Genomic DNA, 128,312 nt, shown 5'->3' with positions numbered 1-128,312 from the left:
TAACCATGACAATCAGTTGAGAGCAATTACAAAACACATCCACTGTGCCTATACCCCGCTTCCACAACATCAGGATACCTCCAGATAGACCCCGGGATTCCACTGCTAAGACTTCCCAGTCACGTGCCAATCGCCGCTGTACACGCTGCAATCCGTCACCGGAAACCCGTGTTTCACAAAGAAGGCAAATCTCTGGATCATGAAGCTGAACTAACCTCTTGAATGAGGAGGAAAAGGATGGCTTGGCCGCCCCCCTACAATTCTAAGCTAAAACCTTCATTAAAAATTAATTCATCTTCCCCACTCCAGGAGCCAAGGCGCCTTCCTGGATTGAAGCCTTCAACAAATCTACAACCCTCCCATGATCCAAAATAGGAGACCCCTGTTGGGATCCCCCTGGCACTCCCCTTGTCACCACCGCCCCTGCTGGCAAAGTTGCACAACCCACTGTTCTCGGGCTGCCCAATTCTGCTGGAGGAATTCTCCCAGGTAGGAGTGATATAGTGGTCGACGGGCTGGGAGAGCCATTGACAGAGACCTCCACCGGGAACCTCAGGACCCCCTTCTCCTTGCCCAACTCCACCACAGGGACTTCCTCCAGCTTACCACCCGTGGGTTGACCCGGCTCGCCATCAATTGCTACAGTCGCCGGCGTCGACAGTCCCCCACTCGTCGGCACCATCCGACACAGAACAGTGCTCTGAGCATCCAAGGAGGAGGAGGAAGGAAGCGATACCAAGGTTACCTGCTCACGAGCTTCAGCCTCCATCGTCGTCGCCGGCCGCATCCCGTCCGCCAGCTCCGTCCCATCCACTGCCGTGCCGTCCGCCCGTGGAGAGGTCGACCGCAGCACCATTGAGGAGCCATCGACCCCCCTGAGTAAAGCTCCGGCCGGCTTCTGACGATTGGGAGCCCTCACCGGAGGTAAGGAGGCACTCCGGAAGTGTCTCCTTCCTTCCTCCCTCCGGCAATTCGCCAGACCGTCGAAAGAAGGGGACGACGTGATTCTGGGCAGACAATGGGCCGGCCCATTCACCGGATTCCCCGCCCCCACCGCTGGGCTAGGCTTAGATGGGCTCCTGGCCCGTTTCATTGGGCTTTGACCCAGCCCTTTAGTCGATCCATGGTCCGCCTGGTGGACCAACTCATCCAGGCCAACCTTCTGGCCCGTTCCCCCAACCGAGTTCCGAGTTAACTCGGTCAACCCGGTCGCCACTCCGAGAAGGGGAAACTCACCGTTCATGGCTACGGAGCTACTCGCCTCCCCCTTCGCCGGCGACCTCCGTCTGGCCACTTTGGTAGGCTTTTGCCACCCCTCCGTATCCGCCGGTGACACGGGAGAGCGCACCACCACACACGGAGAACCCAGCCCCGGCTCAGGTGGATGGCATACCTGTGATGTCTCCCCTTTAGACTCAGTCATCTTCTTCGCCGCCGGCTTGCTCGCCCACGGTTTCCGGATCTTAGATGTCGATAGCCAGGGGCCAACCAGGTTCCTATTCCCAGATGGTAGGCCCGTCTTCTCCCCCTCATTCCTCTCCCCTGTCTCCGGTGACGGAGCCTGCTGGGCAGTAGCAGTTGCAGTCGCCATCGGAGTTGGAGGAAGCGGGCAAGCCTCCTCACCATGACCGAGGCGGGCACACCTGTAGTAGAAACTCGGGAGGTTTTCAAACCTGAAGAGTTGCCAGTGCAGGTCGGTGCCAATCCGGATGAAAGTCCCCGGTCGGATCGGCTCCCGGGCATCCAGTTCCACCTTGACTCGTGCGAAGCCAGTCTTCCGGCCAAGATCAGTGGTTTTGTCCAGTGCCAGAGGGCGGCCGGCCTTCGCAGCGATGTTCCGGATCAAGCTCTTCGACCAGTATTCCAATGGCAGGTTAGGAAGCCTCAGCCAGACAATGAGCCGATGGAGATTCATATCATCCGGGACAAAGTTAGGTCGCCACCTCTCCATGGCTAGAAGCTGGCCAGCCACCAGCCACGGCCCGGCATCCATGGTGGCTTCCCGATGCGTCTTCGTCCGGAAGCGGAAGGAGAAGGTCTCGCTCGACATCACGAAGGCCTCGACATCGTAATCCAGCTTCCCAACCCTTCACAACTCCCGGCAGATCCACTCCGCTGGCACCCGGCGACCTACACTCCGAACGATGACTGCAGTATCCCTCCACGCCGCCCTTGCCAGCTCCCCCTCCTCCGGCGGTATCTCCACCACGTCCGTGAAACGCATCTTCAGCGCCTCCAGATCAGCTTCAGAGATTTTGTGGTCTGTCCAGAGCGGCGGCGGCGGTCTCGCCGTTCCTTTCGTCACATCCGCCCACGATCGACTAGTCGGTTGAGGCCGCGACGGCTTCTCCCCCTGGTCCACCGCCTCCGCCTTCCCAGCGTCGACCCGGCCGGATGGCACCATCACGCAGCCGGGGCGTTCGAACAGAGCCCCCACCCCCCAATCCGGCTACAGCCGGACCCACCCGACTCCCCCACCCGAATCCCTCGTCCACTACGCCGCCAGATGTTTGGAAGAATGCCCCACCCGTCGCACGAAGTTTGGCGCATCCGGGCGCACTCCCCAAGTCACTCTCTCTCTCTCCTCTCACACTACTCTCTTTCCGCGTGTGGACTTCATTATCTTTTTCCACGAGAGAATTAGGTCTAGTCCAACTAACGAGCTGCATTGCACCCCCATGGTAAGATTTTTCGGTCATGCCTTTGCTGAGTTGGAAAATCTATTCCTGTTTTTGGTCAATACATATTTGTACATTAATTATTAAAGAAGTTAAAGAGCTATCCCGATAAACGAACACAGAAAGTTTGAAGAGTGGTGCACTCTGAACCAATTGCTTGTTTAGTAGAGATGGGACTTGACATTTGGCTAGCCAAATTAGAAAAACAAATAGATTTGGGATAACAATGGATCGAAAATCGGCCATTTCTTATATCTACCCCGTACTTGCCTCAAGGTAGTGTAAATAGAATCTCGGGATGGGATGAATCGAGTTAGATGGGATGAGTTGGACAAATCGAATCGAATAAAGCTACAATTTTTTTTTTATTTACAAATCATTTTTTTTCTAGAAAAAAAGATATGTTAAAAGATTTATATACACAGATCGAGTTCGGAACAAATTTTATTATTATCCATACCCTATTAGAGCCGGATTGAGTACCGAATAGAATGGAGTAAATTGCCATCCTGGATGAGATTCGGGCTTGAGCTTGTGATTGGGGGTCAAGCATCATTAAGTGTTTAAGGATATATCAGATCAAGCTTTGACAAGGGAGGCCTACACCGGCCTTGAATTCAGCTATATATTATCAGTTCTTTAGGCAATACTTTAAAGCATATGAACCGTTTGGTTGGTTAAGGTTACATATATGGTTCTTCCGAAAGATAGTGTTTTTTAGGCAATGCCAATTTTTTGACACCTTAGTGTCGGGGGCAGAATTAAGAATAGCCTGGTCCAAACTGTGTTGTCAGGCGTGATCTGCAAGCAAGGAAGGTCCTTTTGAAAGGTGACTCCGCTAAAATCATTGGATGGATTCATTGAATGGATTCTGTAGGTGTCAGAAAGAATCGGTGACTACCACCCGCTGTTGAGAGGCATCCGGACATTAGTTCGTGATGGAATGGTCATTCAAATGAAGCATGTATTTCATAAGACGAATGGGGCTGCGGATTGGGTAGCCTCCTTTATTGCTAACCACTCAGGAGGCCATATATAGATGGGCGAGGCGGAGCTACCTAATGCACTCCATGATGTGTTGTTTTTTGATATAAGTAGCAAGAAGGGTTTGGCCCAAGCTAGGATCCCAACCTGTGAAGTGCCAAAGACAATACGACTCTGGCAATCAAGAGTTCAAACCAGCAGAAGCTCCAGATTCCGGCTCTATGGATCTCATGACGAGCCAGCTCTCATATTGGGACCTTTAGAAATCCTGGTGATATATCAAGATAAGGCATGCATGGTAGACTGGTAGCTGTTTTGTTAGGAAAAGAAAGCCAATTAGGAAGGGCCCCTAGGAGAAAAATATCGAAAGTTACAGGTTATGAGAAAAAAGAAATAAATGATCCCAAAATTAGAAAAGTTCTTTTGGAAGAATATGGCCACTGATCCAGCAATAGAACTAGCAACTGCCCTTGCTCTTTATCAGACTCTTCCACCGATGACAACTCGGTCTCAAGAAGAAGGCTAACTCAACCACCACTTTGCATAAATAATCACTATCGACCAATTATTCTTCTGCGCTAGCTAAATACAACACTGTTAGATGTATGAATGGTTATGGTTCAAAAAACACTGGACTTCTTAAATAAGAGTCCTTTACTGACAATGATAAACACAATGCTTCTTATAATTGATACAAATGTGTTGTCAGAGTCTCCATTCATATGTTATTAAATATAGACATGGAAACAAAGGGGGAAAGAGTGCATCTCAAAAAATGAGAATGGCTATAATTTGCAGAAATAAAATATCAAGTGCTTCCTCACACATGGCATACAAATGTTGGGTAGCATGTACTATTATAAGCTAACCACATTGAACCAAACTCTCACAGATCAAAGTAATACTTGATCCAGCTATAGCTAATGCTTCCACATATTATATATATAATAGGAGCTAATGCTAAATGCTTCCATATCAAATGTAGTAGAGGGTAGGGTGCAGAATTATGTGATTTTCTGGGCCTGATCACATGGAATCCAATCGAAGTATTCCAGAGAAATATTAGGACCTGGTTTTCAGGTTGCGAGTATTCTATCACCTCCTATGCATTCTAGTAGCAGTCATCACGATGTAGACTTTCATTAACTTGGAATATCCCAATATTTTGAGGCTTAGAGAGTCTCAAGACTTCCACATCCACATAGAAGCTAAACAACTACACATAATTAAATCAGCTACCAACACAACCAAACTAAAGAGGGAAGGCAGCAAAAACAACCCTTCCATAGGAATGTAAGAGAAATTTTCTTGTAGTTGTGCATATGCATCAATTACCCATGTCATCTTCATGATTCTCCACCCAAGGGTAGTGAGACACCATAACCACATTTAATTTAACCTTTGCCCGACACAGTGGTGCCTCCAATTTAATGCCTGTGAGATTTTTAAGAGAGCACATCAAGAAATCAGCAATCCTGCATAGATTTGACCAAGATCACTATAACATTGATAAAGAAATAGATGTTTACTTTGTTGTATCACATGGGTGGAAAAATAGATATCTCAACCTCTACAATAGCATCTTTTGATTAGCTCTAGCAAAGTAGTGTAACATCGTATATTTACCTCTCCAGCAAAGTATTATAACTATCATATCTTTACCTCCAAAAAATTGATCTTACAAAGGCAGCCCAGATGGCCTGGAAATGTTCAGACATTGGGAACTAATAGTTGGACCTGAGTGGTGCGGCCTTTCAAACCAGATAAATTTTACAATTAGTAGTATAGCGACACAAAAAAAAAATAATTATTTGTTTGAAGAACAATAATCTACTTTTTTTTTGCAAATTATTTACTTTTATTAAACTGTAAAACAATAACTTGCAAACTAACTTGCAAAAATCAATTCTTCTACATAAATTATAAAACCAAGTGAATGTAAAATAATACAATGAAAGAATAAACTTAATTTAATTCAATAATTATTCTTATGCATGATTAGGCGTTTATGTACAGACTTGTAACACATACCTTCATATCATTAATCATTTTTTTATTAATTATGCTCGCATTTAATATTTTCCCATATAAAAAATATTTGTAGTAGGTTATTTGACATTTAGTTAAAAAAATAATGATAAAGTAATGATATAATTAATTATATGACTATTTATAAAATGAACATCGAAATTTAAATTTAAAAATACTAAATAGACTCCGCATATGCTTGTGAATTCTTGTTTAAATTCAAATTTTTGCACGACACTCATGAAGCTTTATGAAGTGTGATTGATATGATCCTGCTATAATCATTCCCCATCCTAATAAGTATATCACAATTTTGCATAAAAATTATTGATTTTGCAATAAAAAGCCTTTTTTTGCGCAAAATCTATCAATAATCTTGGTGTATATCTAAGCACGATATGAGTGGTAGTCTAACCAAATATGTATTGAATTTTTAAAATATATGCATTGGTTGTTCAACAAACGCATACCAAAAACTCAAAAAATGTGCATGCATGTCTTATACTTAGACCCAAGGGCGAAATTTTTTGGAACTTCTATATATCTATAATTTTGTATAAAAAGAAGAAAATCCCTTCTCTTGTGAAATCCATAATTAAGTGGATTTTAATGCAAAATTCACCAAACCTTTCTTCAAGACAAAGAAGTAATAGAATTGCATGTTCCTCAATTGAATCTATGTTTATCAACAAAATAAATATTATGCCATTGGATTGTTTATGGTAGTTTGAATGTGTGCTTACATGCCAGCTTTTGGTATCAGTGAAAAGTAAGCGTACTTACTACTTGTTAAAATTCAATCTATATTCCCTCTTTAATTATCAACCAAGAAAGATAAATGTAGAAAAATTAAAATATAATGTATGTTTATCAACTTCACTAAATCATATCCATCCATTTAATGTCACTGATTATCTGCATCGGGAAGAGTATTTAAAATAACAGTCAATCGCAGTTTCTAGGGAGGCCTCTCGGCATGTTATAATATGTAACTGAATTTTAATAACTATTATCATTTAGTTCTAATCTCCTTGTAGCAACCATTATACAAAATAAAAGATATAGCCATTGGTTGACATTTTCAGTGTTTACTAAATACATCTCTTTTTCATGTAAATAAAATAATTTTACAACTCAAATATTGTTTTTATTTATAGTTATTTGTTTTTTTTAATACTATATAATATATAAATATATCTTCTTTTTTTAATATTATAAATAGACTTTTTTCCACAAATCTGGTATCATCCAGATGCAAACCAGAGACCTTTGATGTGCTAGGCTAATGCGTAAAACGATCAACAACATCCTCCTAGTATACACCCTAGCAGACAATGTTAGGATGAGTGACTTTTTTTAAGACTTCTGACACACCATAGAAGAAACTCTAAAGGCGAACCTAGACCATATTTCCACATCGACTAAATAAAATGAAGGAAGAGAAAACTAATAAATAATTAGAACTCCAGCCAGACCGAAAGAATTAGCTAGGATGAAAGCATTGGGAAGGGAATTTTCCTTCCCTGCTTTCATATATGATGGACAGATATTGTTTACTTAAAAAATGTCAAACTAGTTAAACAGGCCACTTTGGATATGTAAATCGAGGTCCAAGTTATCCCTACAAGGCTAATTCTAGTTAGAGTTAAAAGTGCAAAAATAATGGGCAGTGAACTTCTCTGACACTAAATAAAGTTTCAGATGCATCATTTTGTCAAGCTATTCAAAACAAAAATACTCAGAACTTCACATATATGGACCTTTCAGTGCATAAGCTACAAACTGTAAGAACAAGGACAATATTTTACACATCAGGCTCAAAATAGGTGCAAGTGTCATATATGTTCAAAATAAAGGATCTCTTGAACAATATTTACTCCAAGAAGCAAATCTTGTGAAGAAATTAATGTCTGGGAAGTAAGAAACTATTCCTCAACAAAGAGGAAGAAGAAGCTAGTACATGATGGAAATTAGACTAGAAGATTAAAACTGATGCAAGAAACAACATACAAGAAAGATGCACATAATGTCAAGGTAAAAGGTCCAGGAAGTGCCTAATTGTTATCTAGAAAGAATATCTTTTGAATGACTTTCACTTCTCTGAAAATTCTTGCTAACTACTTTCTCTATTTAAACCTGCTTTTCCACCCTTTTGTTTAGCTGTCTAGGTGATTGAAGTAGCATTGGTGTAAAATCAATACTGACTGACAATACAACTAGCCAAATTTTATTTAAATTATGTATTTCTTTTTTTATATGAATTTAAATTATGTACTTCATACATCAACATAGATACATGTAGCGATAAAAATATAAGTTCTTCAAACAGCTATGTGTGCATCCCACTGCCAATTTGTTTCAACCTGATACTTGACCACCTTCACAAATTATGGGAATCTGCAGACCCTGTATACTCCCAACATTAACACAAACATCATGTGGCAACAAAATTTTGAACATATATTTTTTCTAAAAACCATCTATATATAGCATTGTGCCAGATTCTCCCTCCCCTCCCGATCTGTTCACAAATTTCCTTAATCCAGGAACCCAACAAAACAAAGAGAATTGTTCGATTTGGTACCTCTAATATATCCAAGTAAATGGGGGCACTCCCACCAGCAGTCACACTTAGCAGACTCAAGTCAAAATTGATCTAACATTCCCCTGTTAGATCAAGACAGATTCCAGTTGAAGCAGAATTTGATATCTACGTTATTCTTACTAGTCTGGACATAGTATTTATAGCTTTTCCATTAGCACCCTATCAAGCACTGATGTTGGCAGTCCTGAGTATTACAGCTGAACTAGAATTGAAATTTGGAGGTGTCAATGTAGCATTTGAATGTGCAAAGTAAATAGATGGTACATTTAGCTTAGTAAAATTGCTCTAACCATGGCAACCTGCTTCTAATCAACTCATTCGCATCAGTCATCTGTCGTCCAACTGCATCAGACCTTAATACTTTATATTACTATTTGGCAATTTTTGTAAATCAAAGCATGAGGGCTTGCACTGCATGGACCACTCCCATGACTTGAAAATACTATCAGACAAGCACAGACTACTAAGAAAACATCTGATCAAATTTATTCCAGGGCGCAGCATAAAATTAACATATGATATCTAGCTTTTCCACACCAAAACACTTTCAATGCCTCATCCTAAAACAGAATATCGCAGAATCTGTGTTCATGCATTCTTTGTTAAATCACCTCCCCACATCATGAGCTCAAGCTCAAAAGTAGATCAACCTCAGTAACTTGAATCAATAAATTTCTCATTTATTGCCCCTATTTCCATGCTTAAAAATTGAATCTTTTGAAACAAACTCAATTTTGACTTGGTTGTCTTGAGATTGAAGGTTCTCAAAAGAAATTAGTAGATAATCCTAGTTTCTGTATTGGGCTTGTTCAAGCTTTAAACAACAAGCAAACAACCCTAAGCCAATCAAGAATGTACATGGCTTAGTTTAAGTTCAGTTCGATTTACATGAAGTCAAATGACATATAAAATTACGAGCCTAAGTTACATTGGAAAAAGGAAAGAGAAGTTTTTTTCTATTTTGTAAACATATGGTATATTGCTGAACCAAATTTAAGAGGAAATGAATAATCAGAGTTTCATCTTCGCAAGGTGTTTGAATTTTGATTTTGCCATGAGTTAATAAAAATATATTAATCTTATGCTAAAATCCAACAGCAGTCCATAAACTACCTATAATACTTCTGAATGTTGTTGAACTTTGAAATTTCATGGATCTGCTCCCCGGATACTCTGATATTATTCCCTTCAAGCAAGAAGATTCGACAATTAGCAGACTTTCTTTAGATTTCCCAATAAATAAAGGAGTTTTATCCCAGTCATACTAATTGCCCAGTCTTACTTTAACATTTGATATAGAGGAATCTAATCTGTTCTATGAAACTCAGTTAACAGCAATCCTAGTTGGGACTGGGATTAAATTGACATTGTACACAAAACACTGACTAGTTCAAGAAGATTGTGGTCATGGAAATTCAACAAAGTGATGTGAAATTGTAAACTCTTAGACACTTAAACCAAGCAGCGCACCATGGAATAGTATTAATAGTCTTCAGGGAAACTGTGAAACATCATGATATGAAAAGGCGCCCTAGGAAGATTCGGAAAATTATGCTCCAACGAGATAAATAACATGAGTACAGAAACAAATATTCTTACCTTGGGAGGCCACCGGCAAAATTATAAACATCCATGAGAAAAAGCTCGCCATGAATTCATTTATTTAAAGAATTCATCTGAATATCATCAGCCAATTCGAAAAAGTGCCAGCTTGTATCATGAAAAGCTTTAAAAAACCCGTCTTCTTCCTCCTCCTTTGCCTCCCCCGACACCTCCACGTCCCCCTTCTCCTCCATCTCCAATTCCCTCACGTACCTCCTCACCCCAAGAATGTGCTTTGATGCCACCTCTAACGCCACGCTCCCATTACTCCAGGCCACCTCCTCCAAGTACTTTTCATACGCAGCGAAGCTGTTCCCCAGCACCACCATCCGATTCAACATCGACGGCCTCCAATTGGCCTCCAGCAGGGCATCATACAGCGCCGCCTCGCAGTGTGGCATGTAGAACAGCGTCGGCACCGTCGCCTCCCTTCGCCCCCGCTCGTCCACCGGGACCACTGTGCAACCCAGCGCCCTCACCACCGCGCACTCGGTGGCCGACAGGACCGGGTCGAACACCTCTACCGACGCCACGGCCGGGCCGAGCTCCCGCCGGAGGAGGACAGCAAGAGCGAGCTGGAGGCGCGGAGGGTCGTAGGACTCGATGCTCCCGACGCCGTAAACCACCATCTGAAACTCCCTTCCAGACCCCAAAACCCTAGCGAGGCCATCCCGGATCTGGGCGTCCCGCAACCGGGAGAGAAATCGTTGGTAGAATTGGGAGCCCTCAAGTCGGCGGACGGCGGATTGCATCCTTTGGAGGAGTTTGGATTCCCTCGCGGGTTCGATGATGGAATCGATCGGAGTCCATAGCAATGGAGCCGTTGGAGTTAGGGATGGGGTTTTAATTTGGGGGCGAGCGTTGTCGGGGATGGGGCCCTTCCGCCGCTGTTTGCCGCCGCGGCGACGGGAGACGACGGTCCAGTCGCCGACAGTGTTGGGATTTGGTCTTTTGGTGGCCGGGGCGGCGTCCATGGAAGACGAAGGGAAGAAAACGGGGAAGAGCGGAGCGGCGGAGGGGCCGAATTCTTGGGGATTTTCGATCACCAGCTCTCCGGCCGAGAGTCGCGGCCGGTCGGAGGAGGTTAATCTTGGCCGTCCAATAGATGTTCCGCGTGCGAACATATTCAAGGGTGGACCCCAAGATGTCATCAGTATGATAATACAAATCCCGCTGTTCCATGGACGGCTATGATCACGAGTCATCATGCCATATCGTTTTATATTAAATATAGATAGAAATATGCAATAAAAAAGTATTATTACAGGTTTTCTCAAGAAAACTCGAACTTCGCAAGGAGATTGGAGCTTAAATTCAATCTCTATGTCACATCTTGCTGAACAAAGAATAATACGAGTGATATGTTGAAGGACTGTTAATAAATCCAAAAGTTACCAATTTGAGCTACAACAGCCTCTTATCTCTCTTTTATGTTTTTCTTTTGTTTTCTTAGCAAACTCATAAGTATTATACCATATCTTTCACATATATCTGGCACTATTTAAATGTCGCATATAACATTTAGACATTATTGATTTCTTTAGATATTCGACATCTGAATGCTAAAAAAATACCAGCACAAGAAACTAGTTTCATTTCCTAAAACTGGGAAAGGCCAACTTATAATGCACTCAAATAAAAAAAGGCCAAATTGCAATAGATCTTGTGCTAGCCAAGAAAATTATGCTTTTAAATGATGATACAAGTGCGATTTATCTACTATATATAGGATAAGATGACAGATTCATGAACGCCTTTTCTTGCAAATGCATAAAGACCTTCTAATTGCTCCATATACAAAACAGTAAAAAGAAAAAAAATAATGCATTTGATTGAATATATAACAAGTGCCTATACCTATGAATAGGTTATCGTGTAGTTGTCTCATTGATACGTTTGACGCATCATGCTTTTCTATATTTGACAGGATTCACATAGAGACGAGTTTGTCATCCTATCACATGCATTCTCTTGTTATACTTAATAGGAGTACATATGAGCAAAAAACTCGGAGGCGTGCAGCAATTTAAAAGATTCAGCTTAGCAAAGTGTAAAATTTTGATAAAATTAAAATAGTTAGTCGCGGCCAAGACACTTAATTAATCTAGCCCACGACTTCACAAACCATTATCTCCTCAATGGAGAATGCACAGCGTGTGGATAGGGTTCCTCTCAAGTCAATTGCATGATCAGCACTGTTACCAGCTAGACCATGCAGGGTTCAATCGATCGATCGAGCAATGGCAGCCAAGCATCAATTCGGACGCCAAATCTGACACCAACATATAAATGCAGCATGCTACAATAAGAATTTTGTCCTCAAAGACTATTGGATTCTCTACTAAGTGCAGAAAAGATCACAGGATGAACAGTCCCATGCAAGTTTCCTGCTTCCCCATCAATGGAATTCCTTGCAAGGAGGGAAGTCATTTTAACTGAACTGTTACTGCTGACCAATGGCTGAGAATGTGCATCGTGATACACATGCATGGCAGTGGAAAACGTTGGTTTTGTTCCCCCCTCCTGCTTTGCTCACATGGACATGCACTAGTGTTTTTATGTCGAAAAGCTTCACTACATGGAAGCATGTATTTAGTTCGTCTCCTGCAACGCATGGGCTCATGACGACGACCAGCTTGGTTGTCCTCAGATGAAGCAGGATTCCATGGGGCCCGTTATAGGAGGCAACCCAGTACCCATACAACCAGGTCAACGGAAGACTGTGGAACCGTCATCATAAGCTAAGGCAGCCCTTTCTTTATCTCTGTCTCATATTATAATATCACTAGCTCTGAAAATGGACGTCTTGTCACGTATGAGATCTTTTTTTTATTCCAGTTCTTTATAGAATCATGCAGCTATGAAGAGTTTGGAGTGAGGTGATGTTATGGTGCTTTCCCACTGCTGTCGTCTGCTTTGATTCCTTTCGTTCTTTATATTTTAGTATCTAGGGACAAGTATTCTTGTGCGTATTTTGAAAGGAAGAGAAGTCATCCTATCAAAAAGAAAAAAAAAATGGAGAGAGAGAGAGAGAGAGAGAGAGAGAGAGAGGATGGATCACTTGGAATGTTATCGGTAAAGACAAAATGATAAGAGACGTGGCAGTAAGAGCAATACTGGAGATATATACCAGGAGATGGTAGGTGGAAAGGATTGAGAGAGAGAGAGAGAGGAGGGTGGCGTGTGGGAGAGGGGAATGAGATGATTTAAGAGATGATGGGGGACAGGTCACATCAGTGGGGATTCATCCGTACTGTAGCTTGCCCTGATGCTAAAGCTATAGGCTTCCTCGAGGAAGGAGATGGGGCAGGATCTCTCAACGATCTTTCCTCTGCGTTCACCTGAGCTCTAGCTGCTCTGTAATGGAGTGCTTCATGCATGCAGGGCAAAGCGCCGTGTTTGTCTCTCTGGCGTATGATGAAGGACAAGCATCTTGCATGCAAATCCCTGAGCAGGTAAAATTTTTATATTTACGTGTAACTGTTCTTCTCAGAACATCTTTACATGCATTAACTGCCGTAAATTTTTATATTTACATCTTCTACAGCCAAAAATCATTGCTAGAGGGACCTCAATTACGACGGAATCAGGTTTTAAACTAGTCTAAGCTAAAACAGGAATAATATATTCCATCAGGAATGTATGAGTTTTGTTGCTGGGATATGAACTTTAACATTTGCTGCACTTTTAATTAAGCCAACGAGCAGCAGTAGCACAAAACAACTGCTTTTGTACATGGTGAGCTAGGTATGGATTAAAGGCTCACTTTTTGACTGAAAAGCATGCGACATGTGTTGAATGTAATTAATTTAAGAAGAAAGATGAGAATTAGTAGCCAACTTGTATTTCCACGCACCACATATATTGACAATGTTGATTCACCTAGGCATAGCAGCATAATGCCAGCATTCTAGCTACTATGTTTGACTAACGTATATCAATATACTCAACTAGTTGCAAGTCATTCTGCACTGATCAACCCTTTTCCACATAATGTTCCATACCTCTGAATACAAAAATGTGAGGTGCTTGGAATTAAGTAACAGCATTAGTTCTGCAAACTAAATAGATGGATGACATGTCTTGTATCAGTCTCAATCCACTACACTAATCCAAGTGTTTAATGGATGTGAGTTGTTGACTCCACTAGCCCACCCGACTTCAAGATTTCAGCTTCGCATTCAACTCATTGGCAATAGCTAATTTGGCCGATGGAAGTGCCACATTATTAATTTAAAGTAATCTGCATGCATCTCGGTGTTGAAGAGATGACACTGAGGACATAACGCAAGGTTCTAGCTCAATAGAAATGCTGCTATAATTTGCATTCCCAATATATGACCTAGATATTAGGACCGATGCCTAGGTCAAACATAGCACCTTTCTATGGTGAAATTTTAGTTGGGCGAGATCCACAGCCAACACTACAGAAAAAGTCGGTTTTACCGACGCTTTTTTGCCGACGCTTTTGAAAAGCGTCGGCAATTGTTGGTCTAGCGTCAAAATTTGCCCACGCTTGGTACAAGCGTCGGCAAAAAACGACGCTAAGCGTTGGGGTAGTCGCCGGCTTAAGACGACGCTAAAAAGCGTCGTCGGATACTTGGAAGACCACCAATCGGAGAGTCTGAGATTCCCTCCTTCCCCCCCGCTCTTCACAGTCTTTTAGCAAACTCCCCAATCAATCGCCTCCAGCGCCGCACCCATACGATATGTCTATAAATCTTTCTTCCTTCCCCTTCTCTCCCACGTCTCCTCCTCCACTTTCTCCTGCCCCCCCTCTTCTCCCTTCTTCTTCTTGTGCTCTGTCTTGGGTTGCAAGAAGCCCCTGCTTCTCGCGAGAAGCGCGGCGTCTCGCCGTATGCCAAAAGAAGCGGAGGAGAGCGGCGATCTTGGTGTCGGCGTCGGCGAGGAAGATGACGATAGAAGAGATAAAGGAACAGGAGGTCGAGGAAGCGCCGCCGCTATTGGAGGATGCCGAGGCCAACTCCAGGCCTCGACGCATTGCTCTCTTCGTCGAGCCCTCTCCCTTCGCGTCCGTATTTCCGCCCTCCCTCTTTCTTTGATTTTTTTTTCTTTGATGCTTGATGACTGCTGCTGTGCTGGAAATATACCGCTGGAGGAGCTGCTGGTGATGTGCCAGGTGGAGACGGCGGCGGGGCTGGCGGAGATCGAGGCGATCGCCGGCGTCGAGGGGGTCGACGTGGTGCAGATGGAGCCGCTGGATCTGAGCGCGAGGATGGGATCCTAGGAATCGGAAGGTGAGGGATGCGATGAAGGATATCATATGAAGATGAGAAGGATATCTGTGGGATCCTTGGTTTCTGAACAAAACACTTGAATTTTAGGGATCTGATTCCCCTCTTGGCTACATCTGAATTTTAGCACACCTATTATTTTGTTTAGGGATGTTGCACTCTTGCAAGGGATCGTTTCAAAAGCCTTGAGAAACGGGGTTTACTTGTCCCAAAAGCTAAAAGGAGCAGAAAGAATTAGACATTGTTTATGGCTGGATCACATGGAATACAGTTGATATGCAATGGAGGGGCCTGCTCAAGTGAAGCATGAGATTTTGGTTCTTACCTTCTCGGTCAATGTAATATCTGATTTCCTTCCTGAGTACTGTTAGAAGCAATATGCAACAGTGGATGGTGGAATTTGAGTACGCTTCAGGTCTTTTGATTGATGAAAATTTACATTCATATTTTTATTTTTTTTTTTAAAAAAGCAATCCCGACGCTTTAAAGCGTTAGTAAATAAAAGTTGTGGCACGCCTACGCCGACGCTTTAAAGCGTCGGCAAAACTGGGTATGCTTTCCCGACGCTTTAAAGCGTCGGCGAATGTCGTTTTTGCCGACGCTTTTTTTAGCGTCGGGAAAGCCCTGTTTTTGCCGACGCTTTCTCTTAGCGTCGGCAAAAACCGGACCCACGCCCACCTGCCCGACGTCTGACCCACGCTTTGGGAAGCGTGGGCTGGGAATTCGCCGACGCTTATAAGCGTCGGTAGAGACAAAAAAAAGCGCCGGGAGTTATTTTTTCTTTTGTAGTGCAAGCTAGTGGACCAGTCCAACAATGAATCAACACGCACAAACTAAACGCATGAATATCATTCCGATTTTCCTTCTATCTCTTTTTTGTCCATATTTGTGCGTGTTGGTTTGTTGCTGGACTCGTCCACCGTTGAGTTGGTGGACGTAGTCCAATCAATTATCTCTCATTTTCACAACATTATTAGCTGATGGGAGGCAAAATGGATTGTCCTACTCCGGCGTGGAGTCACCCAATTCGGACCGAGCATACCTTAGAGAGCCGAGCAGGCCAGACCTCAATCCTGCCAAGAGTCAGGCTGACCTCGGACCCTGCCGATGGCCGAGCCGACCTCCACCAGAGGCCAGGCCGACCTCAAACCCCACTGAAGGCCGAGCCGACCTCGACCCTGTCAACCTTGATCCCGTCGAAGGTTCCGCGGATTCCATGCCCAGGCGGCCGAGCGGCCAGATCATACTGCATGGCAGACTTAGAAGCTCCTTCAACGGATATTCCTAGATCGTGGTGTTAAAGGCCGGTCATTATGACAGTCGTCTCGGAGGGTAGGGCATTGATGACTGGCCTCGGAGTGAGTGTGCACACAATGCATTAAGGAGATTCCTCGACCACTTCCGCTTAGAATGACGTGGTGGACTCTCAAAACAAATCCAGAAAGATATCTTTCGAATTCTCCGCCTGTGGAATTGATCTCCGTGCTGTATGCCGCCTCTAATTGATGACCAACTGATCACGAATCGATCCGAAATTTCAGGTAACGAAAAGACCTTCGGTAAGCCATTATAAGCTATTACAAGTACTCTTAAGTCATAAGAGACCATCTAAGGCATTCAGAAACCTCTCCAAAAATCTGACTAACTTAGCCATCGGAGGGCCTTTACCGGAATCCCCGTTTGATCCCGTCGAAGGTCCCGCGGATCCCATGCCCAGGCAGCCAAGCGGCCAGATCATACCGCATGGCAGGCTTAGAAGCTCCTTCAACAGATATTCTTAGATCGTGGTGTTAAAGGCCGGTCATTATGACAGCCGTCTCGGAGGGTAGGGCATTAATGACTGGCCTCGGAGTGAGTGCGCACACGATGCATTAAAGAGGTTCCTCGACCACTTCCGCTTAGAATGACGTGATGGACCCTCAAAACAAATCCAGAAAGATCTTCCGAATTCTCCGCCCACGGGATTGATCTCCATGCTGTATGCCGCCTCCAATTGATGACCAACTGATCACGAATCGATCCGAAATTTCAGGTAACGAAAAGGCCTTCGGTAAGCCATTATAAGCTATTACAAGTACTTAAGTCATAAGAGACTATCTAAGACATTCAGAAACCTCTCCAAAAATCTGGCTAACTTAGCCATCGGAGGGTCTTCGCCGGAATTCCTGGCCAAGGCTTTGTGCATGTACCTCGGAGTACAGAAAATGACCCTCTTTATCCGTCCCGACTGGCGTCTTCTCGGCTTCTTCCAGCGTGGTCACCCTCAGGCCAAATTTCAACCACAACATTAACTTAACATAGTGATGCCGGACTAATTTTAAAATGAGAGCAGGAGAAGAGGAGAAGAGAAGGAGGAAGAAGGAGAGAAGGAGGAGGGAGGAGAAGAGAAGAAGAGGAAACGTGGGGAAAGAAGTCTTTTAATTCTGCATTAAACCCTAATCAGCTTACAAGTTCCCTTTAAATAGGGCCTCATAAGAACAATTAAAATAAACCCCTTACATAAAATAATTCTCCACAAATAAGCCCTAAAATGAAAATAAGCCCAGAATAAAATAAACCACAAATAAATCCCTAAACACAAATAAACCCAGAAATAACAATAAGCAAATATGCAAATAAAATGGGGACCTAGCTGATGTCCCCATCAACTCCTCCCGGGTGAGAAAAACTCGACCCCGTCGAGTGTAAATCGGGGCGGCCGTCGTACTGCTCCAGAAGATCCGGGTCAAGGCGCTGCAACTCAGCTCGCGAAATCCACGACACATCTGATTCGGGTCGACCTTTCCACCGAACAAGGTAACGTTGGTAGCTTCCTCTCCTGGTAGAGATAACCTGCTCATCTAATATATGTTCTATGTGTTCTCTGCGTGCATGAAACTGGGGAGGTGGAGGCTCACTAGCAGGTGCTAGAGCAGGGTGATCAACAACAGTGGATGTATCAACAAAAGGGTCAGAAGGAATGAATGTTGATTTCTTGTATGGGACTAAATCTTCAATATTAAATGTCGCACTAATCCCATAGTCTTCAGGAAGATCTACAACATACGCATTCGAACTGATTTTCTTTAGGACTTTGAATGGTCCCGCACTACGAGATTGCAACTTTTTGAACGTCCCCGAAGGAAGTCGTTCAGGTCTAATTCTTACCATGACTGAATCACCTACATTTAATTCTTTATAACGGCGGTGCAAATCAGCAAAGGATTTATATTTTAAGTTATTAGAGTGAATAAATTTGCTGATCTCCTGATGCAATGAATGCAGGTGTGAAGCAAATGATTGTGCAGACTCAGAGACTCTATGTTGATGTGACATGGGAATCAAGTCTATGGGCTGCCTAGGTTTATATTCATTCACCACTTCGAAAGGACTCACGCCTAAGGACCTATTGACCGAACTATTATATGCAAACTCGACGGTCGGTAACACTAAATCCCAGGTCCTAGTATAGACCGACGAAAATTTTAATTTAGTGCCAATCATGTGTCCAAGAATTTTCCTAAAGGAACTCACGAATCTAATATCTCTATCAGATATAATAGGTGTTGGAAGGTCAGGAGGTCTAACGACTTCATTGAAATAAAGTGTGGCAATTCTAGAATTGTTAGAAGTCCTAGGACATAGGAGAAAAGGAGCCATATCCGAAAAATGGTCCACAACCATAAATATGGAATCGTGCTTGATATAGGTACGAGGAAGTCCCAACACGAAGTCCATATTGACATCTTGCCATGAGATCGTGGCACTAGACATAGAATCGAAGAGGTCGTTCAACGATACTGAACCATAATTTTATTGGGGGTGCGGAATGTGGGTGTAGCACTGGGGCTCAAACTCTCACAAATATACCCTCGAGTGAGGAGTTTGTCAACTTTACATTTCAGTTCGGTGTGGTCGTTTGGGTTGAGCCTATAATGGGGAAGAGTTGGTACGGATGCTCCAGGAATGAGGTCAATGACGTGCTGGAGGTCACACATCGGAGGAAGTGTATCTGGAAGATCCTGAGAGAAAACAGAGTGAAACTCCTCCAACAGGGAAACTACTGCGGGTGGGTGCTCAGGATTCGACTCCACATTGATAACTCTAGCCACAAGGTTAAACACAGGTGATTGGCTGTCGATATCTTTCATTACCTCGTTCGAAGTAATGATGTGAAGTGATTTATCTTTCCGTAGGGTAGCACTCTTTTTTGTAGAGGCGGGCTCTCGGGGAGGCAAGGAGTTCAGTACAATTTTCCGACCCTGGAACATAAAGCTACACGAATTCGAACGTCCATGAAGTGTGACGTCCCTATCATATAACCAAGGTCTCCCTAAAATGACTTGACCTACGTCCATCGGAAGGCAGTCGCACCAGATCTCGTCTTTATAAGATAGGAATTGAATCGGTACAAGGCATCTTTCCGACACCGAGATGGATGTCTTATCTACCCAGGCTACCTTATATGGGTTGGGATGAGGGGTAGATTTCAGGCCGAGGCGGGAAACAACTCCAGATGCAATGGCGTTGATGCAACTCCCGCTATCAAATAGGATTTTGCATGTTTTATCATTGATCTTAAGAAACGTGTAAAATATGGAGGTTCTACGCCAATCTTGTTCGGTCTTGGTTTGAGCTAGAGTATACCGAACCACATGAAGCCTAGGATTTTGGTCATTCCGATCAGTGGGCTCATTTTGGGGTGCAGACTGGATAAACTCTAACCCGGTCTGTTCGTCTCCAAAGTCTTCTACAAAATTCTCGATGTTTGGTTCATAGACTTCTTCGACACATTCAGTCTCCTGGTTTCCTACTTCAAGTTCAGTCATTAGATAGGTCTTGGCATTACATTGGGACGCGATATGGCCAAACTTTTGGCACCTGAAACATTGGGTTTGGCTTCTAGAACGAGGATTGGGACCTAGTATGCCCTTTTCTTTATCATTTGAAGAGTTCTGGACAGGTATCGGGGATGTCCGAATCGGTGCTTGGCTAGGGCCGGGCTGGTTAGAAGGATTGGGAAGCTGCCTGGGTTGTGGGAGGTAGTTTTGATTAGGTCGGGCCCCTGGGGCCATGGGTCGAGGGTCGGTATGCCTCACTACAGGGGCTTGTAAGAAACTATCTACATCTTGAGCCAACTGGTATGCTTGGCCAAGGGTGGTAATCTCTCGGAGGATTAATTCTTTCTGAATCTCCTGGCGGAGTCCTGCCCGAAACCTAGAAAGAGTAACAGTCTCCTCTTCGATTACACCGCACCTCATGTGAAACTCTTCAAATCGTGCAATGTAATCGGCGACGGTTAAAGTCCCTTGAGTTAGTTTCTGCCACCTATCCATAAGGCGTTGTCGGTAAGAGAATGGCAGATACTTTTCATTCAGTTTTTCTTTCATATCCTCCCAGGTAGTGATACGAGGAAGCCTTTGGGTCTCACGCATATGTTCAACGTTATGCCAGTACCAGTGAGCTTGCCCAATAAGCTTCATTTTAGCAAATCGTACTTTTCTATCTTCAGTCATATCGTACCACTCAAAATAATTATCTATGGCTGCTCTCCAATCAAGGTACACGCTCGGCTCTAATTGACCAGCAAATGTGGGGGCTTCTACTCGCACAGTACGAAGTAGTCGCTCATCAAGATCGCGCTGGTGATCAGGATGATGTTGGTTCCTAGGGGGATGGGGAAAAGCTGCCGGCGGTGTGGTCAAACCAAACTCGGGGTAAGCTGCGATTGGGGATGATGGTTCCGGAGGCCTAAGGTGTTGTATTTGAGCACGGATCTCACGTTTGAATTCGTCGTGATCAGCTCGTATTGCAGCTAATTGTTCCAGAATATCTTGTATGACTCTGGGGTCCATGGTGGATGAAGGGGTCTGGGAGTCAGTGAGGAGGTACTCTCTACCACTACGGGTGGGCATACAGGAACTACTCTAGTTGGTAATATGATATGCAATACTACTAATGAACCCTAATTGTCCAAAGGTAATGCAGGACAACCTACTGATGCAACCCACTAATGCAACCTACTATAAATTCGGAAATCAGCAAATTTTTACAAAAATAACTTAAAATTAAATATTACTAATTTGCACTTTGGTTATTTCAGAATTAAGGCAAGAAATTAGTCACTATAAGAAATTAGGTTGCAAACACGTATTACAGTCATTCAAAGTCCGAAAGTAATCTGATCTATGGATGTTGAGAACTATCCTGTCGCTAAGGTGTGCTAATTTAATATTTAGATTTTAAATGGTGGATAGAATGGGTGTGGTAGTAGATGTTCTGGGTTGTGCAGTTTGACAATAAAATAAGTTTCAAGATAGGGTTGTCATGCAAGAGAACTAGAACATATTTAGATAAACAAGCCCAAAGGAGGAAGAACCTATTACCTGTGGTGGATACAGCCAATCAGAATCATGTACTCGTGGGCTGGGGCGACGGTCGGGGCGCGGTGAGTCGGCTCGTCGGATGGCGTGAATCTGGTCGAGTTACAGCAACTGGGGAACCTGCTGAACCTGTCAACTTTGGGGTATACTGTATGGTGTGGCTAGCGGGCCTGTAAATGAGGGATGCTTGTGAGTTGACCCTTGAATCAGTGGCGGGCCCTGCAGTCAGTTGGGCCGCAGGTGCAACAGTGGATCGGGCGCAGGAATGGGGCGCGATGGAGCTCGAGTGAAAGATAACACACCACCCGAGTGGAGGAGATGGGCAGCGGCAAACGGCAAGCGGAGATGGGCGTAGCGGCGGGGCAGTCGGACCGTGAGAAGGAGAGGACGGCGGAAGGAGGGCGGCGGGCAGCCTGTGGAGTCGGCCGGTGGTGAGGAAAATGGGGGCGGAAGGAGGCCGTCGGCGTCAGCTCGGGCCCCGGCGAGATGGTGGCGTCGGCTCGGGCCCCGGCGGGATGGTGGTGTCGGTTCGGGCACCGGCGGCTCGGGCGGTGGACGACGGAGGAGAAGAGGATGGAACGGATCTCGGCGGCGGCAGGAGGTGGCACGGGCGGAGGCGGCAAAGGCGGAGCGACTGGTGGTGGCGCTGCAGGCTGAGCTCGGCGACGGCGGCGAAGAGGTGGCACGACGGCGGCGAGGGGAAAGGCGGAGCGGCTGGTGGTGGCGCTGCAGGTGGAGCTCGGCGACGGCGGCGAAGAAGACGGTGAAACCCTAGGGTTTCCCTTTCGGCAGAACAGAGGTTAGTTTTTTTTTTTTTTTTTTTTTTTTTTTTTTTTTTTTTTTTTGGTTAACCCTTTCGGGTTCGGATTATCGGATTCGGATTTTTAGAACGCAACCCGCTCCGATACCCGTTAACGACCGCACGTGCAATTCACGTGCACGTTTTTTTTTTTTTTTTTTTTTTCTCTCCGGAACGGGTCCGGGCTAGTGGGGCGGGCTAGTGGGGCGGGCTAACGGGTCTGATACTTACCCGTTAGTCTGTTCCCAACCTCCCGACCGTTTCGGGAGGGTTTCCCGACTCTCGCTGCGGCGGCCGCGGAAAGGAGGGATGGGCGGCGGCTGCGGATCGGCCGTAGGGGACGGCGACGGAGCTCGAAGCCGCGGCTCTGTGGTCGGCGGCGACAGGTGGCGGCCGATCACGGCGGCGGGCAGCTTCTTCCCGGATCGGGTGGAGGGCGTCCGAGGCTGTCACAGGGCGGTGGTGGGCGGCGGCGACGACCGAGGGATCAAGTCAGATGGACGCGAGGGGAATCCGGCGCAGGGACTGTGGCTGTGGCTCTTTCTTCCCTCTCGGTTGCAGACTTCTCTGTTTTTTTTTTTTTTTTTTTTTTTTTTTTTGCTCTGGTGAAACACAGACCGAGAGAGAGGAAGGGTCGGATGCAGGTGGTTGTCGATCTGGGCCTTCACAGACTCGGCAGTGATCCTCTGTTTTTTTTTTTTTTTTTTTGGTGAGCGGACTGACAGAGGAAGGGGGGGGGGGGGGCTGGTGAAAACCGAGAGAGAAAGGAAGAGAGGAAGATAGAGAGAGAAGGAGGGGAAACACTGGACCGTGGCTTTGGCAGCAGGGGCAAAACCAGCCTTGCTCTGATACCAAGTTGATGCCGGACTAATTTTAAAATGAGAGCAGGAGAAGAGGAGAAGAGAAGGAGGAAGAAGGAGAGAAGAAGGAGGAGGGAGGAGAAGAGAAGAAGAGGAAACGTGGGGAAAGAAGTCTTTTAATTCTGCATTAAACCCTAATCAGCTTACAAGTTCCCTTTAAATAGGGCCTCATAAGAACAATTAAAATAAACCCCTTACATAAAATAATTCTCCACAAATAAGCCCTAAAATGAAAATAAGCCCAGAATAAAATAAACCACAAATAAATCCCTAAACACAAATAAACCCAGAAATAACAATAAGCAAATATGCAAATAAAATGGGGACCTAGCTGATGTCCCCATCACATAGCAAACAAATAGTGTTCCCAGCAGGCTATCTTAATTCTATTTTTCTCCTATCAACCTAACTTATACTTGTGCAATAGGACAAATGTAACTCGTGCGGATGGACTGACACCGATCTAACCATTGGAGAACTAAGCAAAAATCAATATTAATTGTCATGAGGTTGTAAGATTTATGTTTCAAAAATTTACTACAAAAGAAATCATCCAAAAAGCTTTTTCAAAGCAAAAGCTTTCCCCACTGCCAAAAAGAAAGTGAGAAAGAAAGAAAGAAAAAGTAAAGCTTCGCACACAATAAATACCTGCCAATTACTAATAACTCTTGTACCATATGCACGAACAGAGAAGGATAGTAGGGGGTGCAATGAAGAGTCCCAAGCCAGAAAAAGAAATTCATCATAAATGACATAATTAAATCATAAACAGGCAAATTGAAAGAGAGGTAAGGAGATGCAATATTGCAAATTAACTTCACGCGCTTCTATGCATCTCTTTTGGTCAATTAAAACATATTATATCCGTAAAAACCGGGGAAAAAAATTTGAAAGGTAGTTAAAGTGGGGTCCTCCAAGTCTGTTGACTCCTATAGCTAATGGATGGTACAAACTTGTTACTTGGAGAGAATGTAGCTCCGTTGGATTCCAAAATAATAATTTGTAGATACGTCTCTCCCTTTTTTTTTTTTGGTACATTCAAAAGAAAAACTCATGTTCGAAGTTCTTACAGAATTAGATCTATAAGCATCTGCCATTAAAGAGAGCTCGCTTGCCTCTCGTATTCGGCCATGTTTGTGCATGAAAAGTTCGCAGGTAATGTTTATTGGAGTGTTTATACACACTACCAGCCAAAACATCCAAAACTGAGAGATTGGGTTTGTGAGCTTAAGAGACTTCTAGTAAGCTGAGATGACAGCAGAAGAAGTATGAGATGGTAGCTCAGTGGTAAGGGGATGATAATTCTGTCTAAGTTGTCCGTGTTCAAAATGCGCGGGCGTCGATTAAATTTGGGGACCAGATGCTCCACGTCCGGATGGCTTGCTGGCGATTTATGCTTTTCTTCTACTTGTACCAAGATGGCGCTGAGGTGACGTACCTACACGTGAGGCGGTGAGTCCACGGGTCGGAAAAGACACGCGAAAATCTGCGACCTGTATCGAACATTCCCTGTTAGAAGGGAGACTCAGTGGGGACTGCTACGCGGGTGGGCTGGTCTCTCCTCCTCCCCTCCTATTATTTATCAATAAAAAAAATAATAAAAAAAAAAGGGAGAAAGAGCATGAGATTAGTTTCATTGTTCAAATGACATTTTTCACAATTGTCAACAAGAAACAACATAATACTGAAAAAATGCACAACATTCTCAGCGCCAGCCTCTAAATCCGTACCTTACATCAGGCTTCTTGCCTTCCCTAGATACCCTCGCTAGTCCACCAACTATTTAATAATAATAATAGTAAAAACTCTTGTGCTTCGATTCTCTTCAAATCTGGTCAACTTTTCTCCAATGCTCTATCAAATCACACATGCATACGTCATTTTATCTTTGTTTATAGCCAAAGACAAGTACCTTCTGAATCAAAATCTCCACTTAGAAGTCTCCAATCTGGGTTGTTCTTTCGGTGCATCGAGCAATGAAGACAAGGCAATAGCTAGGTGCTAAGGAACGCAAGGTCCATTGGGAAGAGGAACCAAGTTGTGAACTGCCCTTTTTATCAAAGACCAGCTGAAAAAGATGCACCAATCCCTTGCTCAAAAGGAAGAAGATATCCAAGAGACCAAGTTAACGTGACATCCCATGAGAGGAGAAACTTGTCCTTTCTCTACCTAGCCCTATTCTGGCATCATACGTGACTAGACGTTTAGATGCACATACTGCTAGCCAGCCACCTTCGAGTTCTAGGCTTCAAACCCTAAGCCTTACCTGGTTCATGTAAGATTCCACTAGGGTCTCCACTCTTCTTCTGTTGATTTTGGGAGTTTGCACCCTATGATCCTAACTATAATTATCTTCTTCTTGCTTGCGAATTTGATGCATGACAGAAGCTCTATAGGCATCAAGCTCGGATGTCTATGTTGGAGATTTGGTGCATGGTGTAACTCTCGGATATCTATGCTTAAGGCACTATATATCCAAATGACAAAGGTGCCTTCACTATATTTACTTCAACCATTCAAGGATACAACCGTAGCTTAGCCCAGAGGGAGGTCAATGGTCCTGGGCGCTTTGACATGTACGTGTCCATATTGTAGGAACTAGTGACATATAGATAGGCATGGACTAGAGAAAGGCCAATAGTGATGACATGTGCTTCCAATGAAAGACCAAGGAAATGATGAATGAGACTATGCAAGGAGGCATTAGAGGCTGGGAAAGTTGCCAAGTGATCTAGTTATCTGGACCTAAACGGGGTTGGCTTTTAGTTAGGAGATGTTTCGAATATGAGATTATGGATAGATAGCTCATCCATTTTAACCACACGAATTGCTCCATCTTGATGGCCAAGGTGGTGTGGAATTAATAGAACATTTTATGATAAATATTCAACTTTTACTAGCCTCGTAAAGGTATATAGTTGCATTATTGTAATGTTGTAAGATGTTTCTTGACATAGTTGCTGCATTTCTCCTCCATTAGTCAGGGGCTCAAAATGCAGTGTTGCCTTCAAAAGAACAGTCATTGTGGGCTGTAATTAGTTATTAGAGATCACTGTAGAGTGTAGTGCAATTTACTTGGTGTTCCCTCTGGAATATAAATGGGCAAACAGATAGGCTGTGTATTATTTTGAACCTTCAACTCAAATATTTTTTTATTTTATTTTGCTAGAGATCTTGAGCATGCCATGGTGAATGTCAAAATTATTATGCTTTTATGATTGCTTTTCCTCTCGGGAAGAGAGTCCATTCATTCCTGGGTCCCAATGGACGGGGCACCTCGGTGAGCAGGATGTAGGTCAAATTACATCTACGTCCTCAAATTTGGAGAGTTGTTTTTTCTTAACGCAGAATATAAAAATGCACCTACAGACATGAAATTTATCACAAATTATCGTTATTTAACTAGTTCGAGTTCAACTACATCGACAAAAATACCAATACATCGTCACTGGAATAGAATATTTGCTTTCAACAAAATCACTAAAACATTATTATTTTTATTTCACTCACTGGAGTGCAAATGGCTGGCTCAATTAGTTTGGCTCCAAGGAATACCCTATGCATCTTAGAAACAAGTTAATTTATTATCGGGACAAGAATGTACCAATGCATTAACAAACTATTTTTATAATAACAAGACCGTACCAAGAGCGTTTCAGGGCAAGAGCAGACTAATGAGCCATTTATTCTACTTCCATTTCAAAATAGATGTATTCGTACTAAATATATATGATTCATTTGTCCTAACTCCTATCATTGCAAGCAAATAAAATTATAATAAAACTAAAAAAAATAAAATTATGATATTTGGTGGGATCAAATAATTTTTAAGTCCAATTAATAATAAATAAAAATTCATGTCATATATATTAGATTAGTTTATCCGACAACTTATAGTTAAGCTTAATATTGCAATGTCAACTATGATTAAAAAAAAAATATTATCCAACAAAAGGCTTTATTGAAAAAACAAAGATCGTATCTTTTATGTGAAAAAATGATTTATCTTCTTTTACGTGCATCTAGGGCTGCAAATGGGTCGGGTCGGGTCGGGTCCTGAGTGACCCCGACCCGACCCGGTTTTTTGTTCGGGTCCTAATTTTGGACCCAGACCCGACCCGGTTGAAATTCGGATCGGGTCGGGTCGGGTCGATGCCGACCCCGTCAGGTCATTCGGGTCGGGTCGGATCCGGATCCGATCGGGTCCGGGTTTGGGTCCGGTCGGGTCCATGAGATGAACAAGTTTTAACCCCAGAGTATGACAGGTTAGGAAGAGCATAGAATAGAGCTTGCAGTGATTAAGTATATAAAAACTTCAACTTTCTGGACAAAACAAGGTGGACAAAAAAAGTGCATTAGATAAGAAACCAAAAAAGCCATTAAATTCCATAGAATAGTGAGGGAAAAAACAAAATCCTTCTGCTTCCTTCAACCAAAATACCTAAATTAATCCACTAGTCAGCTCAGAAGACAAATGTAGACAACTTGAACTCCAGCAAGAGGATCTAACCCCTGCAATATAACTAATTATACTTTAACTAGTTTAGCAAACTATAATAAGAAAAAGAAAAATAGAGTAACCCATACACATATTAGAGAATCCCCGCTCTCTTCCCCTCCCCACCCCACCCAAAAAGAAAGAAAGAAAGAAAGAAAGAAAAGAAAAGAAAAATTTGCATCAAAAAAAAAAAAAGAAATGAAAACCAGAGATACTTCGAGCTGGAAGGAGACACGCACTAAAAATCCCATCTTTGCCGCCAATTTCGAGATAAGGAGATCAAACAACCAAAAAAATCGGAGCAAATGCCTTAGGGAGGAAGAAAAGCGTCACCTGGGTGGCCTGGACGAGCTCATCCAGCATCGTAAGGCGCTCAAGATCGCACCTGGGCAAATGCCCCAGAGTATGACAGGTTAGGGCACGGGGCACCTGGGCACGATCGCACGGGATCGAAAAAGAGAGGAAGGCGCTCAAGATCCAGGGCACCTGGGCTGCTGGGCAGTGGGCACGGCCGCACGGGATCGAAAAGGAGAGGAAGGCTGGAAGGCGATCGAGATCTAGGGCATGGCCGTCGGCCACACGGAAATACGGGATCGAAAAAGACTAAAAGAGAGGAAGGCCGAAGGCGAGAAGGCAGGATTTAGGCATTTAGCTTTATATAGTAACGGGTCAGGTTGGGTCCCGGATCAAGATTGGGTGGACCCGACCCGACCCGAAAAATAGATCGGGTCTAAATTTAAGACCCGACCCGGCCCCGCGGGTCCTAAAATTCGGTCGGGTCGGGTCTAAAGCGGGTCGGGTCGGGTCGGGTCCCGGGTCGACCCGACCCATTTGCAGCCTTACGTGCATCTACTGTTGTATCATGCAATAGTTATTAAAGATATGCGCATATGGATTGAAAACTCTTTAAATTATCTGGATCTAAGTGAGCACCATGGCAAAGTTGCCAAAGAAAATCAACTTTTTTTTTTTTTGTGCACGGATCCCTCATTGCAATCTCAATGTAAATTTCAAGCAGCATTTTTAATGAGAGAGAGAATCTAAGGATGCGCTGGCTGGGTTGGACTTTGGTGGAATGATGCAGGCCATCATCACCTTATAATTTACTTCCCAACTGAAACGGTAGACAGGAAGGCGTGTGAGAGGCTGCGTGTCATTCCCCCTCTTCAATGACTTTCCCACCAACCAAGCACTCCACAGAACAGGTGTGATATCTCCCGAATTCCTCCTCCTCTTCTCCTCTCTTCTCTCTCTCTCTATCTAACCAGTTATAAACGCAAGAAGAAGGAAAAGTTTTTTATGGATAAAAAAAGAAGGAAAAGTTAAAAAGAGTAAAAACAAAGTCGCAAATACAGTAACACCCCAATTCAATGCCCTTCTCAGAACAACATCAGCATGACAGTACTTCCTCCCCTTCTCATCCCCAACTTTTTATACACCACCCACTTTGCTCCTCCCCCTTTCTCCACACATCCCTTTTGTCCCTTGTCTTCTCCTCTTTCTCTCTCTCCCCCCCCCCCTTCCATCTGCCTTCCTCCCTCATGCATCCAAAAGCTAGTGAGACATCCAGAAAGAGACAAAGCTAGGAGAAAAAGCAAGAGATAGAGAGAGCGAAAGATGCCTCAGGCTCCTTCAACAAGGTGGTGCCCAACACCAGAGCAACTGATGATACTGGAAGAGATGTATAGGAGTGGAGTTCGGACTCCCAGTGCTTCTCAGATACAGCAGATAACAGCCCACCTCTCCTTCTACGGGAGGATTGAGGGAAAGAATGTGTTCTACTGGTTCCAGAACCACAAGGCCAGGGACCGGCAGAAGCTCCGAAGGAGACTCAGCAGGCACCAGCACCTTCTCTACTCCTGCTCCCACCCACACTCTCTCCACCGCTTAGAGGAAACCTTCCATCCTCCACCACTTCCTCCTCCTCTTCCATTCCGCCACCAGACCCTACCTAACTTCCTCCACCAGGTCCCCGTCACCTCTTCCCCTCTCTGCCATTGTTTCTCGGTAGGTACATTTTTCCTACTCTTAACCTCCATGATGCTAATGCTATCACTACCACTGACTCCAATAATTAGGCTTGTTCATATCTTTCTATATTTATTGTTAGTTTATATATGACTTCTTGGATATGGTTATGGTTAGTTTATATCTTTAGTCAATCTGGCTCATTGTTTCATTTCATTTCATTAATTGTGGTTTTTTCTGTTGGACTCTTGGGTTTTCTTTATTTAGATACTGGAATATAGTACTCTTACTACATGGCTGGCTACTTTTAGCAAGATCTAAGAAGTAGAAGCAAAGCTAGTTTGTGGACTTCCGTTTGACAAGACAGGGTGATGGTTGTGCTAATTGTGATTCGTGTCTTAGCATTACCCTTTTCTTTCCGAGAAAGCTGTCTATCGTTTCCTTATCTAGCTCATGGACTTTCTGCCACCTTTGCTTGGGTGCAAGGCTTCATATCTCTTGTGGGTTTCGCTCACTATCATGTGCATATTCCATCTATTTGTTATTCGATTTTAAGGTTTCTGATACTACCATGTTGGGCGCTACTTCATGCCCAGCATTCCCCAGCAAACTTTCTCATATCGACAAGAAGTGGAGAACTTGGTTTACACAGTTCTTTTCGACAAAATGGAGTAAAGAATATATGTGCTAATTATGATTCATGTCTAACATTTCCTATCCCATGGATAGAGCTTCAGCAGTTAATATGGAGCTCAGAATCAAATAGTTCTTCTATCCAACATTTATATATATCCAACTAATATTAGTTGATAACTGAAATAGATGTCAAGAGTATCGGCATAACTTAACTATTTTATGCATGTTAATGTAGGCACTTTTGAACATCAATACTATATTAATGGTGGGAGCGGCCCCAGTCGCTTCAGAGAAGCAAATCTAGATAGAATCGATCATATCTCTTCTAACTTAGATCAGCTAGTCACTGTTCTTGTTGGTGTTGTGGTATAGGGAGGAGGATCCCGGGAGGCAAACGAAGGACTAAATTTGCTCTGCAAACTGGAGACCGGCGGAGGAGTAGAAACCCCAGCGAGGGCAAGTAACATGGGGTATGGGTATGAGCGGATGGTGAAGATGGATGGGGGCTCGGCGATTCCACAGTGCTGCCCTCGGCCTCTCAAGACTCTGGATCTCTTCCCCACCAAGAGCACTGGGCTCAAGGATGAGCGCAGTACCAGCAAGTCTTCCTCATGCTCTACGTCCACCAACTTGTCTCCATAGCTGATGGCCTCTCTAACGGGCTAGGTGTCTATCCACCTAAATATACATGGGCCTATCTATTATGTATCTCTCTAGATCTTTTCCTGTAGCTTCTTCTCTTCTGCTGGTGATGCTAAGAGTGTTGTATGGTCTAGTAGAGAAGCTACTTGTGTAACTCAGTACGTTAATCTGCATGCACTGTTACCCTTTTGTTTTGTTTCCAAATTGGAGTCCATGGCACTATTCGTTGGGGTGTCTGTTTCTTTCCACTCCTTTTCTTTTGATTTGGATTTTCTGCTCTCATCTCTGTCTGTTGTTTCCAAAAGCTGCCAAGCCCTACATCAGTACTTGGAAGACTTGTTAATATCAGCCTTTAATGGTTTTAAGACCAGTCAATCAGACCTCGACCCTGTCTCTCTCTCTCTCTCTCCTACCTCTCTCTCTCTCTCTCCTACCTCTCTCTCTAGACGTAAGGAAGAGAAACACTCTCCTACCTCTCTCTCTAGACGTAAGGAAGAGAAACAATGCAAAGAGAGGAGAGAGAGAGAGAGAGAGAGAGAGGTAGGATCTGAGGCTAAGTTGTGTAGTAGACAAGACGGGTTCTTGGGAGTTGGTGTCATTGGCTGCCATTTTTCTCTTCGGGATTTCGTAATGGCAGCCTTAATTTTTCTACTACCGAACAAAAGGTAAACGGAAAGAGTTGGGGAAAAAAAGGTGCTCAACAGGCTGAGATCCGATGATAAATTGATAATAGGGTTAGAAAATTTCGCGCATTTCTCACCGAACTTATAAAAACAAAAAGCCTCAAATGAAAAAAAAAGGGTTTTATCTTTTTCCTCTTGATCCATCATTGGCTGCTTACTCGCTTCTAAATCTTTCATAAATCGTAGGTTTATTTGAAATCATGTTCCTCTTTTTCTCTCTTTTTTTTTTTCTCTTCCTTTTAAATTGAGATTATATTGAGAATCACATATATTTAAAAATTGACAAGTAGTAATGATTTTTACATGTATATATATTTTTTAAAAAATATATGAATCTATATGTTTATATTTTTAGCCTTACACCATAACTATGTACTTGGTAGATGTTGGATATTTATCCAACACAAAGTAATCTAAATAACATATTATGGCTAGTTTTTTTCTGATATAATTTTGGATCATTACAAATAGTATTAGAGCAAATTCGATCTACAGTCCATGTAGACGAAGGAACACTACAGATCGACACATTTAGATCGACTATAGATTGATCGTGATATTAATTTATGATTAGATTTGTAGTACTTGTGAATGAATTTAAATCCTTGGAGCGCAATAAAGATGCTAGAGCTTAGAAAAATATGCAATTAACAATCGATATAATCGTGAGTTTAGTTCTACATCAGCTATTCGTTGAGTAGATCTTGGATGCATATATATACCTAAAAATTCTAATAACACCTTCTGACTAAAATTTTTTGGATAAAATTATGGGTTGTTAAAAAAAAAAAGTAAAAATTCTGAGAATGGCATCTTTTTGGATGCATTTTCATCCATGCCCTTTGCACCATAGAGTCAATGATATTTTGTCTATTCACGAGGAATCGAGCATTGAAATTCATTTATTTAAAATATATAGTGATTCAGAGAAAAATTTAATATTGTATATATTATAATAAAAAAATTATGCATAATTCTAAGTTGTGATACTGTATATATATATATATATATATATATATATATATATATATATATACAGTATCACAACTTAGAATTATGCATAATTTTTTTATTATAATATATATATGATTATAAAAAATAAAAAAAGGACGGAGTGAGTCGTTTTTTTAGGAACGTCGGATCCTGAAGTATCGTTGTCATGGGTGTAGTGTCATAAGATGTTCCCCCGGATATCGTCCTCTTCGCAGTCTCCTTCAGCAAAACTACCACAAGCTTCGTCACCACCCATGCCCCCCTTTTACTGTAGTTATCCTCATCCTCAGCGGCGGCGATGGCATCCTTTGTCTCCCTGTCACCCTCATAAATTGCTGACAGTTATTTTTTATTTTTTCACTGCGAGCTTATTGCATGCATATCATATAAAAAGTATTTATGTTGTATCATCGGAGTAGATAAAGGGGTAAAAAAATATTCACCCTATTGTACAAAGGATGAGAGCGAAAATGCACTATAAAAAAATGCCACTCATATGAGGAGTCCAGGAGTGACATCTTCATTATATTTTTATATAATTTTATCTCTTTATGTAATTTTTATTTCCTTTTCTTTAAAATAAGTTTCATATACATTCAAGTCCCATCTTTTTACCAAGTCATCATGGGTGTAATAACTAATGAGTTGGATAAACCATGCACAATTGTCCCTTCCTAATTAGGTAGATTCATGTGTTCCCCTTGCCAAGTGGGAAAAATGTGAACTTATCAGTGCAACATGTCTATTTTATAAGCTAGCAGGACACCTATATTTTCCTATGAAAAAAAGGTTTGCTTCAATTAAACAATCAAAACTATCATGTTGCTGATTCGGTAGAAGTAGCAGTATGGTACGAAAGTATACATCTATTGTTAAATCTCTATAAGCCAACTCCATAAACCAATCATCTCCTCTCATCTATTTTAGCCTTTTTATCACGTACGGCTCGACAAACTTAGGCATAAGTGCAACTACGAAGGCCTATGCAGACGTGTATTTAGTTTCACATTAATTATTCATTAGAGAGATCTTGGATATTTATATAAAATTAAGAAACCTCAAAAGTACCTTTTAACTAACTTTTTTAGGTAAAATTCTGAATCATGATAAATGATATCAGAGGAGACGCGACAATGACTCATGTGGACTAGAGGACAATATTGCAGCACGTATTTATTGAGGCTAACCATGGCCGATCATGGTGTTTGTGATTAGATTTGAAGGGATTTGGATCTTTAGCTAGACAAGGACGTTAAAGCTTAAACAGGAGAAGTATACGAGGATCTGTACGGGCGTGTACTTAGTCTCATATCAGTTATTCACCGAAAAGATCTTCGGTATTTATATAGAGCTAAAGAACCAAAAAAATATCTTTCGAGTAGTCTTTTTGGATAAGGTCTGAATTGTAACAGGAACCTAATTGGTTGCTATATGCTTAGCAATTAGATTACCTCCTATGGTAAAACAAGGAAGAAAAGTCAAGTACAATAAGAGCCTAGTGATGTAGCAAGTAAAACCATGGGCCATATATGGGTCTTTATTCGGGTCTGAGGAGCATCTCTAAATTGATGAGAAGAAATCTTCATATCAGGAAATATTAATTTCCTTCACTATGAATTTATGATAATCTGACCCCTTAATTAGCATAATTCAATTCAATAAACGTTAGTCCATTTGCGGGGCTTTATTTTGGTGCGAGGAGAATTACTCTACATTGATGAGAGAGAAAATTTATGAAGGAAAATATTAAAATCCTTTATCATAATTAGCATAGCTCGTACCTGCTGGAGTGGTGAAAGATTCAAAGTACTTAAATTCTCCTAAAATCTAATAACAACTAAGAACCTACCGAGGTATGTCTCTCGCCCGTCGAACAAGGCTTAGTCCTTTTTTTGTTGTTAAAGGTGGCATGAAACAAGAAATTAAACCCTGCGGATTGAACTCAGTAAATATTACTGCTTTACATTAAACCCTCCATCCCAACATAGATCCGGTGCAGAGGGTAATAACTCAAAATGATTTCCTGAATCATACACCATTAATTATTAGAGCCATCTGGATTTCGATGGAATCGTTTCAGCTTGGAATAAAGGATACTAAATTCTATCCATATGTTTTTTTCTTTAATTTCTGCTCTTTCTAGCTTTATCTCAACAGATAACCTGCTTGTTGCCAGGCAAGGACATTCTTGGTCCTGAACTGATGCCATCCTTATATTATCCTAGTTCAAAAGCAAAAAAGAAATCTCACTGTCATGCTTCTGGACCATTAGGAGGAAGAGCACAAACTAATCTCACTGTATTTGGTTATCTCCTTTATTTTGGATTCATACTCTAAATCTTTATTGTGCACATATAGCAAAATTAACATAGGATAATCTCATGCTTGCTATTGATAACTCATTAAGCCTCGTATATATACCACTTTACTGCAACAATTCATGCAACTTGTTCTATTTAATAATGCATAAGGCCTGCATTAGAAAATAGGCTACTAAGCTTAAGGTAACTTGGATTCATGTTCACTGCCAAACACTCTCCTTGGATGCCTAATCCCAAATGGAGTAACCTCGGCCTCGCAAGTGTCGATCCCATGCCAGACTCGTCGAGGAAGGAACCTTCGAAAGTAGAACGAATTAGAGGACAGATTGGGTGCACCTGCTGCTAGCACCTGAGCTCGACCAGGCCTCCAGTCATCATCACCTCTGTTCTTCATATAGAGATAGCAAACCTGGGAATGGATGCACTTGCCAGTGATCTTGAACACATCAGTTGAGCATTCTCGAAATGGAATTCTTGGCACATCATCGAGCACGGTTGGGCCTAACTCATCGACCCATTTTGTGTGCTTGGTTCTGAGACGGCGTACCAATATGTCTGTCAAGTTCGAGTCGCCGAATCTTAAGCTTACTTGGTCTACTGTGCCCGCCCCTTTGGTGCATGTTGTTTCGATTAAGATCGTGTAATTGCAACTATCCTGAAAAGACTGTAACAACTATCGATGACCATGGTTGGAACGAATTTTTCTATATTATTATTGTGCAAATTATATGAAGAGTTCTTGCACAAACATAGCGATAGTAAGTAACAACTGTTTTGATTTGCCACAGTTCCTGAAATTTAGTATGATATTCTAAGAATAATTTAATAATGTCATTTAGATTTAATGATATTATTCAAATCATAATGCCAGGAATAATAATATTACAACAAAAATCATGGTCGGAATGCCAGCTATTTAGACAATCATCTCTTAAAACTTAAGCATCGGTATTATGTATAAATTAGTTCTAGTTAATCATATTCAGAATCATATCACACAAATAAGAGATATATTTTTAGGGCATTTCACATTACTTTCATTTTACTGTTGTGAGCCATTATGTACCACAAAATTACCAATATGATTATCCACCATCCTCTTTTGGGTTTTTTCTTGGGAATAAGGTCATGTTTATTATTTTCAATTATAGGGCTTATATACGTTTGCCGACTTTGGCATTGATATGAAGTCGGCACATAAGACCGACGTTTAGAAATAAATAAAGCCGGCGATGCGTGCAGAATTCTTTGGTAAAACCACCGGATTCTGTTTTTGCTGACTTTAGTGGGAAGAAACACTAGAAGCATACGCACCTTTGTGGAGTCGATCGGCATCGACCCCCCACTCCGCTTCTCCAAATCCGCCTCCGAAGCAGCGGCAGCGGCACTCAAGAAGAGAACGAGGAGGAGCAAGGGGAGTCCGCCGCCGTCTCCGCTGCCGCCACGGCCAGCGCCACAGTCGAACCCTAATAGTGCCACCCCCTTCCTCCTCTCCATCTCTTCCCCTACTCCTCTCTCGCTCGCCCTCCTCTTCTTATATTACGCCCTCGCCCCGTTCTCTCTTTCTCTCTCTCTCTCTCTCTCTCTCTCTCTCTCTGTGTGTGTGTGGTCCCTTCCTTCACGGCATCAAAAAGAGGTGATTCGATTCGATCTGGTAGATTTTTATCCACTCAGTTCTTGCTTTTCTTCTTGGATGTTTGCCTTTTCTTTAGAAAAATGTAATTTTTACGCTGATCAAATTACTTACTTGCTGGAAGGCTGATCCTTTATCTCAATCTGGTGTCTTGTTTACCCATTCTTTTGGTTATTTTAATTCATTGTATTATTATTTTTTATTATTAAATCTAAATTTAGGATAACCCGTGCTTCGGGTTTTGGGATCTCTTTTTGATGGGCATTTATTCTTATTAAGGAGTGGAACAAAGAGGCGGAATCCCTCATCTGATGTCTATAGAACAATTGGTTTTAAGTTAGTGTTGGTGGCGTTGCTTATGATTATCACCGATGTTGCAGTGAAATGTTCTCAGTAAACGAGTCTGTAGAAACGTATAAATAATTAAGTTAAGAAATATGAGAGCGGTTTTTCTGATCATGAAATCTAGCTGAAAATCCACTGTCTTTGAGTGATGTATTAATCAGGTGTTTGACTTCTATTAAGAACCTAGGAAGTTTAATAAGTTTTCCATAGGATTTGTAGGTCCGTTATCTGATTGGATGCAGTTGTTAGTGTCATTTGTTCATCATCTGAGGTCCTTTTTATGCTCTTTTATTATACACATAAAAAGGATGAAAATTTTGGGCGAGATCAGTTGTTTGTTATCCTAGTTTAGTTTCTATTAGTGGTGGATTTCATGATTAAGTTCACTTTAAGTGTTTTCCCCCAAACATATTGTTTTCCTTTTGTCATCTGTCTTATTTTGCTTTCTATAGGTGCGTATCTTCGCTTCCTAGTCCTTCCAGGTTTTGCATATTTTCGCTGCAAGGTATATTTTTTTCATTCAGGCTGAATTCTGAGCACGTTTTCTTTTTAGTAAACTGGTTGAATGTAGGTGATATATCATAAAACAAAGGATTGAGATGGTTTCACCGCCAATGAGGATTTATAAAAGCCCTCGTGCTGTATTTTCCCACAATTTGAAGAAGAGAATAAGGTTCTGGATTTTTACACATATTTTTCTATTTTAATGCATCATTGGTGGATTCCATGGCTTTCAGTTATATTTCAGGCTTGAGAATTTGTTTGTATGATCAATGGTTCTATTGTTTCTTAATGTTCAGAGTCACTATTGTGAGCAAAAACCAGAGCATCCAAGTAAAATTATCAGGAAATGACCATCCCATTCCAAGTCAGGATAACTTTTTATCTCACACCACTTGTCACATAAAAAGCAGTATTCCTTATTCTTGTCAAAAATTGCATGAACTTGGCAGCAATTTTGTGAAAAAATCATCTTCTTTCAATATAATTTTCTTGAGAGAAGAACTGTGATCATGAATCACCTGTTTGGTGTTCTGGAAACTACTTCTAGATATAACCATAAAAGGTTTGTCAGCATGAAAGAATTTACTGGCAGTCTTGTAGATGAACCTGGTGTCGTACTTTCTTTCACCATCTAGTGTTCTTACTCGGTAGTTTGCATATCAGAATCTTCCTTGTCGATTGCTCCTACTTCCTTAAGCTGTGCCGATGGCACAGATTGATATGGAGAACATAGGTAGCATGTACAATGGTGCATCAATATATGTAAAAAGCAGCCATAAAAAAGTATATGTGCGTTTCTCAGAGGTTTTTCCACATATTATTGGAAAGAGTTGTAGCCTCAGGAGTGGTTGGCGAATAACCTCAAATTAGGCATTTGACATTCTGGAAATTATGATAGCTGGTGAATTTTTGCAAGTCATGGTTTCGTGAATCTGAATTTGTCAACTGTATCTTCAATAATTCATGTTTGGATGGTAATGATAACAAAGTTACTTATTTTGATTTCATTCTTCCTGTGATGAGGGGGATTCCTTGCACCTTCAAAATTAGTTCTCTTTGTTAGTTGAAGTTTGAAAGTCAACAATCTGCTCTTCTCCTTGATTTTTAGCAATTTCATCTGTTGTTATGGATTTTATTTTCCTTTTGATAACCATGTTGTCTTTTAGTAGGCTTCATAGCATTACCGTCGGAGAGATGATATCTCCCACTTCTTTTGTATTTCTACCTTTATCATGCAACCATCGGATTTTCGTTATGTACTTTTTATAATTATTCTTCCTTGGTTTATTTGCCTGCAACCCCTCAAGAACACGTGAACCAATAAGACTTTATTTAATAAGATGGAAAAGTTGGAGACAATTTGTTAGCTATTATATTTTTCCATTAGAAGTAAACTCATTTGAGAGATGATCTATGATGATTGGTTGAACAGGGAAAAACCTAGTAATGTTTGCCAGGACAGGCTAGTCAAACTCTAGAACTTTTGGAATGCAAAACATATGTTCCAAAATAAGTTTGCCAGGACAGGCTAGTCAAACTCTAGAACTTTTGGAATGCGAAATATAGGTTCAAAAATATGTACTCCTGTGATAATATGTTACCACTCCCTCAATCTTCGTTTTCTCAAGAACTTCACTAGTTATAAAGTGGGACCTCTACGAGGGGTTTTAGTTTCAAATGGAGCTAAACCGCTAATGTAAATTTATAATATCAGCCATGGAACCAAAAAATTATGAGGTTTTGTCCGTTCCTTTGCTTCATAAGCTTTTCCATTATAAAATATTAAAGATTTATGAAGTACTGCATCATCTGCTAATATATGATTATCAGACAACAAAACGGAGCAGCACTGAGTACTAAAACGCTATAATCCTGCATCGATGCCATTTACTCTTTATATTCTGTTATTGTGTTTGGTACATTCTGCTCAATACACCAGATAATGACCATGTCAGTTTTGAATATCTCATGCTTCACTTGCAGCGGTAGATTCTTTCTGTTGGGAATCATCCTAAACGAAACAAATCATGACACTCGTCTCTTTTCTTATGGACTGCAGGGTAGTTTGAGATGGGAATAATCAAGAACAGTTTCTCATTTTTACTGGGAACTGGTTGTGGTATATACATTGCTCAGAATTATGATATCCCTAAAATAAAGAAACTTGCATATATATGGGTTGATAGGGCAAAGCAAGTTGAAGAGACTTACAGGAAGCCTAAGAAGAAAGGTGAAGACTAGTACTTTGATGTATAATCTTTTTATGCTCATGGCATCACGAATATTAGAGAAGAGATAGGTAACCAAGGAAATATCAGATGAATAATGTAGTGCAAAACTGAAATGCTCGCTGTGGCAATCACATAAAGTGGGGTCAAGTTTATAACTGCAAGTGATTTTCTTGTAGTTGTCTTAATCTTTTGTTTTGAGTAGATGCACATTTCACATTTATGGATACACTTATGGTGGATGCTGCACTTTCTAACATATCCTTCGCTTGGTAACTACTGTGCTATGTTATTGTTGAACAATATTTTGTCTGTTCCTCTTTTTTTTGGTACAATCTTGCCTGTTCCATATGACGTGGCTAATTCATGAGCTTATAAGAAGTTTGCTTGCTGAAACTGGAAATAGAAAATGATGATTCTACTAGAGATGCCCCATTGAAATGCCTCTCCTTTGATTGGCTACACTTTCAGACATTTGGCTGAAAGATGGAAAGAGAGATGAAAGTGTGGTGAAGCACATCCTAGCTATCACAAGGGAACTACTCTATATATTGTTGCATCAGATTGATATTTCTTCTAATTTTTTGTGCATTTTATCTTGTAATTCATATGGATGTACTTTTACTAAATTAATATAATGAATCCGTTTTTACCTTCCCAAGAAGGCACATTTTTGCTCAGGAACATCACAGGGAACGTATAATCCATGTTGAAGTCCTTTTACTGGGTTCAATCGCGCTGAAGAACGCTATTGAAGCAGCAAATCTAGTAATCCGCAAGAAAAATTTGATCCGATCTAACTGTACTCTCGTGGAATGGAGAAAAGTTTTTAATTTAAGGCATATTCGGTTCATGTGAATTGGAATGGATTAGAATGAAATCGAAATGATCTTATTCCTCTTACCTATTGAGTTCGTGATCAAAATCGAAAACGCGACATAATTTTAATACTAGAAAAATTTAAAAGTTACATTTTGGAGAATTGAAGCATTTTTTATTTTTCTCTGAAACTATTCCAACCAAATGATCCCGATTGGCAGCATGAAATACGTCCACATATCAAATTATTATATGTAAAGTTACGAATGGATGGAAAGAAGGCATGAATAATGCTCAATTCAATGGACTAACGAGATTAATCAGATATTCAGATTCTACAAATTGTTATTGGCTAAAATAAATAATATTCTGTCCGGGAGGATTCCATCCAGTCCGGAAACGGCCAGATGACCTCGTCCTTACTCCAGAGCCGGGATGCCGTATCCCCGGATAACGTACCCTTCCTTTTGTCTCCACTCCTTTTTATAATCGAACTTGAAATGATTTCAACGCTGATCGGCATTTCCACTTCCCCTGGATATCCCCTTCCTCAGATGAGCTCTCTTGTCCAGTCTCCACTGTCCCAGCAAGCGCCGCTACGAGGGCCCTAAGAGCACAAATAAGAATCCAACCAACAGCAGCTCGAGAAGAGGAGGAGGAGGAGGAGGAGGAGCCTGGCCTGCTTCCATTCGACTTCGTCGTCCATGTCGTCGTCCGTTCTCTCGATGGATCCTTCCGATCCTTCCTTCTGGGAGGAGTTCTTCACGGGGATGCTGAAGCCGGCGGCGGCCACGGCGGTGGTTCTGATGGCGGTGGTGCTGTCCTTCATCCAGAAGCTGGGGCTGGAGGGGGAGATGGTGTATGCCATCGCCAGGGCCTTTCTCCAGCTCTCTGTTATCGGGTTCGTGCTCCAGTTCATCTTTACGCAGAAGAATGTCGGGTGGATCATCCTCGCCTACTTGTTCATGGTATGTTTGTTTCCTTTTAATTCATGAATTTTTTTTAGGTGCAATAGATGAATCTGGGGCTTCCGTTAGTTGGGACACTGGAGTTCTTGAAATATAGAGCTGCAGGGCTAATTAGTAGGAGATATTATAACGCCAGGCATGAAAAAGATTCAATTTTGAGGCTACAATCATTTGCTTTAATTATATGTATCATTTGCTTGTAGAAATGGTTTAATCCATGAAGTACGGTAGTTGTTTGCTTGAATGGCATATCATATTTCAATGGTTGTGTGACAAAAGAAGAAAAATATTAGGTCTACCTTGCCTACAATTAAATGGAGATCCAAAATTTCTGAGGTGTGATGGGCACCAAAGACGAAGAGGATTGTAGAATGTTGACAAATAAATGGTTGCACTACTCAGAGGAGGCATAAACCTAAATTGGGGAGTCCTGATGCACTGGAGAAACATCTATTTCCAAAGAAACAGGTCATGTCGGCCGATAAGACACTAACATTCCGGACCAAACATCAGCAAATGGCATATATCCACTAATTTAAGGAATATATACCTTGGTCCTCTAAAATCCAGGGTCTAAAATGGATCCTATAAAATAAGAAAGACCCTAGGAGATATAGACAACTAGAATGATGCTTGACCACAATGACCCGACCATCCACAGGTTATGTTATTGTAAGTTGAGATAGGCATGTTCTAGCTCCTGATATGCCTGTAAGGTTTTAGGAAAGAAAACTAAAGTAACCATTTGTCAAAAAGAAAGTATGAAGTACTTGTGGGTGCATCATGAAAGGCAAGGGAGTATCTATGAGGGTTTTCAGATGCCTGAAAACATCATTATAAGTAAATTCTGGTATTCCGAAGAACATGGGATCAGGGAAGCAATGGCCACCACAAATTTCATTCACTTCTCTCTTCAAACCGAGTAAATGCCACTTTTTTCGCTATCTTAGTAAGTAACTTTCAAGTATTGTCCCCTGTACAGTAATTAGTTTCCAAATTGCATTGTTGTCCTATTGAAGGCCAAGTATACAACCTGCTGAATAGAGAAAGTAATTTACTAATGAAACAATACCCTCACCCACCACCATAACCCCACAAAGCCTTCATCAAGATAAGTTAGGCTATGAAAGATCATTTTAAATAACGTGGATCCATAAAAGGATTGAGCAGGGTCACAACCTGCCTTCAACATCATGTGAACCCACCAATGAATTGTCAGCATTTTTTGTTTAGCCCAACTTGGTAGATGGAGAGTAACTACGAAAAAAGAATGATCTTTTTATATTAGTTTATGTTGATACACTTATCAGAATTCTTATTATACTCGGCTTCACTGTATCTGAGAAGAGTTGTTTTTGCTTAGCCCTAGTTGTTCTAGATCCATGCTGCACGAGACAGACTTAGATGCAACATATGGAGCTGTCTTTTCTGGCAGTCTTTCGCTTGCACCTTACAAATTCTGACCATGTCAGATTGATTGTATGCTCGCTCCTTTGGTTGAACATCGACTACATTATGGATATGTATAACATGCACAGATAATCTGAGACACATCAATGGTGGTGAAGTTAGCATAGATGCTAGAGCATTTATAGATCATAAAGTATAGAATTTTGATTCAATGAAGGCAGAGCATTTTATGGTTTTCCCAAGGAATACCATACATTGGTCATGCATATGTGCAGTATACCTTTGTCAAGAGTAGATGCACTCTTGCAGCCAGTGCATAACTTAGTTAATACCATATTCCTGTGGAGAAATTTGAACCAAAAAAAATCTTTAGAACAAGGGGCATCATCTTCAATCTAAGCCTAAGATGACCGTAGGAGATCTTCCAGCTTTAATTATATTTCCAAATAAACAAGATCAGTCATGTTAAACTCCTTGGACATTGCTATCCTTTTGTAGGAAAAAACAATAGTTGATTATGATTGCAGCAATATCAAATAAAAGCAAACTGCTTATTAAAAACTAGTTTACAGCACATTCATCATCATTGCCAACCTAGTAGCAAGACTTGCCTTCAGCCATAACTATAAAACCCAAGCTTATAGCAGAAAGAGATTAAATTTATTAGGCCCCATAAACGAAGTCCAATGTAACAATAATTCTGGAAGATGGCAACTCTGGCATCTTCAAGCTTGTAAGTGTTTAAGAAGATTGATGCAAATTCTCTGAATCCTGAAGATCCTCTGCATGTTCTATATTAGAATTAAAATTCAGTAGCCATGCCGGTTACTGCTTTTGCATCTGCTTTCTTTCTTTTATTAAGCAGAGATCATAACATGAGCAGAGAAATGATCATAGCATTTTACTATGTCAAAATTACCATTTTGATTAGTATGAATGTGCTGATACATTGCCATGCATCTCCATGCAGGTATCTGTTGCTGGCTATACAGCAGGTCAGCGTGCAAAGCATGTTCCTCGTGGAAAGTACATAGCTGGGGTGTCCATTTTGACAGGAACAGCAGTGACCATGTTCTTGCTCGTTGCACTGAATGTGTTTCCCTTCACTCCACGGTACATTATTCCTGTTGCTGGCATGATGGTAGGTAATGCAATGACTGTGACTGGAGTTACCATGAAAAAGCTCAGAGAAGATCTCAAAATCCAAAAGAACCTGGTTAGCCCCAACTTACTGATTTCGGATATTGGAAGTCCCCTATGTTAGTCCAATAAATGTTATAATAAATTAAAATTTTCAGTGTGCTATATTTAGCATCTAAATAAAATTTAAAGATCCATGGTTGGTCAAACCATATTGCATGACCTATAAAGAAGCTGCTATTTATGAGGTGTGTTAGTCTTTCGCCTGGTTCTGGACTTCTAATAATATCCTGGGAAGCAATTTTGAGGAGTCCTATCAAAGAGCATTAGGCATTCTGATGGTATGGTATCTCGTGTTGCATCTAAAATGTCTACTTGATAATTTTATAATATCTTGGTATTCCTATTAGCTCCCCTCTTGTAACATTTAATCCATCCCGTCATGATGCATTGTTAATTTCGCTTTCTTACATGTTTTTGCTAACAGTTCTCTGTTCTTTCTTAATAGGTGGAGACAGCACTGGCTCTTGGTGCAACACCACGACAAGCAACACTTCAGCAGGTGAAGAGGTCTCTAACCATTGCATTGTCACCAGTGGTGGACAATGCGAAGACAGTGGGTCTTATATCTCTTCCAGGTGCCATGACCGGTCTTATAATGGGAGGCGCATCACCCTTGGAAGCTATCCAGCTGCAGATAGTTGTCATGAACATGCTTATGGGGGCATCAACAGTTAGCAGCATCCTGTCAACCTACTTGTGCTGGCCTGTGTTCTTCACCAAAGCCCACCAATTGGAACCCAAAGCTTTTACTGCAGATTAATTGCTCCTTTAAAATAAAAAAACAGCATAAAAGTACTGTCCATTAAGTCCCCATGCACCCCCCTTGCCTCCCCACTATCGACCATCAACTGTTTTATGATCTGTGATGCAAGCAATTGAGCTTGGTATGGTAAAGTTGAGCTGTGTCTGGCTGTAATTTATTTCTGTCATAGGAACATTTTCTTCATCTGTAGTTTTGGAGGAAAACTAAAGCTTCAAATGAAGGTTCCAGTTGTTGCTGCAGAACGCAATGCTTTTAGAGCATTTGTTGTGAAGCTCATGTCTACAGACACAAGTTTGTAGGAAAAGGGAATTTGCCATGAAATATCTTCCTTATTTTCATTTTTGGGTGAAAGGAGATCACTTTCTAAAAAGAAATATTTGGATTTTGCTGGGCCGTTTTATCCCAGTTCTCGCAGCTACCATAACAATATTTTTACATGTGCATAGGCCTGGATTATGCGTGCATTATTAATATGTTTCCTAGCCAGTTTCATGCATTCGTTTAAAGGTAGGGGCATCATGTAGTCCAGTAAAGTTCAAAAAAAAAAAAAAAAAACTGGTAACCTGTTTCCCTGGAAATATAAAAATAAAGTGTTTTTATTATTTTTTTTGCAAATTCTCCAATAGAAAATGGATTTTTTTTTTTCCCCCTGCTGTGCAGGTAACGAACCCATTCCTCATCCAAGAGAATGATTTTTTTCACAGTGCTTTCTTGAGAAACTTGTCAGGCTCTCCAATTTTTGCCATGCATCATCTGGAGTTTCTTTATATTTCTTGAGAAACTTGTCAGTCTCTCTCCAATTTCTTGAGAAACTTAGAAGTTCTTCAAACTCTAATGAAACCATCAGCAATCCTTTCCAAATTTTCTGGCTTATTTATTTTTTTTATAAGTTGTAATTAGGAAAAAATGTAATTTGAGGCAGTTTTACAGAGAAATGCTGCTTGTCCTTTGGTGTTAGATGGCCCATACTCTAAATTTTGTGCTATGGTAAAAATAGGAAGCACCCCACCGGAGTCTTGCAGGCTAAGTATAAGTATGGAGAGGCCAATAAATCTTTTGACTCTATTTTAGCGTTTAAAAAAAAAGAAAAAAAGGGACTCGCGAGAGTTCAGGCGGTGACGGAGCCCGCATCAAAAGACGCCCCTGATCTGATCTGATCTGATCTGAGTCGAAATACCACGACTCTGATTTCGTACAAACTTTACCTTGTTCTAACCATTTGCCGCTTATCATAATCCCGATCTAGATCAGACGGCCAACAGAGTGAGAAAGACGGACCGGAAAACAATTGGCCCGGCGGCCAACGTACCGGAGAAGACTTTGTGGGATCTGACCATCGACCTTCTTTTCCTCTCTCTCTCTCTCTCTCTATATATATATATATATACCGTCCCATCCTTCCTGTTCTGATTTCTGAATTCTCGTCTCTCCCCGTCTCCGACCCTCCCTCGCCAAATCTTTCTTCGCCTCTCGCCATCTTTGGTTTGCCCTCATCGCCATGAAGAGGTCTCGATATCTACTGATTTCTCGCCGCCTCCTCATCTTTTACTTTTTCTGCTGCAGTATTCCTGGTAAAAGAATCGAGTCCTCTTCTTTTTATCTTTCTTCTGCTGTTTCCCCGCCCCCTTCATTTTTTATTATTCTATTCGATGCTCCTTTATTGGTATATATACGGTAAGAAAGATCACGAATCCTATCGTTTTATATAAGTTTAAGCGAATTCGATTGATTGCTATTGTTAATTGTAGCGCTCTCGTTTCCTACGATCCAAAATTGTGGTGATGATAGGAATGGAAGGATTAGAGAACGAAGCTTTATTTGTGTTTTCTTTGGAGTAGAGGTGGGAGAGTCAGGTCGGCAGATAGGTAGGTTGCAGACCATCAAAGCGACCTAAAGTGCTGGATTTGCTCAAAGAAGAACAAGTAGACCAGTCTATATGGGAGAAGAGTCTATTCGCATGGGGTGTCCTTAAATAAAAGATGGATGATGGTCTTAGATGGCGGCTTTCAGGTGGAAGTGGTAGAAGTAGTAGGAGGTAAGCTAGTATAGTAAGACACTGGGGAAAGATTGGGAGGCATACCAACCAGGATGAGGTGAGGGCATATCATGTTCACCGAATTGATAGGTGAGGATTTTCATAGCATATTGAAGGATCTGAAAAGAGGAATCTTGAATTGATGTAGTGGAAACTTGCTGGAAGAAACTTTCCATTCCGAGGTGCTTTTGCCTCCATTCGCGACGTAGAATAATTACTGATTGGTCTCTGACTATACCTCTTCATTGTTAATTGCAGTTTGCATGAGCATTAGACATGTCAGAAGGGACAAGAAAAGCAATAGTTTTTAAAGAAAGAGGAAGTTATCAAAGTACCGCCAATTATTATTTTTTGGGACCTTGGGGGATGTAGTTGATATATGAATAGTAGGACTTGCTTGATTTGCTTTGTTGTTATTAATTTTATTTCACAAACAGGAGACAGTGTAGTCTACAGGAAATGGATGTAAATATATTTGCTATGCACCGACTTGAAAGAAGAATGTAAATTTATTTGCTTTGAATCGACTTAAGCAATTGTTTGAAAGAAGAATGTTAAAGGAGACAGTCATCCATTGTCATACTTTGCTCTTTTACAATAGTTCTTTTGTTCCAATATGCTTCCTGGTATGAATTAATATGTTTGATTTCTTTTCATCGAAATATCTAAAGTTTCTGGGGCCTTTTGTTAATTCTTCGATCCATTTCAATTTCCAAATTAGTGATTGAAGGTTTTGCTTTTGTAGGAATTATGTCAACAAGGCTCGTTACCCTTGGTTCAATTGAACTATATCAAACTCATGAGTGGTTTCCTTCCAAACCAACTATTTATTTTTCTTGTCAAGGAGACAACAGGACAATTTTGCCAGATGTGAAGCAAACAAATATTTTGTACACTTTCAATGGTGAAGAATCGTGGCAGGTTTGTGGCAATTGCATATAATGGATGTCTCAAAATTTACTGATTCTCTTTATTTTCATTTGGGTCATAAAATAAATATTTAAGTAATATACTAGTTTTAAGAAAAGAATGATTAAAATTATATCAGATAATACCAAAAAGGACGGACAAAGATAAATAGCAAGCTCTATCCATTTCAATTCAACTTTCTGAATCCTACTATGCTATGAATATTGTGTACAAAACTAAAATATACCCTAACCTGCCTCTGGTTAATCTGCAATCATATTTTAAAGCAGGAATCTTCAACTATTCTCTAGAATTATATAAAAGGACTGTTGTTCACATGGAATTAATCTCACTTTAATTAAAGTTCAGCTATGCCTCATTTGTATTCACTGAATGGTTCAGTGATGGCCTACTCCTTGAAATCCTTCTTTTATCCACACTGTTAAGCTACATCCAGTCTTTCAGTTTTATTCTATTTTATTTTATTTTGAGTTTCTAGTGATTATGAGCACTTTTAAGCTAGCTTTCTCATAGCTTTTATAGATGGCTTGAAATTTTCTCGAGGTCACCATTTAGAAGATTGCCCATTTTATTTTTTTCCCGGTGAAACTCCAATGCTATAAAAGATCTGTTTCAACAGAGGGCTGAATGAATGTCATGGTTTTGTAAAGTAATATAGCACCTAACAATGTTTAAAGTTGAAACCCATGCAACTTACTGTCTGTAAGTATTTAGAATGCTTACTTCCAAACTTTAATTTCTTCTTCCATCCTTAGTTATTACAAAGGTCCTTTATGATGCTCAGATGTCCCCAGCGAGGACCTTACCTTAATGCCATCATCAAGTGTTCAGAACATGTTTCCATCACAAGTATGTAAAAATCCAACCATCTTCCTTGACAACCAAAATGATCCAGGCTTACACTTTTCAGTGGCCGAGACTGGAACTCTTGTGAACTTTCTAAACCTATTTTCCCTAGAAAGTAGTTGATCAGGGTAAGCTAGAAGCATTTTTTTTAGCGCATTGAGTTGGAGCTTGGAGGAACTAGCATTTCCCTAAATTGTCATAGTCTAGAGAATATCACATTCATCAACTCTTATGCTTTGGGTTTTAGTATATCTGGATAATTCTGTTTGGCAAACATGTAGATATGCATGGTATAGTCTGAGTTTTATGAGGAGTGAACTTGAGGGCATGATTTTAAGAAAATATATATGTTTACCCTCTAAAAAAAATTTCTTAAAACATTTCATTTGAATGGCAAGCCACTTTGTCTAAATGAAGCCACTGCCTGTGACAAGTTCTTTTAGTATCATCTGGGTAGATTTTTATGCTTCAGCTTCAGATCACCATCTTGCTGATGTAGAGTTTCCCACCTTTTTTAAATTGTCTACTCCAACTATCATGCATCAAAACTTGATTTTTCAATGCATTGTCTTAGCGTACGTTGGAATGTGTCTCAAATGAGGATAAAAGCGATGCTGTCACTAGCACATTCGGCATTGGGTTGATGAGAGCCGGCAGGCCTGATGCCTGATACGGTATGGGCTGATAAAAGCCAGCAGCCTGATGCTGGGTGCCAGTGGTGGCCCAAAAAGGTATGTGCTGACCGGCACATGACCAGCACTTGAAACCATTATTTCAAGGCAATTTATGGCCATGCATTATCTTGCTTGCAGCCTTTGACAGAGCTTCCAGTTAAGAAATGTAAGCGATGTGGTTTATATGAGGCGGACGCTATAAAATCTGATGACGTTTTTGATGAGTGGGAGCTATGTCCTGATGACTTTGTTGATGGAAGATATTCTCATGTCAAGGACAAGGAATTCAATGCCACATTTATATGCCTTGAGTGCATTGCTTCTGCTGGTGAGTGCAATATCTAAGTTTAATTTTTCTGTCTAAATTTTTTGTCTTCTTATTAACTACTTGCCAATGCTGAAACAATAATACCATTTATTGCATAGTTTTCAGCAGAACGTTCTTTTATTTATTTCCTTTTTTTATTTGTCGTAAAATTAGTCCAGTACTTTTGGATCCATGGATGATGATACTAACTTAATTATTACATAATATGATTCCTTTGAATGTAAACTAATATATAACACTCATTGCTTATATTACGTAAATTAGTCAGTTGATGGCATGACTCTGATTCTGTGCTAATTGTTGTGATTGCAGACTCTAAAACTGCCAGCTCAGATAGCAAGGCTGCAGTCAAGAAACCGAAAGTGGCTCTAGTGGTAATCATATGCATATTGGCTTCTGTTGTAACTGCCATTGGAATGGTGACTGCATATAAACTCTGGCAGAAAAGAAAGAGGGAGCAAGATCAGGCACGATTTCTCAAACTCTTTGAAGAGGGTGATGATATTGAAGATGAATTGGGCATAGGACATGTAATATAAAAGTAACCTTTGTTGGGATAGACCAACCTTTATTTACTTCAAATGTAAACCATGTGTAAATATGTTCGAAATTTTTGCCGCCTTATGTCCTGTAATATAGGATTGTGTCTGAGATTCTTCACTTGCAGTAAATCATGAGAACCTTAAATCTGCTTACATTTGATCTGTTAACATGTCGGCCTTGTCAAGCAAGATCAATTAATAACTACTCTTTTTCATCCCCACTATCTAATCATGAACAAACCACGAGTCTTGATGATTATGATTTTGGTTGTCAGCCAAGTTACAGAATTTTCTCGACGGCATTAAATCATATGGCCAACATTAAGAGCTAAGATTTTTTTTTTTTCATTTGCTAAATGACTAATGAGACAGATTGGGTAGCAACTAACCAGTAAAGAATCGTGAATTATTCACTTAAGCACTATGCCTCTTGGTGAATAGCTATCAGACATGCAGGCCGGTAGGCAACTGTCATCCTCTAGTTAATTAAGGCAAATGTTTTCAGGCGCCCCAACTAGTTAGCCGTTTACTGGAGAGTAGAAATGAGGGGTCAGATCATATTTGTGCTGTAAAGTTTATAATAACGAATCAAAGGAACAATGAAATGACTCTCAAATATCTCAGCACCTTTCTAACTACACAGCCTTGCCAAGTCCCACCAATTTCTAGATATACGAGTTGCCAAGGGCTAGGCCGTCATGATCTTATTCAAACCATAAGAAAACCTTGCTTTTCTTAGATCGCTGGTAGCACTAACTTAGCCGATTTCAGATTTACCAAGAATCATGCCACATATCTGCACAAGCTGCATCCTTTTTCTTCTCCCTTCGCTCAGAAGTATAAATAAATTAATCTCTTACGTAGTCTCTCTTCATCGCAGAGTGACATGCCCTAAGATATGTCCCAAGACTGAGGGAAAAAGAAATCTTGAGCACTCCATCAAAAGGCCCAGAATTTAATTGTTTTGCAACCACTAACATCTTAAACGAAGTAAAAGAAAACACCTAACCATGTAAAGTCAACACGATATTTTTGAAACTACTAGCATCTACTGGGACACTAGCAACTTGTGACATCCCAAAATTTGCCATCTCCATTGGCTCCGCTCCATCCGAGCCAGGCCTCACCAGCTAATATTGTGAATCGAGAGAAACCGGGCATCAAACTTGGAAGTCAAAAACAATCCAATTTAAAAGAAAAAAAGGACTTTTTAGTCCTGGTGGATAGATGGATGACCAGAGTTCAGTTATAGGTCCAAATGTACCATTATGTGTGATGCAGGTGCATCACCCGTGGACCTGAGCTTCCACCAGGCACCTGACTTAAATTGGACTCAATTTTAAGCAATCACTGCTCCAACTACTAAGAAAATGGGGCAGCAATAGAACAAAAGATATATGAACAGTAGAAAAAAAGGGCAGATCATATTTATATAAAGTTTTCTTTATTCAGCTATACATAATATAAAGCGCTAATAGGTAGCAAACATATTCAAGGCAACCACAAGAAAACAAAGCACAAAGCTTTGTGATACAGTCAGCAGAAATTTTATTGGTACTATGATGAAAACGTTCCATCAAAAACTACTAGCAATTACTTCCACTTCTTGAACTTCCCTCCAAACATACCCTTCTTCCCTCCTATCATACCATGCTTCCCATGCTTGTGCTTGCCAAACTTCCCATGCTTGAACTTGCCGTGGTGGCCTGGCGTGTGCCCATAGTAGGCCCCCTGGGGAGCATGATGAGAACCATGAGACATATGGTGCGCCCCATAGGCGGCCGCTGCAGCAGCTGCACCCCCAGCTAGCATCGCTCCCATGTGAGATCCATGTCCTGTAGAAGGTTTTTGAACCAGTGTTTGTCAAAGAAATTAAAGACACCAAGGATCAAACCTTTTCCAAGTAACCAGGTCTGCGAGGCTCATATTATGGACTACAACATAACAAGGAATGCAAGATGAAGGAGCCTGCATTCTTAGATGAATGGAGATGGATCCTACATGTTTTCGGTAACAATTCATACACTTAAACAAAGAATAAGGACCTTCTAAAATGAAATTACAGCTTCTAATCATACAGCTGTGCTTGTTAATACTGATAATGAATGGATAAATGGTCGTGATACTGTTAATAACTAAAAGCAACAATGATTTTGAAAATGACATGAACAACCTGGGAGGAATTAGCCTTAATCAAATTCTTTTTCAGATCACTAAGGATTAGATGATTTATAATACTAATAGAGCAGAACTGATGGTTCCATGGATTTCTGTGACTCGAGACGCAAAGACAATCTACCAACAAGGAGGATGAACCACATGCAAGATCTACAGTACAATATTTGCTAATGATACATACCTTGATGTGGAGCAGATGGACCGGAATAACCTGCTGGTGGGTATCCCTGTGGAGGGTACCCTTGAGGATATCCCCCAGGTGCTGGGGGGTAACCTTGAGGTGGGTACGCCCCAGGTGGTGGAGGGTATCCAGAGTGGTGTCCTGGTGGATAATGTCCATGTGCCAAGTCCGAAAAGAATCCTTTCTCATCATGCTTATCCTTCCCACCTCCCATTTTCTTCAGTAAAGCAGATGATGCACAAATCAGTCGATAAAACCTGTTGTGTTAGTTCAAAATATAACCATGAAAGAAATTTCAAGTTGAGGCTTTCACTTGACAAATATTAACCAAAATAGTGCCACATTGTCCAACAACTAGTTAATATGCAACTACTGAGGGGAGAAAAGGCATGGTTGACTTCTTTATCACTTATATTTGTTGACAAAGGCTCTGAAAAATATCGTGTCAGTTATGAGGAAAAATAAGCATTCTTCCCATAAGTTAAGCCCAATGGAGTGCGCATGAAGCTTGTCCGGCAATGGTAGCTATTTTCAGTAACATTGATATCTTAGAAGGTCCTATGCTGAACGGTTTCATAAAAATGGCCCCTCTGGAAAGTTTTTTCACCTTGTAATCATGTAAATTACCTTGCAAAATGAACTCTTCCTAATAATAACATATAATACGCACTATGCAAACAATACAGCTACCAAACCAACCAAGTATAAAATCAATACTAATAAAAGTGAAAAATCGAAAGCCCATACTCTAATCAATATGTACTTGCCTTTAATTGTCATTATTTACTAAAGTTGCAATCACAAACAAGAAATAAGTTTTAACTCCCGCTTGACCACTTTATTGCAACTTCATCCAGAATTTCTTGAAGTTCAGTTAAAGTTAAAGGAAGTGTCTAAACGCATCCAGTGTCCCCCTCCTTCCCCCGCCGCCTTCCGACCCGCGGGAGTATACAATGAAAACTTCCGGACACTCATGCCCGATCGTGAGACTGCCTGTTGAACGTCCGATGGCACGTTGCTCCGACCTGAGCTATGCAACAACGAGATCTCCCTTGATCCACCCCAAAAGACCATCAAATGCATAGCGACAACGCAGGGACGCGGCAAGATCGCAACTACCCGGCTACACTCACTCCTATCGGGTCACTATCCTATGGCTGGAAACACAATAGGAAACGACCTCCGTCATCACATGCATTGAGCAGGGTAGGGATCAGCAACACAGACCAAAGGCACCGCGCCTCGGCATGACTCTCACAGCACCGGCTGCTTACAGGCAAGGAGCCAGAACAGGAAGACAATGAACAAAATAAAAAGAACATGGTATGCAAAAGTAAAATGCATACCATGTGTATAGTATGTACCAAGGAGCACATTGATACTGATACCTTATTAGCAGAATATAATACAGCCAATGTGTACTGGTACTCTAATCCTTCCTAACAGGAGACATCCTACCCTTTGCACAGCCAACCTTTCAATATCTACGACAAAGGCAACCACAGCCGTTCATTATAATTCATTAAAAAGAACTATAACAAATCTAGGTATTCACAAATTTTAATATGACATTTTAAGGGGGTAATTCAGGTTGAGTGAGATTAACAGTGGCAGCTTCAAATTGCATAAGATTTCAGCACACTTTTAGCTGTAGATATCGAGCATAACTATTAGTATGGTAGCCTATGCGTTTGTTGCCAATCAATGCAATTGGCTGTGGGGAGAAATGACAAAAACTTGAGTTGAGCCTGATCTGGGCCCTAAAAAGGTTTTTAATTCAAAGATACAAGCCTGTTTTTTGCAGTTCAGAATAAACAGCCTACTATGGCAGAGCTGTCAATTGCCACATTTTTGGTTGATAAAATCAGGATGTGCCAGCTGTCCAAATTATTTTTTCCCCTTTAGTTTGGTCAGTTTCAGTTTTGTCTTGTTTAGAAATTTTGTTGTAGTTTCTGTATGGATTATCTTTCACTTTTCTTGTAAGAATTTCCAGCTGGATATTGGTTTGACCGGCCATTCTAATCTCATAAAAGGGAAGGCAAGTTGATTATGTGATCCAAGAAAATATAATACAGAACGGCCCCAGTCACTCTCCTCTCACTACTTTTAACTTTCTTCCTCCTCATTTTCTCTCCACAAATCTTTCTTAAGTCTGACCTGTATGAATCATTTTCTTCACTGTTTACCTGTTAAAACATATTTCAAAACCATACAAATAGGCCGGCTACACCCTAAATTTTACTTTCTAGCTTATTTCCCCTTGTACCATTAAATTGAATCTTATATCCTCAAGTCTTATCCCTCTACATATGGCTTATTGCTTCTATCAAATGAAACAGCTCCCAAATCCTTCTTGAAACCTTAATCCTTTAATTACTTCACAAAAAAATTCAGTTTTAGTGTGATAAATATCCAGATTCAGCAATTTGCAACTTAATTCTATGAAGCCAACCAACATGCTAATATTTCAAGAAAGCAAACAAGTTTTAAACCCTTTATAATTTAAGCCTAAAGCATCCGATTGTTTTACACATTATCTACATTGGATCACCGGTTTCAAGGTACATAGACTCTAGCAGTTAGTAAAATTTATTAGCAAGCACCCTGCAAATACAATTTAACATACATAAACCCACCAGATTCAATCAGGAAATCCACAAACACTAATTTCCCAGGATTTTTAAGAACATTCATATTCATAATTCCAAATACCTTCATGTCATTTATTCTTCTTTTTTTTAAAAAAAAAGGTTTTTAGAAACTTTGAAACCTGAGAAAGTCAATCATCCAGCTAAACAATTCTTTGCCCAGTTCTTCTGACACATAGAAAATACGCTTTATGATTCGGTTCATGTACTTAATATATCCCATCAAAAGAACACCGCTCTGTAATAAAATGACAACCTTGCATAATAAAACAAAGACTTTGGATCTCCATGATTTAAGGCAACGTAAACCGTATAATCAAATCTACTTCCAGGGAAACATGCGTTGGATATGCTCTATCTAATATAATAATCAGTCATGTACTTTCTGTTATTCCAAGTAGTTAGCATCCGTCCGACCAAAATTTCCGCCAAACCTAGAGAGATCATTCAAACAACCACTAGTTCACGGATTAATATTATAGAGATTGATGCAACTTGTATTCTATTTTCATTGCCTCCTCAACTAGCAGGGAAAAAAGTGATCAATATCTTTACCTCCATCACACCCAAACGTACTTAAAAAGAATGATCTCATCCCCCAAAATCTAATAATTCTAGAACATCGAGCAAGGGGAAGAAAAGAAAATTACACACCCTAGGCATACATAAAAGAAGCGACACAATACTCCTTATATCTAATAATTCGACATATCATGATAAACGATCACAAATTTCTACAGGTTAATTTAATTAAAAAATTTTGCGTTACCCAAGCCAATCAGAAAATTAGGGCAACTCGGTGAACATATTTGCTTTTAACGATTTCATGTTTATGGCATCATACCGATGAATCGGTTCCAATTTCTGAAACAGACTCGAGCATGATCTACTGTAAAAGTCTCAACTTTCCAACGAGAAATCCATCAACTACAAGAACTTACTTTTTTTGAACGAAAATTGAAGCAATCTTCCCAAAAAAAGGGGAAAAAAAATGCAGCAATAAACCGATCAAGATTTGATCTATAATCTAGTCAAACAACAGATTGGAGAAACAATTATCAGAGAAAGAATTTATAAAACAAAAACAAGAACAGACGAAGAAGAGAAGGCTTGCCAAGAACGAGGAGAGATCCGAACGACTCGTCGATCGGCGAGAATGGCTTCGGAAGCAGTGCACGTCGCGTAGGGTATCATATGCTTCCATTTCCGGATAGTCCGCGGGCCCCACGTGTAATTGGACGCGCGGCATCCCCTAGCCGTTTAAAATTACGTGGCGGACTCCTGTGTTCCCTTCGCACGCTTATCATTGACCCTCGCACCTGCCAACTTCGCCCTCTTGCCGAACGACATCTTATACACCACGCCGCGTACACCCCGTGGCGGTGCACGCGGCCAATCACTGCCGCTCGTTCTTACAGATTTTATTTATCGAGCGCTGATCTAAATGCACCGCTAAAGAATGAACTCGTGCATAATTTTGTGGTCCACAGGACCACAACCTCTAGAATATAATTTCTCGCGTTACGTATCATATTCCTCTAGACTTTTTATATATTTTATTTTGTGATTTCCAAGAATGTATTTTTACTATATTGGTTTGATAAACTCGGTTTTACCATTAAAAAAAAAAAGAAGAGGAGCAAGATTCTCCAGACCGCCGACTTCATGGATATCATTCAAAGCACTACAATTCCAAATTTCCAAAGAAAATGATAGGTGCAATAATTTGTGATATATTGAGAATTCCGTAGCATTTGTCAAGGGAATCAAACCTCTCTTTCTATCTCAATTATATCCTACACCACACACACAGTAGTGCAGGAATAATCTGAGATGAGATAAGAGAGGCGAGAATCCATAAAATTTGTGGAGCCCATGGAACGATGAATGAAGACTATAGACATAAAAAACTTGATGAGCATGGTGCAGCGCTGATGTGGTGTACATGATGTAGCGTATAATTTTTTCTCTCTATGTCTCTTTGCTGGGGCTTGTTAATTATTAGATGGACCTGAATTTGCAGACCGAGCCAACTGTCACTCGCCACATTATCTCTCCTTATATTTAAGCTCTTCAAAATCAAAATTGGGCGGAGAATTCATCTTGCATGTGGCAAATGACCATCGGCCAATCTACAAGATTGGGTCCATCTAATAATTTCTCCTTCGATGGAGGATGATTCTATGGTGGATAACTAATAATTTATTTTTTTGACTATCAAATTTGAAGGCTAGCATTTGGAATTATGATGTGAATACCACAAATATATGCTCAATTATATGTTTGCATGTGCTTATGTAGATCCTACGTATTTTAAATGTATAATAAGTTTATATTAACATAGGCTTGTAAGTAACTCAGTGCATCAATTCTACCAAGGGAAAGGGAAATGCATTTATCACCTTTTTTAAAAAAAAATAATCAGAAGATGTTATTGGAGGGAATCAAGCATTTTGCATCTGGTTCTTGTGCTTTCGCAGCCACATGCTAAAAGGGAGATGCGGTCCCTTTTTTTACTTTTTGGATATATTCTCCTTCAAGTGGGCAACATAAGGGGATGGCAAGTTGGATTGAGTCTAGGTTCATTGGAATATAGGCACAACAATAATTAATTTTAAGCTAAAATTAGGAGTCCATTTACTTGATGCACTTGCATCATTCTTCTTTATTTTTTTTTTTTGGTTTACTTCTTTAAGCTAGACATGACATTAACACTAAACTGAATTCAATCAGTTTTGCGCAGTGGAACTTGTTATATTATGCTCATCGCCACCAAGTATGAAAACTGGGTGTAAATCAGAAGCCAACACATGCTACATAGAGTGCATAACTAAAATCCCATTTAGAACGTCCAAGTATCATTGTAATTTTAAGAAATCGAATCATGTTTTTCTGTCTTTTTACATGCTGGTAAATCTAATATTCTGTGATCCCTGATGATCACCTTTTCAACACCAATACTTATTGGAGTATGCATTTTTTGGCATATAATCTCAACATGCACAACTAAAATATAACATGATCACTTGTATATACTTCGTTGGCTATCACAAATTGCACCGGTTTGCCTTCGCTTAAGCTGGGCACCTTGAGTTATACCTTAATAACAATCAGGGACAAAGATTTTAAGGTAAGATTGCATCTAGTAGTTCATTACATTCTGGTCGGTATCTTGTTGTAACAAAAGAATCTAGCTGCATGTTATTAAATAAAAGGCTGAAGTGCAACTATTATGCAAAGGAGTTTTTTCAGAAAACGTATTATCATCCAAATGCCGTTCAAAAGCTTGATTAACATATTTTTGTACAAAAATGACATCAATTTATTATTCTCACGTTTTGCCCTTTGTTTTTTTCTTCAAAAAAAAAAAAATGTTGATCGTGTTTTGCCCAAAAGCATTAATATATTTTCATTACCTTCATCCCATAGCTCATAAAACCATCACTTTCCAAGGCTTTATATAATACAAACAAGAGTGATGATTGATTAACCATTTGCCTGATAAAACAAAAGAATAAATCACTAACCTCATGGATGTAAATATAAACAAAGAAATATTCCAAACTATCATTAACCTCGTGATAACAGAGACAAGGTCTACTGATGGAACCGGGTAAAATGGCAGCATGCTGAGAACATCCATGCGTCCTTTGTTTTCGGACCATACTTCGTGAACTAAAAGCCCTCCACTAGCACTTTGCGGGATGAAGCTACCACCTCCCGACTAAGAGAGAGCTGCACAACAGACTGATAGGACCCTAAGAAACCTGTTCAAAGTAAGTCTGAAATTATCTCACAATAAACAAAAGAGCATTCAGAATCCCAAGCGATCTGCCGGGGGGAAGTGGCTAATCTACGACATTCACCGTCTTTTAGGTGGGTGCACTGCCTTTCGGGCCTACATAGAGAGGCCAACAATGCTGCGAATTGGGTGACTTCTTATGCGGCAAAACACTCCAGAGATGTCATTTCAGAGGGACACGACCCTGTACAGTCTTCTTTGCATTTTCTGCTTTTTTTTTTTTTGACTTAATGGGCTATATTCACACCCGTTATGTGTGAGTAGCCATTGTACCAAAAAAAAAAAAGAGAATAAAAACTTCTTTTAAAATCATCAAACTATTAGGGAAAGAAGGAACAGCCTCTGTTCAGTCTACCTGGGAAAGCCAGCTCCAAGATCCCCGTATTGTTTCTGAAATGCTGGATTCATGCATAAAAATAATGTCTTTTGAGGCTTGTTACCAAAAAGAAAGGACCTCAATTGCATTACAGTCTTGGTTGAAAGATGCCTAAAGTGGGGATGTTGACTACTTTTAAATCCAGAGAGTTCAAAATCCTCATGCAGCTTCCGACAAAGCCTTCTCTATTTCAGCTTGAAGCCCCCCGACATAACCAAGTCCCGCCTGCAGTTCATTTGCAACCTTATTATTCTCCTGTTGCATGTTGACCACCTCCCCTTGAAACTTTGCAACCTGATAAGGAGTAAACTGGAACTCCTTATATCAACTCCTGATATCTCCTATTCTATGTCACAAAGAGATGAGAATGTTCACTGCAGCTTCCCCCTCAGCAGTGGATTATGTTCTAACCATCCTTGAAGTACAGTTTTGAGTGCTCTCAGCCGCCTGCCAATTGGTGCAGACTCAACTCTTAAACCTGGTCAGCCACAGCACTGTTAATTCCCTCTTGCATCTTGCCCTCTTTCAGCTTCTCTATTTCAGCGTGTAGGTTCATGACTTCTATATGAGGATTTCCTCTATCTCCAACCTCGGTTAGTGTGTCCACTTCAGTAATGGATTGCACACCAATACTCGTGGATTTCAGAATTTGGCAGGTTTCAATTCTCTGTGATCGATGTTGGAAGGTGTACCACGCTTTTGAGCCTGAGGTGACCACCACATAAGTCTCAGCTTTTTCAGCAGAATTAGAATCTGAATGCCCATTGTAACTCATCTTTAGAGAGCCCAAGCGTTGTCAGAGTGATCGAATCTCTTCATCCTTCATAGCATTGGCATTTTTCAATTCCCTTATGATTGTCATCACCTCACAAACATAATCATGGTTCTTCTTCTATACTTCCGAATGCCTTCTCCTTGTTTTTCTTCATAGTTTCGCAGGACTGAATTATACTCAGCTAATAACATTTTTTCTCTATCTTCTAGTCCATTTAAAGATAATTGCTGCAAGTCTTGAGTACCTTCCTGCTCTCCAAGTAGTGTTTGTACTCGAGTGTTAGCATCCACTTGTGATGATTCTTTCTCATCTTCCAGTTTTAAGTCATGGATCGATCTTCCCCCAACCCACTGGGGCTGAGCTGATGGTCAGGTTTCAACGTCATAGGCTCCCTCGGATGAAGCCGTGCATTCCTCCGATGCATGCATTGAAGGGTTCGTTAGTGACCCAAGGTCCCTCTTTTTATATTTTGTGTAATAGCGACACCATAATTTTATTCTAGATCCACAGTAAATTTGGTCCACCTATTAATTTCTCTTCAAGGTGGGCGCGCCCTTTGGGGACTTCTTTTTTATATATATATTCCCCTCTCGCCTGCCTAACCCGGTAACCCCATCCAGTGGGAACTCTCCGATGCATGGCTTTATCGCACGTCCGCAGCTGCAGGATATGGACCTGTTGTTTACTATTTTCCCTTTGGATTTTCGCAATCTTGCTTGGATGTACAAACCTGGCCTTTTCTGTAACTTTCTGTTCCTTGGTGTAACTGACCCTTGCAGCTTTTTACTGGTGCCCTTAAGGCATGGGTCGTTGGGTACCAACCACATTCCTCCATAAATAAAGTCTATTTTCGCTTGCCAAAAAACAAACAAAAACTTATAAAATTATTGCATGATTTTTTTTCTCTGGAATTAGTGTTTGCTCTAGTGCTATTTACCGAGCAACTTCTCTCTAAGTCCTTTTTTTCACTCAAATTCATGTAAAAATTTGGATGCCACAGCCACCTGGAATGCTGCTGCTGAACTGGACGCTTATTTATGATAGAGCACAGGTACTACCTCTCAAAATTGGAAAATGGAAAGATTTGATCTAGATGGAAGCATCTGCAAAGCCCTAACTTATTTGGTTTAAGAGAAGAGGTCAAGTTTTGGTTTAAGAGAAGAGGTAAAGTTTCTTGAGCAGGAAACCTTGCATTTCTCATCACACCTGCATGGTAAGTACCACCAGCCATGCATTGTTTACCAGAGAGAACAGAGATCGATGGTCGCAGTTCTAATACAAAGATTAAGTTGCTCCTATTTCACCTGAAGATATGTCACCTCTATCAGAGAGAAATTACTTGTGCTAGTTCAGATTCTTGTGAACCCCATGAAGAGGTTCCAGTTATTATGAACCATTGGTCAAGTTTTCGCTCTCTTTGTCAGGGCTCCAGCATCATTTTACCGCATCAGTAATCAAAGAACAAATGCACATAATAAAATGGATAAGCTAGTAGGTTACAAATAACAACTTTTGATGGCTGCTGATTATATAGGAGATACTTCACAGAATACACCTACAGATTGTGGATCCTAAAGCAGTGAATTATCGAATAGTTCCTGTTCTAGCATATGTTTTCACAGTAATTTGTCAGCCAGGCACATGCAGACTGCAGAACTCGAAGCTCGCCCTTGAGGAGATCTTTTGCCATTTGTCTTCTAACAGAAAATTGGTTAGAAGACTCGAGCACCTATGGCGCAGAGAGGGGAAAAAAAGAAAAAAGAAAAAAAAAAAGGCTGTGACCAAACCATAAAAAATGCTGTCCAATATAATTGAATGGTTGCAGAGAGAAAAATTAAAAAAATAATATATATTTTAAAAATAAAAAATAAAATAAAAAAATTTTTTTTTTCCAAAAAAAAAAACCTTAAGTGCCGCTAAGCACTTCGTTCTAGTGTATAATGTACCCTAACAAGGTTTGCAAGTGCTGACTGGGGTATGCTCTTTGTCCCCCAATTGGAAAGCTAACCTATTTTCTGGGTCAAACCAGGCCACCCATGAATTCCATACAAGAAGACAGTCCACCATGATTAATCTTTAAGAAAGAAAATTAAAAAAAGTAATCTAAGGGATGCTGAGTATGTTATCAACAGGGGAGAAAAAGAAACCAAGGTTTTCAACTTTGAACATGGTTTTTTATTCATTCAGATAGAAATCATTTGACAGATGGACATGAATCTACTAATCTTGGAGACTTAAAGAAGATAGTTGAATATAAACCAGTTTTAATTCATATATCGGTCCTTTTTTCTCTGTCAACTATATAGAGATATCTGTATACTAAAAGAAAAGCATCTTTAAAAGGGAATTGAGATCCATGGCCTCATCCACTACATGTGAGACCCATGGCCTCACATCCAGTCAAGCTAGGCATTTTGGTTATATACAGCAGGGATTTTAATCAAAATATATGGAAGGTAATCTCTCATAAGAGACAAAAGTATTCTATGAGAAACATCTGTTTCAGGGTCCGCTGCCATGGATGAATGGCGAAGAAGGAACAAAAGCTAACACTGTGATAAGATTTATGCATGTCAGTGTATAGAAATTTTAATTTTTTTTCTTGATTTGGAATACGTGTTATTTGAAATACATCATCCAAAAAATTCCATCATTTAAAGGCCATTCACACATGCACAAACTATGTTGATACTTCTAGCAATGAATAGTGGTAACCCCATGCTTAGAAGCCACATGTCGATTTTCTTAGTGCAATTGCTGAAAAAATGCATGAAGAAATTCAATATCAAGAGTAAAATATTATTTTTCACCTGAGAATGAAAGGGTCTTCGTGCAGAAAATGGAGTTAGCATCTTCAAATTTTAAAGTTGATCTTGCTATGTTAGGACCCCTGCGGACGTGTGTTTAGTCCTGCATCGATTATTCGCTGGATAGATCTTAGATACTTATACAGAATCAAGAAATCCAAATAATACCTTCCAGTTAGCCATGTGGGTGAGATCCTAGGTTGTTACAAATGGTATTAAAGCAGACCCGACTCATAACTTATGTGGACTAGGGAACACTGAAGCACGGATCCATTGGGGCTGACCACGGGCCGGTCGTGGTGTTTATGATTAGATTTGAATGAATTTGAACCCTTAGCCTGACAAGGACGTCAGGGCTTAACGAGAGAAGTATGTCAGGACCCGTGCGGGCGTGTATTTAGTCCCACATTGGTTATTCGCTGGATAGATCTTTAGTACTTATACAGGATCAAGGAACCCAAATAATATCTTCTGGCTAGCCATTTTGGGTGAGGTCCTAGGTTGTTACATTCTGGAGTCAAATTTACAATTGGATGGAGTATAGTTAGTACATTTCTATGCAGAATCATTGTAGACCATCCATGATAAGATGATCGTGGTCATCAGATGCATGGACACCATCCAACTTTGCATTCCAAACCCACTGAGCTAATTGTAATAACAAGATAAATGGTTAGCTGTTCAATACTTAGTTAACTTTAACATGGTTATGATGTGGACTCATAATTTTCATCCTCAGCCTACGCTAGGGGCAGACTCCAAAGTTCTTGTTAAAAATTTGGCTGTGAACTTCTTGGCCATAGTCCTAGATAGAGTGAAAAGTGTATGTATGCAATGACTTCGTAAGCGCAGCAACTTCTACACACAAATCTTAATGTCCATCAATGGCCAATAAGTCATTAAACTCAATTATAAGATATTTAATGAGAAGTGCAATAGTCCTAGATAGGCACACATGAGAGCCAGTCATAAAATTTCAATCTCATAATATAAACTTCAATGGAGTTTACCTTAAGAGCAGCATCGTGATCCTCAATCATGGGGATAAATTGCGAAAGCAGCATGCGATGAGCCTGAATCTCTCTATCCCTGTCGGTTAAAGTGCGTCGTGCCAATCTGCCATCATTTTCAGCAGCCTCAACAGTCAAAGCTTTCAGTTCTGCATGTGAAAATCCCATCAACCAGACAAGAATAATATTAAATGCAGTTACATGATTCCTTGTGAAACACTTTGTGGTGATAAAGAGAGGTTTTCAACCTTCAAGTGAAGTAGCAGATAAAACCCGACAATATGCACGGAGAGCCTGGGGGATGCCTTGTCCCTTTCCACTTGTAGATTTAACTTCCCTAATTACAAATACCATTATTTGTATTAAAAATTGAATGTGGTTAACTAATTTTAAGCATATTAATAGAAAATTATCAACTATATGTTCATCTTGATTCGTGTGTGTGTGTGTAAAGTACAACCTCCAAAATGACCAAGTATTGACAGTAATAAGGTGCTTGCAGTGAAGTAAGAATACAAAATTTTATGAATTTCCCTAAGAATCAGCAGTACAAGGACAGTAAGATAACATGAGCATGCTTACCCAAGGAAAATGGAGCTGTTACTGTATCTGCATGAAATATTCTAATTTTAGGGAGACCTGGATCTATGTACATTCTGATGAAATCAAGTGAAGACCTGTCAAAGAAGACTATAATGTTTGCATTCCTGCCCACCATTTATGAAGCTATTATGGAAATAACCACAGCTTAAACTCCCAAAATCTTCTTCTAGCATGCAATTAACATAAACATCTTTAACTTCACCAGCTGCCACTTTCAGTAAGGATTCCCTCCTGGAGTAATACACATTTCAAAGAGTAAAACCATTGACGCATTTTAAGTGAATGTTAGTCTAGTTTCTCTGTAACTATCGACTGATTAATCATGGTAGCAAGCATTTTGGTATGACTTGCTCAACTTACTGCTGTCAACTACCAGCCATCTAAGTAGGCCGATGTTTGGATATGAACTTCCAATAGGCAATTTTCTGGTAAACTAGCATGACATACAGAGTCTTGGTTTAAGTAGCGGATAGCTGGTTCTTCTCCAAAACATGAGCAACTGCATTCATCTAAAAGTTGGTTCATAGTGAACTCAAATGAGATCATTCATATCTGAATCACTCTATTACATTCCTCGAGTTTCTGTAAAATCAATTTCGACCATACAGTATGATTCTGATAGGCAGCTATCCCTCACTGAGCTATATAATATTTCGATATGTTAACTGCTTTGATGGCTTTATTGTAATAAGATGATGAGCAAGCGTTAGCAAATCCCTTTGGTATCATCTTTAGACAGAATGCTTTAACCATTATTCTTATGATACAACAAAATTCATCATTTATGGAAATTTGACTTTGGGATGGAAATAAATGTCATAGTAGGATTTGTACTTGACCCATCTGGTGTGAATTACTAATTTATGCTCATCATTTATCTCCGAGTTCTATATGACAACATCGTCAGGTTTTTATAGGTCTTCATTCCCCATAAAACTATTGGCATGAGACAAATGTTTTCACCTGACCATGGCACTCAGTGGCGTTCATTGCACATGCATAAACAATATCGATCCTCTTACAGCTTGCAGGTTTCACCGTGTACCTACTTTTAACCCTGCCTATTTAGCTCTTGTCATCCAACCACCTCAATATCCTTTGAATGTACTGACACCAATTAACCTGCAAAAACTGTGTCCAGCTATTTAATAAATTTTAGATGAAAGGCCTTATCGACAGCGTAAAACAAACTCCTTGATTGTAATCTCTCAGCCTGCAGCAATCATGGAACACTCTTAATCGCATTTCAGCACCATCTATTTCGCTTGAAGTCTCCATCATTCCATTTTAAGCATATCTAAATATGATACCGTGTAAAGGTGAGTTTTCCTTTGCATACAAACAGTAATAATTGTATTTTTTATTTTTTATCTTAAAGTGGTGTAACAAATAAAAATTTGCAAAGCATAAACTAATACCAACTTGATAACAAAGGAACTCTTTGAACTATTGAAACCACTAGCATCCACGATCCTTGGTAAGCAATGGTTTTGCAGAAGTTCCAATTTAATTTGATACAAAGGGTCATGGAATGGTGCATCCATCCAAATCTGTACCTGAAATCGACTGACATAACTTCTATTAAATGCAGTGAAATCTGAGAGCATAGGTACGCAAATCGAAAGGTTCAAATAATCTAAATGGAAAAATTCACAATTTTGATGATCATGGTTACATAAAGCTGATAATGATAGTCCAGAAATGCAAAATCATAAGAAATATAGACACTGAAATCATAAGAAATATAGACACTGAAGGAGTTAGATCTTAGATATCAAGGAGGATGCAGTTGATATAAAATTTCAACCAATCTCAAGGTAACTCATAAGTTAGAATAGATATGGACCAGCATGGAGTTTTTTTCATATGTGGAATTAAAAGCCAAGCAGTTTTCCTTGAAGGTACACTTGTTTTCACCATCAGTAGCTATGACTTCTAGTGAAACTTCTTAATATACAAATGTTTAATAGATCTCCAATTATATGGTACGAGAAGTGCAACAACTCAAAAGTCTAATGGAGACAACTTCATGTAGACATGTCGAATTTACCTAGAAAGGCACACTAAAAATATATCCATCATGTCATTTAATAGATCATCGGCTTTATTCACAAATGTTTTGTTATTGTTTTGCAGACTTTGCATCCTTTTCTTTTCAGTGAATCCATCCAGCTCTAGTTATGCTAGCAAATGTCGAACCTTTTGACCAAAAACCATATCCCTTCTTGACTGATGTCATCTTCAACTTTTGATATCCACAGTTCATTTCTTTCATTTCTTGCTTTTGCTTTGCTACTCCCAGGTCTCCTTTGTAACACTGTCATGTTCTTCTGGCTTTTTTAAATAATTGTCCCAACAATATCCTCTCTGCTAATGTTACGCACATGAAGCAACTAGACAAGCTGCAAACAAATTTTCAACCAAACCTGTATACTTCTAATTTCTTTTTTGGATATGACCGCGACAATTTTTTGTGAGATATCATACAATGAAAAGCATCAAAAATTAAATTAAATCCACAAGTCCACTGTGCTTTCTTGTATAGTAATCAACCAAAATAATTGGGTCATCCAGAAAAAGTCAAGACAGGAAAATTAAAGAATTATTTGGGGAATCTTTTACTGATATAGCACCAACTTTGGCATGGAATCTCCTTCTCAGATATCTCTATTCCCTATTTAATATAAGTGCATTGCACTTAATGGTTTCTTCCTGTCATAAATAGGAGTTTATTACCTTCAGGAAAACCAACCTTCAAACCCTCAAGCAAGGGAGGTGGCAGGACAACTTTGAAGACCAAGAAGAAAGCACTACTGTAGAATGAGACTCCAATGGGTACACTTGTGTGCCATGGAAAGGGATTGCTTTTGTGTGATATGTTGAAAAGAAATGGAATCACATCTTTCTAGATGTTTCATATTCAGTCAGGACAATTTTATTAAAGTTCAGGGAAAAAAGCATTTAACAAAAAATTAGTAAATCAATAAAGATGTAAAAAAGTAGCAATACCTTATGAAATTCATGCTAAAACAACATGCAAGAGATAAAATCAACAACAAAAGATGTCAATACCACAAATAATAAATAGCATCAATTATTTAATACTTGGAAAACATTTTATCACTACCATTCAGAAACATTTCAAAGAACAATGCTTCCAGAAAGGACATCATGATTGGTTTGAAAACTTTTCAATAATCTAAAGAATAATGTGAGTATGAGAAGAACTTATGTGACCTCAGATGTGAACCCAAATAACTGAAGAATATCCATCACAGAGACTAGAGCTAATGCCGCTCTTCTTGATTACTAAAATATTGTTCAGCCTGTACCTATATTTAGAATGCACTTATACCCTTATCTCAAAAAACCATTCCAAGTCAAAACAAAAGCCAAGCATATTCTTCACCTTCAATGCAAAGTTTAGGACAATTGACCAAGCAATTAAACAACCCCAAAAATACACTTCCCAAAAAATGAAGAGAAGTTATCCATGATCATATCCGCGATCATTTCTGACTGCTTAATGGCATGAATTTGACTTGATGATAGCTGATATATTTTCAATTTATATAACTGATCGAAGCTGTTTTTCTTCAACAAGAACCATAGGTTCTCCCACAAATTTTCTGCAAATATCTATGTGCTTCATTTGAACCCAGAGCATCTTACTTAATGCCTTAATAAAGCTTCTTGTACGTTTGTTAGGTAAGTTTCCAATGGTACTCACTTCTAGGTTTATCTCATCTCATATTTTGATACTTATGGCTCTATATCAGCAAAAGGGTCTAAAGAAAATGTTGATGGAAAGCTATAAAATGAACTTCAAAAGTTGAATTACTTCTAAAAAGGCATTACATACATGTAATTGCAGAATGAACAGCACGATATATATCGTCATTAGTGCAATCAAAAGCTTAATAAAACCTAATGCAGATTAAATCAGGCATGACATATAAGAAGGAACATGCTATAGGTTCGAAGTAAATCTGAAACTCATCTAATCAGATTGCTTAGCATAACAGATGTTTCAACAAGTAAAGCTGGAATACAACCTGATCATAAGTGTTATATGGAAGAGTAAAACCGAAGTCCAGCAAAAGTGTAGCATTAGAGAACTTCCCATATCTAATCATTACCTGAAAATGCAATCAGGATTTTGTCCAATCTCAATTATAATGAGTACACAGATATATATTCATTCAAAGCTGCAAAGACTCACCAGTACCAATAAGAACAAAAACACAGCCAATTCTAGTACTACCTTAAACCCATGTGATTATTCCTACACATTTTTCTAAAGCATATATAGGCAACATAACAGAACTTGAATAAGACATATTTGGGAATATGGTGATACACAACATGAACATGATGACCGATTGCAGGATACCAATATTGATGCTTATAGAAGTGGCAACAAGGACGAATTCATAAAAGCATGATCAGCTGCAGCATGCCCTATCGTGGAACTGGATACCCTCAAATACAACGAAATTTCCACGGCAGCAACTTGAGATCTCAAAAATAGTTATAAACATAAGATTAGATGACATGACAAACTGAAATCCTATAATCATGTTCTATTCTATGAAATCTAGTTACTTTTCAACATTGATTAAAAGCATAAAAATAACTAACAAGTAGTATCAAATAATAATCCACAAGTATCATTTAATTAAAACAAAAAGCACACTATAGTTAATCAAATGCCAATGCAAGGAAATTAGTTTAAATGTGAAACAAAGCAAAGTAAAATAAAGTTGTGCAGAATTGCTAAAAATCTTCCCTTTGTTTTCTCAGTATCAATAAGAGTTTATGATTTATTAACACATGAAAATGCAAATAATTGTTTACACCTCCACTAGAATATTGGATGCAAGGCCAAAATAATTTCTGACTTTAGGTTGTTCTATTCACAAAAATTAGGAGATATTGACCATTCCATTGTTTAGAAAAAATGATTTGTAACCTCATTTTACTATTCATCTGATCCAATCCTCTTACAATAAAAAAAATAACAAACTTGTAACTCCACTGTAAACCTTCTTATCGATTTGAGACTTTTGGTCAGATCCTCTTACAATAAAAAAAATAACCTGTAACTCCACTGTAAACCTTCTTATCAATTTGAGACTTTTGGTCAGGGCCAAAAAGAAAAAGAACCCCAGCTGGCTTCTTCAGATCTTCCCCCCTCTTGATCTAACTCTACTCCCCACCTTACACTCTTCCCCTCTCTACCCTCATCCTGGGCAAGTCTCAACTTCCCACTGGCGTCAAACACTAGTCTACACCCCCTTGTCCCCTTCTTCCTCTTTTTAATTTGCCCCCACCCTGCAGCCACTGCCACTACCTAAATGGGATTGCGAGATGGGGTGAATTTGAAGGATGCCAACAAAGGAAGGGGTGAGTTGTGAAAGGAACGGATAATTGAGTTGCAAGGTGTTCTCTTTTTTTTTTTTTGCTCTTTTTTGAGGGCTGGGTTTTCTTCTTTTTCTTCCTTTTTTGGTGGTGGTGGTGGAGAAATGAGATTTCTAAGTCCCACTGATTGCAGCCATATGAACAAAGACATTCATACATGCATACAATATAAATCTGTGTTTGTTTGGGGATACAACAGTCAGAGTAAATTCTTGTAATTGTTGAACGGTAGAAGTGCCACCATGTTTTGTATTTTCTATGTAAATACATGTTAGGGCATTCTGGTCATTTCCATGGTGAAGTAATCTTTTTTGCTTGGGTACTCTGCCCCATGAGCAACTGGAACTTTGTATGTGCCTGCCCATGTGCACACATCAAAATTGAAGAAAAAAAACTTCAAACAACCAATAAATGTTTTGTTTATTTTTCAAGGGCTAACAGTTATAACATATTGCATGAAAACTTTCACTTCAAAGGACGACATCTTGCATGAATGTTAGAGACAACACAGGATACATATAAAGCAAATGAGGTATTGTACATAAATGGTAAATCTGATGTACTGAAGACCAAGCAACACCTTGTTTGTTGATGATGCCTTAAAATACACTAGGATCAGACCAAGAAATATCGAATCGGGCCGTACCGCCCGGTTCAGGCAAAAACAAACCGCCCGATTCTGACCAGGTCGGTTCGAGCATATAAAACGGTTCCGGCCTCACCAGTACAAGAGCGAACCAAATGAAACTAGACCGGTTCCATTCGGTTCGGCTAGGACTCGGTGCGAACCGGTCAGTTTGCATCAAGTCCGGGCGCGCGCCGCATTGTGGCCGCGCTGTGGCATTTTTTGCGACCGATTCGGACTGACTCGGTCCGGTCCGAACCGGTACCGAATCGGACCAGACGCCAACCGGTACGGCACCCGGTACCGGTTCGGCAATTTTTGGATTAGACAAGAGTATTTTCAATAATGAAATTCAAAAGAGAAAGCAATTCAAACAATAGGCACTGGACTAAAGGCTAAATGGCAGGAGCTAAAAATAATGACTAGATGTAATTTTTCACATTCGCTCAAGCCATAATATTATATAGCCTTCTATGATATTTCTCAACAGCAGAGCACATATAAACAAAGAAATTTCAAATAGATTCATTTAGATATGCTATGACCTGTTCACCAATATCATAATCTCGGTCAGCAATAACCTGCATAGAACAGCATCGCAAATTTGCCATTCAGAAATGAAACATCCAATTTCATATTTTTAAATATACTGACAGTTATAAAAAATAATTAAGCATCAAATAGAGCGATCAATCATCCAAAAAATCCATAATTAAATTGAGGTTGGCCCATAGAGGTGAACCGTGAAACAGTGCAACAGGTTTTAGAGTAAACACGATGCCAGATCATGAATTAGCTCTTTCTAGACTGAGGCACCCAAAACAAGAAACAGAATAATCTAGTCAATCTACTTTCAGGGGATGATCGTTTAGTGAATCCATTACTTGATTAAGGATGCAGTAAGGATCCTCGGAAATGACATATGTCATTTTTCTATATTAATTTTTCAAACTGTTTGAACTCAAGTTTTAGAGGACTTGTGTGACTTTTCTAAGTGACATGACATTCTTTGACATATGCTTAAGATACCATTGAATCACTAAATGGCCCACCCATTAATTTGAACCTCGTAAAAGTTTCCAGAGAAAGTAATTGTACTGACATCAATGTTCCACTTCATGTGTTGCCACTTTAATTGGTTCCTTAAGTCCTTGCTTTGCATACTCTAATTTATTAATATTTGATATTGCCAGTAAAAGCATGGAGTAAATTAACATTAACTATTACATGGAGTAATGGAGAATTTCTTCATAAAAAGTTTCCTTTAAGGAATGTCCACTAATGTTTATGCAATGTTAAGCAAATATTAGATTGTTAATTCCTTCCTCACACAAACTAGAAGTATACAACAGACAACATCGTAACTAGATGTACAAAAGAATACTAGAATAGCGGTGAGAGCAACGTAAACCCTAATAAAGCCTAGATAATTCCAGATTCTTCCAACACAACAATTCATTTCAAGTGGTTGAATCATAGAAAATTTGGGGATGATGCTCAACAGAGATAAGTCCTTTCATTCATAAAACTTCCCTTATTGTGATCATCTTAGCATCTTTCGCATACTCATTGAGGAAAATTAGAATACATGATCAATTAATGGCTCTTATGTTCTTGAGCACCTCCTCCCATTCACAAACTCCACTAAATAAATGCAGTATGCTCTTTTTAAGTTTCAACATGTATTTCATTGATAAAAGAAGTATAATATGTATATATATATATATATAATGTATGTACATACATATGTATTAAGAGAAAGGTCATAAATGTGCTTATAGTCTATAAAGTTCAAAGTGCACAATAACTAAGTGCTCCAAGAAGTAAAAAAGAAAAATGACTTACATGAGTTCTTGAGTGGATGTAGAATGGACAAGAAAAATCAAGCCTAGATCTACCTAATTTGGAACTAAGAAACAAAAAGAAAAAAAAAATATCTAATAGGTAAGATAATTTTTGCAATGAAGATAATTTGAAGTATCTCCTTTTTATGTTCAAAGCATGTTTTTTTTCTGACGCCATGACAAAGCATACTTATCATAAGATATTCTCCAAAAGCACATCTATACAAGTATAACAGAAGGAAAGCATGCATAGTACAGCAAAAGGGAACCTCATGTAGAAATATGTTCTGCCAAATACAAAGTAAGAGAGATGTACCTCAGAAATTTTGTTATCTTCATCACTTAGTAAAATTGCATCAGAAGTGCCATCATGATTGAGAAAATCTGCAAATGGAATCTAAAAGCAACTAATCAGATTGAGAATGTGAAAGAAAGCATACAATAGGTGTAACTTTTTAGTAATAAGTTTTACCACAAAAAGCATACCAAATATATGCCCTTCGAGGTCGCCCATGCTCGAGATGTAACTGTGAGGTACCATCAAACTTACTAGTTCACAATTCGAACTTATTGGCATAAGATAAATAAAAAAATCACACAAATACCAATTAAAAAAGATAAAATTGTTAAGTAGTATTTTAAATTCAAAAGAATATTCACAAAGAGCTTGAAAATAACCATACAGAGATAGAAAAGATAGATTTTAAAGACTAAATAGACTCATATAGAATGCTTGCTAGTTATAGGTGATAATAGAAAGCCTTGCAAGGTCCAGCTGAAACATACCCAAAGCATATGCATGCATGAAGTCCTCCAATCGAACATCACCAAAGGTCTGGGGAAAATGTTCCAGAGCCTGGCAAAAAAAAAGTCAAACATAAAGAATATGACTAACCAAACAAAGAAAGGATATGAACTAGGATGAAAAAGATCATAAATAACACATGCTTGTCAACTATCTTGTTAATTACTAACAAAAGAGGCATAGTGGAAAAATGAAATGGCAGTAAACCAAGATAGCCTACTACAGACAGATGAATCAATCTTCCAAGTATATGAAGGTATTAAAACTAGAAAACTATATTCAGATTATCTTAAGAGTTTACTAGATTGTATGAAACCTGTAAAAGTTAAAACAATCAGACAACTTTCACAAGTTATGAAGTTATAGGTGAGCCTGCATGATATGTACAGTTAACAACTAAATACCCTTAGAAAATGAGTAATATTAGCTTTCCTTTTAAAATACAGTGTGAAACAAAACAATGAGGGTTTGGGAAGATAAAGAAACACAAAGTTCTTAAATAATACAATTTTACCCAAAAAAATAGACAGATAGCATCTAGAAGCAACTTTACAAAGAAATGCTTCAAGCAACAAACTGATAGTTAACTACCATATTCTTACAGAACAGAAGAGGCACATAATTTGTGTCAGAAATGTGTTCTGCAGAAGATTTGGACCACAAATTAAAAGGATATATAACTAGAATATGATATCCTGTAAAGTTATCATGAGAAGGGAAAAGAGTTTGTAGGCAACAGTAGACTTGAGCTCTGAATATTCTTTTAACACCATTTATTTATGAAGGAAGAATCTTATTCCAGCATCTATACTTTATAATTGAATAAATAAATGATCACAAATTAGCTAACAATCTAAATTAACAGGTTCTTAAGATGATACAAACTGGTCTAAGCGCCGAAAATTCCTTCACAATGTAAGCCTTTTTGTCGAAAGTTTCTTGATATACTGGGCTGGAACGAATCATCTCCAGTTCATCTTTACTCCAGAATATCTGAAATGATTTGAATACAATTTACCGTAAGTACTCACAAAAATGTCATTTAATTTTAAAAACTTAAACAGAAGCAGTGGCAAAAAAGATGTTATAGAAAAACAAGTACATTGCAAATCAATAAGTGGCAACTTTCAAAACATTTATATGTCACCCTATAACACAAGTGCGAAATATAAAGAAGAAAACCATTATAGTAATGATGATGTACATGTATTGTATCTTTTTAGTACTAGGAATCTAGTGGTCTAAATGGGAAAGCTTTCTCCTTTTAGGGAACACCATATCTAGAGAGAAGGCTGGCTTCCGCATGAAGGCCTAATAGATTTGCAAAACATACATCTAATACTTCTTTCAGATCTCATTGTAATACCACATATGCCTAGAATACAGAAGTAGCCTAAGTAAATATCAAAGTTATAGAATAAAATCTTCAATTACATCATTCCTTGTTAAGTAACACAAATACATGCACACACATACATAACCTATATAATCATAATCATAATCATCAATCATTTTTCCAACTATACGGCGTCAGCTTTATGGATCATCATTCGCCGGGTATTCCTATTTAAGGCCAACTTTGATATTATTCCATATTTCTTCATATCCTTCCTCACAACCTCCATCCATGTTAAATTAGATCTTCCTCATCCTTCCTGTAACTTTCAACATAAACTAAAGCACCTCTCCTTATAAGAGTCTCTTCATATCATCATTGTACATATCCATACCATTTTAATTGATTTTCCATCACTTTGTCCTTAGTTTGGGCAACTCTTATAGCTCCTCTTATATATTCATTTATTAATATATTCTTCCTAGTTTTGCCACACATCCATCTTAACATTCTCATTTATGCCAAACTCAATTTGTTTTCATATATTGTCCCTATTGCGTAGAACTCTAAGCCATACAACATTGCAGGCCTTACTGTTGTTATATAAAACTTTCGCTTAAGTCTCCAAGTTATACATCTATCATATGATTTTCTAGATCCACCTCACCACTTCATCCAATCAACCCTAATTCTATTACATATATCTTCATCTATCTCCTGCTTATTATGTATAATATATCCTAAATAATGAAATCGATCACATTGTGATATCTCTTGTTCATTAATCTTAAATGATATTATGTCTTCATTTCTATTCTCATTAAACTTGCATTCTATATGCATATATATATATATATATATATGATAAGAATAAGAAGGGCATCATAGAGTATGAGGCTCCCACCATTGCAAAATCTGGAGAGGGTCAGATGCACACAACCTTACCCCTACATTCGAAGAGGTTGTTTCTGTATTTCAAATCCGCGACACCCAAGTCATAGTGAAGCAACTTTATTATTGTGCCAAGGCTCGCCCTTTATATATTTGATAACAATATATATATATATATATATATAGAGAGAGAGAGAGAGAGAGAGAGATTTATGATTTTATGTTTCATTCCTTTGATCAACTTAAATATGCCATGGTGTGACTCGTAGTAAATATGAAGTCTCAACCTATATCACTTACAAACTACAGCTCCACAAAATCCATATCTAACTTTTGACTACAAAGCAAACCAAACTAAGATGAACGTAAGCAATGGAAAACTGATGTCAGGTAATGGAAAACTGATGTCAGGTAGAGACGTAGCTAAAGATAACTTCTTCAAATCTTACAGAAAAAGATAAATCTTAATGTATTGTGGTTTATGGCCTTGCAAAAAAAACCCACAACACAATAGTCCACAAATGTGAGCAAGATTATGAGATTAAACTTGTTCCTGAAGTTCATCTTTACCAGGACATAATCCTTCCAAAACAAAACTTTCTCTGCTAGCAATCAATATGGTTAATTTCAACTTGTATTGACATAACTTCATCCTCTTCATTTTGCATGAAGCAAAAAAATCAGGCATTCTCCTCATTAATAGCTTATAGTGTCGCCTTTTCTTAGGTGGAATTCTATTGCTATTGAAAAAGGCATCTTGCAGAACTATGTAGAAAGGGAAAATAAAATCAAATGGAGCAGAAAATGTAGTCAACATTCTAAACTCTAAAGCAACAAGCATTGTGGAAGCAAACAAATTTGCAATTCCCTTCTGAGTATCTTAGCACTTCGTATTGTCTTTCAACTCAAAATATATATATGTACCGTGTTATGCATCTCATCCTTACGAGGAAGATTGCTAATATATGTTGCCCATCCAGAATTCTGCACAGAAAGAAAAGGACAATAAAATTTGCGGTTGTTCGTGATTCACAGGTATAGCAAATTTAATTCCATGACTGCATGGAGCACAAATTCCCTAACAATAGATCAAACTTTGTGAGATTTGATAAGCTCAGGATATATTTCAGGGATTGATACCTGACCCAGTTTCTGCTCCGCTAGAAGAACTACAGCAAGTCGTGATATATTTCCAACATCATGAACAAGAAACGGCTCAATTTCTGAAGGGAATCTATCTGAAGTCATTTGCTGCATAATTTACAAGCAAGGATGTCCTTCCTGATGTTTCCAAACAATGAAAGATACACGCCGAAATATTTGTAAAAGTCAATCAGGAACTTACAACATTGTAAGGAACCTTCAAAATACAGTCCCCAGCTCTTATGTATTTTGATGCAAACAGTGATCTGCAATTGGAAAACAGCCATTTTGTGATGCTGGCATTCAGTGATAAAACTTGGACACAGAATGGATTTCAAAATAGAAAGAAAATAGTACTCTAAGTAAGATGCTTGTAAGGAAGCTAAAGAAACAGACAAGCTGAGTAAATATTTTCTTTAGAAAAAAAACCTGCCATAGACAGAATTTCCAATTGATAGCATGGAGGATATCTCAACACCCGCCTTTTTCTGCAACCATGACAAGAACTCATTGCTTTCTTCTTTTAACTGGCAGTCCTAAAAAGGGTTGGAGAAAAAGAAAATCAGAAAACACTTTCCACATAATGCGAACTGAGATCTTTAGATTTTGAATAGTTTATACTCTTTTTAAAACATTGTGATTCAAACATATCTTCAGGACACAGGCATGAGAATCAAATATTGAGTCACAAGTTTTAATCAGTAATTTGTTCAAACCACACAAATTCAAAAAAAGGAAAAAATACTGCAGAAAAAGAGATTAAATATAGATGATAGATGAGCATTTGCAGCACACCTAAAAGGGGAAAAAATGGTGGTTGAGACGTAAGGAGCTAGAAAGGGCACAATTAAGAAGTGGAAAGAATATAACCTCAAAAATTTTAAAAGTTATTTTTTTAAAATTTTAAAAGAGGAATTCAGGTTTGCAAGATAGTTTTTAAAAGGTATTTTCAGTAATACATAATTTTGTATGCAAGATACTTGCCACCTTTTTGGGAGTTACAACCACATAAGGAGACAAATTCTTCACAAAAAATGAAAATAAATCTTTCAGTCAAGAAATCTATTCAGCAAATTCATGGTTTGTATACATAACTGGCATCTGTTCCCTGAATTTATTATGAATTTGTAAGTTTAGTGTGTATGGATATTGATATCAGATATCGACGGCACTGTCAAGGATATTTTCATTCATTTAAAAATGATTAAGTGACAAGATCCTTAAACCCAAAGACTACGCAGAAAAACAATAAATTGAGCCACAACAACATAGTTTGCTACTCTTATACTTTTTGTTTCTGAGCAACGTTAACCATATTGATATCTTGGATGTGGACCCTCATGTTTGGGGGTTTACATTATCTAATCGAAATAACGGCATGCCAAACATCGCAGGATATATGACTGACAGAACTGTAACTGAAGGATCGCAAGAAAACACCCAGTGATTTTGTCAACCTCGTCTTGAATTTTAGGTCGAATAATGTAAATTGCCCCAAGATCAAGAAACCGTCCATTCTGTCTTCTTGTAGTTAGAAAACTCGTGTTGCAGGATAGCTGTGAGATCAAATTCCCGGTTTTCTACCCAATTAATGATCGAGAGAAGGAAAAAAGAGACCGACTAAATACCGAGAAAATTCGGTTATTGCAATCTCTTAATAAAAAGATTCAGCTCCCAAAAGAAATAAAGACATAAAGAAATAAAGAAATAAAGAAATCTAGGTGTCGCAAAAGCAAGAACGAGAAGAAGAAGAAAAAAGAAGGGCTGATGAAACGAACCTTCGACGCGGCGGCGGAGGCGGCGGAGGCGGAATGGGAAAGCTTGCAGCGAGGGTAAGAAGGCGGAGAGAGTGGGAAAGGGAGGGGAAGGTGGGAGCGGAGATGAGCGATTCGAGACCCGAACCGCATTCGCTTTCCGGTGCTACTGCGGCTGTGAGAACGGAGTCGCCGCGAACAAAGAGAGATGACGAGCGGTGGTATTAGGCTGAGGAGCAAGCAATTTGCAGGGGTCCGGGTCGGGTGAGTCAGCTCGCGTACTCGGCACGTGGCGGGCGGGTCTAGTACTCTCGCAACGAGGGTTAACGGTGTTTCAATAACAGCGTAAATGGCCGTTAATTTTCCTCCGCCGATTAACGGTTATAACGCTATTGAGCAACTTGGTATGGTTTTGAATTTTTGATATTCAGAACGTATAAATAATTGCTTGTGACTAGTTTGAATGTTACACATCAATAATGCATGTTACCTTTTTTTTTTCTTGATAAAATATTTTCTACTAATTTGTTCTTTTTTTTAGTGTGCAATTATTTTTACCTGGTCCACTTAGATAAAATTGCCTGAATGATGAGCCGCATATATGGCCACCTAATTCGATGTACTGTTGGCCTCTCTGTAAATATGAGAGGCTTAATGAGAAATACATTCGCTTAGAAGATGACGAATATTATGGAGTAGTCATATTTTTCTATTGGTACTCTCGATGCTTAGGACTAGAATCTTAAGCCTTCTCTACGGATAAATTCTCAAAGAGACGTGCCAAAAGCAACTATCAGGAGTTATTGGCCTCTACCAAACATTTTAAACGCGCACGCATATATATATATATATATATATATATATATATATATATATATATATATATTGATATAAATGTCAAGTACATAAACAAATTCATAGTGAAAGTAAAGCACAGGGCCAAGAGGAAGCAACCAGTGGCATCCACTTAGATCTCTCCCTTTTCTATTAATTTTCACCTCCAATGAGCTCCTTTTACTGCTCTCTTCTCAAATGATGAACATGTTAATCGATCTCTCTCTCTCTCTCTCTCTTTCCCTCGCCCTCTCTAACCTTAGAAATTATTTGGTTCACAACAAAATCATAGAGTTGCAAGGAGCAAACCCAAGTTTAAAAAAGAATCAAGGAAGAATAGACTCAACCCTAGGCAATGCAAATTAATAATTATGACGTGAATAGATGTATTAAGTTATATAATTAACAATTCTATGTCTTCGTATGCAAGGTCGTTCCGAAAATCGAAGGCAGGACATTTCTTTTCTCTCCCAACATAAAAGATTTGAGAAAATTTTATAGAGCTTTTTATGTTTAAGTTAATTGCGTTACATACCATTTCGGATCCAATTAAAGAGATTAGACGGGTGCGAGCCCGGAACCGATCGGATGGATCCCTTTCTGCTTCAGGTCCGGTTCCAAGATGCCTCCCGGTTTTCAGGGTCAACTGGTCAACCCAACCGAAATCTGCCGCGCAGCTAAACCTTTTGCCACGTCATCGATCCTCACCGACCAGTTAGCAGCCACTTCAGCCGTCCGTCCAAATAACATCAACGGCAGATATCATCCCCAAAACCCCGTCACGGATCCGACCTTTCCCCGCGCCCCCGGCCCCAATTTCACCATAAATACCCACAAATTGTCCGTAGCTCAAGTGAGATCATCGAGTTCCCCTTCCCTCAAAATTAGGGTTCAAATCCTCGAAATCTATCTGTTTTTCTTTTGTATATTGCTTACGATTGCTTGAATTCAAACAGGAAAATTTACGCGAGATACGATGTCGGGCCGTGGGAAGGGAGGGAAGGGGTTGGGGAAGGGCGGCGCGAAGCGGCACCGGAAGGTCCTCCGGGATAACATCCAGGGGATCACGAAGCCGGCGATCCGGCGTTTGGCGAGGAGAGGTGGGGTGAAGCGGATCAGTGGCTTGATCTACGAGGAGACAAGGGGGGTTCTCAAGGTCTTCTTGGAGAATGTGATCCGGGACGCCGTCACCTACACCGAGCACGCCCGTCGGAAGACCGTCACCGCCATGGACGTTGTCTACGCCCTCAAGAGGCAGGGCCGGACTCTCTATGGATTCGGTGGTTAGGACTTCTACTCTATGAAAAGTCTTGCTGTCAAGAAAATGACCAAAAATAGAGAAATTGATGAAAAGAAAAGTTGGGAACTTTGGTAGGGTGTCTGTTGTAGGTGTCATCTGTCGATGTTGTCCTCTTTTTTATTCTGTGTTGTTCTTGTCATGTTTACTGGAAGGAACTCCTTTTGTAAATGTTAATGTACTTTTTAATCCATGAATGCAGTGCCCCATTGTTCTCTCAATTATCTACATCCTTATTGTTTTCTCGTATTTTCTGATGATCATTTTAATGTGATGTTTGAGTTATATTCTAATTAAGGTAGAGGATGGCGAGGCATAGGACTTTTTTACCTGGAGTAAAGTTCTGATCTTTTTCAGATATTGTAAGTTATCGAGGGAAAGTAGTATAATATGATCTGCTGAAATGCTGTCTCCAAGATAATTTTTCTTGTAATTTTTCAGGCATAGTGTTTTGCTGTCCTATGTAGGCGTTGCTGGTTGAGATTGTGGTTCTAAACCCTTTATGCTGGTAGCTTTCTTACATTCTTTCACTCAGTGCTTCTTGTTGACCCACAACCTAAGCGTTATGGTTTTGCTTGCTTTCTAGTTCTGGCACCTTTTTCTTTTTCTCATCAGTCATTATGTAGCTTGTTGCATGGATATGCTACCTTTTGTTGGAAAGCAGGTGATTTGGATTTCTGTTCATTGGAAAATTTAATATGTTCGTCACAGTGCATGCTTTCTAACTAATTGAGGTGCTTCTAGGGGAATTGAAATACAAAAAATCTTATGCTGTGTACTCTTTATCTGGAAGCTGTTTGGCTGGCAAGTCATTCAAGGTATTCATGGATTGCTTTGCTGTGAACACAGTAGGACAGGACACAGCAAAGCCATTGCACAAGGTTATTTCTTCTTTGATTTCTTGCGCTTAACTTTAGCAGATAAATCATGGAAAGCAAAATTTCAAGGCTACTGAAGCCAGCTATTTTGTGTCTGGTTGGTGGAGCTGCGTGAGTTTCAGGTAAAATCTATTCTATCTATGGTGATGGTCTTATTCATCCCTGACTTTCTTCTTCTTATATAAATATTTCTCGAATAGTGATGACTTCATATCATCCCTGACACATTTTAGGAAGTGAATTGTAAGATACAGACTGATTGGTTTTGCCAAACTTTCTTTGAAAAAATAAAACTAATGTTTGTATCTGTTATATAAATTAATCTAGTGAAATTTATATGGTCAAGAGCTGGAATATTCTCGGTTCCTTGAATTCAGAATTATATTCTCACTTAGTCTTGTTTGAAATCTTATTGGTATCCTATGGTCCAGGTGATCTGTCCACTGCTGCAGATCTTCACTGCACACACTGACCTCCTTGATATGTGGAAGGGTTGTTTTTGGTCAAGGACTAGGTCCTCCTTTTCTTCTTGCCACATGCAAAGAGATAGAGAATGCAAATGGTAACTAGCCTCTTATAGATGTTCTGATCTTCATCTTTTCTGGAAGTGAACAATTTTAGGGTAGTTAGGGTTAAGTTGGGATAGTTTTGTGATGTAACAGAAGACAGAGTTGATGTAGAAGTCGAGATCTACCTTCTCAAAAATTTTAGCTTTTTGTAAAATATTTTTATTAATCATATTTATTTTAGTATATCTAGCCTATTCAAACTCGGAGAGGAATTCAATCCAAATTGGGAGATCTTATTAGTATTATAAATAGAGGCTATGTACCTCAATTTAAGAGGTGGAATTGTCAATGAAAGAAAAGGAAACTTAAAACCCTACTTTCGATATTCCTTCCTCTTCTTTTAGTTTTTTTTTTTGAGAGAGAGATTCGAGTTGAGAAGGTTGAAGAAAATATTTCTTTTCTCCAATCAGATCATTGTCTATATGCAAATCTATTCATGTGTATGTGCATGCGTGCAGGTGTCTCTTCCTGTGTTTTCTTTGGTTGCTTATCTACCTGCACTGTGAAAGATTATAAATGTTATAGTAATTTATTTGGAAGATTTGAAATTCTGAGTCCCACTCTTAATTTGGAGCAGTTGTCTAGGTGCAAGCCCGCGATGCTTCATGATGCTATGTGCATCTCTTGCGATCTCCACAATCTTAAAGACCTTACCATCATGATATTCAAGAGATAAAAGGTGGTAGAGAATAATTGTCCACTTGGTCGACAAATCATCGAGACATTTCAAGCATGCATTCAGAACTTGTGTTAAAATACGAAGATGTAAAGCCATCTGAAAATATTTCTTTCTTTGTAACCATTCTTCTTTGACCAATGCGAGATGGTATGCGATAAATTGAACCTACCCTGCATCATCCTAATTGTATATTTGCCTTACAATATCATGTATAGTGTCAAGTCTAATATCTGCATTCGACCAGTGAATAACACCTCATGCTCACGTTTTCGAAAGATATGGTGATTAATTGGATGTACATTTTATTGATAAACAGAATTCTGATTAACTCTGTTTTCAGCAACGAAGTTAAATTCCTGCAGCCGCAGTTCCCCTTCTACTGTAACATTTTAGTTAAGCTGCCTCCCATTCTAGCGAACAAAATATCCACACCATTACCCAATTCATAAAGCAAATTCCTTGCATCATGAAACAGGTGACCGAGAGTCTGCCAAGTTGGTTGGCACAAGGTAGACAAAATATGCCTCCTCTCTCACTACCTTGCAGAAAATGATTCAAAATAATAAATCTGATGATGTTTCCAGCTCAAACAAGGAATCCCACCAATTTTTTTTCTGCCTTCCGAAGGATCTCACCCAACATAACGTGCCGCGGACGTCTGGTACTTGTAGTAAATAATTTTTAGCAGAAATTAACAAGAAGTCCATCCTTAACAACAAAAAGCCAAGTCAGTTCTTAGATTACGACAGTTTTAAAGCCCCTTTGATAGATGCTCTGGAGCCGGAGGCAATTTTTTTTGTGGCCTAAGATGGAGGTGTCATCCAGATGTGTTGCGTTAGTAGCTACTCTGTAGCGCCTGTTTCTCTTCATCATCTTTACCACCCTGGGCTTTGTTCAAGCCAGTACCCCCTATAAAAAATGGGAGGTAGCATACCAGTTTAGAAGCTGGAAGAACGCCTAGCCCCATGATCATCGTCGGGCAGGGGGACCCCACCGTCATCGATATCAAGAATATATTAGCTATGTGCTATGGTATATTAATTGTAGACTGTGGTATATTAAGTGTCTGCCATTATATATTAAAGTATGTATTGTGGTATGTTAATTGTGTACTGTGGTATATTAACTATGTATTATGGTATATTAATTGTGTACATGTATCTACTAGCTGTATAGCATAGCGTAAGGGAGTCTTGTGCTATATTAAATGTGTACTAGTATATTAACTACGTACTATGGTATATTAAGTATTTACAGTCATATGTTAAGTGTGTACTATGGTATATTAACTATATAATATGGTACATTAAGTGAGTACATGTATCTAATAACTGTGTACTATGTTATATTAGCCATGTACTGTGATAGATTAAGTGTGTACACGTATCTAGTAAGTGTGTATTGGAAGATATTAATTATATATTGGAGGATATTAACTATGTACTATGTTATATTAAATATACTACGGTGTATTAAGTGTGCACACCAATCTAGTAGCTGTGTACTAGAGGATATTAATTGTGTACGGTGGTACTAGTGGCCAAGTAGCAGCGGCCGAAGAGCGGAGAGGCTGATCTTGATCATGCGGGCATAGGATTGGTGGTCATGCCCGTGAAGGAGGGGATGGAAGGAGGCGGGAGAGGGATGACGGAGGTTGGGATTCACGTGGGTGATCCAGTGGAGTGGGATTGCACGGCAGTGGTGAAGGACGGGAACCGATGACCCCTAATAATAATTTTGAACTGAGGATGGGAATTGATATAGGGGTATCATTAAGATTTTAATTGTGTACTATATCATATTAACCGTGTACAATTGTATTAATCGTGTGTTGTACTATATTAACTATATATTTGTGTTGTATTAAGTGTGTACTTTCATATATTAAGTTTGTACCCTTTAATATTAAGAATATACCATGCTATATTAAGTGTATACTATTCTATATTAGGTGAGTACATAAACATTATCTTAAGTATGATGTGCAATATTAAGTGTGTACCCGTATCATGGTGGTAAAGAATGTGATGAAGTGTGATGCTTGAGAGAAGGGGTCAGATTGTTAATATCTCTGATCAAGTATTATGAAGAAAAAGCTTCAAACTAAGCCTATTAATATCATCGCAATCTAAAAATGGAACAAATTAAGCTTATTTCTTTTCTGTGGGATGGGGTAATTGTTAGATAAAGCCAAATAACGTTCTTATCTTGTTAATAGATAAAGAAAATATTTCGAATGGATTTTTTTTTTATTTGTGAAGTTTACTTTGTTTAATCTAGTTACAATTTCATCGAGTTGGGCATGAGTAATTGATGTCATGGAGAGTGAGGTATTTATGCAAATAAAGTGCGATCAAGTATTTGCAATTACATTTATAATCTTTAATTTCAATCAGTGTTTAGTCGGCTCTTGATTGTGTTGCTTCGTTGGTGATAGCACTACACTTGGTCAGCTCTTTGGCTCATTGTTTGCAGCAAGCATGTTGGCTAGTGTTGCGGGGACGACCTTTGGCCGGAGCCTCACACAACAACATACCCACATTAAGCTAGCAGAGAAAAAGAACTGCGTTGCTCCCGAGGTATTGTCCGCTTTGGGCGCTCCGGCCCGCGCGTTCAGCGCAGACGGGGGGAGGCCACTGCCCTCACGGTTTTGCCCTTCAAAAGGCGCCTCGAGAGGAAAGGTTTTCCAACCCCCATTTAAGGCACAAAACCTTCCCGTTACTAGCCGATGTGGGACTAAATTCAAGGCCCCTCCCCCTCCCGCAACATAGCCCCCCCCCAGCGGGAAGGTTATTGAGCCTCCACAGTCCTGAGGAGTAGTCAACGGTCGGAGGAGGCGCCCCTTTCTGGCGCGCCATCTATTGCAAGGACGGCCTTTGGTCGGAGCCTCACACAATAGCATAGCCCACATTAAGCTAGCAGAGAAAGAGAACTGCGTTCCTCCCGAGGTATTGTCCGCTTTGGGCGCTCCGGCCCGCGCGTCCAGCGCAGACGGGGGGAGACCACTGCCCTCACGATTTTGCCCTTCAAAAGGTGCCTCGAGAGGAAAGGTTTTCCAACCCCCATTTAAGGCACAGAACCTTCCCGCTACTAGCCGATGTGAGACTAAATTCAAGGCCCCTCCCCCTCCCGCAACCGCTAGGATCATGTATGTGTATGTTTATGTGTTTGTTTAAAAAGAAAAACAGAGTTCATTATAACAATATATACCTGCTAACTTTTTTATTCCGTGTTTTACTGTTTATCAACATTTTTTTTTTTTTTGCTTTTCTGCATTGAGTCAAGAAAATGAATTACTTGGATGAGACACTTGACAGGAAAAAATGAACCGTTTGGATCCATGTATTACTTTTCATCAACATTTGATGTGGCCTCTTAGTTTGGCTCCTATTCTCTACTCGCTACACAATCATCTAAAAGAATCAACCATGATGCCCATGATGGTTATGTGGAATCGTCTACCACCAGGTACCAAGTAATATTTTTGTTTTGCTTTTCTACACTGAGTGAAAAAAATGAATTACTTGGATGGAATGCTCCATGGAGAAAAATGAATCACCTAGATGAGGTCTTAGGGACCGCAAGTTACAAATAAAATATTCTATGGATCAGAAATATATCTTTCGAGCCATAGAAATTTTTCATTACGCCGCTGTCAATGGGGGGACCGCGACATAAATAACCATAATTTTTAATGTTAAGCTCCAACGGGAGAACCTAATTTGATTTTATGCTTTTAAAACATAATCTATGAAAAGAACGTAATAATCTGATTTTATGCTTTTTGCATAAACATATTTTGGCCAAAAAGTGGATCTTCTAAGCTATACAGTGAAGCTAAAACAGGTCCCATGCAAACTACTTTGGAGGGTCAAAAAGTGCCGTCCTCTCAAAAGCAGCAGCAGCTAAGCATCCCCTTTAGCTTCCTCGTACTGTCTGGTCCATTATTGTTCTTAGAATTTATTTGAATTTGAGAAAATAGTTTTAACATTTTTAATTGATCATAAAAAAATAATTTATTTCAAAATAACTTATATTTAGTTGAATATTTATTTTTAAAAAAAAAATTATGTAAAATATCTATTATATTTTTAATAAAAAAATTTATTCATGAATTTTGATGCTTGAAGGATAGTTTTGACAAAAAAAAATTTAATTTTCAATCGGTAGAGTAAATAATTTTCTAGTGTTTCTCGTTGGCCTTGTTTTACAAAATCTAAAAATTTTATTTCCAAAAAATACTATTTTTTATTTTTTTTAATTTCAACTAAATAATTTTTTATATATTTCTTATTAATTATTTTTTTGTACGAACCTAATGGTAGGCGGACCCCTCTTCAAAATCCAATAATAAAAAGGACCTCACCGCGCCTGTCCGAGCCAACTTGCAGCGCAAGTTGGACGAAAGGCGATGCCGTCGGCGCGCCAACCCACGATCTCTTACCCAATCACGAGGATTTGAGGCAGTCCACCATCCGTAGGTTACCGGAAGACGCCGGCCGAAGCAACAACGCATCCTAGTGGTTCTTCTTAACGTGATCCGATGGAGCATCGGAACTGGAATCTCCAGTGCCACGTACCGTAATTATTACGAGCCTAAATTATGGGGACCACTTTGTTTGCGGTTACCTGATCGGACGGTAGCGAATGGCATGGCGGTTCAGAAGGATCTCCATCCGATCCTTTTATCTTTTTTTAATAAAAAGAAGGAGAGGTGGGCGGAGATTGGGAACCATCCTGAAAGAGCCGGTATGGCGGAAAGTCCTTGCGGTGGTGGGCAGGTGCCTTTTTTTTTCTATTTTCTTATCGTCAGAGGCTAGGGCTTTCACATCCAGGAAACCGCCTTCAAGCTTCCTTCGTCTTCTCATCCTCTCTCTTCCTCTATCTCTTCCTCTTCCACCTCCTCTCTCTTGCGTTCGGTTTCTTCTCTTCGCTTTCTCACCGGAGAGGGTGGGATCAGGTAATGGCCGTCTCCCGCACGGCTTTCTTTTGGCCCAAATCTTTCTTTGGTTTTTGCTTTTCTTTGTTCTTCGTTCTTCGATTATGTTCGCATCTTAGAAGATCGCGGTTTGGGATTTTTATGAGGGATCGGACGAGAGCGGGAGAGCTAGATCTGTTTCTATTTTAAGAGATGTAGGAGGAAAAGTCGGTTTTTTTTTTTGGAATATGGGAACTGGAAGACTGTTTTGGGATTTGATGACTCCCACCCGTGGCGTTCTGTTGATTCAACTCGTGCGAAAGTGTTGTCTGTTATGAGGTTGGAGAATAGGGCCGGCAATCGAGATTTCTCTTGGAGAAACGAGGTTTTTCCTGTGTTATTCGGGGAAAACTTGGGCTTTTAAGTGCTGATGGAGAAGAGAGTTGTAGTTTTGAGATGATTTTCAGATCTCAGATCGTTCCATGAGAGGTGACAAAAACTGTTTCTCATGCGGCTCAGCTACATGGCTGCCTGGTTCTCTTGGAATCGGATATATGATAATTGAGGTGAGTATGGCTTACGAAAAAAGGCATGCTTTTTAACTTTTGGTGGTAAGGAATGGGCGGGTCCATTAGGGATTTCTGTGGGTATCCGGTCATCTCTGGCCTTATGCTTTCCTGGATCGGTGAGGCTTCTAGTTGATGTAAGGTTGGCCTCCTTTTTAACTCCTTTTTTTGGACTTAAATTTAGTCCATAAAAAAAAGAACTTCAATTTAGGAAAGATTGGAAGTTCTTGCGTAGATCCAGCATAAATATTTTTAGGGCTTTCTGGTTCGATTCTACTTTGTAGAATATTTTCTTGTTCAGATCTTTTTTGAGCCTCCGTCATGGTCATTCATTTACCCTGCTGTTGATTTAGATCCTTCTGGTTGAGATATCATGCTATGCAGGGCTAATGGTTATTGGTGGGGCCGGCCCTCTTTCGGGGTCGTTCTTGGTAACAGGTTGTGGATTTAGTAGAACCTTTGTTGAACCTGGGCACTGGCATCTCATTTGGTTTACTGTTTCGTCTGTGGGGTTGGAATCATTTCTTTCGTCCAGCTGTTGTAGACAGTACAAAGTAAATTGAGAAAGCTGAAAAAATGAGCTTTGAGTCTGTGTGTGCACGCAACTTCACGATTTAACGAGGATCAGGTGGGAAGGTATCAGATTAAGATTGTGCTGTCGAAGATCTTATTGTATGCCTCAGTTGTGCACAAGGGCCTTAGAAGTGACAGACTGATTTTACAATTGGAATTTCATGCTCCCAGCCTCATTTGGATATTCTTATTTTGCATAAGAATACTGAATGGTAGCAGGGTGTCTTGAGTGGGGAATAAGTTCTGATGTCGGGGTAGGAAAAAGAATGGTTCCTTGGTAGGATCTTTTGAGGCACGGAGAATCTCTTGGTCTACTTATGAGGTTATTATGGGTACCTGAACAATTCTTCTAAACTAATTTTGTTTTCTCTTGGGCTTCGTGAGACAATAGAAAATTACCGGCATGGAAGAAGTTTCGGCAAATACATCTTGCTGTCTTATTTCCAGCTTGTGCATAAGCATGATAAAGAGTAGCAGGTGTTCTTCCTGCGCAAAGGGGAAAGATCATAAGAACCATGCAACTGAGCTTGATGGGAAGTGTGGCTTGAATGTTCTGGGATTCCGGGGAACTTTGTTGGTCATCTCGGTATTTTATTAATGATTAGAGTTTCTTATTGCATATCATGGAAACACAAAAAAGATCAGTCAACTGGACTGGTTTTGGAAATATAAACAGACTGATTAGCTGGCCTAGTTTAGATTCTTTGGGAGATTTTGAGGTAAGTTGGCATAGTTGTGAGGTCTCCTGCACATGTGGTGTGCTTTGGGTGGCCAGTATGAGTGTACTGTATCATGGTTGGCAGTTAGAGTGCTTTCTGATGCGTGCATCAGGTAAGATTTAGCTGCTTCAGAGGGTCGCAATATCATGATGATCCTTTTTGCAGATAGAAATTTTAACTGCGCTTTTGATGGTCGGCAGTCTTATTATCTCCTAGAATGTGTTTATGTTATGTACTCTTGACTATCTTATATAGATAAGCAGCTACATTAAAATGTAACCTTATAATAACCTTGCCTTCAGAAGTTATATTCAGACTAGCTATAAGCATTCCCTGGATGCTGCTTCTGTTTTGTCTGTTATAACAGCTTGATGTATGATTTTGTTGTTTCCTGGTTCAGTTCGTTTGATGATGTGAATTATGCCAGGTACACAAAAGGGTTGATATCTATTTCTTCTAGGTTATGGTTTAATTGAAATGACATCTGACATCTTAGTCTTAAATAGTCTAAATAATGAATATGGTTGGAAGTTTGTGCTAAAAATATTAAAACAAATGAATTTATTATAACAGATAAGAGAATTGGAGATTTGGAAATAGTTTAATAAATTCAGAAAGGCAAGAAATAGTATAGAGGAGGTGTAGGCAGGCTATTGGGCTTATGCAGGTTACATGGACAACATTGTGCGGCATGTGTACATACAGAGATGGCCTATACCCTATGGATGCAGTCAGGGGCCTGCATATGCATATGCTGTTGCATGGGCCACTTTCCAGATAATAGCAATGCTGCTATGTTTGGACAATCAAACCTTCCCAATAATAATTTAAAAAAATCAAATGGTTTATTTGAATACTTTTTGTTAATGCTCATTTTGACTCGTTGCTTCCTGGTTTACCCCATGGCCAGGTCAAGATATACAGCTTCTTACATTCATGTTGTGTTCAAAAGTGTATTTTTCTGCTTAATATCATTATCTGCTTAATGGAACTGGTCTTATAATTATTGTTTTATTTTTTTAAAACATTAGTTATTTTAATATGTTTATGTTGAATTTATAGCATTATAAGCTTAAATGGGATGAATTGTCAACATCACTTTTCTGTCCTTAAATTGTCTGCATGATCCTTGATGAAAGCAATTTATGAAGCTGACTAAAAAGTGAACTATAATTTTTTAAAACTCTTTTTTTTCTTTGTTCAGTATACAAGCTGTGCACTCAATTGCTTTTTGGTTTTGTGACTTCCATGTGTGCTTTGACAGATCTGATTTTCATGCCCATTCAATCGCTACACGAGGATTAGTTGAGCTCTAATTTGAGAAGGAAATCAATAAGATGCTTTGTGCACATGCAGCTCTTGCTTTGTTGCACTGAATTAAAGTGATTATAGGAGTTAGAGTTCCATTTCCCTCTATCATAACTTAAAACAATGCCGGTATCTGATCATGATGAGGTGCCCCTTTCTTGCTGACAATGTTAAATAATATCATCCATTCAATAAATAATGTTCGGTTTCCATGTTTCTACGATTAACCTTGTGAATTTTCTATTGGCAGCTGGGAGTTAATCTTCTAGCTCAACAGTCTGGTGACTCTATTGCAGGTGTTCCCATCAAGAAAAGACGATTTATTTTATCTCAATTTTCATCTCCTCCAACTCAAACGCCATCTTTGCCACCAGAAGATTCTGAAAGACCATGGAAAAAGTCATATATCTCAGAGGCCGAGTCTTCTGCTTCAGACAGTAGTGCCCAGCCTGCTTTAGGGACTGATTTCATCACTGATGGTTCATTGGAGGCGAAAGGAGAGTCTCTGGATAACAGAGATGTAAATACAGCTTGTAGACTTGAAAATCATACGGAGCCTAATGTTCAGGAATTGGGGCTTAAGACTGCTACCTCTGCGATCAAGGGAACCAGTGTTGTGAAAGATTCAAATATGGATGACAAATCTGCTTTATGGTCTGGTATGCAAAACAATCAACTTTTATCAACAGCCAAGAGGCCATCTGTGCTGCCTGTAGGTGAGAGGAGTGGTGAAGGGAAATTTGCTTCAAGTGATAAATCTGCATTTCAAAGAGTTGCATCAATGTCTGGATGGCAGTTAGCATCTTCAAGAGATGGGAAAGATGATGGAGATGGTTCAGTGAAGCAGGACAAAGTGGATCACTTATCATATGATCTGCCTCTGGATGGGAGGCACACCATTTATAACAACTATAGCAATTTTAGTTCAAGAGTTGATCCTGTTCATCACTATGTAAACAGGTCAAATTGGGACTTGAACGTTCCAATGGACACTTGGGATTCCTCAGCAAGTGTTTCAGTCATGGTGCAAGATGGGCATGACAGTTCGACTTCCGGAGGTATCCCCAAGCAAAAGCTCGTGGCACGCTCTGTACAAATGACTCCTGGAGAATCAAGTAACATGCTTCAGAAAAGCAACAACCTCAGGCTGGGCAACTTTTCTATGAGTTCTGATGATCATAATGGGGCAGAAGTTGGCCTAGATTTGCAGCTAAAACCACCCAGTAGACCTGAATTATGCATCAACTGGGGAGCCATGGCTCCTCCTGATCTGAGCTTATCATTGGCAGGCACTACGACAGATATATCAAGTAAAGCTGTAAAGCCTGAACCTTACGAGGAGGTAAGTCCAAATGGCACTCGGAAAGTTGAAATGGTTAGTCTGAAGTCAGTAGATTTTAGGCATGTAAAATCTGAGCCATGTGATGGAAGTTCTCAAGACAAAGATGCCGAATTAGCGGGTTCTGGAGAGAGAGGCAAAGATGCCGAATTAGCAGGTTCTGGAGAGAACAAATCAGCACGTGCGGGAATGGTGAAGTCAGAGCCACCAGAAGAGCCTTCTCAAGAATTCCTTAAGAGACTTACAGGTCAGTCACCTGATATGGAGAGTGATAATCATAGATTAATGCTGCATTTTGCGGAGGGGCGTCCACACACAAGCGAAACCAAGGCAATGGATTTGAATTCTGAAGCTGTTTCCGTTAATGATGAACTTCATGATGGCTCAAAAATGCCTGCAAGTGCAGAGATACCTGCAAGTGAAAGTGTAGGTGCTACTGCAGGTTTGGTTCCTGAAGCTGTCATTCCTGATTGTACCAAAAATGACCATAGAGAATTGCATAATAGCACTTGCCTTTTCCAAGATGAAGGAAATGATATTAAGATTTCAGATTTGGCATCAAAATCCCAGATTTCTGAGGGCAAAGGATTGAATTCAGTCAGTGAAACATGTGAAGTTGCTGGTCAGGCTTCTAACTCACTTACTGAACCTGTAGTTTCTGATGGGGTGAAAGGGCGTGCAGTATTTGATGGTATGTCTGAAGGTAGTGCAGAAATGGACTTTTCGGACGATGATAATATTGTTTCGTCAAATTTAGTTGCAATGGATGAGCATCAAGTGGATTCATATGGAAACAGCAAGGTAGGTGGAAGTGCTCAGGAGAGGATTAATTTATCTGCTGATAATCAAGCAAAACAAAGCAGTTACAATGAACATGGATCAATTAATTTTCATACTGCTCATGATGCTAGAGCGAAAACTCTTCAACAGAGAGATGGTGACGATGAGTATGAAGATGGTAGGGAGAGAAAGTGTTTGTCCAGGAAAGGAAGTAAAGCGGTACTTGATAAGGAAACCACCGACACCATTGGACCTACAGATATGCCAACAGTGATGCCATCAGATATGGATGCAGAGAAAAAAGAAACAGACCCTGATGAGATGAAGACTGGTCGCAGTACTGAAAAAATAATTAGCGTCTTATGCAATAGTAACAATGATGTAAACTTGAGTTCAACAAAAGTTGTGCATGAGTCATCAGTTATGGAAGTCCCCAAAGCTGCTTCTAGTAAAACAAAGCTTATTAAGACCTTTGGTAAGATCACAGAGAATCATCCTCTGAAGGAGAGAGGCTCAGAAATGATGGCAAAATCAACTGGATCACCTAGTGCAAAAAAATCTGCAAAAAGTAGTGAGGGTGATAAAGATCCCCGACAGGAGAATCGTAGAGGTTCTGTTCCATCTGCTAAGCATTTGATTTCATCAAAAAAGTATTCACCTTTAAATGGTGTTGCAATCAAACATTTTGATGGTTGGGATAGGAACAGCCAAATTAAGAAGGTAACTTCAGCTCCAGATAGATCATCATTTGGAAAGACTAAATCTCTTTATGCCAGGTCAATTTCTTCTCAAACTGAGAGGGAAAGATCAACTGATAAATCACATAGGCGGGAGAGGTCGCATTCTAGGGGGACTAGGTGATATTCTTTTCCTCTTTATCGTGTTCCTTATTTTCGTATTAAAATTATGTTGGCATCTCACTTTCAGTTTTATCCTCTTATTATATTAGAAATGACAGGTGCAGTGACAGGACATTGAAATATGAAAGCGGGAAGAATGAAGATCAGCCAGTTGATAAACATGGATCTGACTATATTAACAACAGGAAATCCGACGACCGGTTAGGTGCTTTGTATTGCAATCGAAATTCTGGCCCTCCACGTGATCCTGAACTTCATGATCAGAAAAGTTTCCGATTTTCAAGGCCTTGTAGTAGAGGTGAAGGTGCCTTTGCTGTCGAATCAAATGGTTCTGTGGGTAATACAGGTAGGATCTGGAGAAGGCCCCCAGAGGATGAACCACCACGCCTTTCTCGTTTTCCACCTAGACGGCGGTCTCCTGGACCCAGAGAAGGGCCGGTACCATTGGATGCCCAAATTGCCGGCCCTTCTGTAAGGGATGTTAGCCCCAGTAGGTATATTGGGAGGGATGTCCCTGATCCTTTTCTACTGTCTCGTGAAGAGAAGGTCATGAGGGCTTTGCCAGATGACATGATGGATCCCTTACCATTCCCACACCCACGCCTGTTATATGAGCGTGTTGACAATGATCTCATCTGGAGACAAAGACGGAGCCACTCACCTATTAACAGAAGGATTCCTGCACGTTTACATCGAGCTCACTCTCCTCATCAGTGGTCTCCGTCTAGAAGGTCCTCTGATGCCCTAGATGGACATCCAGAACTATTAAGATGTAGATCGCCACCTGTTTTCAGAATGGACAGGCTGAGATCACCTCGTCAACATCCCTGTTTTCCTGAAGATGTGATGGTTAGAAGACGTGGTTCTCCTCCTCCTTTCCCTAGATTACTCGATGATATGAGAGATATTCATCCTTTGGAGGAGCATGATTTGCCAAGGCCTGGCAGGGTTTTACAGAGGAACATCAGGAGGTTTGATTTGATTGGCCCTCATGAGTCTGCTGATGAGGAGTATTTCGGACCTTTCCCGGGAAATCAACTTCATGAACTTGAGGGGAATGATGAATTTGATGGGAGAAACAAATTTGATGAGAGACGCAATTTTCTCCATCCTTTTTTACAGCGACCTGTTGTTTCTGATGATGGAGAGAATTGCCTTCCGTATCCTGTTGGGGATGTTCCAAGGCCTATTAGATTTTGCCCTGAAGCTGAAGAAATGTTTCCTGATAGAGGTGGTCCTCGAGACTTTGATGGGCGCATTGGAAACCGGCTTGGGAACATGCCCAACAGACTGAGAGGCATGGCAGAGCGAGGTGATGACTACAGGTACCATGGTGCACCGGGATGGCGTGATGGTGGTTTAAATGATGCCAGGTTAAAGAGGAGAAGGCTCTAATTCTATATTAGTACTTTTAGCGATGAATCACATAGGGCTTATGTAAGCAATACCTGTTGGGTTTAGATATTTACTCGTCAAGTTCGGTCGTTGTTGCTGACCTATATTTGATGCCTTTTGGAGAGTGAGACTTGTGGCTTGTCTCTTGCCATGGGTATGTGCAGCTGGGAGCTTTACTGACCAGGTGTTACTTAGTAATCAAAAGCCTAAAACAAGCAAAATCCCAATAAAATGATGTGGAGGGTATGAAGCTGGTAAATCTTGTAAATGGCCGAATTTTACCTACAACTTTTTAAAGATTCATCTTCATCTCCTGGTTATTACTTTTGGATTGGATGGTTTGCAGGTTTGTATTCATCTTGGTTATTTATGGTCATACATGAAATTTTATAAGAGCTCAGCATGTTCATGTTATCGTAGTAAACATGACATCCATAGCTACAGCCAGTTTATACATACATGCTCTGGAATTTATGAGGTGGGAGTGCCTGTGCCTGCTAAGCTTGTTTAATTAGTAGGGAAGGCTGATTTGCTATGGTGGACTGAGCTTATGAACTTCTGTTGGCTTTGACTTGGGTATGATAATGTTGGCTCTGCTTCTAATGGATGTTCGTGTGCTGTCCTCTGCGATGCTGGCTTGGGACGCTTCTCTTCCCTTGTTCCTGGAGAGGAGTCCGGCAGCAGTATTCTTGTATACGCTCTGCAGCTCCACAGCTAGCGTCAGAAGTTTGCATCAGATTGACTAATCATGTCTGAATTTGGCAATTCTGCTTGGAAACTAAAGTCTTATGAATCCATGTTTAAATCTCAGAAAAGTTTGTATGTGGTGGACCCTTCCTTTTATAATATACAACCTTGTCAGATTTATGCGAAAAGATCGTGGCAATTGATATCATTGTTAGTCATTGCTGATTCCATTGGCCAACTTGTCAGAATCTTGTGTATGGCTTCATGAATTGGCTTGGCTGTTAGAACTTTGCTTCTTGTCAGTGTTGTCTTTTTGTTTTTATTTTCCCTTGTCCAACTTTTTTTTACATGTATGACCAGGTGGCTTGCGAAGACAATGGCTGCTTCGAGTGGTTTCTTATATCATGGTTTTGAATTCGGGTGGGTCTACAAACTATGGCAAATCATATGCAGCCTAGATACCAAAAGCGTTGTTGACTTGAATGGTCTGAATTCTTAAAACTGCATGGAAAAAAATACCATACCCGTGAGTGAATAGCGGGATGTGTGGGGTCTCCACTACCCGGAATGATGTTAGCATTGACCTAGGAATTACTATTCTTCCACTGCACATTTTCTTGAGGGCCACCACACCAAAGAGAAGAACATATGATGAGAATATGGAAATTTCCGGATGGCTTTTAGTTTAAGATTCTCTGAGACGTCACTTTTATTGATTTTATCACCATAAAATTGGAAAAAGGTGCTTCCACAAATCACATGCAAACATCTGACTTGACACATTAGAACAAAGTAAAACTTCCACTCACGTCAGACTGTTTTATGTTCGATGAAACGTCTTTCAGTTTGCTGACGGAGCCACTAGCAGGCAGTAAAGTGCCTTGTGGGAGAGACAGAGAAGCATTTTTCGGATGAATAATTTGTTCATTTCTGTATCTTTAAAAGGTATTTTTTCCATCGACCAGTTGCAGCATATACAGTTTGATGGATGGAATTTGCTTGACGGTTTGAGTATGAACAACGCATCTTCAAGCTTTTCCTGACTGCCTTTGGAACCATAACAATTGGCACAACCATATCATTTCCATTTATGATAAAAATTTGAGAGGGGACAGTAGATTTTCAAAAATTAAGTTTTGATGCATCAGGAGGATGATAATGCGAACCATCTATAGTGAGAAATTGAGATCATAGGCTCAAGTTTTATCATCTCCTGCGAATTTAATTTTATTCTGATGGATGCAAATGCTATGCTCCTGATGCACAAAATCACTTGAACATCATCATGACTGATGACTACGGTGATTTTCTCATACAGTTCACTTTACAAGCTACTGTGCAAAACTAAAAATGAAACTACTACTTCACTGAGATATTTGAGGAGGATGTATATACTGCACTGAGATAACTGTTCCTCATTTTGTGTGTGTGTGTGTGTGAGAGAGAGAGAGAGAGAGAGTCACACGCGTCCCTCTTGGCAGCCCCAAAAACGTATGGTAGTCAAGGAAAAAAAAGAAAAGGAGAGAAGACGAAGTTACTTTTGAGAGAGAAGTTAGATATGGAAAATATGGTAGGAAATGCATATAGTAATGAGGAAGCATGGAGTGAACATCTTTAATCACATAATATAATTGAAAAAGGTTTAGAATGTACATTTTTTTTGTAATTCTTCTCCTTTTTAACCTACCTGTGGGACATGGAATGTCTGTAGGTGGGTTGTCTGGATTTGGGCACAAATTTGTTAGTCTACAAGATGAACCCAGATACCATCTTTAAAGTTTGTCATGAGCTCGAGCCAGGCAGACTTCCATCAAAGGTAAGAGATGAAGTACTGCTCAGCATGCCATGTTGTTGATACAACTACAAACGAGATACCGATTTGAGCAGAAATTTTTATATTCGTTGCATTGATTTGTTAAAACTTGCACAAAATTGTGAAGACATCATCTGAATGTTCAGTTTTCTTATAGAGCATATCTAGGGGCAAGCATTGGTTTAGAAAGGTGTGGTCCTAGTGCTATATTATGTCATTTTCCTTACCTTCAGTTAGCAAGGTCCAGGATTTTTCAGGTCCTATCCATATGCCAAACTCCTGTTTCTCTACAACAAAAAACTAGGATGCTAACATTCACATTCACAGCTAAATTAGCTTATCCATGTGATATCTCTCCCATGCTAAAGTGTTCAGGGATGTAGAGTAGAGCAATGGCCTCAGTGGCCTTCTCTTTCCTACTCTTTACCTATAAAACAACTCCAACTTCGTTCCTACTTCCTTCTGCTGCTGATTCTCTAGTCGGACGCCAAACATCAAAGTTTGTATGAAGATGTTTTGCTCCATAGAGTATTAGCGAAAGCCTCCATTTATCTTCTGAAAAATTTTCCTTGGTCATTTATGATTACTAATTCCCTGTTATTAATTTGCAGATCTCTGCTCAGCTTCCATACCTATATTGATTGTTACAAAATAGATATGATGGACAAATTCAAACATCTAAATACATTGAATTGATAACAAAGTCTAATAAAAAAGCTTTAGCCTTTGCTGAAGCCCAGTTCACTTGAAACCTGCAAATTTTGAGACCAATCTGAGAGCCAATCCCATCGTATTGCGTTTGTTTCATACTTTATCCATAATTTTCTTATTATGAGACCTCCTATTCCCATTATTAATCTACAAAAATTAGAGGTCTGTTTGAAAACTATATTATAAACCTCGAAGTGGTGGACTTTATAATGACTACAACAACAACATGTCTCGTGGCAATTTAAAACAGGTATTGTAATTAATACCGGATTAATCTAGAAAAGAGGATGCCGTCGGTGGATCAGTCGGCGGCGGTGGCGGAGGACGACGGTGGTGGCGGCGGCGGCTTCGGGGGCCAGATGCTGATGCGCTCCTTCTCGAACTTGATGAAGATGGCGGCGGCGGCGGCGATGGAGTAGAGCTGGATGAAGAGGATGGGTAGAGAGTGGTAGCGGAGGAGGGACTGGCCGGAACCCAGCTCGACCAGCAGGAGCGCCGCCAGGCCGAGCCCAGCCAGCCTCCCGTTGAGTCGCTCGCTGTAGGGGCTGAACCCCAACTCCACCGCCAGCCCCCCCGCCGCCACCGCCTCCTTGAGCGGCACCGGCGGCAGCATCACCTTCTTCTTGCCGCTGCCTCCTCCTTCTCCGCCGGACTTCCTGGCCCGCCGCTGCTCCGCCTTCTTCCCCGTCCCGCTCCGGTACTTGAGCCGGACCCGGGCCAGCCGGTTCTCGAAGGTGGGGTCGGCGGCAGCGGGTGCCGGAGGCTCGGCCGGGGCGGCGGCGGCGGCGGAGGAGGAGGAGGACGAGTCCTGGTCGGGTTTGGGATCGTCGGCGAGCGCATGAGGGGCGAGGGGGAGGGCTTTCCTTCTTCTTGTGGAAAGTGGGGAGGAATTGAGGGTGGAAGGGAGCGATGGGCTGGGGATTTGGAGGGATTTGGGGACGACGCCGGCCATCCTCTCCTGCTCTTTTTCCTTCAGTTCTTCTTCCGCTGGTGAAATTAATTTATGCGGCGGATTTGGATAAGGATGTCAGCTTCTCCGGTGCTAATGGAGCGATACAATTTCTGGGGGCGGGTGGAACGATTGGTTTCCGTCTCTTTTAATTATTTCATTCCTTTTTCAGTTAGTCATAATAGTATCGTTTTTATTTCTTGTTTAGATTGTAAATAGCCTACAAATATACGGAAAAGAGGGTTTTGATGTAATTTAAATGTTACCTTTTTTTTCCAATATTTCTCAAGTTCCAAAAAAAAAAAAAAAAAAAGCTTAAGCTTCTATCTTTCATGCAAAAAAAAAAAAAAGATTGATCTTCTTTTATTTTACCAATCGTTGGATCGCATTCTATACCAATTTTAATGTATTTTAAATTTTTAATTTATTTATATCTATAAATCTTAAAGCAGCTATTGTGAGACTCAAAAGAAGATAAATTTTTCTTTCATACAAAAATAAGTAATAGTATGTTTTGGATCTAAAACATGAAATTGATACAAATAATGCCTTGTGTTATTTTTTTCTGCGCAATCAGATTTTATTCAATGCACTTCTCATTAAATATTTGTAAATTTCTTTTCTTTTCTTTTTTTGATTAACCAGGATCGCAAAGTTACGATTGCCTCTTATACAACAATCTGCCACGGCCCATTCATTGTTCACCCGGCGGCACCTTTATACAAGAACTGCCATGGCCCATTCATTGTTCAGTGGGCGTATAAAACCCAGCCCATACAGTATCTTCGTCTGCGGATTTGCGGCCCAATCAGCAACCTCGTGGTGGGGCAATTGATGTCCTTGATTCCCTCAGAATCAATACATTGTTGCAATACATATAGTGGAGTATGCCTAAAGTATTAATTTTCTATTGCAAAACATCTCTTTTTTTATACTCATTTGGTTTGCAGAAAAAAAAATTAATTGTTATTGCCTAAATATATGATGCCCGAAAAAGTAATTTTTGCATGTTGAGTTGACCATAAAAGTGACACATTGTGGAATGGCTTATATTTTGTTGAACAATTATTTTTCTGAAAAAAATTATAAAATATATATTATATCTTTAATAAAAGAAAAAAGATTTTATCTCGTTATATTTAAAAGTTTAAGAATATTTTTGAAAAAAAAAATCAAATTTTCAGTCGGTGAAAATTAAACTTTTTCATATCTCATATAGATTTTTTTTCTATAAAATGCCAGAATCTTATTTTCATGAAAAAACTATCTTTATATCTTACTTCTTTAAAAATTCTAACCAAATATTGAGCATTTAATCATATTTTCTCTCCTTCTTTTACCATGAACAAAATGTTGATAGTAGGGAATAACAATTTAGGTCGACCGCATGCTCATGCTGCATGCTTTAGTTTGTGTAATTTGATATTGATCTGTGGTTTGGACTGTGGAGATTGACTTTTGGCCTGTTTTACAACAGGCCCTGTGCATAGTCAACATAAATATGAAGTCAGTTCTCCAAAAGTCTTTAATTTCCTATCCAACCTAACGCCTTGCCCATCCTTTTTCTTCTGCATTAAATGAGGGAGAGAGAGAGAGAGAGAGCGCCTTACATGGACTAGCGGCAACGATGGAACTTTTAACAACATGCCCATCTGGCGGCTGGCTAATGTGGCATCTTCCCATATGGTCGTTTAATTTAAAAGCCACGAAATAAATTCAAACTTCTTGGTGTGAAAAATCTTATGCTCGCCACCAGCTCCATAAATTGGATTCATCGTCGACTGCAGTCTCCGTGCATTCCTATCTACCAATTCTTAATTAAATTGTTGGGTCCGTCACCTATTATTGCAAATGCATATCTAAAATCGTTATCGCTAGCAATCACTGCTGCAAGAATAGAATTGATGACTGAAGAGTCACCTCTTACTTCGAAATATTTAGACGATGATGAGTAATGATGTCGCCTTTCAGACCAAACATGTTGTTAGAGAGGCAGATGGAGCCGGAGCCACAGCCGAAGTGGCTTCGTATGCCGCCAGTGTCACTTCGGAGGCACTCTGTGGGTAAGATAAGAGAAGTTGCGTAGAGCGCTCCGAAATTTGTTATTTTTTAACTTTATTGAATATATCTGTACTAAAAATATATGTCATTCATTTTTAGCAAATAAAAAAAAAACTCGGTAACGTAGAGAAATTGTGTGAAATTTATTTGCTATGCACGTTGAAGCACCTCTCATAGTTTTGTCTTTGTTAATTTTTCTAAGACACTTGAGAGGTAGAAGACAATGGGAAGAGATGATGCTCAATACAAGTCTCTTCGACCGGTCCAGATTGGCGAACTGTTCTTTCAAATGTAGCCATTGATCGCTGAACCACCACCAACAAATTATATATATCCAACTCACAAGACCTACATTGTTGCAACTAATTAATCTTATCAACTTTCTGACTTGCGACTGCATGCATTGAGTCAGTCTCACAGCCACCTTTATCCCAAAAGCCCACAGTCCCATTACTGCTGGAGTTCTAGGTTTAATCGAGGCGGTTAAGAGAAGCTTGGCTAAAACTGTTCAAATCTAATACCATTGGCAACTCCCCCCATCTATTTATTTAGGTTAGGTGGTTTCTCGCAATCGACAATTAAGGATAGCCTGCAAGTTTTAGCGAGATTGCTCAAAAATTGGTGCATACTAAATCTATCTTAACTAAGCAATTTGGTAAAAATGTCAGCTAGTTATTTATCAGTGCCAACAAAACCCAGCAATACATCATTATTTTGAATATGATTTTTGATGTCTTATCTCAATATATTTAGCTCTTTAATTCGAAAACCTAATATTATCCCTCCATCAATTTGATATCGAATCATGTGGCACCAATTGATCGACCCAATCCACTGGTTTCAAGAACGATATATACGGTTCCACTGGCCAATTAGGTTGATCCAACCGCCTTCTTTAACTCCCATCGTTTCCACTTGCATCCCCCCACGATTCTTTTGAACTCTTGGACTCTCGGCACGCCTTTCCCGTTTCCTATAGGCACAGAGATTGTGACTAGATGCAAACTTGCAAGGTCTGGTCGATCAATTAATGGTACGACTATTTATTTGCACTGTTCTCAACACGTCCTTCTCGTTCTCTAATAGAAAGATCATGAGTCCACGCAAGGTCTAGCCAATGGTACTACTAATACTAATGTCTCGCTGTTCTAAACAGTAAACGCTCAAGGTTTTGCCAATGGGCACTTTATTAATGTTTCGATGTTTCTAAATATCACTTTACGTGAACAAACCGGTTTACATTCGCATTTGTAAAGTAGTAAAAGTGAACTTTAGCGGAAAAAAAAAAGTAGTAAAAGTGAAAGAAAAAAAAAGAAAGAAAAGGAAATTGTGACCTTAGATTACATGTTGAGTCTTCACCCTTCTTCATCTCCCAACTTTATATAAAATAAAAAAAGAAGTACAGGAAAGAACAAAACTTCACAATCCAACTCCCAAGTTAGCTTATTAATTCCTTGTAACTTTTTTGGCTTGAGTTTGTGTCTACCTCCTCTTGTTTTTGCTTCCCACGAGCAGTGTGAAGTAGAAGAGCACTCTAAAGAAGAACCCCCAGGCCACGGTTACCCACAGACAATTCCACTTGCTGAGGTCGGTAATCCCCTGCTGCTTCAGTATATCGGAGCCGGTCGTGATGCAGGTGTTGCCGGTTAAGCTCTGTCCCAGAGTGTTGCTCATGGCCTTCAGAACGTTCAATTTCACCGCCGTCGGCAGGCTTCCCAGCGGCGTGTTGTCGAACATCTGAACCCCTCTGACGAAGCACTTCGTCGTGTCGTCGAACTCATTCTGCAGCACCGCTTCATAGGGATACTTCACTAGGGATAGATAGTGGAACCAAATCCAGTAGTCTGGAATCCGGTCCCGGTTTATGAAGAAGCCGCTGAAGAGAAGGAAGTAGGCCAGTATGGCCACCACCACGGTGTAGCCCACCATAACATGCGGTATGACGCCGGAGAGGAACGTCACGAAGCCGCTCCCGGCCCAGAAGGAAGCTAGGACTATCAAGAAGAAGAAGAAGAACCCTGAGGCACCGCCCGCGAGCCCGACCGCAAAGAATGTGGTGAGGGCGAAGCCGATGGACAGGATGATCAGCGGCGGGAAGCCGACGATGGCGTTGCAGAGGACGTAGGAGGAGCGGCGGTAAGCATTGTATGCGGTTTCTCGCATGAAGATGTAGCGCTCTTGGAGGAAGACGGGGAGCGCGTCGGCGCAAGTGTAGAACATGGTCGACATGGCGATGGCGAAGAAGCCGAGGCGTTCCTGCGCTCCCTTGGGGGAATTGTCGAGCCGCCAGAAGATGGTGGCCAAGATGAATCCGGTCAGCATCACGGCGCCGAGCCGGATGCCGAATAATTCCGGCATGCGACGGGTGTTGGTGGCCGAGCGCTTGGTCAGTACTGCCGTCTCGATCCAGAACGGGTTGGCGAACGTCGGGACGGACGAGGCCGGGCCGGTGCCTTCTGTGGCGCCGGAGACGAGCTTGCCACGTGAGATGCTGGCGCTGATGGCATCCTTCAGGGAGAGCGTCGACGGCTTCTCGGCGATGGAGGGCTTCGCAGCTTGCCGGGATTTATTGTGCTCGATCAGAGACCTGCATCCGGCGGGGGTGCTCTCGAGCTCGCGGATGAGGTCGAGGGCGAACTCGGTCGGGTTCTCGTTCTCCGGCATCGGATGGCCCAAGCCGGAGAAGAAGGGAGGCAGGCCGTCGGGTGGTCCGCTGTAGACGGTCTGGCCGCGGGAGAGAAAGATCAGACGGTCGAGAAGGCCGAGGATGCGGTAGCTGGGCTGGTGGACTGACATGATGACGATGCTGCCGCTGTGGGCGATGCGTTGGAGGACTTTGACGACCATGAAGGCGCTGGTGGAGTCGAGGCCGGAGGTTGGTTCGTCGAGGAACAGGACGATGGGGTCGTGGATGATGTCCATGCCGATGGACACGCGGCGCCTCTCCCCACCGGAGACCCCGCGGTGGCCCTCGTCGCCGATGATGGTGTTGGCCGCCTGCCGGAGCCCGAGCTGGTCGATGAGCGCCAACACCCGGGCCCGCTTCTTGGCGGCGGAGAGCGTGCGCGGCAGCCGGAACTCGGCCGAGAACATCAGCGTCTCCTCCACCGTCAGCATGGGGAACAAGAGATCGTCCTGCATCACGTAGGCCGAGATCACCTTCAAAAGCCGGCCTTCCAGGTTTTCTCCGTTGAGAGTTACGGAACCTTTTAAGCTCTCCCTGGCGATCCGATTCGCCAGAGCGTCGATGAGGGTAGACTTGCCGGACCCGCTCGCCCCCAGGACGGCCAAGATCTCCCCCTCCCTGGCCTCGCCGGAGATCGAGTCCAGGAGAGTCTTCGTCCGGGAGAAGGCCTCGGCTCCCTCACCGGCGGAGACCTGATCCGCGGAAAGCGGGTTCTTACGGAAGAAGGAGGGGAAGAGCGAAAGCTTCTTGGGGTTCCTGACGCTATAAGTGAGGTCGGTGAATGAAAGGACGAAGGGGATAAGGGGACTGGGGCTGAAGCTACCGCGGCCAGGAGGGCTGCCCATTTCGCCGAGCTCGAGCACGTGGTGGGGAGGGGTGCTGTCCGCGCTATCGCCGCCGCTGACGTCGCCGACGTGCTTGAGGAGCTGGCCGAGGGTGGCGGAGGGGTGGGAGTGGCGGACAAGGAGGCCGCTGCGGCCGATGTCCTCGGCTTCCTCCATCGGCGAGGTCGACCGACGGTCGAAGAAGGGGAGCTTGTCTACGAACCGTGACATCGGCCACCTATACCAACCAAATGATCGTCGGCGCCGGTTGGGATTCGACGGAGTTCGATCGGATGGAAGGTAGAGCTCTTTCCTTCTTTCTTCTCCTGGGAGGAGAAGGGGTTGCGTTTCCTTCTCCGCCTATAAATCTTATTTATAGAGGACACGATACGTACGTACGTGTTTCTTCGCACGATTCTCTTTCCTCGCACGCCTCTGGGTACGTGGCAGAAAAAAAAAGGCTGTGCGGCGGGTGGGGGGATTAGGTGGGGGTGTTAAGCTACATTCTACTGATTTTGAAGTCTTTACGCGTGCTTTGTGGGTGGAAGTTGGAGGTTGGAATTGATTGATCTTAGAAGAATGGGGAGTTGGGTGTTGTAATCGGCCACAGGTGACAGGTTTTATCTAGCGGGTGGAAATTTGGACGTGGGAAGATGCAGGCGATGAGCGCCGTTGGTTATGCGCAGCTGAGCCAGAACGTACCAAACCAAGAGCTAACTCGAGAGGTGGGATTTATTAGCGGAAGACTGCGGGTGTTGTTGGTCAAAATTAAGATGATGGAGATGGTTATGCAATGCGCATGTTGCGGGTACTGGTAAGTGTATAGCTCTCTCTTTTTTCTTTTTTTTTTTTAAATTACATAAATATCCTTCTCAAAATTCAAATTTAAGTAAATATTTTTTAAAATTTATATTTATTTATGTACTTTTATAAAATATTATTTTTACATAAATGTCCATAAATATCCTCCATGGTGATGGTTTTACTAATATTTATTTTTGCATATCTATTCATTAAGAATATTTTATTTTTTTAATTTAAAACAGTTAATTTTTTAATGACATTAGATGGCATGAGTGCATATGCAAAAATAAGGATAAAAAAGAGTAGATTGGCAAAACAAGTGTTTTACGAGGGTATACATATAAATATTAATTTTAGGAGGGTATTTAATGCAAACTTCAGTATACCTTTTTTTTTTTTTTTGTTCCCTATAATGTACATGACCTTTTCCTCTACCATCTTTATTATTATTATTATTTTTTATAATTCTGTGTGTTTTCCCCCTTTTTCACCATAATATACCTTTTAAAGCGGGCTTTCTTGGAGGAAAAGTTTCCTCTTCTTTTTTTTTTGTCTGAGAAGATGAAGAGTTTCTTAACCCTTATTTATATATATATATATATATATATATATATATATATATATATATATAATACTAGACAAGATTGCACATCCAATCCAGAGCCACGCCAATTTGTAGTTTACTAGTCCGCAAGCCATCCCATACGCATCATGTTTCTTTACTCCTTCTCACGCGTTATTCTTCTTCGCTCATGAGCGTACATTTTATATTCTTGAAACCGCTGACGATTCCATGGACTTGTATTTAGCTCGCAAAACGCTTATCGTGCCAATTTCCGCAGTCAAAGACCGTTGTCCGTTGGTACTTACATTTATGGGCGGGCGGTGGAGATGTGGGCGGCCGGAAGGAACTAGGATTTGCGATCCCGCTGCGAGACAGTGTATAAGCCATTTCAAGGTTTTAAACAAAAGTAGTAAAATAAGTAACGTGCAGTTAGTACGCAATCTTGAATTATTCAAGAGAGTGTATGTTGGAGCTTTTAAATGTACCATCAATTTACTTGGCGAGGACCCTTTAATGTTTAAATCGATAGAATCTAGAGCAACAATGAAAAAAACTTTCTCCATTATGATATCCTCGTCAAGCTAAGAGTATACAATTTGTAACTTCCTCATCATGCTAAGAGTATACCATTTGTAGCAGTTCAAGACCTTACCTAAAATAACTAGTCAAAAGATATTTTTTGAATTTTTTAGTCCTATATAAATAGTTGGGATCTTTTCAACGAATAGCCAATGTGAGATTAAACACATGCTCGCATGAGTCCACACATGATGAGAGCAGTATCCATTACTTGATTTATTAGGTAGTGCTATAACTGCGCGGTAATGGCTAATCATGATTAATCGCATAGTAATGGCTATCCATGATTGTCATGTAGCGATAGCCACATTGATCGTGTCTTTTATTGTTGTTACTGCTCTTGATCGTGATCCATTTAATGCATCTCGATGGGCTAAATTGGAATGTTGGCCAATATCCAGGTTATTCACTTCGATTAAGGCTAAGATCAAGAAAGTCGGAATAACCTGAGGTCAGGATCAACGGTGGAATTACATAACATGATTTTATTGTAACACAAAAGTTACATCTTGCTATACAAGCATAATCACTCACAATATGTCTTCGTCCATCAGCATATTTCATATTATACGTAACTTTGCTGCCGGTGCTTGTTTGCAATATCTTTTAACATTCTATTTGCATCTTCTATTTGATTAGTAGTTCTATACTCATTAGTTATGAACATGAAAGTAATTTATTGGACCACCTTGATGTAAAGCTAGAGGTTCCCTTTATAGGTGCAACTATAAATACATACTGGTGGCTGTGGTGCTTGAAAATGAAGTTCCCTATCAAATTGTGCATTGAGCCATCACCCAGTATCTAATTAAAAAAATGAATGTAATTTAATAGCGTAATTGGACATAGTAAACATGTAACATTTCACAAGTAGTAAGCATCTTAAGTTTAAGTTTTGTTTCATTTTTGCTTTTGTGAGTAACATACCTTTGCTTGGCTATGTTGTTTGTATATTAATAAGCTTTTTGAGTTTAAAACTTAGCAGACTAATGCACCATTTTTTTTTTTTTTTTTGAGAGAGAGACCTTCTTATCATGTGCATATATTAAAGCATTAAGTTTTATAATAAAACGATGAAAATTCACCATGATATTTTATTGGTAAACGGAATAAAGCAGAGATTGGAGTCGAGAAGGGAGAGGATTGAAAAAGAAAAAGAAGAAGAAATAGGAAGAGATAAGGAGAGGGAGAGGGGAACCAAACGATCCAATCCATGCCCGCCCAATAGAATTGATGGATTTTGATAACTTCCACTTGGATGTATTATTAGTGCACCTGAATTATCTTAATTGCTAATTACGATAATCAGTGTATTACTTTGATTATATTATGATGCCTATAGGAGGAAAAAAATCAAAGTAAAAAAGCATGGATTTCAGAATTCAACCTTTATTTTTTTTATATAAGAAACATTTTTTTTTGGTAAATTGAAGGAATTAAACCATTCAAGCATAGATACATTCATAAGAATCAGGAAATAAGATATTTAGCAATTAAATCGGTATATTTGCCAAAAAATCTTATAGCATGGATCTATAATTTGTCATGTAGGATACCATTCAATCAGCTATATTATTAGATTTTCTATGAATATGTTTAATTTTTATAGAAAACAACCTCAGAACAACCTTTTCATGGATGAAGAAATTGATGGAAATCTTGATCCATCATTTAAGACATGGAAGAAATGGTTGGCCATATGAATGACATCTCCAATTTATTACCTTACCAAACTTCATCTTGATTGATTTGTGATTGATTGTACCGGCCTTACCAAACTTTACCAGCCTCCTCATACTACATAAAGGCTGCTCATGTATATTGTAACACACAGACAAAAATATAATTCTCTTCTCTTATTCTTCTTCTTCAACTTGGTATCGGAGGTAGGTTATTATGTCTTGTCATCTTTCTCAGAAGCCTGAAGCCTCAAATCTTCTACTTTTAAAAATTTTGTGGCCAAGCGATGTCCCCATCTTTGAGCGCCTGCACCCCCACGCATCAGCCCAGATATGTGTCGTGGTTCTTTTCTGCCTTATAGAACTCCTTCTATTAATGGAGTCTGTCAATTCCGTAACTTTAAAAAAGAATAAAAAAAACTACATGTGCTAAAAAAGATCGTCCACGAAGAGAGACCGTCTGTATTTTTTTTCTTTCTTGTCCAGCCTCTCAATCTATCATCTTTTCTATTAAGCCGTTTATCCCATTCACGAGGTCTTTTTTCTCCTTTCTGGTTTCTTTCTTTTCCTTCAAATCCCTTTTTTTTTCTAGGATCTTTGCACCGAAGAATTTATGGAATCTAAGGAATGATAAGTATATAATTTCTTACGTTAGACAAAGCTAAGAAATCATGTATTGGTACTGATGAACAATATATATTATAAAAATTATATATCAATTTATCTAGAGGCGTGTATTAGCTTATGAAATGATTAATTTGCTTGGTCTATATTTTCTGATCACGTAGCATCTACTAATAAAAAGTATGTTGTAGAAACTGTATACCGATTTATCTAGATATGTATATTAGATTACTGCTATGTGTGTATCAAATAAACTTGCAGTATGTATCAGAAAGTATGTATCATCGGCCGTGTAGAGTGTACTGATACATATGATGTTCTAAAAATTGTGTATTAATTTATTTTGAAGTACGTATTGTGTCGCTAAATGACTAATCTGCTAAGTGCGTATCATCTAACCGTGTATCATATACTGACAAACACAATATTCTTCAAAGTATATATTGATTTATCTAAATGTTTATATGGATTTCTTAGATGACTAGTTTATTATTTTTTAATTTTTAATTATAAAATTGATATAAAAAAGCCTATAATTTTTATTTTGTTAATAATATTAAAAAATGATAAAATAGAAAGCGGCCCCACAATTATTTCTCTGGTGCCGCCCCGTATGATATTTGTTCGTCCTTTGTCGGAGGATTCTTTTGGTCCAACGCCCTTTCGACGCCCCAATTGAAATCCAAGCTCGCGGCCTCCCTTCCCTCTTTAATCCCCAAAACCCTCGCGATCTCCATCCCTCGCTCCCTAAACCCTAGAGCCCATCGTCTCCTCTCTCTCTTCCAAGAAACAATGGAACGGCTTCTTCTCGAGAGGCTCGAGCTCCACCTCGACCCCCTCTCCGACGAGCGGCGCCGCCTCCGAGCTCTGGCCTCCGCCAGAGCTCTGATCGCCAACCCCGACTCCTCCGACTCCACCTGCAGCTCCGCTGTCGATACCCTCATCCGCTCCCTCGACGCCCACCCCGGAGACCCCGCCTTCCTCCGCCCCGCCCTCAAGCTCCTCGGCGAGGCGGCCGTCCTCCACCGCCCCGTGGCCCCATCCGTCATCGCCGCCGTCCGACCTTTCTTGAAAGGAGGCAAGTGCCTCGCTGCGGACGCCGTCGCCGTCCTCGCGTCCATAGCGGAGAGCAGCCCGGAAGGAGGCGGAGAGGGAGGCGTCTCTCTGCTTGCCTCAGTACTGGACGAGCATCTGCTACTCTCGCTTGCGTCGAGCCCTATCTCGTTGGTTCGATCGCGGATTCTTGATCTGTTGGTCTCGAGTATTGGAAGAGCTCAGAGTTCTGTTTCTCTCCTACGGCCTCATCTCATGCTTAAGATACTTCTTGGCCTTGCGGTGGACCTCTACCCGTTGGTGAGGAGAGCGGCCCTCGATGGTATCATGGCGTTCTGCGAGGTTGCTGGATCTGATATCGACAGTTCGATCATCGACTGCTGCTATGATTGTGCGGTCGAGCTTTTCAGGGATGAAGATGAGCTGGTGAGGTCCGCTGCTGTTCGGTTGGTGAGTAGTTAGTTAGACAATTTTCTTTGCATGCCATGGATTATCATCTCTTTTCAAAATTTATCGGGCTTTAATAATCGTTCTATATTGCTAAAAGTTGGCATAATTTGCATGACTTTTGGTGGTTAGGTCAGTAAGTGCGGCCAGATGTTTGCAGCGAGCAAAGAGAGAACAGCAAACACTGAGAGAATGGATGTGATCTTTGTTCAGGTATTTGTGTTTGATGTGAAAATTGTTGCCTTTAGCATGCTGTCATTAAAATACTCGTATGAACTGCACACTTACAAGATGCTAAATTGACCATTAAAAAAAGTTGATATGCTGTGATAAAATTCATCTCAGATAGTTGTCTGTCATCACGGTGTCTGATGCATAACTTATAACTATTTTACTTTTCTTTTTGATTTTTTTTTATTTGCTTGGTTCATTGCGTGCCAAATGTTTGTGAATTTAAGTCTTGCTTTTAATATCTGTTTCTATGCAAAGAATGCTTTAGACACTGGTTACGTCTTCTAATTAGATGCAACTTAAAACTATCTTAGTACGGAAAAAATTTAAATCATGTACCAAATTAGTTGCTGCAGCCAATGATATTTCCTCAGATTCAACATAAGCTTAATTTGAATTGACAAATCAAATTAATATCAAGTGGTAGTCTCTGGCATTCATTTATTAAATATCATGAGCAATTAGAAGCACTTCTAAACTTGATTGGTTTTTTCATGTATACTTTCTATGTTATTTCAATGAAATACGAGGATTCTTTGCAGTATATTATCACATTTGTCAGATGCCTTTTTCTTGAACTTTTGTAATGAGAATTGCATGCTTACTAGCTATGTGACTAATACTTCAGTGGTTGACGTTACTTAAGCTTTGTAACATCTTGTTAGCTGTGCATCTTAATGCCTGCAGAATTTGATTGATTGACTGTTGACATTGCATTTTTAAATTGCTAAAATGAATGTGCCAGTGTCAGTCCAATCCCATGATAATATCATATTAGTTGCATTGTAATCTTGTATGGTGCATGCCGATATAGTGATTTGACAAGAATGCGACCCTTCAAAATTTTTCTCGTTTACAATATTGAGATGAGAGATGGTTTTTCTTGTTCTTGGTTATGAAGTTGAAAAAAATATCTGAACAACTTAGAGAAGCCATTTATTCCTAACCAATCTGCAATGTACTGTAAAAAAAAGGGTCTGGTCTGCTACATCCCGTCTAAATCATATTTGAGAATGAGCTAGAGCAGCCATGATGCCTAGGGAAGCAGATTGTGGGCGGATATGGTTTCAACAAAAATATATCATACGATATAGACAGTTGCACTTGCTATCTGTATGAGAGAATATGATAGTTGTCACACACACAAACATATAGGAAGATAGGAATTCATTAGTCATGTGACTAAGCAAGTAGAGCTCCTTAAGTCAAGATGATTTAAGCATGTTTACTTCCAAGTTGGAACATTATAATTCATTTGACTCAGTGAATTAGCCCTTAAGGTTTTGCAGGCACTAATTTCCAAGGATTCTTTTAAATGAGGCATTTCTCATTTTATTTTGCTTCCTGTGCTTGTCTGACGTATGATGATCATTTTAACAGACCATGATGTGCTGAATAATTGGGCTTCTTGTACATGACATTTTTGTTTTTCCTAACATGTAAAAAAGGTGCCTAACTTGTCCATCCTTTGTATCTGTTTTTCTCATTTATTACTAAGATGTATTATATCTTGTCTCATGAGTTCATATCAGAGTGAAAAAAGTTGACTCTACTGCTGATTTCCTCACACACAACCTTATGCGCATATATGCTTCCAAATTGATTTGTAGTTTACGCTCTACATTAAATATCATATTTTTAATTTCATAGATTAAAAGGTTGTTATCTTATAGATGTTATTTTTTGTGTTTGTTTTTAACTTTTCTTCATTCAGCTTTGTTCAATGGCAAGAGATATGAGTATGAAAGTTAGGATCGAAGCTTTTCTTGCCCTTGGAAAAGTACAATTGGTAGCTGAGAATGTTTTGTTACAGTCTCTTTCAAAGAAAGTTTTGGGGATTAGAAGTGGAAGCAAAACTATTACTAAATGCTCTGTAAATGAGTCTAAATTTTCACTATCAGCAGCTGGTGCATTCGTGCATGGGATTGAAGATGAATTCTATGAGGTAACATTGGAGTCTATGATGTCCCTAAATCCTTTTGGTTTTATGTTCCAAAAATAGAAAAAAAACCTTTTGGTTTTCCTGACAACCATGACGAGAGACATTTTTATATGTCTGATTGTGTATTCTTTTGGGGGGTTTTGTATGAAAAGCTGCATCTTGCTAACATTCTTTTGTACTCTAGGTACGAACAATTGCCTGTAAATCCTTGGGGATGCTCGCAACTTTTTCTATCCAGTTTGCTGACAATGCTTTGAACTTATTAATGGACATGTTGAATGATGATGCAGAGGCTGTTAGGTTGCAGACTTTGCAGACACTGTTTCATATGGCAACACACGATCGTCTGATGGTGCAAGAAAAACACATGGACATGGTATGCACTTGCCATAAGTCGTGTGAATATTAGAGCCAATATCTTTATCGGCTCAACTTTAAGCATTAAGGATGTTAAGTTTGACCTGCCTTTTCTTTCTATTAATTCACTTTTATTGCTAAATTTTGTTACTATTATTCATTGTTCTTTAGTCTTTCACTTCTAATTGGGAACTATAAAAACTCATGCAATATCTTGAAAAATTACTCTAAAGTTGTAGACCTTGAATCAGTTCTTTAATGTTTAGCAGTGGTACGTTTCTGATAGCCTTCCCGCATTGTTTCATGATGTTTGTTTTTGTTGCAAGTTGTTATCTGTTGATGATTTCAGGACATCATATTTAGCATTATGCTATGAAAGAAAGATATTGAGGAAAACCTTATTATATTGATTAACTAAAGTTATTGTTCTTGTAACTCTTTTCTTATGGTTATTTGAGATATAAGAATACAATCTAGGAGAATCAGGCTATTGGAGGAAGCTGTTTCTTCCTCTAATTGGGAACCTCAAAGTGTGTTTTAGAAAATGAAGTGTATCTGGCATCTCTTATATGCTTTAATGATACTTTATATAATGTGATAATAGTATTTCCTACATATTAGCTGTTTTTGGAAAAAAACAGTGCTAGGGGATCAGGCTTCTGATAAATTGCTAAACTATATAGGGTGTCTTATTTTGCTAACTAGTGCAATCATTGTTGATCCAGCCATTAATGAAAAGAAGCTTGGCCAATTTATCCTTGTTAGTCGCCACGTTAAATTAATATGAAATGGTAGGATAATAGCCAGGTTATACATCAGTTCCACTCCTCTCCTTTTCAATAAGGGTTTGACCGTCGGAGAAGAGAGGGATGAACTTGACCAAATGAGGCTTAGCTTAGTGGTTTGATGCCCTGCTTGTAGAGGTCTGAGCTGGAGATTTTACTGCAGGGGAGCTTGACTTTTAGAAGTGTGTCTTGGTAGGTAGCATCTCTTTTACTTTAGGTCTGTGCTTCACCACTATAGCTTACCGTGATGACTGCTTTAAGGTGTAAGCTGAGTTTTCTTACATTAATAAACCTTCTTTGTATGTCCTTTGCTATTTTGTTGGACATTGAGACTCTCTCAAACTAGTTTCACTGTTTGGACCCCACCAGACTTGCAATCATAACAATATAATATGATGAATCCTGATTGCATGTATGCATTCAAATATTTTTGCTGCCTTATCATTCTCATATGATTTAGGTTAATGTTCACAATGCAAAACTCTGTTGTATTTGCAGTTTCTTGGTTTGTTAGCTGATATTAGTGCCTTAATAAGACGTGCAGCAAGGAAGGTGCTCCAGCTAATGATGCTACCTGATATTAAGACTTTTAAGTTCACAATTGATTGTCTTATCACAAACTTGGAGACGTATCCAGAGGTTTGATTATCTGGCTTTATTTTGTAGCCCGTTTTAATGCTATTCTTTAAACAGTAGTATAGTTTGATTTTTGGCATCTTCTACTTTTGGTTACTTATCATTCTTTCCATAGTGCTTGTTGTTGATATTTGTATTTGACATTAAACTACATGAATATTTCATGACTTTTTTCTGTAATCGTTGCAAGAGAGACTTAATTTTTGTTTCCTTGTCTGGAGAGGAACTGCTGCTGTAATTTTGTATTTGCCTCTATCTCCCCTCCACCTCTTCAAAAGAACAAAGGAAGAAAACAAAAGAGAGTTAAACAAGGAGTCATGATGTCCAGAATTCTATTCTGCTTTTTTCTTTGATAGACTCTAAGTTATTCTGGGCATGCAATCTTCAGTTCATGTTTTATGAAGTTCTTCTCAAGCTCGTTGTATGACTCATAACATGTCAGAAAAAGCCTGTGTTTTAGTAATGATGTATTATTGAAAAAGTGAAGCACTATTAGGAATATTTTTGATAGTAGACACTTTCTGGAAGTGCTTTCTTTATAATATATTTACTTGATGGAGTACCGTGGAAGAGAACCATCAGTGTCTTCTTCTTCTTTGATATGATATAACATCTATGAACTTATACTATCTTTGTCATTTGTGCTACCATTTGTGCAACATCTTCCCTTTTTTTTGTTAGGAAAGTGCAACATCTATGTTCTTGTTACAGTTAGGAATACATGTCAGAATTTATTACTTTGTTTATTTTCGATCTGTTTATAAATTTCTGACATTCTATAATGAGGCTAACTTATGAGAATTATAATTGGATACATATCTTTGATTACAAATTAACATTCTGTTTGTGACTTCCCTTTAGTCTCCACTAGCAAATAGTTTTGTGACGTTGCTTACATTTATGATAGTTATAGATTGTTCTTATTCCTAAAGAAAAGGATTCTAGAGGAAATTTATCAAAGAAGGCTTCCTTGGTTATCCCAGGAATAATTTCTTAACTATCTACTACAATTTTCTCTCTCTCTTTCTCTCTCCCCATCCACATTCTACAAAGGTTTTCATATTTTTTAAAATAAAACATAGAACTTTTGACTACTAAAATTACCCCAAATCTTTCTTTTTTTATTTCTTATATGCGTTCCTTCCCTTTTATTTCAGGAAGAAGAAGATATATTCTTTGTCTTGTGCTTTATTGGTAAGAACCATGGAAATTTCTTCGCCAAGTTAGCAAAAGAATTCACGCAAGAGGTACAACGTCATGTCTTTTTTTTTATAATTAGAAACAATATATACAATTTTAGAATATATATTGGAAAAATATGTATAATTTTAGAATACATAAGTGCTGTATGTATTTTCTTTTTGTAGCTGATCATGAAACCTTCTCATTGGGTCCTTGGAATGTATTTAGGCGCTTTTGTTCTGGTTGATAAAGGTAAAAATTTTATTAGAATGAGAGAGTTGCAAGGCATTCCATTAGTGGTGGAAGGAAGGTGGAATACAAATTCCAAATGGTGGAACACATTCTACATGAATTTTAACTCTTCTCATCCTTTTACGTGGCAAGTTCATTGACTTTGTTAGTAGTAGGGTTCAAACACCATGAAATAGTATTTTCTTCAATTAGAGGAAAGATCATCAGTTATGAGTCAAAAGAGGAAAGTTCATCAGTTTTGCCAAATTTGTCCATAATTTTCCAAGGTAATTGCAACTATCTTCTATTATGAGACCATGATTTAGGCAGTTAATTTATAAATTAAACTATGTTGTTGCATATCAATCCCTTTCAGTAAGGTGGTTTCGGCAGACTTACTCAATAACAAAATGATTATTTTTTAAGGGCAAAATATTATGCGTTAATAAAATATCAGTCACTATTTTATAGTGCAATTTGTTATTTGATGATGATGATCGAACATATGATGTATGAGGAATCTCTAGTCATGAACTAGTATTTACTTATCAAGGAGCGCAGTGACTGTAGACTTGTGAACCACTGAGCAACAGATATCAACTATTGAGCTAATAAAGTTACACATAATAAGCCAGAGGAATCAAAGAACCACATCTTCTGTGGTGGGTCCTGTGCTATTGATCATAGTTATCATTGCCATATGGTGTGGGCTAAGTTATATATATATATATATATATATATATATATATATATGTTATTTGTAAGTAATGAACCTGTTAAAAGCTTTTGTGGGGATCTTTATATAAGGCCTTGTAATTAAAATCTTACACTTTCTTCAAATAATTGTTGTCCAATGAACTTCCCAATTTGGCAAGGTCATTTATGAACTTTGTAACCCTTTTGCCTTTGGCCTTTTGCAGATAGTACCATCCTATGGAGAGCTGAGCTTGGACAGTCCTCGTGTGGCAGCAATAGTAGTGTTGTTTATCTCATCATGCATCTCGAATGAGCATCTTACTTGTAATATACCAGTGGCAATATTTTCTTATGCAGTTTCTTTAGCTGGAAGGATCAGTTGCCCTCTGGGAAATGCTACAAACAGACATTCACTCATGGCCTATTTGTGCCATCACAGTGAAATACCTTTTTCAGATGCGGCACTGAAGTCTGAAATGGCTGAGGAAATGTGCCACTCTTGGCCATTGCGCAATGTAATATCACAAGTAAAAGTTAAGGAAAATATGTTGAGCATGAATGAGATGGCAACACATCTCGAACATTCTCAAACAGATGTAGAGCAAACAGATGAAGAATTAATGCAATCCATACAGTCTATTTTGGAAAAAGTTGTGGAAACCTGGCCTTTGATAAAGTCACATTGTTCACATGAAGCGCGAAGGACATTAAGGTCTCATAATATTTATTTACCATATATCTAAAAGTTCAGTCTTTTTTATAAAAAATAATCTCTTAAACTTATTTCTAGGAGACTTATGTGTCCTTTAATTTTGTTGCATGTAGAACTTGCAAGGAGGAACTGGAAATGATTGCTTGGAATGTTACTGGATCTCTTAGTGCTTTATTGGAATTTGCATTGCAGTATGTTCAGATAATCCAGCTGATTGCTGAAATGTGGGAGAAACTGCAACCGAAAATGTCACATATTGTTGGTATGATAACTCTAGAGGTCTTACTTGAAAAATTAAATATGGCACTCCGAAGAATGAGATACGGCTTCCCAGGGCTGTCTAGAGAAGTGGAATGCCATATTATAGAGTTAACCTTGCTTGGTTTTGTATTTAGACTGTGCAAGGTTGGAGCCTGTTCCAACTTTATGCTGAAGAAGCTGCAAGCTATAATTTCTCGTGCAGAATTTCTTTGTGTAGAAGGATCTTCTAAACTTTCTGAGTTTGCCAAAGAGCTACTAAGGTCATGTGCTAAAGGGGGAACAGGTGAAACTTCTCAGCCTTTTCCTGTTTATAAGTTACTTGAGCTCTTCAACCTTGAACAGGTGCCATTCGCTGGAAGATTTAGATGCATAAAAGCAGAACTGCAAGTTTTAGGTAATGATTCTGAGAATCCTCTGCCCGTTGTTTCAGGATTGCCTGTTGGTATCACATTCCAGATAACTGTGCACAACATTTCAAACAGTGACCGGTTGTGGCTCCGAATGGCTGTTGGTGTATCCGTCCAGTATGTCTTTCTGGACTTGTGTCAATTTACTGGCAGGGATGAAGTGAGAAGCTTTGCTGTTAATACTCCATTTTATGCTACGCCCAAAGTTCCTTCATTTTTATTGAGGGCTTGCATACTTATGGAGTGTCCATCTGAAAATGTCACTGATCAGAAGAAAGATCAAAGAGGGCCAAAGAATGATATTTTTCTACTTTGTGAGGAAATTGATGTTTATTTGGTCAAAATTGATTACAGATGAATATGAAGACTGGCAGTTTTTGCGACTTCTCTGAATTCACTGATGGGATAAATTAGCAACAAATGCCCGTCAGTTGACTTCTATTGGCTGCAGCAAATTCTCCGCACAAATTGGGGCATCTATTTATAAGCTTATATGGGATGAGACCTGAATGAATATTGAACAATAAATGAACATCTGCATTGTATATTGTTGTCACAATCATAGCTGGCTCTTCACGATATTTTGCTTGGACTAATTGGTGATCAAGAGGAATCTTGCATCTGAAGTTGTTGATTGGCCTGCCAGTCAAGAATTACCTTATAACCTTTTTGCTAGTTGTACCGGGAGTCAGCAATGAAACCACATTAAGAAAAAAGGACTTTTAGAAGGTTTCTGCTGACTCTCGTCTTGTGCTTGTTCGAATATCCAGCTTGGCCAATAATTTGCAGTTTGGGTGGCCAAATCAGGTGGTTGATCTATAATTTTTTTTCCTGGGCAATATCTCATGTTGTTGCGGCTCTTTCTTTGCTAATTTTCACGGCTTTCTTTTTATATCTAGGCTTTGTCATTGTGGATTTGTTTATTGGAAGGCAAATTGATCCGCAATCAGTATTTGCCAGCACGATGTTCTCTTGATTCAAATGGCCAAAACAAGCAGCACATTGTAGAGGTAATGAACTGAAATTTGACAAACCACACCTCTAAGGGGGCTGTGGAGATGTTTTTGTTGAAGCATTTTTTTCTAGCAGACAGTAAGCAACAAAGAAATTTAGGACCTGTGCAAGGAGGATGAGCTGATATTTGTGTTATACATTACTGCTCCGACTTGCAAGCTAAACACCAGACTGGAAGCCCATGAAGCATTTATCCCTATCTGATTAAGTTGATTAAAATACTCAGAATCAGTTGGCTCTGGCGGCACTTACTTTTAACGCCTATCTCATTCAATCAGGATTTCACAGTTGAAATCAGTTGGGTGCAGGTACCTCCGACCAAGCTTCATTCAATTAGGATTTCATAGCCGGACTAAAAATGGGCACTTCTGCACCTTGATTTGGGTTGCCTTGAAATAAATTGACTCCATCTGGACGTTTGGGATTTTCTAAATTCTGATGTGCTGTTGTCTACTTTCGGTGTCACCCATGGTCTTTCGTTTTTGTGGGGAAAACATCCAAATTTTGAAGTAATTGTGAAGAACTTCCAGCCAACTGGGAAGTTAGAATATTTTGAAAGAGGTAAGTTCCTTGCATCCTTTAGGTTCTTATTGCAATCAAGTTCTTAGGTAGGACCATAGACAATCACTGTTACTAATGTGGCCGGACACCCAAGATTTTTGCTATGTGCCATGATATATAAAATATTGTTAAGAATTCAACCTTGTCAATTGAACCTCAGTATACTTCATGATGTCCAGGTGGCTGGTTTCTTTTGTTTGGCACTGTATGCTCTGGCTGGCTGGTGATCCGTTTGTTGTTAAAATGTCCTGAACCATCCTGACTCTTCAAGCGTCATCAGAAATTGTTGGTAAATGTTCGGAGTCAGAATATAACCGCCCTGCCTACTAGATAGTGGTATACCAGAGTGTCCCTTCTGCTATTCATGGTATTTGGTTGCAGGTATGTTTATCATAGTCATTTATTCTGGCATTCAGGATTTTATCATGATGTTATATGATGATGGTACTGTCAGCAAAATATTGCATTCCTTTTATATATGAAATCCTCTAGTTTTTTTTATATTGTGATCCATAATGTATGTCGTCTGTAAACTTCTATGCTTGTAGTGTGGACTACGGTTGTAATAGGGAACCTTCCCATTGGTGCGGTCCCATGATTATGACGGCCCGGGGTGTCCGATTCCTTGCAGACCACGTCCTTGATATTTAAACTTACGTGAGTGATGGAACTAGGTGGACAAACTCTTCTTCCTTTCTCCCTTCAACACTGGTCTTTCATTACCTGTTAATAGAGAAAGGAAGATATTCGTTGGTAACTAGCATACGTGAAATGTGTGGCCTCCATTTAAAAGGAGGCTCATCGAGTAGACATTCTGGACCAAAAGCAGGGGTAGCATGCGTTGATGGCGATTGCCACTGCTCTCGGTGGTGACCATAATGATAATCCACGTGGATTTACTTTGGTTATGGACACTTGAGCCGTGTCCAGCGAGTCTTGACCTGTGTCTTAACTGCTCTCTCTCTCTCTCTCTCTCTCTCTCTCTCTCTCTCTCTCTCTCTCTCTCTCTCTGTCTGTAGTTGAACCAGTCCTGGATGACTGCATGCTCCCCTGCACGAGCTCGATTCGCTATCTCCAGCCCGGCCAGGTTCGTTTACGTTTGGTGAAACCACCGTCTGGTGCTTCATCAGCCTATCCTGTGCTCGTTCATGCCACTGTCTAACTTTCCTCTAGTGTCGGATTTTGTATACTGATGGCTCGCTTAGCCATGATTCGATGGCTCCTTTGGGCTATCCGTATTGACGTTCTTATTGGTGTACATAAACGTACTGTTTATCTTATTGCAAGTCACTATTATTAAGTTGTATAAGTATTGATTGGTCGTTGCCAAGCGTACTTGTAGACCCAGCCCCTGGCTCGTATCATGGTTTGCGCTTGATTTTATAGGTCATCATCTCAGACACGTAACATATTACCATCATTAATTCCCAACGACCCTTCCGACGTAGCGGTAGCCTCTAATTTCTCGTGGCCATCCTGTCACCTTGTGGAACGGCAGTCCGGTGGGAGGTCACCCAACTCCGGATTTACAGACGGGTGGGGAGACTCCAAACTGTAAGTTAATCTATTATTAGGGCCCTTAGGGGGGGTGCGGGGGGATGATTATAGGCGTGTGATTAAAAAACATATCATGACCTTAACAAAGGGCCAAACACCATCATTTAATAAGCAGTTATAGGCTGTAGGGCAGAATTTGGAGATAGCTAACAGTCAGTGTCACTTATTGCTAATGATGTCACATCATACCTTCACACACCCGCACAGACACTTCACACAAAGGAATGGTAAGCCATAAAACCCACCATATGTGTCAGCCGAGTCCACTTCCCTCCGGTGTTCGTTCTCCTTCATGACCGATTCTTCCACTAACCTTTCCGTCTTCCTTCGCAGCCAAAGTTTTTTTCCTCATCTAATTAATCTCGTCCCTATCCCTTTTTATACGCTCTCTATAAGATAGGTATAAAAGGAAAAAAGGAACTCCGAATCCAGAGAGGGGGAAGGGATGAGCTCTGTGTGCAAGTCTTCTGTTGGGTGCGTTGACGCACGTGTGCCGGTGAGGGCAACCTATGTCAACCTCTACAAGTGGCCGGAATCCGACGCCGAGTTTGTGAAGTGGGTGGCCGGAAGAAGAAGAGAAGGAAGCGAGCACAGCCACACCGGCAGCGCCGATGGGAGAAGGAAGTGGGGGCCGAGCCCGAGGGTGGTGGATAGCTACTCATGCCGGCAGATGTATCTGAGGAGCTACACCTTCTCGAAGAAGGAGAGCTTCCCGGAGAAAACACAGCGGTGCCTGGGCAAAGTTAAGGAGAGGGCTGTCGTCTGCCCTTTCCTCCACCAGAGGTCCGATAGCTTTGGTAGCATCTACTCAAATATCAGCCACAAGGATGACATGAAGAGGAAGAAGAATAAGAAAAATAATAAGAAGAAGAAGGGCTGCGTGGCGGCGAAGCAGCTTCTCGATTTCATCTTCCGGCGCCTGCTCTCCTGCACCTCCAGCGTCGACGTCGTGGATCGCTCCTCGCCTTCGTGAGGATATCTATCTATATCTATACCGTTTATCACATCCTCCTCCTCCTCGGTTTTCTCCCTTCAATTTGTAGTGATGTTTCTTCCCTCCTCTAAAACTAGCGGTTTTATCGTGTTTTCGCTCTCCCTTCTTCCATTCTTCACCGGAGATTCGAGTATATTTATATGTGTGTCTAATTGCATTGCCGAAGGTGCTGTCTTGTCTTGTTTTGCATATGTTAAGGCGTTGTTAATTCAGTGGACTGGTCTTGTTTTCTACCGCTGCCGTTCTCATTCTCCTGTCTTCTTTCCAGCTTCTTGTTAGCTTAGTAACCTGGTCGAGGGTGAAGAGAAGTCGCGTGCTAGCTTAACTCGATCTATTTGGTTCCATGTTCTTTTAAATTGGTTAGCAATTTACCTCAAAGCAGAAAAAAAAAAAAATGGGGATTTGGAGCACCGGTTTTGTTATAATCGTCATTATAGATTTTAGCATGGAGACGTATTAATTAAAAGAATCACGATGTTTGGATCTGGTGGGGGCGATGCGGTCGGGGGGTTGGTTTTGGTGGATTTGGTGTTCTTATTCTAAGTTCCAACGGCCCTTTGCTTTTCGGAGCGGCGGCGCGGCGCAAGCACGGACCTCGTGGGCCGTGCGCTTCTGTAATTTAGCAGAGGATATTAGTTAGGAAGCTCTCACTTTGGTGTCGCACACGCTGCGGTTAGAGTGATTGCTCTCAAAGAAAAGCATAGAATAAAACTGGAGATTGCTGGATTTTGAGACAGCTTCAGTGACAATTAAGACAACCAATTCTTTATTAAAATAAATCTCCTTTAAAATTAATGTTGTATGTTTTCTTCCGATTTCAAATGAGCATGTTAGTTTGCTGCCTAGACATGCTAATAAGCGCATTCTGTAATTTGACAAGAGCGAGATTGGCTTGGATAGAAATCTAATCGAAATTTGTTTTGCTTTCCAACAATTAATTTGCTGCCTAGGCATACTAATTGGTGCTTTCTGTAATTTGTTAGAGTAAGATTGGCTTGGATAGAACTCTAATTTAAATTTGTTTTGTTTTCTGACATTTGTGCTGTTTAGTAAACGATTTCAAAGCACATCTCTCTCTCTCTCTCTCTCTCTCACACACACACACACATACATGGACAGAGCTGATGAATTTATTTTTGGTCTAAATTTATTTTGATTTCTTATTACAATGTTTTGATCATTTTCTCGTTTTCACAAAAACTGGCGACTAAATCAGATCTAGGTTAATACTTATTGGCCAGACTTTATCTTTTTCCCTTGAATGATTAAACATTTCCAAAATTCGTTGCAGGACCTCTTTCATATGAAGAGGGGTGCTGCCACTAGGCCATGCCATGTATTTTCTTCTGCATTCTTATTAAGGAAGCTATATTAGTTACTAAAGCAATTCTCAAGAGGGGCAAACTGAAAGGCCCTTTTTGGAGCTTCTTAGAACATATTGGTGATCTCATATGAAAATTATCAAATCTTCACAAACCAGTCTGATCTGCGCATTAGCTCAGTGATTATACTGCTGCTTCCGATCAAGGCTGAGGAGTTTGAATATTGGATAGTGTTATCTTTCAAAATTTTAACCTTGAGCAATTTAATCTGGAGTTTTTCTAGGTGTATATCCTGGGTTTGTGTTTTAAGCTAACCCAAGCACTTCCTCTTCTTATATAGGCGCTATTACTCTCCTAATCTGAGAAAAAGAAGGAAAAAAAAATCTAAACTTTGATGGATACAGGTTAGATGGCATGAGAAGGAGCTAACTATGTTTTTTACTTGCTGTTGAAGATGAAGGCATTTAGGCCCTGTTTGGATATAGGCATAACTTATTCTTAGCTAAGTTAGATTTTTGGGTCAATAACAGCAGAAAAAATAGCAGTAAAAAAAAAAGAACTCTGAGGATATAGGCATCTTGTCTGGGCTTCTACGTAACACGTAATCCAAGAAAATTGTGATATGTGATTCCATTCTCAAGGTAATTTCCCATATCCATATTTTTCTGTCATCTAATCATCTCTCGGAAGAGGGATTCTTGGCTCCTACTGTTAAGTTATTCCTTGTAGCTACCCTTGATGGAAAAGTTCCATGGATAGTTCATGCCGACATCCAAACATCCCTTCATTTTGTGTTCATGAGACCTCCTCTCATGGATCCGAAATCTTGGTGACAAGCTATGTATTCAGAAGAGTACAACTTGGGCAAACACAGGTTGCACTAATTTGGGTTGGGTCGGGTCAATACGTACCTTATTTGGTTTTTTGCGCTAAAAATATCGATACCATGTCAAGTTAAGCCTGAGCCCAAGCAAGCGGCTTTAACAGCCGGGCACAATGCTATTTTGCAGGAGAAGTTATTGGTTTGATCAGGTCCACCAGCTCAGTGGTAGACAAATCCAACCATAAAGGGAGTGCCCTAATCTATCATCATCATCATCATCAAAAAGAAAGGGAGTGCCCTAATTGAGCCAATACTCAACACCAGAAGAATATGATGGATGCGTATGATAATGTCGCACCTGTTGCTATTCAAATTACCACTTTGGAACACACATTCCACTGGTTATGTTAAATTTCAGCATCATCTTCAGATAATTTTTACCTCATTTTTCCTATTTTTGTCCATAGGAGCATAAATGAAATGATCCTGTAGATATAGAGGAGTTTTCGCGAATCTAACTAGTAGATAATATCTTGATGGATGTGACCATACTTACCATAAACTTGTCTTTATTCATGTAGATCTTCTCTGAAAATCTAAAACTTATTTTCATCTGGCTGTTTGGGAACTCAATACGCACCAAACAATGAGAGTTTGGTGCAGGGCAAATGTACCAAAGCTGAGTTGGAATTTTCAAGAAGCTTGTGAAGTGGTTATATTTGTAACAATGACTAGAAGTGACTAAAGCACAAGTGTTCTCAATTAGTCAAGAAGAGAGAGTAAATCGGAGATCAAAAGGTTAATTATTTGCCTGATTCTAGAAATTAGTTCTTATTGAGTGGGATTTGCTTGTGAAGGTTATGAATTTTGATGGTAGTTAATCATCATTTTGTAACAACAATCATAGCTGTTTAGTTGCTTTGCCAACCAATTATAGCATATGATGCAAAACGAATTTACATCATATCGAGCACAATGATCAAGTTAACTTAGTTAAGATTGGCTACTTAAAAAAAATATAATTATGATATGTCACTATGTCGGGCATTCAAAGTAGTTCCTATTGACTCAAATTGGGTAGGCTCAGGATTGGGTGAAGCTGAAGTAGGTCAATTTGGAGGGTTGATTTGTATTTGAGTTAAAAATCCTGACCTGGTACTGGGTTAGGTCAACTTGGGTCACGCATGAGTCAAGGTTATACACATTGCTCTAACCGAATCGATAATATGTAGTTGACTCGACCTATTGGGACCCTAGATTTGAGTTAATCGAGACTGGCTGCTGGACTCGCAACAATTAACTCAATTCTGGTCTAGATATACATATTACCTATATTTTGGAGCCCAATCATGGTCCAATCTTAAAAAAAAAAAAAATTGACGACTGCATCAAAACAACTTGAGTTGCCCTTCTCTATCCTCCACCCTGACAAGCCTCCATGAGGATCCCATGGAAATTGTGCCAAAGCAACTGCTCTCCAAGATCCTTGCGTTAAAAATAAAATTTCCAACGTGCACACCTTGAAGATATCCCCACCATATAAAACCCATTGTTTCATGTCACTCTTTCCATAGAAGCCACTCTTGAGCATTGAAACTTCGAGCGTAGGTGCCACGGTAATTGAGAGGATCTTGAGCTTTGGGCGGTCTGACGGGAAGATGCGGTTGATTCATAATATTTGCCGTTTTCTGGACAAATGTATTACATTCCGAACTACTCATGTGTATAGAGAGGTCAATTGTGCTGCGAATTGGGTGACCTCCTATGCGGTCCATCATTTCGAAGATGTCATCTGGGATGGACGCGACTCGATTTCGTCCACTTTGCAATTTCTACTTCTTTCTGATTTTTTGGGCTCGTTTGGTTCGCGGAAAAAGAAGGGGAAAAGTGCGGTCAACGGAAAAGTAATGAGATGCCTCTTGTTTGGTTGGAGTTTTCAAAGAAGAGAGATGGAAAAGTTGTATTTACATAGAAATATGATTTCCACATTTCATGGGAAAGTCTTTCCCATGAGAAACATAGGAAAGTTACTTTTCCATGAGGCGGAAATCACTTTATTTTTATTTTGTTCCCAAAAAGGCCTTTCAGCATTAAAGAAGCATTAAAGACCTAATTTTTTATTAAGGGCATAATAGAAATTATATATAATTTTTCCAAGAAAGTGGATGGCCAACCAAACATAAACACTTTGGAAATTTGTCACTTTCCCATAGTCAATCAAACATGTCAAAAGTACTTTTCTAGGTATTCTCTTCCTAGGAATTTGTTTTCCAGTAATCATATTCTTAGGAGGGAAAATACTTTCCACACGAACCAAACGAGTCCAAAGGGTTACACATCCATTGTGTATGAGTTGTCGATATATCCAAAAAAAAAAAAAAACTTTCAAATGAAGGTAGCCTTGCGAGGAATTGCCTGCAAAAATTATCATGAGATGTAGCACATAGACTTAATAAGCCAGAGTCTAAGTACATGGTCCATACGTGCAAGCAAACATCAAAAAGTTCGATCTCAATCTTTCCTTTTCAAATCTCGTCATTGGAAGCTCCAAAGACGGTTCTTCTCTCAATAGTAGCTCTGTGATTGGAACAAAATCAACCCATAAAATACCCAATGACTTATTTGTCACGATCCTCCACAGCAGCCATTAAATTATACCACCATCTTCGCTGCCAACGGCAGCATAACAGCCCTAATAATTCGTTAAAATATTCAGCCTGTGACGAGTGTCTTCTCTCTCTCAGTTTTATTCTATAATAGTTAACGTTGGAACGAGTACGTAGTTGCGTGTACGCTGTATCTTCTATACGGTACGTCTCGTCCCCGTTGGGCCCAGTTGCTGGTGGGATAGCAGGGACGGCCCATTATAAATACCTGTCCTCTCTCAGAAACCCACAAGCCTGGTTCTTTATATTATCTTAAAAAACAAGGAGAAAACGATGGCCATGTTGGATGTGAACATCTCGCACCAGTATCACGGATGCATGCCACTAGAGTTCAACAAGAAGATACCCAAAGCTAATAAAATAAAATAAATTTATTTATATATTTTATATTTTTTTATACTTCTTTTCATATGTAGGCTAGATTTTTTTTTTTTTTAAATAGGTGAGCCCAACGTAGGAAATTTTTTAATAATGGAGTTAACGAGTGCAGAGACAAAGTTCGAATTAAATCACCACTTGTTCCAAAATCTTAAGCTAATAGAATAAGATAGATTTATTTATATATTTTATATTTTCTTACAAGGACACCTGCAACCGGTATGAAACTTGGCAAGCTCCCCCACCATCTGGAATTTTTTTTTTTATTATGATGATATTGGTGAAAATCCAGAAAAAAAAACTTTATATCAGCCACATTCATTATCCGTATTAATATCTACTTGATACATAAATTATTAGTTAGGTCAAATTTACCATAGGTTTAGAATGAAATGGTCCTATCTAGTAACAATATTAACTCTGGGATCTCGAAATCATGTACTTTTATCCGAGACCCGGGTCACACTAACAAGTACGCTTGGACCGCGTGATGGACCTGAAATTTTATAACGCCGCCATTGGGTTTGGTCACGGACGCCATCACACCAAACCCGAGTTCATTTAATCAAGTCGAGGACGACGGACCCCAGAAATTTCGTAAAGCTTCCGGTTACAGCAAGGAGGAACCACCAGAATCTTCTTCACTCGGCCGTATCAGGTCTGAGGGCTGTTTGGTCACCCAAGTCTAGATCCCCAGGAACTTACGAACCGGATGCGGTCTGAGGTGAGAAGGGGACAAGGGTGGCACAGGCGAGAGCTGACCCTATTTGGCTGAGTTCAGGTCCAGGGTGTTTTCATTTTGGATCAGTTACATGTTAATTTGGGTCGTTCCAGTTTCTAAATAAGGTGAGGTTCGTATTAGAGATTTATTTGAGAATCATCATTATTGGTTCTTTAATATGTCACCTTGAATTGTAAAAATTAAAATATGAATCTAAAAGTTTCGAGTTTTAAGCCGAGCACGAGATAAAATTGCATCAAGATAATAATATTGCGCATGCAATTCAAAATTATATAAC

General features: G+C 39.9%; 13 protein-coding genes across 38 annotated transcripts; 7 read left to right on the top strand and 6 right to left on the bottom strand.

Moving 5' to 3' along the window:
• Window positions 1–4,411: 4,411 nt before the first annotated feature.
• Window positions 4,412–11,018, bottom strand: LOC103709988 (protein SENSITIVITY TO RED LIGHT REDUCED 1). 3 transcript variants are annotated; one of them, XM_026805957.2, is made up of 2 exons: window positions 9,895–11,018; window positions 4,412–5,137 (listed from the first exon to the last, which is right to left on the bottom strand). In XM_026805957.2, exon 1 carries the CDS (start codon window positions 10,869–10,871, stop codon window positions 9,951–9,953), a length of 921 nt encoding a protein of 306 aa, XP_026661758.2. In that variant the 5' UTR covers window positions 10,872–11,018; the 3' UTR covers window positions 4,412–5,137; window positions 9,895–9,950. The 3 variants fall into 3 exon arrangements, with proteins under 3 accessions (XP_026661758.2, XP_008793769.2, XP_026661760.2); XM_008795547.4 differs by having other exon boundaries at window positions 4,412–5,096; window positions 9,895–11,014; XM_026805959.2 differs by lacking the exon at window positions 4,412–5,137 and adding an exon at window positions 5,145–9,481.
• An 18,154-nt stretch (window positions 11,019–29,172) lies between these two features.
• Window positions 29,173–31,041, top strand: LOC103711150 (WUSCHEL-related homeobox 3B-like). Its single transcript, XM_008797183.2, has 2 exons — window positions 29,173–29,678; window positions 30,648–31,041. The coding sequence occupies exons 1-2, from the start codon at window positions 29,289–29,291 to the stop codon at window positions 30,915–30,917; spliced, it is 660 nt and encodes a 219-aa protein (XP_008795405.2). The 5' UTR covers window positions 29,173–29,288; the 3' UTR covers window positions 30,918–31,041.
• A 3,845-nt stretch (window positions 31,042–34,886) lies between these two features.
• Window positions 34,887–36,455, bottom strand: LOC103710010 (embryo-specific protein ATS3A-like). Of its 2 annotated transcripts, none has more exons than XM_008795577.3 (2): window positions 36,229–36,455; window positions 34,887–35,578 (listed from the first exon to the last, which is right to left on the bottom strand). In XM_008795577.3, the coding sequence occupies exons 1-2, from the start codon at window positions 36,409–36,411 to the stop codon at window positions 35,093–35,095; spliced, it is 669 nt and encodes a 222-aa protein (XP_008793799.2). In that variant the 5' UTR covers window positions 36,412–36,455; the 3' UTR covers window positions 34,887–35,092. The 2 variants fall into 2 exon arrangements, with proteins under 2 accessions (XP_008793799.2, XP_008793806.2); XM_008795584.3 differs by having other exon boundaries at window positions 34,887–35,569.
• Window positions 36,414–45,125, top strand: LOC108511366 (UPF0014 membrane protein STAR2). Of its 5 annotated transcripts, XM_039124239.1 has the most exons (7): window positions 36,469–36,550; window positions 37,345–37,397; window positions 37,464–37,565; window positions 39,456–39,626; window positions 40,998–41,411; window positions 43,792–43,934; window positions 44,470–45,125. In XM_039124239.1, exons 4-7 carry the CDS (start codon window positions 39,467–39,469, stop codon window positions 44,782–44,784), a joined length of 1,032 nt encoding a protein of 343 aa, XP_038980167.1. In that variant the 5' UTR covers window positions 36,469–36,550; window positions 37,345–37,397; window positions 37,464–37,565; window positions 39,456–39,466; the 3' UTR covers window positions 44,785–45,125. The 5 variants fall into 5 exon arrangements, with proteins under 5 accessions (XP_038980165.1, XP_038980167.1, XP_038980168.1 ...); XM_039124240.1 differs by lacking the exon at window positions 37,464–37,565; XM_039124237.1 differs by lacking the exons at window positions 37,345–37,397; window positions 37,464–37,565 and having other exon boundaries at window positions 36,414–36,550.
• A 1,042-nt stretch (window positions 45,126–46,167) lies between these two features.
• LOC103710021 lies at window positions 46,168–50,357 on the top strand. Of its 2 annotated transcripts, XM_008795595.4 has the most exons (4): window positions 46,168–46,358; window positions 47,568–47,743; window positions 49,411–49,600; window positions 49,913–50,357. In XM_008795595.4, the coding sequence occupies exons 1-4, from the start codon at window positions 46,286–46,288 to the stop codon at window positions 50,137–50,139; spliced, it is 666 nt and encodes a 221-aa protein (XP_008793817.2). In that variant the 5' UTR covers window positions 46,168–46,285; the 3' UTR covers window positions 50,140–50,357. The 2 variants fall into 2 exon arrangements, with proteins under 2 accessions (XP_008793817.2, XP_026661789.2); XM_026805988.2 differs by lacking the exons at window positions 46,168–46,358; window positions 47,568–47,743 and adding an exon at window positions 47,810–49,329.
• Window positions 50,358–51,540: 1,183 nt separating this feature from the next.
• LOC103710035 (glycine-rich protein A3-like) lies at window positions 51,541–56,457 on the bottom strand. Of its 4 annotated transcripts, none has more exons than XM_008795617.4 (3): window positions 56,264–56,457; window positions 52,502–52,718; window positions 51,541–51,977 (listed from the first exon to the last, which is right to left on the bottom strand). In XM_008795617.4, the coding sequence occupies exons 1-3, from the start codon at window positions 56,396–56,398 to the stop codon at window positions 51,736–51,738; spliced, it is 594 nt and encodes a 197-aa protein (XP_008793839.2). In that variant the 5' UTR covers window positions 56,399–56,457; the 3' UTR covers window positions 51,541–51,735. The 4 variants fall into 4 exon arrangements, with proteins under 4 accessions (XP_008793839.2, XP_026661795.2, XP_008793847.2 ...); XM_026805994.2 differs by having other exon boundaries at window positions 56,246–56,368; XM_008795625.4 differs by having other exon boundaries at window positions 52,502–52,758; window positions 56,264–56,365.
• A 5,096-nt stretch (window positions 56,458–61,553) lies between these two features.
• LOC103710048 (ribulose-1,5 bisphosphate carboxylase/oxygenase large subunit N-methyltransferase, chloroplastic) lies at window positions 61,554–78,616 on the bottom strand. 6 transcript variants are annotated; one of them, XR_003386357.2, is made up of 16 exons: window positions 78,366–78,616; window positions 77,017–77,123; window positions 76,790–76,853; window positions 76,585–76,695; window positions 76,369–76,428; window positions 74,103–74,210; window positions 73,199–73,268; window positions 72,899–72,982; window positions 72,729–72,796; window positions 71,114–71,149; window positions 68,578–68,661; window positions 65,945–66,078; window positions 64,168–64,256; window positions 63,920–64,068; window positions 62,913–63,012; window positions 61,707–61,831 (listed from the first exon to the last, which is right to left on the bottom strand). XR_003386357.2 is itself a non-coding variant. In XM_026806010.2 (15 exons), the coding sequence occupies exons 1-15, from the start codon at window positions 78,492–78,494 to the stop codon at window positions 61,706–61,708; spliced, it is 1,410 nt and encodes a 469-aa protein (XP_026661811.2). In that variant the 5' UTR covers window positions 78,495–78,614; the 3' UTR covers window positions 61,554–61,705. The 6 variants fall into 6 exon arrangements, 5 of the variants coding, with proteins under 5 accessions (XP_026661811.2, XP_008793858.2, XP_008793867.2 ...); XM_026806010.2 differs by lacking the exon at window positions 62,913–63,012 and having other exon boundaries at window positions 61,554–61,831; window positions 77,017–77,114; window positions 78,366–78,614; XM_008795636.4 differs by lacking the exon at window positions 62,913–63,012 and having other exon boundaries at window positions 61,554–61,831; window positions 78,366–78,613.
• Window positions 78,617–80,017: 1,401 nt separating this feature from the next.
• On the top strand, window positions 80,018–80,696 carry LOC103710075 (histone H4-like). Its single transcript, XM_008795672.4, has one exon. It carries the CDS (start codon window positions 80,152–80,154, stop codon window positions 80,461–80,463), a length of 312 nt encoding a protein of 103 aa, XP_008793894.1. The 5' UTR covers window positions 80,018–80,151; the 3' UTR covers window positions 80,464–80,696.
• Window positions 80,697–87,329: 6,633 nt separating this feature from the next.
• LOC103710077 lies at window positions 87,330–96,030 on the top strand. 6 transcript variants are annotated; one of them, XM_026806034.2, is made up of 4 exons: window positions 87,330–87,558; window positions 90,639–90,829; window positions 90,933–93,658; window positions 93,760–96,030. In XM_026806034.2, exons 2-4 carry the CDS (start codon window positions 90,806–90,808, stop codon window positions 95,054–95,056), a joined length of 4,047 nt encoding a protein of 1,348 aa, XP_026661835.2. In that variant the 5' UTR covers window positions 87,330–87,558; window positions 90,639–90,805; the 3' UTR covers window positions 95,057–96,030. The 6 variants fall into 6 exon arrangements, with proteins under 6 accessions (XP_026661835.2, XP_008793916.2, XP_026661841.2 ...); XM_008795694.4 differs by having other exon boundaries at window positions 87,331–87,558; window positions 93,751–96,030; XM_026806040.2 differs by having other exon boundaries at window positions 87,332–87,558; window positions 90,979–93,658; window positions 93,751–96,030.
• Window positions 96,031–98,214: 2,184 nt separating this feature from the next.
• On the bottom strand, window positions 98,215–99,340 carry LOC103710101. Its single transcript, XM_008795719.4, has one exon. The coding sequence runs from the start codon at window positions 99,217–99,219 to the stop codon at window positions 98,569–98,571; it is 651 nt and encodes a 216-aa protein (XP_008793941.2). The 5' UTR covers window positions 99,220–99,340; the 3' UTR covers window positions 98,215–98,568.
• A 3,255-nt stretch (window positions 99,341–102,595) lies between these two features.
• On the bottom strand, window positions 102,596–105,143 carry LOC103710093 (ABC transporter G family member 6-like). Its single transcript, XM_039124233.1, has one exon. The coding sequence runs from the start codon at window positions 105,016–105,018 to the stop codon at window positions 102,760–102,762; it is 2,259 nt and encodes a 752-aa protein (XP_038980161.1). The 5' UTR covers window positions 105,019–105,143; the 3' UTR covers window positions 102,596–102,759.
• A 4,519-nt stretch (window positions 105,144–109,662) lies between these two features.
• Window positions 109,663–120,792, top strand: LOC103710110 (protein SIEL). 5 transcript variants are annotated; one of them, XM_039124230.1, is made up of 10 exons: window positions 109,663–110,541; window positions 110,671–110,751; window positions 112,484–112,714; window positions 112,896–113,087; window positions 114,352–114,492; window positions 115,647–115,736; window positions 116,823–117,310; window positions 117,424–119,553; window positions 119,733–119,934; window positions 120,102–120,792. In XM_039124230.1, the coding sequence occupies exons 1-8, from the start codon at window positions 109,831–109,833 to the stop codon at window positions 118,334–118,336; spliced, it is 2,847 nt and encodes a 948-aa protein (XP_038980158.1). In that variant the 5' UTR covers window positions 109,663–109,830; the 3' UTR covers window positions 118,337–119,553; window positions 119,733–119,934; window positions 120,102–120,792. The 5 variants fall into 5 exon arrangements, with proteins under 5 accessions (XP_038980158.1, XP_008793958.4, XP_038980159.1 ...); XM_008795736.4 differs by lacking the exon at window positions 120,102–120,792 and having other exon boundaries at window positions 117,424–117,854; window positions 118,002–119,553; window positions 119,733–120,054; XM_039124231.1 differs by lacking the exon at window positions 120,102–120,792 and having other exon boundaries at window positions 117,424–118,785; window positions 118,878–119,553; window positions 119,733–120,054.
• A 763-nt stretch (window positions 120,793–121,555) lies between these two features.
• LOC120110327 lies at window positions 121,556–122,083 on the top strand. The gene has a single exon (XM_039125144.1). The coding sequence runs from the start codon at window positions 121,556–121,558 to the stop codon at window positions 122,081–122,083; it is 528 nt and encodes a 175-aa protein (XP_038981072.1).
• Window positions 122,084–128,312: the final 6,229 nt, after the last annotated feature.

The sequence above is a fragment of the Phoenix dactylifera genome, chromosome 3 (assembly GCF_009389715.1).
Source record: "Phoenix dactylifera cultivar Barhee BC4 chromosome 3, palm_55x_up_171113_PBpolish2nd_filt_p, whole genome shotgun sequence".
NCBI lineage: Eukaryota > Viridiplantae > Streptophyta > Magnoliopsida > Arecales > Arecaceae > Phoenix > Phoenix dactylifera.
The sequence above is the reverse complement of the archived record's forward strand: the minus strand, read 5'-3'. Positions and strand labels throughout refer to the sequence as shown.

Excerpts from the sequence above, each read along its gene's own strand:
- LOC103709988 (XM_026805957.2), bottom strand. The coding sequence starts at position 10,871 with ATGGACGCCGCCCCGGCCACCAAAAGACCAAATCCCAACACTGTCGGC.
- LOC103711150 (XM_008797183.2), top strand. The coding sequence starts at position 29,289 with ATGCCTCAGGCTCCTTCAACAAGGTGGTGCCCAACACCAGAGCAACTG. Across the intron at positions 29,679-30,647 it reads CTCTCTGCCATTGTTTCTCG|GGAGGAGGATCCCGGGAGGC; the intron begins GTAGGTACATTT and ends GTTGTGGTATAG.
- LOC103710010 (XM_008795577.3), bottom strand. The coding sequence starts at position 36,411 with ATGGAGAGGAGGAAGGGGGTGGCACTATTAGGGTTCGACTGTGGCGCT. Across the intron at positions 35,579-36,228 it reads TGCCGATCGACTCCACAAAG|TCTTTTCAGGATAGTTGCAA; the intron begins GTGCGTATGCTT and ends TAGTTGTTACAG.
- LOC108511366 (XM_039124237.1), top strand. The coding sequence starts at position 39,467 with ATGGGAATAATCAAGAACAGTTTCTCATTTTTACTGGGAACTGGTTGT. Across the intron at positions 39,627-40,997 it reads CAGGAAGCCTAAGAAGAAAG|ATGAGCTCTCTTGTCCAGTC; the intron begins GTGAAGACTAGT and ends CCCCTTCCTCAG. Across the intron at positions 43,935-44,469 it reads GTGTTTCCCTTCACTCCACG|GTGGAGACAGCACTGGCTCT; the intron begins GTACATTATTCC and ends CTTTCTTAATAG.
- LOC103710021 (XM_008795595.4), top strand. The coding sequence starts at position 46,286 with ATGAAGAGGTCTCGATATCTACTGATTTCTCGCCGCCTCCTCATCTTT. Across the intron at positions 47,744-49,410 it reads ATGGTGAAGAATCGTGGCAG|CCTTTGACAGAGCTTCCAGT; the intron begins GTTTGTGGCAAT and ends TCTTGCTTGCAG. Across the intron at positions 49,601-49,912 it reads TGAGTGCATTGCTTCTGCTG|ACTCTAAAACTGCCAGCTCA; the intron begins GTGAGTGCAATA and ends TTGTGATTGCAG.
- LOC103710035 (XM_026805998.2), bottom strand. The coding sequence starts at position 56,343 with ATGATACCCTACGCGACGTGCACTGCTTCCGAAGCCATTCTCGCCGAT. Across the intron at positions 52,759-56,245 it reads TGGCAAGCCTTCTCTTCTTC|GTTTTATCGACTGATTTGTG; the intron begins GTCTGTTCTTGT and ends CTAACACAACAG. Across the intron at positions 51,978-52,501 it reads TCCATCTGCTCCACATCAAG|GACATGGATCTCACATGGGA; the intron begins GTATGTATCATT and ends AACCTTCTACAG.
- LOC103710048 (XM_008795636.4), bottom strand. The coding sequence starts at position 78,494 with ATGCGGTTCGGGTCTCGAATCGCTCATCTCCGCTCCCACCTTCCCCTC. Across the intron at positions 71,150-72,728 it reads AAGATAACAAAATTTCTGAG|GTTATTGCTGACCGAGATTA; the intron begins GTACATCTCTCT and ends TGTTCTATGCAG. Across the intron at positions 68,662-71,113 it reads ATTATGATATTGGTGAACAG|GTAATGATTAGATATGGGAA; the intron begins GTCATAGCATAT and ends TTGCATTTTCAG.
- LOC103710075 (XM_008795672.4), top strand. The coding sequence starts at position 80,152 with ATGTCGGGCCGTGGGAAGGGAGGGAAGGGGTTGGGGAAGGGCGGCGCG.
- LOC103710077 (XM_008795694.4), top strand. The coding sequence starts at position 90,806 with ATGCCGGTATCTGATCATGATGAG. Across the intron at positions 90,830-90,932 it reads CGGTATCTGATCATGATGAG|CTGGGAGTTAATCTTCTAGC; the intron begins GTGCCCCTTTCT and ends TTCTATTGGCAG. Across the intron at positions 93,659-93,750 it reads TCGCATTCTAGGGGGACTAG|AAATGACAGGTGCAGTGACA; the intron begins GTGATATTCTTT and ends TTATTATATTAG.
- LOC103710101 (XM_008795719.4), bottom strand. The coding sequence starts at position 99,219 with ATGGCCGGCGTCGTCCCCAAATCCCTCCAAATCCCCAGCCCATCGCTC.
- LOC103710093 (XM_039124233.1), bottom strand. The coding sequence starts at position 105,018 with ATGTCACGGTTCGTAGACAAGCTCCCCTTCTTCGACCGTCGGTCGACC.
- LOC103710110 (XM_039124230.1), top strand. The coding sequence starts at position 109,831 with ATGGAACGGCTTCTTCTCGAGAGGCTCGAGCTCCACCTCGACCCCCTC. Across the intron at positions 110,752-112,483 it reads TGGATGTGATCTTTGTTCAG|CTTTGTTCAATGGCAAGAGA; the intron begins GTATTTGTGTTT and ends TTCTTCATTCAG. Across the intron at positions 113,088-114,351 it reads AAGAAAAACACATGGACATG|TTTCTTGGTTTGTTAGCTGA; the intron begins GTATGCACTTGC and ends TTGTATTTGCAG.
- LOC120110327 (XM_039125144.1), top strand. The coding sequence starts at position 121,556 with ATGAGCTCTGTGTGCAAGTCTTCTGTTGGGTGCGTTGACGCACGTGTG.